This window comes from Dendrobates tinctorius, unplaced genomic scaffold (assembly GCF_039654945.1).
Source record: "Dendrobates tinctorius isolate UK_male_01 unplaced genomic scaffold, ASM3965494v1 ptg000107l, whole genome shotgun sequence".
NCBI classification, from domain to species: Eukaryota; Metazoa; Chordata; class Amphibia; order Anura; family Dendrobatidae; genus Dendrobates; species Dendrobates tinctorius.
The window spans coordinates 22,008,904-22,153,082 of record NW_027361775.1 but is presented as its reverse complement, the minus strand read 5'-3'; the positions used below and the strand labels follow the sequence as shown (position 1 = coordinate 22,153,082).

Here is a 144,179-nt window from a genome sequence, read left to right as displayed (position 1 = left end):
TGAAGAGATAATTCTGCTCTGTCCAAGAACTCTTCACCTTCCTTAATGATCTTCAACGTAGCTAACCTCTCTTCGAGATTTTGCAACTTTTCCTCCAACAGGGTCACAAGCTTGCACTTGTTGGCCCTTTTGCCTTCACTCTGCGGTCCAGCTCACCCCAAACATCTCGATTGGGTTCAGGTCTGGTGACTGTGGAGGCCAGGTCATCTGGCATAGCACCCCATCACTCTCCTTCTTGGTCAAATAGCCCTTACACAGCCTGGAGGTGTGTTTGGGGTCATTGTCCTGTTGAAAAATAAATGATGGTCCAACTAAACGCAAATCGGATGGAATAGCATGCCGCTGCAAGATGCTGTGGTAGCCATGCTGGTTCAGTATGCCTTCAATTTTGAATAAATCCCCAACAGTGTCACCAGCAAAGCACCCCCACACCATCACACCTCCTCCTCCATGCTTCACGGTGGGAACCAGGCATGTAGAGTTCATCCGTTCACCTTTTCTGCATTACACAAAGACACTGTGGTTGGAACCAAAGATCTCAAATTTGGAGTCATCAGACCAAAGCACAGATTTCCACTGGTCTAATGTCCATTCCTTGTGTTCTTTAGCCCAAACAAGTCTCTTCTGCTTGTTGCCTGTCCTTAGCAGTGGTTTCCTAGCAGCTATTTTACCATGAAGGCCTGCTGCACAAAGTCTCCTCTTAACAGTTGTTGTAGAGATGTGTCTGCTGCTAGAACTCTGTGTGGCATTGACCTGGTCTCTAATCTGAGCTGCTGTTAACCTGCGATTTCTGGGGCTGGTGATTCGGATGAACTTATCCTCCGCAGCAGTGGTGACTCTTGGTCTTCCTTTCCTGGGGCGGTCCTTATGTGAGCCAGTTTCTTTGTAGCGCTTGATGGTTTTTGTCACTGCACTTTGGGGACACTTTCAAATTTTCCCAATTTTTCGGACTGACTGACCTTCATTTCTTAAAGTAATGACGGCCACTCATTTTTCTTAGCTGCTTTTTTCTTGCTATAATACAAATTCTAACAGTCTATTCAGTAGGACTATCAGCTGTGTATCCACCAGACTTCTGCACAACACAGCTGATGGTCCCAACCCCATTTATAAGGCAAGAAATCCCACATATTAAACCTGACAGGGCACACCTGTGAAGTGAAAACCATTTCCGGTGGCTACCTCTTGAAGCTCATCAAGAGAATGCCAAGAGTGTGCAAAGCAGTAATCAAAGCAAAAGGTGGCTACTTTGAAGAACCTAGAATATAAGACATATTTTCAGTTGTTTCACACTTTATTGTTAATTATGTAATTCCACATGTGTTAATCCATAGTTTTGATGACTTCAGAGTGAATCTACAATTTTCAGTCATGAAAAGAAAGAAAACTCTTTGAATGAGAAGATGTGTCCAAACTTTTGGTCTGTACTGTATATTCATTATATATATATATATATATATATATATATCTATTTGTCTGCTTGGGTATAAATATTTATGTATGTTTAATAGACTGTAGAGTTGTGTGTGTAATAAATATCCTTTATTGATACACTGTTTTGTCTCAGCTAGTATATAATATGGGGAAAAGATAACGTTAAGACATTGCTAAGTGGATATTAATTATTAATAGTTGAGTTTGGCGTTAATATCGAAACTCAATAGAGGTGCAGTGAGTGTTCCCCTTTAATAACTATAATTTAGTATTTTCAGGCAGAATACTCCTACTTTATCAGTTTGCTAAATCTTTCTGAAGGTCTTTTTGCAGTCTAGTGGGGGTTCTGATTTGCCTGTCTAGCAATCCTACAAACAGTTCTCACTGAAATGTTGCTTGGTCTTCCAGACCTTATTTTGACCACCACTATTCCTGTTACCTGCCATTTCTTAATTACGTTTCGAACGGAGGAAAGGGCAACTTAAAAATGCTTTGCTATTTTCTTATAGCCTTCTCCTGCTTTGTGGGCCTCTACAATTTTAATTTTCAAGGTGTTAGATAGCTGCTTAGAAGAACCATTGGCTGCTGGGTTTTTTTGGTACAAGGTTAGAGGAGGCTGGGTTTTTAGAAAGTTGGGAAAATTGCATCACCTGGCCTTTCCTAACAATGATAGTGAACAAACCATAACCCTAACAGGATAATTAAGATCTGAAATCTTGGTCAAAGTTATATGAGCACACAAATGTCCAAGGATGTCTGAGCTTTTGCATAGGCCCATTTTCCTTTTTGCAATTTTTGAAATGTAAAAATGACACTATAACAAAAAATTCCTTCTCACCCCCAAATGCGGGTGGTCTTTTTTCTTCTTCCTCATTCTCGGGTCCTCTACCACAGGGTTCCCCAATGCCAGTCCTCAAGGCCCACCAACAGATCATGTTTTCAGGATTTCCTTTGTATTGCACAGGTGAAGCAATTATCACCTGAGCAATACTAAGGAAATCCTGAAAACATGATCTGTTGGTGGGCCTTGAGGACTGGAGTTGGGGAACCCTGCTCTACCAGAGGCCTGGGAATTTGAGGGTTATGCGCAGGATCTTAGTTGTTCTGAGCTTTGTGCTTTTCTGGACAGAGAGCTCAGATGTTGCTCCTGGGATCTGTTGTAGCCATTCTTCCAACTTAGGGGTCACTGCTCCAAGTGCTCCTATCACCACTGGAAGCACTGTTGCCTTCTCCTTCCACACTTCCACATTTTCTCCAGCTCTCCTTTGAGGCCCTGGTATTTCTCCAGCTTCTCATATTCCTTCTTTCTGATGTTGCTGTCACTTGGCACTGCCACATCTATTATCATTGCTGTCTTCTCGTCCTTGTTTACTATCACTAGCCAATACCTGCTTATCCGATTGGATCTTGAAGTCCCACAGGATTTTAGCCCTTTCATTCTCCACCACTTTCTCTGGGGTCTTCCACCTGGACTTAGGGGAACTTAGCCCATATGCTGTGCAGATGTTCCTGTATACAATTCCCATTACTTGGTTGTGGTGTTCGGTATACCCTGTTCCTGCTTGCATTTTGCATCCTGCCACTATGTGTTGAACTGTTTCAGAGGTTTCTTTGCATAGTCTACATCTTGGGTCTTGTCGTGTGTGGTATGTTATGATTGGGTCACCGAGGAGGAAAGCAAGACCAAGCTAAGCCACAGAAAACCAGAGAGATTGGTAACTAAGCGGATTGCAGACCCCTGATCCCATCCACACAACTAGCAGTAGCCGTGGAGCGTACCTACGATGATTCTAGACGCCTCGACACAGCCGGAGAACTAAATAAGCCTAAAGCAAGAAAGGGGAAATCTAAACTGCCCCAGAGCAGACCCCAAAGGAATAGATAGCCCCCAAACATATATTGTCGGTGAGACAAGATGAAAACACAAACGCAGGTAGGAAAATAGGCTGAGCAAACGATGGGGCCCAACTAACTAGACAGGACAGGAAAGGAAAGACGCTGTCTGCAAACACGCAAATAACCCTGCAAAAAATGCCCAACACGTCTGATAGAAAAAATACTGAAGTCACTAGACTTCGCCCACTATATCAGCACTCTGGTATATTCTGAGATCAGAGCAAAGAGAGGCCAATCTAATAAGGGACAAAAACAAACTGGCACAAACAGTAACATAAGGATGGAAATTCAGCACAGCCCCAGCCGGGGCTGGCTGACCACACAAAACTGAAATAGACAAAACCAAATCAAATGTGAACAATAGCAAAAGAGCACTTAGCTTGAGCATGCAGGGACTGAGCTGGAAACTAAGACCTCACGAGGCAGGAAAAAATTACCAGCAGGGATAGAGGGAGTCGGCTGTCTTAAATCCAGTCAGAAACTCCCAATGTCCAATCGTCCTCATTATCAGGTGGCAGGTCTCTGTTAATTCGATCAGCTCCATTACCTCCTGTAACCACCAGAGGGAGCCCAGAAAGAGAACTCACGACCCCTCTGTCAATATAACCATCTCCACTACCTTCACCAGTAACCAGAGGTAGGCCAGAAAGTGAATTCACCTCAGTGGTAGACTCCTGCTTCTACGGATCTGGTACTTAGTGCTTACTCATATATATATATAGTAGGGATTTGCTCTGGTAGTAGGCAATGGCAGGGCTGCAGTAACGAGGCAACACACAGGCTTAAAGTCCAACTTCAGCGGTTTAATGTCACTTTGAAAAACAGCAGGTTAACAGAAAGTAACAGAAAACATATGTACTCCAGCTTGCAGAACAACTGGTCTCAGACTCACCCTTGCTGGGACGGGCTTAACTAAGCGGCTGCCAGGTCAGCGGCATCCGCCAGGTGCCATTCCCTGGGTTGTTTGGAGTCTTGCTGCTAAAGCGCTGCAGCACGGGTAATCCAGCAAACAAATTCAGGCCAAGTCCAGCCAAGTTCCTGTATCTTCCACACATACAATGACTCAAGGACCCACTTAATGGTCAGGCACTCTCTCAACAATACTGTACCTGATTTCAGCTGGGGTAAGCTTCCGGCTTAGGAAACTAATGGGATGCTCCTCCTGAGACAGCACGGCACCGAGCCCTATCTCAGAGGCATCAGTCTGCACAATGAACTCTCTTTTGAAATCGGGTGTAATCAAAACTGGTGTACCCCACAGTACCAATTTTAACTTTACAAAGGCCTCCTCTATCTGATCATTCCAACGGACCATCACAGACTTCCTCCCCTTCAAGCAGTCTGTTAAAGGCGCGGACAGGGCTGCAAAGTTGGGAATAAACCGCCTGTAATATCCCACTAAACCTAAAAAGGCTTTTACCTGTTTTGTTGTGAGGGGACGGGGCAAGTTCTGGATTGCCTCCACTTTGCTTACTTGGGATTTGAGGACTCCTCTTCCAATGACGTAACCCAAGTACCGAGCTTCCTCTAACCCTATGGAACACTTCTTTGGGTTGGCAGTTAGCCCAGCTTGTCACTGAGAATCTACCACCGCCTGTACTTTTGGTAAGTGACTTTCCCAGTCTGCACTGTACACCACAATATCGTCCAGATAGGCTGAGGCATAGCGGCGATGGGGACGGAGAACAATATCCATTAACCGTTGGAACTTCGCTGACGCACCATGCAACCCAAAGGGTAATACTTTATACTGGAACAGTCCCTCAGGTATTACAAAAGCTCTTTTTTCCCTCGCTGCCTCTGTTAGGGGTACCTGCCAATATCCTTTTGTGAGGTTAAGGGTTGAAAAATACCTTGCCTGTCCAAACGGCTCTATCAACTCATCGACCCGGGGCATGGGGTAGGCGTCAAATTTTGAAATTTCATTAAGTTTTCTAAAGTCATTACAGAACCTTAGCGTCCCATCAGGCTTGGGTATTAGGACTAATGGGCTGGCCCACTCACTTTGGGACTTTTTAATGACCCCGAGCATAGTTTTCTCCTCATCCGAGATGGCTTGCCGCCGGACCTCAGGCACCCGATATGGCTTTAGCCGGACTTTGGCCTGTGACTGTGACAATGTCATGTTGGATTAGGGAGGTATGTCCAGGGAGCTGCGAAAAAACATCTGTATTTTGGCAAACAAACTCCCGGACCTCCTGAACCTGTCTAGGAGGCAAAATATCTGCAATTTTCACTATGGCGAGGGTTTCTTCTGACTCCCCCAGAAGTAATGGAGCCTTCTCTACCTGAAATGCAGGCAGCGGACTATCCCTACTAAGGTGGTCTCTATCTTTCCATGGTTTAAGCAAATTAATGTGATAAACTTGCTCTGGCTTTCTCCGTCCTGGTTGGTGTACCTTGTAGTATACAGGCCCCACCTTCACTATAATCTCGTAGGGTCCCTGCCACCTTGCAAGAAATTTGCTATCTACTGTAGGCACAAGTACCAACACCCAATCCCCAAGGCTAAAGGTTCTTACCTGAGCATCCCGGTTATAGACCCGACTCTGCGACCGTTGTGCTGCCTCCATATGTTCCCGGTCTAATGGTAGGACTGTCTCCATTCTTTCTTGCATTTTTGCAACATGTTCTATCACACTTTTGTGGGTGGTAGGTTGGTTCTCCCAGGCCTCTTTGGCTATATCGAGTAAGCCCCGTGGATGTCTGCCATACAATAATTCAAAGGGCGAGAACCACGTAGATGCCTGGGGCACCTCCCGCACTGCAAACAACAAATATAGCAGTAAGAGATCCCAATCCTTCCCATCTTAAGAAACTGCTTTTTTTAACATGCTCTTCAGCGTCTTATTAAATTTTTCCACCAGACCATCTGTTTGGGGATGGTAGACCGATGTGCGCAATTGTTTAACATTTAACAAGCGACAGAGTTCCTTCAGAATTATTGACATAAAAGGGGTTCCCTGGTCTGTTAAAATCTCTTGAGGAATTCCCACCCGCAAAAACATACCCATGAGTTCTTTTGCTATGAGCTTAGCTGATGTGTGGCGCAGAGGAATGGCCTCAGGATACTGGGTAGCATAATCTAGAACTACAAGGATGTGTTGGTGTCCCCTTGCTGACTTATTGACAGGCCCCACTAAATCCATTGCCACTCTTTCAAAAGGTACCTCTATAATTGGTAAAGGAACTAAAGGACTCCGAAAGTGCGGCAGGGGACTAGTTACCTGGCACACTGGACAAGAATTACAGTACCGTTTAACTTCTTCATGGACACCTAGCCAGTAAAACCGCTGCAGAATTCGGTCTAGGGTTTTCCTTTGGCCCAAATGCCCACCAAGTACATGCGCATGCTCTAAGTCCATTACCAGCCTAAGATATGCCTGAGGTACCAGTAATTGTTCTACCATTTCCCCACGTATTTTCTCGACTTGATACAACAAATCTTGGTTCAGCTCAAAGCATGGCAATACTGTAGCTGCCCCAGGCTGTTGGGGTTCCCCATTGACAAACAGTACATTTTCCCTGGCTCAAGCCAAAGTAAGGTCACGGAGTTGCGCCATATCAAAATTGGCACCTAGTACATTTAAGTCTGACAATTCAGGTCCCGGCGGCAAGTCTTCCACCTCTCCAGCCAATATTTCTATGGGAGAATTCTTCCCCTCCTCCACCAAAGGGAAGGTTATCCCAACCACCAGCACTTCTTCGTCTGGGCCACCAGGTTCATGCCCTACTTCTGGAGAATGTAACCTGGTTGCCTCTGGTGCCGGCAGTTGCTCAGGGGGTTGGACACCAGTTGGCCAAAGCATAGAAAATAAAGGAAAGTTTCTTCCAATTATCACTTCATAATGCAAATTAATCACAACCCCCACCTCATGGCACTGCCTCCCTGCTGGTGTATTTATCACCACTCGTGCGGTAGGATAGTCTTTTAAGTCCCCATGTATACACAACAACCCAATTTTCCGACTAGTGTACTCGCTGGTTTATACCCGGCTGGCTCGTACCAGGGTTACGAGACTCCCTGAATCCAGTAAGGGGTGCCCTCCACTTCAACCTTACACAAATGTTCCATACTGGGACCCTTCAGGGTACCCATCGCACACATCGGTTCGGCATAATGGGACTGGCGGTACCCAAAGTTTGTGTCCATGGGCTCAGCCAGGTGGGGCAATAAGCTCTCTTATAACCAGGTTCCTGGCACCGCCAGCAAATTATGTGGCTCCTTTCTTTCTCAGATAAGACCTGAACGGCTTTCCTGGGCTCAGGGGTGGAGATTTGGGGAACCTTCCGAGGAGTCCCTCCCTGTAGCTCTTTGGTAGCCCCATATCTTTCTATGAGGCCAATCATCTGAAGGGCATTAGTAGGGGATGCCTGTCCGACCCATGTTTGGAAGGAGTGGGGCAAAGCCCTCCAAAATTTATCAGTCACTACACGGTCCAGCATGGCCGTGAGAGACAATATCTCAGGTTGCAACCACTTTTGTAGCAGGTGCACCAGGTCGTAATACTGGGACCGAGCCGACTTGGAGGGGGTAAATTCCCACTGGTGTACCCGCTGGGCCCGAACTAACACATTTACCCCAAGACGTGCCAGTATCTTACCCTTGACGATCGTGTAGTCCGCCTTTTGCTCAGTGGGTAAGTCCTGATATGCTTTCAACGGTCCTGGAGCCAGAAACAGAGTGATGATTTCTGCCCACTGGTCCCGTGGTAGTTTCTCTCTCAGCCACTGCTTCAAACATCTCCAGGTATGTCTCAACATCGTCAGACTTCTCCATTTTGGGAACCGCTGTACGAACTGCTTTCCGGACATCTTGGATTCCTCGGGAATTTCCTGTTGCCTGTGCTGTCGTTATATGCTGTATCACCAGTCGATTGGTTTTCTGCTGCTGTTGATTAAATATCAGCTGCTGCTGCGAAGCCTCTTGCTGCTGCCGCATGGCCTCCTGCTGCTGCCGCATGGCCTCCTGCTGCTGCCGCCGCATGGCCTCCATAAGCATTCTTACCGTGGTGTCCATTTCTGGAAAATTCCCCACCTGGGTCTGCGCCACTCCTTTCACCCAGGACATGGGCTGGAGTACAGAGCGAAAAATAAGCCAAAAAAAGCCCAACCTCACTGCGATAGCCTGAATTCAAGCCATCAATTATAGGGATTTGCTCTGGTAGGCAATGGCAGGGCTGCAGTAACGAGGCAACACACAGGCTTAAAGTCCAACTTCAGCGGTTTAATGTCACTTTAAAAAACAGCAGGTTAACAGAAAGTACCGGAAAACATATATGTACTCCAGCTTGGAGAACCACTGGTCCCAGACTCACCCTTGCTGGGACGAGCTTAACTAAGCAGCTGCCAGGTCAGCGGCATCCGCCTGGTGCCATTCCCCGGGTTGTTTGGAGTCTTGCTGCTAAAGCTCTGTAGAATTTGTAATCCAGCAAACAAATTCAGGCTAACTCCAGCCAAGTTCCTGTATCTTCCATGCACACTCTTCCTGTGGCAAATACCAACATCCATTACATAGCCCATAACCCCTCCCATGGGTGAGGTAGACATCACATGGGCTGATCACGTGACCATGACATCATCGCAGGTCCTTGTCTTTAGGGAAAATCCCTGCCAAACTTTAACCTTTTGGGAGAAATGTATCTTCCATCCAGCAAAACACCCTTTGCTGTACCACTATATATATATATATATATATATATATATATACAGTGGGGAAAAAAAGTATTTAGTCAGTCAGCAATAGTGCAAGTTCCACCACTTAAAAAGATGAGAGGCGTCTGTAATTTACATCATAGGTAGACCTCAACTATGGGAGACAAACTGAGAAAAAAAAATCCAGAAAATCACATTGTCTGTTTTTTTTTCATTTTATTTGCATATTATGGTGGAAAATAAGTATTTGGTCAGAAACAAGCAATCAAGATTTCTGGCTCTCACAGACCTGTAACTTCTTCTTTAAGAGTCTCCTCTTTCCTCCACTCATTACCTGTAGTAATGGCACCTGTTTAAACTTGTTATCAGTATAAAAAGACACCTGTGCACACCCTCAAACAGTCTGACTCCAAACTCCACTATGGTGAAGACCAAAGAGCTGTCAAAGGACACCAGAAACAAAATTGTAGCCCTGCACCAGGCTGGGAAGACTGAATCTGCAATAGCCAACCAGCTTGGAGTGAAGAAATCAACTGTGGGAGCAATAATTAGAAAATGGAAGACATACAAGACCACTGATAATCTCCCTCGATCTGGTGCTCCACGCAAAATCCCACCCCGTGGGGTCAGAATGATCACAAGAACGGTGAGCAAAAATCCCAGAACCACGCGGGGGGACCTAGTGAATGAACTGCAGAGAGCTGGGACCAATGTAACAAGGCCTACCATAAGTAACACACTACGCCACCATGGACTCAGATCCTGCAGTGCCAGACGTGTCCCACTGCTTAAGCCTGTACATGTCCGGGCCCGTCTGAAGTTTGCTAGAGAGCATTTGGATGATCCAGAGGAGTTTGGGGAGAATGTCCTATGGTCTGATGAAACCAAACTGGAACTGTTTGGTAGAAACACAACTTGTCGTGTTTGGAGGAAAAAGAATACTGAGTTGCATCCATCAAACACCATACCTACTGTAAAGCATGGTGGTGGAAACATCATGCTTTGGGGCTGTTTCTCTGCAAAGGGGCCAGGACGACTGATACGGGTACATGAAAGAATGAAAGGGGCCATGTATCGTGAGATTTTGAGTGCAAACCTCCTTCCATCAGCAAGGGCATTGAAGATGAAACGTGGCTGGGTCTTTCAACATGACAATGATCCAAAGCACACCGCCAGGGCAACGAAGGAGTGGCTTCGTAAGAAGCATTTCAAGGTCCTGGAGTGGCCTAGCCAGTCTCCAGATCTCAACCCTATAGAAAACCTTTGGAGGGAGTTGAAAGTCCGTGTTGCCAAGCGAAAAGCCAAAAACATCACTGCTCTAGAGGAGATCTGCATGGAGGAATGGGCCAACATACCAACAACAGTGTGTGGCAACCTTGTGAAGACTTACAGAAAACGTTTGACCTCTGTCATTGCCAACAAAGGATATATCACAAAGTATTGAGATGAAATTTTGTTTCTGACCAAATACTTATTTTCCACCATAATATGCATATAAAATGAAAAAAAAACAGACAATGTGATTTTCTGGATTTTTTTTTCTCAGTTTGTCTCCCATAGTTGAGGTCTACCTATGATGTAAATTACAGACGCCTCTCATCTTTTTAAGTGGTGGAACTTGCACTATTGCTGACTGACTAAATACTTTTTTTCCCCACTGTATATATATTTTACTAAAATACAAAGAAAATGTGACATCCTCATCTTTAGGCCTTTCAGAGATAATTAGGGCTGAGTTCACACGTGGCTTTTTTTGCATTTCCGCGGTGGTTTTAACTGCGCGATTTTGCCGCGAAAACGCGAAAAATAAGCACCCCATGCATTTCTATGGGATTCCGCAATGCTGTGCTAATGCTGCGGTTTTAACCGCGGCGGAATCGCTTTGCGGTAAAAAACGCAGCATGCTCATTAATTTCGTGGAATCGCGGCGATCCCGCACCCATAGGAATGCATTGTTCTGCTTACTTTACGCATGTGGCTGTGCACACCATGCGAAAAGTAAGCAGAACATTTGCGGATGGTACCCATGGTCCGGAGGAGAGGAGACTGTCCTCCGGGCTTTGGGTACCATATCCCTGTAAAAAATAGAATTTAAAATAAAAAATATTGTTATTCTCACCTTCCGACGTCCCGCGCAGCCTTCCTGCCTCGCTCCACGCTCCCGGTCCCAGTAAGCCTTTGCGAGCGATGACGTCCGTTCTCGCGGTCATTTGCGCAACGTCATTGGAAATGAACGCGAGACGTCGCGATCCCGCGAGAACAGACGCCATCGGGGTAATTGTCGCAAAGGATTACTGGGACCGGGAGCGTGGAGAGAGGCGGGAAGGCTGCGCGGGACGTCGGAAGGTGAGAATAACAATATATTTTTTTTTATTATTATTTTTTACATTCTTTTACTATTGATGCCGCATAGGCGGCCTCAATAGTAAAAAGTTGGTCACACTCGTCAAACACTATGTTTGACGAGTGTAACCAACCTGTCAATCAGTTCTCCAAGTGATGCTCCAGATCGCTTGGAAAACGCTAGCAATTCTGCAAGCTAATTATACTTGCAAAATGCTAGTTTTTCTGTGGGAAAATCGCGGGAATTTAAAATGCGATTTTCCCGCGGAATGGAATTCCGGAATTCTCGCGGTAATTTCCGCGAGAGTTCCGCTACGTGTGAACCCAGCCTTACTCTTCAACTTGCTTAAATGTTCAAAGTATTTTTGACTCAGAAAAAACAAATGCCTTTTGCTTTTATCTTGTAAGTATGTTAAATAATGTCTTCCAGCTTGCAACCAGGTATCTCTATTCCTATTTGTTGGATCATCAATATAGTTCTTTTCTAATTCAGCACAGTTAGATGCAAGGCCAAATTCCTGCTTAGAATACTCTCTTTTAATAAAGGAGATAGAAGATTGACAGCAACCCTAGGTTTTCAATGCATCCCAAAAAGAGGTGTGGTCCTCACTTAACTCATTCTCTAGCATAAAGACATTAATGTGATCTGGAATTCGGTTATGAGGCTAAAATAATGATAACCACAAAGGATTTATTTTGTGTATAAACCTTTGAGTAACAACATAACCTAAAATAAATTGTGCTAGTATGGGGGAATAATCTGGTGGGGCTCTAGGCAAATATTTAATATGTAAAAGTATGCAGAATGCTTTAGGGTATGTTCCCACGGTCAGTAACCGGCAGCTCTTTGAACGTAGCACATGTCCGCTCCGTCCAAAGCACTGCCAGCTTTTGAATGCAGGTGATTCCGCATGTGTTCATTCACCTGGGCGGAATCACCACATCCAAAACATTGCACTGGAAATATTTATCTTGCGGAGACTCAAGTGAGGGAGTCTGACATGAACGTAAATGTACGCCCGATGTCAGAAAGGGGTTAAAGTCATAAGTCAAGAGTTTAAGATACCTAAATATGGCACGGCTGTTATATTTTCTGTATCCTATGAAAAAAAAACTTAGAGCAACAATAACATTATCATGCCCTTGAGGCAAAGAAACTAATTTTCTTGTGGACTGTATACCAGTAACATGGCTTAGACGAGGGATCCTCAAACTACGGCCCGCGGGCCACATGCGGCCCGCCAAGAACTTTTATCCGGACCCCCACCAGGCCAACATTGAACTCATGAACTGCACTGCAGTTCAATGCCGGCGGGCCCTGTAATCGCGGGTGGGACGAGGCGCCGAGGAAAGGCGTTACGCAGCCCTCCGTATGCAGCAGAGCACAGTGCACACAGACGGCGTGATTGTCATCACGCCGCCTGCGTGGCCTGATGACGTCACGCTGCCTGTGTGCCTGTGCAGGAAGAAGACTGAGATGAGCGGGCACCTCTTCAGAGCAGCGGCGGACATAGGTGAGTACCTTTTTTTTTTTTTTACCTGCCAATTGGGGACCTATGCTGCCTAATGGGGACCTGTGGTGCCTAATGGGGACATTTACCTGCCTATTGAGGACCTTTGCTGACTAATGGGGACATTTACCTGCCAATTGGGGACCTGTGCTGCCTAATGGGGACCTGTGCTGCCTAATGGGGACATTTACCTGCCTAATGGGGACCTGTGCTGCCTAATGGGGACTGTGCTGCCTATTGGGGACATTTACCTGCCTATTGGGGACCTGTGCTGCCTAATGGGGACCTGTGCTGCCTATTGGAGACATTTACCTGCCTATTGGGGACCTGTGCTGCCTATTGGGGACATTTACCTGCCTAATGGGGACATCTACCTGCCTATTGGGGACTTGTGCTGCCTAATGGGGACATTTACCTGCCTATTGGGGACCTGTGCTGCCTAATGGGGACCTGTGCTGCCTAATGGGGACATTTACCTGCCTAATGGGGACCTTTGCTGCCTAATGGGGACCTGTGCTGCCTATTGGGGACCTGTGCTGCCCAATGGGGACCTGTGCTGCCTATTGGGGACATTTACCTGCCTATTGGGGACCTGTGCTGCCTAATGGGGACCTGTGCTGCATATTGGGGACATTTACCTGCCTAATGGGGACATTTTCCTGCCTATTGGGGACCTGTGCTGCCTATTGGGGACATTTACCTGCCTATTGGGGACCTGTGCTGCCTAATGGGGACCTGTGCTGCCTAATGGGGACCTGTGCTGCCTAATGGGGACATTTACCTGCCTATTGGGGACCTGTGCTGCCTAATGGGGACCTGTGCTGCCTATTGCGGACATTTACCTGCCTAATCGGGACATTTACCTGCCTAATGGGGACCTGTGCTGCCTATTGGGGACATTTACCTGCCTATTGGGGACCTGTGCTGCCTAATGGGGACATTTACCTGCCTATTGGGGACATTTACCTGCCTATTGGGGACCTGTGCTGCCTATTGGGGACATTTACCTGCCTATTGGGGACCTATGCTGCCTATTGGGGACATTTACCTGTCTATTGGGGACCTGTGCTATCTATTGGGGACATTTACCTGCCTATTGGAGACGTATGCTGCCTATTGGGGACATTTACCTGCCTTTTAGGGACCAATGCTGCCTATTGGGGATTCTTGCACCACACCAGTCTGAGCCTGAGGTAAAAGTGGAGTTCCACCAATATGGGCACTGGTGAGACTGCATTGATGGGCACTGATCAGGCCGCATTGATGGGCACTGATCAGACTGCATTGATGTGCACTGATCAGGCTGCGCTGATGGGCACTGATCAGGCTGCATTGATGGGCACTGATCAGGCTGCATTGATGGGCACCGATCAGGCTGCGCTGATGGGCACTGATCAGGCCGCATTGATGGGCACTGATCAGGCTGCATTGATGGGCACCGATCAGGCTGCGCTGATGGGCACTGATCAGGCTGCATTGATGGGCACTGATCAGGCTGCATTGATGGGCACAGATCAGGCTGCGCTCATGGGCACTGATCAGGCTGCATTGATGGGCACTGATCAGGCTGCATTGATGGGCACCGATCAGGCTGCGCTGATGGGCACTGATCAGGCCGCATTGATGGGCACTGATCAGGCTGCATTGATGGTCAGTGCAGTCTGTATGTCTCTGTGTGGGCAATTTTATTGCTGGTATATTGTTTTTGTAGCGCTGTATATATGTCGGTATTTTACTAATAGCAATTTTGAATCGCTAGGAAACAATGATATCAAGAAAGAGAAAAAATTGACTCGAAGTGTAGGATATTCGAAGAACCCAAAAAATCGGTAAGTTTGATGATTTAACTTCATTTTTAATATTGTATTTGTTCCTATTTTTGTTTTATTACTTCTAAATAAGATATGTGCAGTGTGCACAGGAATTTATTCATAATTTTTTTTAAACTATATTCCGGCCCTCCAATGGTCCGAGGGACCGTGATCTGGCCCCCTGTTTAAAAAGTTTGAGGACCCCTGGCTTAGACCAATAACAGGGTAGTCTGTAATGTCAAGGTCTAATTTACATTCCTGACAATAGCTCACTTAATGAGCAATATATTTAACAAATAAGGTGCAGAACAGCAACCACCTTATATAATAAAATCTAAAAACATATATATGCATACATAGGGGAATTCAAGTGAGACGAAGAAAGGACAGAAAAAGGGGAAAGGTAAAGGACACAACAAGGAGAAGATATTCTGAAGTGAGGCAGTATACCGACACTTAACATCAACGTCACTCATTTTCTTCTCTATAGTGTGGTTACGGACGCAGACAAATTAAATAGGCAGTGAACCGGCATGTAGATGGCACCCGGCATGTAGATGGCACCCAGCATGTAGATGGCATAGAGAGCAAAGGGTTAGAAAGTCAAAACCCCATATTAATATCCAGTAAGGTGTTAACAGTGTAGATGTAAATACAGTCTTTCCTCTTCACCCCAGTAATATAAGCCTAGGATCAAATACAGGAAAAGTTAAATTCACCACTGATCCATTATGCTAGCCTCGTTTTGTGCATTTGATCAAGTTAAGGAAATCAGTGACTTCTGATGGGGACTGAAAGATTAAAGATTTATCCTCATGTATCACCTGTATTTGGGATGGAAATGCCATGGAATAAGGAATTTGCATCTCTCTCAAATATTTTGACATTCATAAATGTAGCTCTTGTATTTTGCAGAGCAGCAGAAAAGTCAGGGAAAATTGCAATGGTTGAGTTGTTGTAGATGAGCTGACCTTTGCGGTGTGCAGCTCCTAAGATAGCATCTCTATCTCTGCTGCTCAATAAGCGTGCTAGCAGGGGTCTGGGTTGGGCTCCTGGTGGGGGAGAACAGGATGAACTCGGTGGGCTGGCTCTATGGCTAATGCTGTGGATAGTTTAGTATCAATCAGGAAATGTGGATTTAATCCAGTTTTCTATAAATATACAAGAATCCCTTCGCTCAGCACGTTCAGGGAAACCCAGGATTCTTGGGTTGTTACGACGGAGCCTATATTGTAAGTCCTCAGGCCCCTGGGACCGCATATTGCCTGCTTTTTTAAGTGATGACATTTTACCCGCCATAGGAGCCGATGTATCCTACAGTTGTGACACCTTGGTCTCGGTTTCTTCACTTGCTCCCATAGATTTTGTAAGTCGTGCCTCAGCAGCCTCACATCTATTTTCACAGCATCTATTTTGCCGGTAAGAGATAGAGCGGAAGCTGGTATGGCGGTTAGAAGTGGAGATCTGTTTCAGCGCGAGTTCAGACTCCTCCTATGGTGTGTCTCCTTCTGTGTCTTACCACACCCCTCCTTCTCTCCTTGTTGTACTTAAGGTCATCCACCATTTTGTGACGAGGGGCTGGCAAACTCCCAGAGCTTCTCCACTGCCACAGATTGCTTTTTCTGTTCATCGTATCACTTGATAGATAGCTCACAATATAAGGTATCTCTGGATACTATTCTCTCCCAAGTTATGGCAGGATTATTCGTAGGTAGTAATGTGAGCTCAGTACACTCGTGCGTCCTCTCATCTCACCAATTGGCCATCTCCCCGCTAATGCACAGTTATCTTCACACAGTGAAGGAAATGGCAGAAACACATTTGGATATTTTCAGATCTTAAACAAGTGTTGGGTTTTAACTTCTGATTATTTAATTGTTGTTATGATAATCATAACAGCTTTGAAGAGGACACTGTTTCTCAGTATGTAACCTACAGAGTCAAATGAAGGAATTCCTAGAATATATATATATATAAAGACAGCAAAAACACTGTTAATCATAAAATCAATACACACAGCACTGACAACAATACAGAAACAAAAAACACAAAGATAATCACAAGGCCAATTGCTCAAATATCAACATACAATTTTATTAGGGAAAAATCCTATTAAAATCCATAGTACCAAAAAAATGGGGAAAAGGGATAAACAGACACACTCACTGGGCACATGCTCACACACAAAAAAGTACGCACAGGTCCAGGCACAAAACATGTATCTTCTCAGAAAACTACCTACAATATATTATTTATATATAATATTATTATAGAGTCTAAAGGCAGATCATTTAATTATTATAGTATTACATACATAGCCACAAATAATTTACAAAAACAGGGATTTAATACCCAACTACCAATCAATTGGGACAATATGTATAGATGACTAGATGACTAGAATAGATGACCACCATCTAACTACCAACTACCCACATTCAACATAGCGTCCACAATGTTAGGGAACAATGCCCAATGTGATCAAGATACAAGGAAATGACTATAAGAACAATCATACAAATATCCATACAACATAGGTGATGATCACACAGAAAAAGGGGATATAATAGAATTAACTGTCAGATATATCAAAAGACATTACAAACAATGTTATTACATACATATCATATTAATTATATAAATAATATTGCATGTAAACAAAACAGAACAATGCAATAATATGCCAATGATAAGCTTCACTGCTTCCTCATATCAAGCAACTCCAGCTGACCATCAGGAGTAAATCCACCTTCCACCATCCATCATCACACAGAAAAAGGGGATAAGCAGAGTCACTAAAAATAAATTAAAACCAATGATTAAAAGTGAAAAACACATACACCATAAGGTACCACCTATAATACAGAACAGCAATTAAAGAAATGGGGCATAACTGAGGTTTTCATTGAGTCCAGATGGATGGACCGTACAATGCCTACATCCAGCATGTCAATGCCCCTAACCCTGAGAAGGCCGCCATCATGGTCATGGTATTTTTTAAAGTAGCGGCAGGGCCGGTTTTAGACAAAGTGGGTCCCTAGGCAAAAGTTTAAAGTGGGGCCCCAAATGCTAACATTGTAAAATCACACATTTAGGTTACATTACATGAGCAGGATGTGGATACAGCTGGCAGAGGGGCCTGTGCTGGCACTGTGGCCCCCATATTCAGGGGCCTTATATCAGCCAACGGGTCTGCCACTATTAGCATTACACAGGAGCGTTGCTAGGGTCAGAAAAGATTGGGGGGCCCAAGCCCCAAGACAAAGTTGTCCCCCCACCCCCTCTTAATTATTTTTTAACACTGCAGATAACACAGCAGGGCTCCCAACTGTCCTGGATCCAGCGGGACAGTCCTGATTTTGACACTCCCACCCGCTATCCCGGCCGGGATTGTAGTTTTCCCGCACTGCGAATCAGCCACTACGCCCACCTGTCATTTCAGAAGGGGCTGTGTACCGATCGCCATACAATTTCCTCTAGGCACAGCACACATGACTGTGACCTTATCCTATGTAACACCAGAGATAGCAGTAATAACTCTAGGAGAACAGATAATGTTATAGATGTCACCTGCAGTCCTATGTAACACCACAGATAGTCTTACTCTGAAACTCTACGGCTATGTTCCCATGCATTTTTTCCAGTAGCCAAAACCTGTTCTATTGGCAGTAAAAATGTTGCGCTCAAAACACCTGTTTTTCAGCTCATTTCTGGTGTTCTTTACACTTTTTTCAGCTTTTTTAAAGTGAGGATGTTTGCTTTGTGTACAGTATGTTTAAGGCCACGTTCACACGTTGAGTATTCGGTCAGTATTTCATAACAGTATGTGCAAGTCAAAACCAGGAGGGTGAGAAATCCAGAAGTGGTGACGTGTTTCTACTATAATTTTCGTCTGATTGTTTCACTGCTGTTTCTGCATTAAATACTGATGTGAAATACTGACCAAATACTAAATATGTAAACGAGACTTAATAGTTTAATTCACCAAAACAACTTAAAAAATTGCAGCGAAAAATGCCGTTGCAATATCTGCAGCTTTCTTTTTTATATTCTTTCATTGCTTTCTACGGGTGAAAACACACTGAAAGAAGTGACACGCTGCAGATTTAAAAAGCGCTACAGTTCTGAAATTCAGTCAGAAAAAAAACAAGTGCATGCAGGAGATTTCGGAAATCTCATATGTTTTGCTGGCACTTTAAAAAGCAGCTTTTGGACATGTTCATAGGCAGAATTTTTGCAGCTTTTTCTTCTGCAAATAAGAAGTTTACAGCATTTTACAGCACAAGCAAAGACTGAGATTTTCAGGAATCTCCTGCACACCTTTTTATTTTCTCCTGACTGAATTTCACAACTGCAGCGTTTTTTAAATCCGCAGCGTGTCACTTCTTTCAGTAACTTTTTTCACCCGTAGAAAGCAATGAAAAAGTTTTAGAAAAGCTGCAAATGTCGCAACGTTGTTTTTCGCTGTGTTTTTGGTGAATAAAACAAACTTTATTAAACATGTACTGTAGACAAAATGAATACTATACAAAAAAAAAAACAGCAAAAGCTCTAAGGGTCTGTGTCCACAATCCGTAAACTCTGGATGCTGCGTACATCCGCAGCATCCAACCCACAGTGGCCAGATGTTACAGCACAGTGGATGGGATTTCTAGAAATTATTATTATTTATTTATATAGCACCATTGATTCCATGGTGCTGTACATGAGAAGGGGTTACATACAAATTACAGATATCACTTACAGTAAATAAACTAACAATGACAGACTGATACAGAGGGGAGAGAGGACCCTGCCCTTTCGGGCTTACATGCTACAGGATGGTGGGGAAGGAGACAGTAGGTTGGGGGGTTGCAGCAGCTCCGATGTTGGTTGAGGTGATATCACCGGTAGTGGTGAGAGAGAAATTCCATGTCCACTATGCGTGCACATACGCCCGCACCTCATCTGCAGAGACGGACATGCAGCACGACTCTCCAGACTGCAGCATGTCAATTTATCTTGCATAGATGCGAGTCTCCGCAAGAGAAATCTCACCCCTACGATGTATTGGACGCGGTGATTCTGCAAAGTTCAGTGACCACACGCGGAATCACCTGCGTTGAACAGATGGCAGCACTTTAGCCGGAGCACATATCCGCTGTGTCCAAAGTGCTGCCATTTCTGGATCGTCTGCAAATACCCTATAAAATGGGTGTTTTGAAAGCAGTGTTTTTACTGCTAAGAGAGAGGCTTTGGCTGCAAAAAAAAAATGCACCAAAAACACTGATTCATATGCACACCTGTACTATATACAGTCATATGTTAACGTTTGGGCACCCCTATTAATGTTAACCTTTTTTCTTTATAACAATTTTGGTTTTTGCAACAGCTATTTCAGTTTCATATATCTAATAACTGATGGACTCAGTTATATTTCTGGATTCAAATGAGGTTTATTGTACTAACAGAAAATATGCAATCTGCATTTAAACAAAATTTGACCGGTGCAAAAGTATGGGCACCTCAACATAAAAGTGACATTAATATTTCATAGATCCTCCTTTTGCAAAAATAACAGCCTCTAGTCGCTTCCTATAGCTATTAATGAGTTCCTGGATCCTGGATGAAGGTATTTGTGACCATTCCTGTTTACAAAACAATTCCAGTTCAGTTAAGATTGATGGTCACCGAGCATGGACAGCCCGCTTCAAATCATCCCACAGATGTTCAATGAAATTCAGGTCTGGGGACTGGGATGGCCATTCCAGAACATTGTAATTGTTCCTCTGCATGAATGCCTGAGTAGATTTGGAGCGGTGTTTTGGATCATTGTCTTGCTGAAATATCCATCCCCTGCGTAACTTCAAGTTCGTCACTAATTCTTGCACATTATTGTCAAAAATCTGCTGATACTGAGTTGAATCCATGCGACCCTCAACTTTAACAAGATTCCCGGTGCCAGCATTGGCCACACAGCCCCAAAGCATGATGGAACCTCCACCAAATTTTACTGTGGGTAGCAAGTGTTTTTTAGCCTCCATGCATAAAGCCGTTTTGTATGACCAAACAACTCAATCTTTGTTTCATCAGTCCACAGGACCTTCTTCCAAAATATAACTGGCTTGTCCAAATGTGCTTTTGCATACCTCAGGCGACTCTGTTTGTGGCGTGCTTGCAGAAACGGCTTCTTTCGCATCACTCTCCCATACAGCTTCTCCTTGTGCAAAGTGCGCTGTATTGTTGACCGATGCACAGTGACACCATCTGCAGCAAGATGATGCTGCAGGTCTTTGGAGGTGGTCTGTGGATTGTCCTTGACTGTTCTCACCATTCTTCTTCTCTGCCTTTCTGATATTTTTCTTGGCCTGCCACTTCTGGGCTTAACAAGAACTGTACCTGTGTTCTTCCATTTTCTTACTATGTTCCTCACAGTGGAAACTGACAGGTTAAATCTCTGAGACAACTTTTTGTATCCTTCCCCTGAAAAGCTATGTTGAATAATCTTTGTTTTCAGATCATTTGAGAGTTGTTTTGAGGAGCCCATGATGCCACTCTTCATAGGAGAATCAAATAGGAGAACTACTTGCAAGTGGCCACCTTAAATACCTTTTCTCATGATTTGATACACCTGGCTATGAAGTTCAAAGCTCAATGAGGTTACAAAACCAATTTAGTGCTTCAGGAAGTCAGTAAAAAGTAGTTAGGAGTGCTCAAATCAAGAAAATGATAAGGGTGCACAAACTTTTGCACCGGTCAAATTTTGTTGAAATGCAGATTGCACATTTTCTGTTAGTACAATAAACCTCATTTGAATCCAGAAATATAACTGAGTCCATCAGTTATTAAATATATGAAACTGAAATAGCTGTTGCAAAAACCAAAATTGTTATAAAGAAAAAAGGTTAACATTAATAGGGGTGCCCAAACTTTAACATATGACTGTATATGTATGGTTTATTATTTTACATGGGAATTCAATTATTTCTATATCATAAATCCCCTGATTCAGCAGACAATATCCCTGTCTTGTGTCACCCAGACAGTAGTGACAGGAGGTCGCCTTGTCACATTACAAGCAGTGATTAGTGACTGTGGTCAGAGCTGATGCTGATCGCTGCTGTATGTGGCTGTGAATCCTGATCCTACAGCAATCAGCACAGAGCTCTGGGACCACAGTTAGGAAATCACTGCTCTCTGACCTGTTATTGCTGCTCTTACCAGGTTCTGTGGCTTCACTTAGGCATATCCATTCTCAGGACAGTGTTAGGAGCAGCCATGATCAGGATTCAGGAGGAGACACACAGAGCTGCAGGCATCTTCCTGGCTGTCACTGTGCTGTATTCAGCCCCTCCCCCTCACTCTCAACTTTTAAACTGAGTGTAGGGAGAAAGACAGGGGGGCTCAAGGGGCATTGCGAGACACAGACACTCCGGACTACAGAGCAATGCACAGCATTATTCACTGCTGTACACCCTCTGGGCACTTCAGAAATGGACTGCAGATGCAGGGGTCCCCCTTTGTAGGTGGGGGCCCCAGGCATCTGCCTGGTCCAAACGCCGGCCCTGAGTAACGGGGAATAGTTTTTAGCAATGATGCATCCTCAATAGCCGCTGCTGCACTGTTACCGAGTACGTGTTCTCTAACACGTATTTTTAGCTGTCTAGTTGTCATACCCACGTATATCTTTTTACCTGGGCAGACAGCATAATATATAACGTTCCTGCTAGCACATGTGATTCGTTTCTTAATTTTGTATTCACAAGAACCATCCTGATTAACAAAGGTATCAGTGCAATCGATGTTAGAACAAGCAACACAACGGCCACACAAGGAAATATACATGGGCATGACAACTAGACAGCTAAAAATACGTGTTAGAGAACACGTACTCAGTATCAGTGCAGCAGCGGCCATTGAGGATGCATCATTGTTAAAAACTATTCCCCGCCACTTTAAAAAATACCATGACTGTGATGGCGGCCTTCTCAGGGTTAGGGGCACTGACAGGCTGGATGTAGGTATTTGTGGTGGTGGGGTCTCTAAGAGGTTGGCCCAACTGGAGTCCAGGTGGATATGGACACTTGGTTCGTTCCTACTGGATCCACACGCTACAAACTCTCGAACCCATGGGCCTTAACAGGGATTATGGTACTGCAAGTTTTCTCTGAAATTATGTGATCAATATACTGTATTTTATGGTTCCCTGCTGTTTTGGGTTGCATAGAACCCTAGTGGTTTTACCCCTGTAGCTTTATGCAAATTCATTGTCATGTTCCTTTTTGCTTCCTTTTCATACAGACTCGATACAGACATAATCTCCATGTTATCACTACAATTCAATCAGAATATACGGTATAGTATTGTACCCCCTATTCCTTTTATACCACCCTTTCTTCCCTATTTGCCTCATCTTCTTTTCCTTCCCCCTTTACTCCCCATTCTTTTCTCCCCTTGTTTCAACCCTCCCTTTCTTTCCCTCCCATTTTCACACATGATACATCAGATATTATCTTCTCGCAATACTAGATATAGTTTATGACCTATTAGGGAAATGTGGCCACGTAGAATTCACACTGCAATTCCTATGCATTTATATCACCTGGTTATGGGACTTCAATGCATCACTCTGTTCCATAAGGATAATGCTGCGACACTATTATATACGCCCGCCCCTGATGTGATGGATTAACTCCCACTGCTGCCATCACCAGCTTAGAGTATACATGCAGGCTATGCTCACCACTGACCTCGTACTTACGTCCAGGGCCGGTTTTAGGCAAAGTGGGGCCCTAGGCAAAGTTTAAAATGGGGCCCCAAATGCTAACATATTGCACATTGCACAGAAGCATTTCGATTGTATTTACATGCGCTGAGTTCAGGCCGCTAAATGAGTGTGATCGACAACATTGAAGTCGTTCAACATTTGTTTCCCGGCCTCTTTCCACTGTCTGAGAAAGAATGATAGGGACAGAACTATAACTAATGGATCAATCTGTCACCATACAATATCATGTTATCAGCAGCACATCTACAGTTTACAACCCATAATCCTCTATATAATATAATGTGCCCCATAGTCCTCCATATCGTATAATACACTCCATATAGTCCTCCATATAGTATTATGCAATCCTCATAGCCTTCCATATATTAAAATACACTGCTCAGTCCTCCATATAGTATAATACACTCCTCATAGTTCTCCATATAGTATAATGCACCGCCATAGTCATCCATGTAGAACAATTCATTTTCCATAGTATAATGCACCCCATAGTTCTTCATATAATGTATTCCCCATAGTCCTCGATACAGTATAATGCAGCCCACATATAGTATAATGCAGCCACCCCATAGAGCATAATGCAGCCACCCCAGAGTATAATGCAGCCCCGCCATACAATATAATGTATCCCCCCACAGAATATAATGCAGCCCTTCTCTTATAGTATAATGCAGCCACCCCTTAGAGAATAATGCAGCCACTCCACAGAATATAATGTAACTCCCCATAGAATATAATGCAGCCCCTCCATAGAATATATGGCAACCCCCTCAGAGTACAATGCAGCCCCTTATATAGTATAATGTAGCCCCTCATAGAATACAATGTAGCCCTCCTCATATAGTATAATGCAGCCCCCATAGAATATAATGTACCCCCTCTGTTATGAATTCACTTTCTGGCCTACCTCTGGTTGCTGGTGAAGGTAGTGGAGATGGTTGTATTGACAGAGGGGTCGCGAGTTCTCTTTCCGAGCTCCCTCTGGTGGCTATAGGAGGTAATGAAGCAGATCTAATTAACAGAGGCCTGCCACCTGATAATGAGGAGGACGATTGGACATTGGGAGTTTCTGACTGGATTTAAGACAGCTGACTCCCTCTACCCCTGCTGGTGATTTTTTCCTGCCTCCAGAGGTCTTAGCTTGAGCATGCAGGGACTGAGCTGGAAACTAAGTGTTCTTTTGCTATTGTTCACATTTGATTTGGTTTTGTCTTTCAGTTTTGTGTGGTCAGCCAGCCCCGGCTGGGGCTGTGCTGAATTTCCATCCATATGTTACTGTTTGTTCAAGTTTGTTTTTGTCCCTTATTAGAATGGCCTCTCTTTGCTCTGTTTTCAGAATATACCAGAGTGCTGATATAGTGGGCGAAGTCTAGTGACTTCAGTATTTTTTCTATCAGACGTGCTGGGCATTTTTTGCAGGTCTTTTTGCGTGATTGCAGACAGTGTCTTTCCTTTCCTGTCCTGTCTAGTTAGTTTGGGCCCCATCGTTTGCTCAGCCTATTTTCCTACCTGCATTTGTGTTTGAATTTTGTCTCACCGACAATATATGTTTGGGGGCTATCTATTCCTTTGGGGTCTGCTCTGGGCAGTTTAGATTTCCCCTTCTTGCTTTAGGCTTATTTAGTTCTCTGGCTGTGTCGAGACGTCTAGAATTATTGTAGGTACGCTCCACGGCTACTGCTAGTTGTGTGGATAGGATCAGGGGTCTGCAATCTGCTTAGTTACCAACCTCTCTGGTTTTCTTTGTCTTAGCTTGGTCTTGCTTTCCTCCTCGGTGACCCAATCATAACACCCCTCATAGTATAATGAAGCCCCCATACAATATAATCTAGCCCCCCATAGAATATAATGCAGCCCCCCATTGAATACAATGTAGCCTCCTCATATAGTATAATGTAGCCCCCTCAGAGTATGATGCAATCACCCCCTATAGAATATAATAAATATAATACAGCCCCCCATAGAATATCATGTAGCCCCAAATAGAATATAATACAACCCACCTCCCCATAGAATATAATGTAGCCCCTCATATTATATAACACAGCCTCCCCCATAGAATATAATGTAAAATGTACCCCCCATGGTATATAACACAGCCGCATAGTATATAGCCGAGCACCACATGATATATAGCACAGCCCCACATGGTATATAGCACAGCCCACCATGGTATATTGCACAGTACCACATGGTATATAGCCCAGCATGGTATACAGTCCACCATGGTATACAACCCAGCATGGTATACAGCCCAGCCCAGTATGATATACAGCCCAGCATGGTATACAGCCCACCATGGTATACAGCCCACCATGGTATACAGCCCAGCATTGTATACAGTCCAGCATGGTATACAGCCCACCATGGTATACAGCCCAGCCTGGCATACAGCCCAGCCTGGTATACAGCCCAGCATGTTATGGTATACAACCCAGCATGGCATACAGTTCACCATGGTATACAGCCCATTATGGTATACAGCCCAGCATGGTATACAGCCCCCCACCCCCCAAGAATGGCCCCACAGTCCAGTACTCACACTGATTAAAAAAAAACCAAAACATACTCCTCACCCTCTCTTCGTGCCCATGCTGCTCCCGGCTCCTGTCTCCTTCACTGCCTGGTACACAATGAGCACGCGATGACATCATCGTGCACCTGCTGTGTGTCAGAGGCAGGGCGGGGAATGATGGGAGAGGGAGCGTCAGCTCAAGCTCTCTCCTCCATCATTGCTGTGAACTGTACCAGCATCTATGACGCCAGTATAGTTCAATGCGGCGGCAGGGGAGTCAGCGCTGGGGGCAGGCAGGCCCCTCTGCCTCACAGGGTCCCATAGCGGCTGCGTGATGTGCCACTAGCTGGGGGCCCCTGGGGGAGCGGGAGCCCTAGGCAGCTGCCTGGTCTGCCTGTCCCTAACGCCGGCCCTGCTTGCATCCTAACTTCTCCCAGGGTTTACGCTGCCACAGCCTAGCATATGTCTCCCATGATGCGGCTTGACTGCGCACACCGCTGACATCACACTTAGCTCCCGGCCGGCACACGCTGCCCTCTCCCTTCTAGTGCGTCACCTTCGGATGCTCCACCTACATAAGATGGCCACTACCAGCACTCCACACCCGCGCCATACAGCAACATCATAGATTGCATACTGACACAGCACTGACATCACAGACTTTAAGTTTTTCTCCAGATGGCGATCAGGTATCTTTATGACTTTTTATTCTGTTACATGTAGGTTTATGTCCCTACTCTCTCTAGATGGCCATGCCATGCTTCCTACATCTCATACACAGGATTATCATTATCAAAATGATATGGGTCTATTTGGCACTATGTAATCACAATATACACTGCTCAAAAAAATAAAGGGAACACTAAAATACCACATCCTAGATATCACTGCATGAAATATTCCAGTGTCAAATCTTTATTCATTACATAGTGGCATGCATTGAGAACAATAAAACATAGAAATGATCAATGTAAATCAAAATTAATATCCCATGGAGGTCTGGATTTGGAAGGATACTGAAAATCAAAGTGGAAAATCAAATTACAGGCTGATCCAATTTCAGTAGAAATGCTTGAAGACAAGGAAATTATGCACAGTAGTGTGTGTGGCCTCCACGTGCCTGTATGACGGCCATACAATGCCTGGGCATGCTCCTGATGAGGCGGCGGATGGTATCCTGAGGGATCTCCTCCCAGTCCTGGAGTAAAGCATCCGCCAACTCCTAGACAGTCTGTGGTGCAACGTGACGTTTGTGGATGGAGCGAGACATCATGTCCCAGATGTGCTCAATTGGATTCAGGTCTGGGAATGGGAGGGCCATTCCATAGCTTCAACGCCTTCATCTTGCAGGAACTGCTGACACACTCCAGCCACATGAGGTCTAGCATTGTCCTGCATTAGGAGGAACCCAGGGCAAACCGCATCAGCATATGGTCTCACAAGGGGTCTGAGGATCTCATCTCGGTTCCTAATGGCAGTCAGGCTACCTCTGATGAGCACATGGAGGGCTGTGCGGCCCTCCAAAGTAAAGCCACCCCACACCATTACTGACCCACTGCCAAACTGGTCATGCTGAAGGATGTTGCAGGCAGCAGATCGCTCCCACGTGGCGTCTCCAGACTCTGTCACATCTGTCACATCTGCTCAGTGTGAGCCTGCTTTCATCTGTAAAGAGCACAGGGCGCCAGTGGCGAATTTGCCAGTCCTGGCGTTCTGCAGCATGGTGTTGGGCTGTGAGCACAACCCCCATCTGTGGACGTCGGGAACTCAGACCATCCTCATGGAGTTGGTTTTTAACCATTTGTGCAGACACATGCACATTTGTGGCCTGCTGGAGGTCATTTTGCAGGGCTCTGGCAGTGCGCCTCCTGTTCCTTCTTGCACAAAGGCTGAGGTAGCGGTCCTACTGCTGGGTTGTTGCCCTCCTATGGCCCCCTCCACGTCTCCTCGTCTCCTGGTGTACTGGCCTGTCTCCTGGTAGCGCCTCCAGTCTCTGGACACTACGATGACAGACACAGCAAACCTTCTTGCCACAGCTCGCATTGATGTGCCATCCTGGATGAGCTGCACTACCAGAGCCACTTGTGTGGGTTGTAGAGTCCGTCTCATGCTACCATAAGTGTGAAAGTACAACCAACATTCAAAAGTGACCAAAACATCAGCCAGAAAGCATTGGTACTAAGATGTGGTCTGTGGTCCCCACAAGCAGAACCACTCCTTTATTAAGTGTGTCTTGATAATTGCCAATAATTTCCATCTTGTCTATTCCATTTGCACAACAGCATGTGAAATTGATTGTCAATCCGTGTTGCTTCCTAAGTGGACAGTTTAATTTCACAGAAGTTTGATTTACTTGGAGTTATATTCTGTTGTTTAAGTGTTCCCTTTATTTTTTTGAGCAGTGTATATTCATACCCAGAGGTGTATCTAGGTTTTCTGGCACCCGGGGAAAGAATTCAGTTTGACGCCCCCCAGCACATATGCAGTTTGCACACTAAAGCTGGAGTCACACATAGCGACTCACCAGTGATCCCAACAACGATATCAATGTGTCAGGATCGCTGGTGAGTCGCTACTAGAGTTGAGCGATACCGTCCGATACTTCAAAGTATCGGATCGGAATGGATCGGCCGATCTTAAAAAAAGTATCGGTATCACCGATTCCGATACCGGAAGTCCCATTCAAGTCTATGGGACTTCCGGTATCGGAATAAGAAAAACCCTATTTTTGCCTTGTACAGCCTCTCTGGGGTCTGTACGGGCCTTTCGGGGGGCTGTGCCGGCCTGCCAGGGGGTCTGTGCAGGCTCCGGTGGTCTGTGCCGGCCTGCCGGGGGGCTGTGCCGGCCTGCCGGTGGTCTGTGCAGGCACCGGTGGTCTGTGCTGGCCTGCCGGTGGTCTGTGCAGGCTTCGGGGGTCTGTGCAGGCATCGTCCGATGGGACTACAAGTCCCATCGGGCGATGCCTGCTACCATGACAGTGATTGACACATTAGCCAATGATGGGACAGTAGTAGTCCCATCATCCGGCTAATGTGTTAAATGTAAAAAAAAAAAAAAAAATACTACATACATACATACTACATGCATGCTACATACATACTACATGCTACATACATAGTACATATATACTACATGCATGCTACATACATACTACATGCTACATACATGCTACATACATGCTACATACATACTACATGCATGCTACATACATGCTACATACATACTACATACATACTACATGCATGCTACATACATACTGCATGCATGCTACATACATACTACATGCTGCATACATACTACATACATACTACATATATACTACATGCATGCTACATACATACTACATACATACTACATGCATGCTACATACATACTACATGCTACATATATACTACATACATACTACATATATACTACATGCATGCTACATACATACTACATGCTACATATATACTACATATATACTACATACATACTACATATATACTACATGCATGCTACATACATACTACATGCTACATACATACTACATGCATGCTACATACATACTACATGCTACATACATACTACATACATACTACATGCATGCTACATACAATACATTCATACAATACATACATAGACATACAGTACATATAACATAGAGTAACATACTTACCAATACTTGTCACATTGTTCCCCGAAGCCATTGTCTTTTACGGAATAAATATTAACATAACAAACCACAAAAATACTCACCCATGATCCGAAGCAGTCTACGAGTGTGTCCCACGACGATCTTGGGTAGAGAACTGCAGCATCAGCTGATGCTGCCGCTCTCTACGGGCTGCAGGAATCCAATGACGGAAGGTAGGTATCCTTCCGCACTGTATTCCTCCGCCACTTAAAAAAAAAAAGTCCCTAGTCTCACTTTATGCCATTGCTGCGTGGGAAATTCCCACGCAGCAATGGCATAAAGTGAGACTAGGGACTTTTTTTTTTTTAAGTGGCGGAGGAATACAGTGCGGAAGGATACCTACCTTCCGTCATTGGATTCCTGCAGCCCGTAGAGAGCGGCAGCATCAGCTGATGCTGCAGTTCTCTACCCAAGATCGTCGTGGGACACACTCGTGGACTGCTTCGGATCATGGGTGAGTATTTTTGTGGTTTGTTATGTTAATATTTATTCCGTTAAAGACAATGGCTTCGGGGAACAATGTGACAAGTATTGGTAAGTATGTTACTCTATGTTATATGTACTGTATGTCTATGTATGTATTGTATGAATGTATTGTATGTAGCATGCATGTAGTATGTATGTAGTATGTATGTAGCATATAGTATGTATGTAGCATGCATGTAGTATTTATGTAGTATGTATGTATGTATGTAGTATATATGTAGCATGTAGTATGTATGTAGCATGCATGTAGTATGTATGTATGTATGTAGCATGCATGTAGTATGTATGTAGTATGTATGTAGCATGTAGTATGTATGTAGCATGCATGTAGTATATATGTAGTATGTATGTAGTATATATGTAGCATGTAGTATGTATGTAGCATGCATGTAGTATGTATGTAGTATGTATGTAGCATGTAGTATGTATGTAGCATGCATGTAGTATATATGTAGTATGTATGTAGTATGTATGTAGTATATATGTAGCATGTAGTATGTATGTAGCATGCATGTAGTATGTATGTAGCATGCATGTAGTATGTATGTAGCATGCATGTAGTATGTATGTAGTATATATGTAGCATGTAGTATGTATGTAGCATGCATGTAGTATGTATGTAGCATGCATGTAGTATGTATGTAGCATGTATGTAGCATGCATGTAGTATGTATGTAGCATGCATGTAGTATGTAGCATGTATGTAGTATGCATGTAGTATGTACTGTATGTAGTATGTATGTAGCATGTATGTAGCATGCATGTAGTATGTATGTAGCATGCATGTAGTATGTATGTAGTATGTATGTAGCATGCATGTAGTATGTATGTAGCATGCATGTAGTATATATGTAGTATGTATGTAGTATATATGTAGCATGTAGTATGTATGTAGCATGCATGTAGTATGTATGTAGCATGTAGTATGTATGTAGCATGCATGTAGTATGTATGTAGCATGCATGTAGTATATATGTAGTATGTATGTAGTATATATGTAGCATGTAGTATGTATGTAGCATGCATGTAGTATGTATGTAGTATGTATGTAGCATGTAGTATGTATGTAGTATTTTTTTTTTTTTTTTTTTTTAAACATTTAACACATTAGCCGGATGATGGGACTACTACTGTCCCATCATTGGCTAATGTGTCAATCACTGTCATGGTAGCAGGCATCGCCAGATGGGACTTGTAGTCCCATCGGACGATGCTTGCACAGACCCCCGGACATCAGCACAGCCCCCCGGCAGGCCAGCACAGCCCCCCGGCAGGCCGGTACAGACCCCGGGCAGTCCACACAGCCCCCCGGCAGGCCGGCAGAGACCCCCGGAAGGCCCGAAATGACGGCGCATCATGATGCGCACACACCGCGCATCATGATGACGTCATTTCGGCTGTCAAATCAATCCACTTTGAACTTCCGATTCCGATGCCGATGCCCGATATTGAAAAAATATCGGATGTCGGTATCGGAATTCCGATACAGCAAGTATCGGCCGATACCCGATACTTGCGGTATCGGAATGCTCAACACTAGTCGCTACATGATCGCTGGTGAGCTGTCAAACAGACAGCTTCACCAGTGATTAGCACAGCGACGCCGAGTGCGCGGCGTCGATGTGTACGTTAGTTACCAGCGCGCTGATGCAGGGAGCTGGTAACTAATGTGCACATCGGGTATCCAAGGGACTTGCGTCCCTTAGATACCCGATGTGTACGTTAGTTACCAGCTCCCTGCATCAGCGCGCTGTTAACTAACGTACACATCAGGTTTCTAAGGGATGCACGTCCCTTGGATACCCGATGTGTACGTTACCAGCTGATCGCTGGCCTCCCGCCTGTCACACGCAGCGATGCATGCTGGCCAGCGGGAGACCAGCGATGGAAGAAATGTCCAGAGGTTTCCAAGAGCGATCAGCGATACCGGCAGGGGGGCCGGTCGCTGATCACTGTCACACACAGCGATCTCGCTGGTGAGATCGCTGTTGTGTCACAAAACTTGTGACTCAGCAGCGATCTCGCTAGCGAGATCGATATGTGTGACGGGGCCTTTAGTCATGTACCGATAAGCTGCTCTCCCTAATGCTTTCAATGTTCAGTGAAAAACTGAGAGAAGCAGGAAGAGAAGATCCTCACAGGACCATAAGTATGAAAATCGCATATGAGTGAAGTATCCAAGTGATGACTACTGGAACCTGCAGATCTAAATCCTGACATTGCAGGCTACCGAATTCTCACAACGAATGCACTGCACACTTTTAGGGTTCTCCCTTGCCGATGGCAAGAGTGCACGGTCACGTCAGCACAAGCATGTGATTTGTATACTTATGGTCACATTCCAACTAGACATGCTCGGCCTCGATCAGTTCATTTATGTTGAGTGAAGCCACACATGTCTAGTCAGCATGTGACCACCTGTATGTAAATCGCTGGCACGAGAGAATCCTAACAGAGTGCAGTGTGCACTGTGAGAATTCAGAAGTCTGCAGTCAAATAGAATGACTGCAGACTCATCACAAATATAGACAACTACTTTAATGCCCCTAACATAAATAAAAATCTGAGAACTAGTCAGTTTCACAAATAATATTTACATCCAGGAACCTTATAGATGACGTCGTCTCTGGAGTCGTTCTCCTTCTTTTCTTCATCTTGTCCAGACCCCATGATGAATTTTCTCATCCACAGCCATCACTGCAGACCTCCATCTTCTCCGGTCTTCTGCAGCAAATCTCCACATGAGGCCCTTAAAGATAGAAGTGTCATTATAATGTTCCTGAATAAAAATATCTGCTGTGCGCTGAGCCCCTGAATAAATAATTGCCCCTCACTATATTGTCTGCACAAAACATGACTCCACGATGTCCCTCTTATGGTACATGCTCCACACTGACCTCTCCTTTTCAGACTGGGACCACTTTTTACATTGTCTTCTCACATGGTATCCTCCCTATAGGCCCCAGTCTCTATACTGCACCCTCTCATCACACTTGGTATACTGTTCCCTCCTGGCTATACCCTTACACTGTCCCCCCATGCTACGCCCCCACTACTCAGTCTCTATTTTGTGCCCAGTCACTTTTCTCCCCCATACGGTCTCCTCCATCCTCACACTGTCTCGTCTCACATGCCCCCTGTTCACCATACTGTCTGTACCCATCCCCCATACTGTTTCCTCATACATGCCCCCCATTCACCCATACTGTTTTCTCGTCCATGCCTCCCCATTCCTTCATAATGTTTCCTCCTACATTCCCCCCGCACTGTTTCCTCATACAGGCCCCACATACTGTTTCCTCATACATGCCTTGCATCTCCACCTTTGCTCCTCATTTTGTGTCCTCAACCCCCCACACGGTAAATCCCCCCAACTCCACTCCAAGTCTCCCCCACACGTTAAATCCCCCAACTCCACTTCAAATCTCCCTCCACTAATTAAATCCCTCCAACCCCACTCCAAATCTTCCCCCACACATTAAATCCCCCATCCCCACTCCAAATCTCCCCACAAACATTAAATCCCCCATCCCCACTCCAAATCTCCCCCATAAACATTAAATCCCCCATCCCCACTCCAAATCTCCCCCACACATTAAATCCCCCATCCCCACTTCAAATCTCACCCTACACATTAAATCCTCCATCCCCACTCCAAATCTCCCTCCACACATTAAATCCTCCATCCCCACTCCAAACCTCCCCACAAACATTAAATCCCCCATCCCCACTCCAAATCTCCCCACAAACATTAAATCCCCCATCCCCACTCCACTGGAGCACTTACCAACAATGTGCGCCTATGCAGTGTGGGCGAGTGACATCAGCAGTGTGAGCAAATGACCTGATCACTCAGCTGGCATCACTCTGACCCGGCGGTCATAACTTTAATTGTACTCGCATATAAAACGCAAATACAATTGTTCCCTGGGAGCTGGTGGACTACAGCTTCTCTGTGCCAGCTGTCAGCTTGACAGCCAGGACAGAGAACGGTCGACTCCCAGTCCAGGGGAGACAGAATGCGGGCGCCGGGGGAGACACTGTGGACCGCCGCAAAAGGCGACCCGACTGCGCCCCCCTGCTGGCTGCACCTGGGGCATATGCCCCGGCAGCCCCTCTAGATACGCCTCTATTCATACCTGTGCAATAGGACACTACAACATTTTGCCCGACCCATCAAGGTGGACGTACAACCTCTTTCTTTCTAGAAGTCTCTTTTCACCATAACTAGAACCTTTTTACGCTTATATCATTACAACCACTGTTGATCCTCTCTCTTTTGGACAGGTTTCCATTTTGAGACGGTCTTTTGGAATCTCGCTTCTGTTCCCTTCCATATCCTCTTTGATCTGTTGATCTTATAAAAAGTATCATTTTTGTTACATAGGTTCAAAAAAGACCTAGGTCCACCAAGTTCAACCTTCCTCCACCAATTGTACATTTCGTCACTAATTTAACTATAACCCACAATGTTATGTGTACTGAGGAAATCATCCAGTCCTTTTTTAAAAGCTGTTATAGTGTCTGCCATTACTACCTCTTGTGGTAGGGCATTCCACAGTCTGACCTCAGTATGTTCTTTAGAAGGAATAAGTCATGCTCCAGTCCTTTGTATTCACCACACATATATTTATACAGGTAAATGAGATCTCCTATGAGGCGTCTTTTTTTCTAAGCTAAACAAGCCCAACTTTTCCAATCTCTCATCATATGAGAGCTCTTCCATCCCTTCTAATAATCTAGTTGCCCGCATTTGAACTCATTATGTTCTGAAAGAGGAGTATGGTTCCTTAGGATACGGACAGATAACCTTTATCACATGGATTTATTATCGTTGTATCCTATATTGTATGGTTAAATGCATTTTCAGATGACTTGTTTTTTTGTTTAATTTTGTTACCATTCACTATTGTTTTTTCACGTGTTTCTGCACAGTTCTAACGATGGCCTGAGAAGACCGAAACGTTATACTATATGGATTGCCAATAAATCTATTTTATGTTTACAAAAATCTGAATACCAAGTTTATTACTATAACATCAAGTGCACTGAATTACAGTGCTGATAATGCAGGCAGAATATATGTTTGTTCAGAGGTTTTCCCTATTGATTATTCTATAAATAAAGACACTATAGTCATTACATTATGATAGGAAATTCTAGCTATTTTATAAAAATCTGTCAACAGTATGTGAGTTCCCTTTCCTATGCAGTAATCAGTTGGATGATGCAGGTCTGGATAAGTTTTGCTCATTGTAAGAAAATGGTATAGGAATGTGATAAGAAAAAATGGCAGTCGTGCCCCCGTCATTTTATTGGACTCTATAGGTAATACCAACTTTTTATTAGAAGAAAACAATTGCTGAAAAGTATTCTGCTTCTTTCAGGCTATGAAGAAATGGACAATGTCTGTAGAAAGAGAAAGCAAGATCAGTCTCTTAAGGCCCTGTCACACTAAGCGATATCGCTAGCAATATCGCTATAACGTCACTATTTTTTGTGACGTTATAGCGATATCGCTAGCGATATCGCTGTGTGTGATACTTACCTCCGACCGCTCCCCCGCTGGTTATCGCTGATCACGCGAGAATGTCCTGGACTGTTTCTCGTCGTCAGCTTCCTGCTGAGCTTCCTTCAGTGACGAGCGACGCGTGGAGCCGGGCGGGAGGACGTCTGGATCGCCTCGTCTGACAGGTAAGTAGCGACCCCTGCGATGTCGCTGGTAAGATCTGTCTGTGAGGCAGCTCACTAGCGACCACTTAGCGATGCACCAGCGATCCTGACTGCGTCATATCGCTGGTCGGGATCGCTGGTACATCGCTAAGTGTGACAGTACCACCTTGCCATAATTTTCATGCTCTTCTTTCAAGTTCCTGTGTGCAATTGGTAGACTTTACTGGGTATTATGATATGATGGCATTTAGGTTAAGGTTACTGGGCTAGCGGTTTCCCTCAGGTAGTTCGAAGCAACCTGATAGCCCAGACCTGACCCCTATCTGTTTACATGTCATTCCAAAGCAATTAATAGTCTAACTTTAACTGCCCGAAATTATAGACACGTTTACTCTGAACTTCCTTAGGCATTATGGAACTAGATTATGCATTGTTCAAGTCAGATTCTGCTTTGTGCCCAGTCGTAGGCATAACACGAAGCAATAAAACTCCCACTGACAGATGGTACTAGCTGCACAAAGCTCCCAACATGGGTTACTAGATTTGAAAATGCGTTCATTATATTTTCATCAACATAGTTTATTATAATAACAAGCTGCTTGTATAAGGTTACTGACTCATCCTGGCATGTTTAGCCTACACTGACATTATTGCATCCATGGAACTTCTAAAAACACCAGAATTAAAGGGGCAAATTCAACAGCTACATAAAAGTCTACTTGTTATTGCAAGTTTAGAAATTTTAAATAGAAAATTGACAGAAATGTTGTATATAAATTTATTTAAGGCTTGCTCCATAAATGCTGCATAGCCTTAGGGCTTAAACCAATGCAATCTAGAAAAAGGTCAGATGGCTGGATGTCAGAGACAGAGAAATCACAAGCTTTTAACCCCTTTTTGACATCAGGTGTAATAATACACCGATGTCAAACCCCCTCCCTTTGATGTGAGCTCCGGTAGTGAACCCACATCTTTTCCGGCACATGTCAACTGTTTTGAATAGCTGACATCTGCCGCCAACAGCCACGGGTGGAATCGCGATCCACCTGTGGCTGTTAATCCATTAAATGCCGCTGTCAAACTCTGACAGCAGCATTTAACGTGCACTTCTGGCTGTCGAAGCTCATAGCAAGTTTGCAATTATGCTACATACAGGCAGTCTGATCATCAGCTGTACAGTTATGCTCAAAAGTTTACATACCCTGGCAGAATTTTTGCTTTCTTGGCCTTTTTTTTTTTTCAGAGAATATGAATGATAACACCAAAACTTTTTCTTCACTCATGGTTAGTGATTGGGTGAAGCCATTTAGTGTCAAACTACTGTGTTTTCTCTTTTTAAATCAAAATGACAGCAAAAAACATCCAAATGACCCTGATCAAAAGTTCACCCCATTTCTTAATACTGTGTATTGCCCCCTCTAACATCAATGACAGCTTGAAGTCTTTTGTGGTAGTTATGGATGAGGTTCTTTGTTTTCTCAGATGATAATGCTGCCCATGCTTCTTGGCAAAAGCCTCCAGTTTCTGTAAATTCCTGAGCTGTCTAGCATGAACTGCACGCTTGAGATCTCCCCAGAGTGGCTCAATGATATTGAGGTCAGGAGACTGAGATGGCGACTCCAGAACCTTCACTTTGTTCTGCTGTAGGCCAATATCTCCAGCTGGGCGGGGGAGTGCCGCTACCAAGCCGACACACAGCCCCCATATCTTAAGGTCTCTAATTTACATGACGGCCATCTACTACTGCCATCTCACATATTTGCAAGTCTCGGGGGATTACAAAGGGGACTTCTTTCCCTAATCGTGCCCTATATTCCCTCTATCTCTGGAACTAAGTAAACCCCATCACTAAGACCTGGGAGGGTCGAAAGATTGGGTCTGTTGAATTATAAATGAAATTTTTTGTTGGGCACCATTTAATAAATTTACTATATTTTGCAAACAATCCAACAGAGTGTGCGGTGAATTACGGTCTTCTGCTGTAGCCAATCACAGGTCGACTTGGCCTTTTGTTTTGAATCATTGTCATGTTAGAATGTCCAAGTACATCCTATGTGTAGCTCCCAGGCTGATGACTGCAAATTTGCCTCCAGTATTTGCTCAAAACTTGCTGCATTCATCTTTCCTTCAATTTGACTAAGTTTCCTGTGCCTTTGTAGCTCACACATCCCCAAAGCATCAGCAATCCACCTCTGTGCTTTACAGTAGGAATGGTGTTCCTTTCATCATAGGCCTTGTTGACCTCTTTCCAAATGTAATTTTTATGGTTGTAGCCAAAAAGTTCAATTTTGGTCTCATCACTCCAAATTACCTTGTTCCAGAAGTTTTGAGGCTTGTCTCTGTGCTGTTTTGCGTATTGTAGGCAAATACTTTGTGGCATTTGCGCAGTAGTGGCTTTCTTCTTGCGTCTCGACTATGCAGCCCATTTTTCTTCAAGTGCCTCCTTATTGTGCATCTTGAAACAGCCACACCACTAGTTTTCAGAGAGTCCAGTATTTCCGCTGTTATTTGTGAGTTTTTCTTTGCATCCCGAACAATTTTCCTGGCAGTTGTGGACAAAATGTTTGTTGGTCTACCTGACCGTGGCTTTGTTTTTACAGAGCCCCTGATTTTCCATTTGTTTATCACAATTTGAACGCTGCTGACTGGCATTATCAATTCCTTGGATATCTTTTTGTATCCCTTTCCTGTTTTATACAGTTCAACTACCTTTTTTCGTAGATCTGTTGACAATTCTTTTGCTTTCCCTCTTGACTCACAATCCAGAAACGTCAGTGGCTGGATGAAAGATGCAAGAGTCTGTCTGGATCCCAGAAACTCAGACAGCTTTTATGTACACACTATTCAATACAAGCAAACAGGTCACAGATGAGGATGTTACCTTTAGTAGCCATTCAAACCCATTTGTGTCAACTTCTGTGCATGTTATCAGGCCAATATCACCAGGGTATGTGAACTTTTGTTCAGGGTCATTTGGATGTTTTGGATTGTCATTATGATTTAAAAGAAGACACAGTAGTTTGACAATAAATGACTTCACTCAACCATTAACCATGAGTTGAGAAAAAGTTTTGGTGTTATCATTCATATTCTCTGAAAAAAGGCCAATAAAGTAAAAATTCTGCCGTGGTATGTAAACTTTTGAGTACATCTGTATGTAGCAGAGCCGATCGGAATTATGGCAGCTTTTAGTCTCCCATGGAGACTATTGAAGCATGCCAAAAGTAAAAAAAAATGTTTTTAAAAAATATTAAAAAAAATAATATATAAAAGTTCAAATCACCACCCTTTCGCCCCATTCAAAATAAAACAATAAAAAAAATCAAACATACACATATTTGGTATCGCTGTGTTCAGAATCGCCCGATCAATATAAAAAAGATTTAACCTGATCTCTAAAAAAGTCAAAACGCCAGAATTAAGTTTTTTCCGTCGCTACAACACTGCATTAAAATGCAATAATGGGTGATCAAAAGATCGTATCTGCACCATGATGGTATCATTAAAATCTTCAGCTTGGCGCACAAAAAATAAGCTCTCACCCACATCACGAAAAAGGGAGACGCTATGGGTGTTGGAAAATGGCACAATTTTTTTTTTTTTTAAACAAACTTTGGATTTTTTTTTTCACCACTTAGATAAAAAAGAACCTAGACATGTTTGGCGTCTGTGAACTCGTAATGATCTGGAGAATCAGAATGGCAGGTCAGTTTTAGCATTTAGTGAACCCAGTAATAAAAGCAAAACAAAAAACAATTGTGGAATTGCACTTTTTTTTGCAATTTCACCATACTTGGAATTTCTCCCCCTTTTTCAGTACATGATATGTTAAAAACAATTGTGTCATTCAAAAGTACAACTTGTCCCACAAAAAACAAGCCCTCACATGCCATCTGACCGAAAAATAAAAAAGTTATGGCTCTGGGAAAAAGGGGAACAAAAAACGAAAATACCTCCGATCATGAAGTGGTTAATACAGTAAATGCTTCCATCTACTCTTTTCAACCTTCTAGGTTAATAGAGGCAATGGCAATGTCACCACAGGGGGCTATTTTCCTCTATTAGTAGGAATCCTATAGATGCTCCCCCTTGCAGTGGGAAATTAAATTATAAAAAGTGAATCCCATGAATGCCAGAGACAATATGCAGCAAAACCTCATAAAATATTAGTCAATCTTCCTTAATTTTAGAATTAATTGCAAATTTAAAGTGGATCTATCAATACAATACAAATTACATGCATTATTGTATTAGACATGGATTTTCAAAGTCAGCACACCAGTTTTAGTCCATAAGATCCATTTAAATTGAATGGTTTATGTAATTTACAGTTGTGCTCAAAAGTTTACATACCCCGGCAGAATTTTTGCTTTCCTGGCCTTTTTTCAGAGAATATGAATAATAACACGAAAATTTTTCTCCACTCATGGTTATTGGTTGGGTGAAGCCATTTATTGTCAAACTACTGTGTTTTCGCTTTTTAAATCATAATGATTGCATGACCAAGTATCAAGTGGATTTACTGAACAGACATTACAGTAGGCCAACATTTCGGATTTTAAAATCATTTTTCAAGCTAGTGTTATAAAGTATTCTAATTTACTGAGATAATGACTTTTGGGTTTTCATTGGCTGTAAGACATAATCATCAACATTAACAGAAATAAACACTTGGAATAGATCACTCTGTGTGTAATGACTATTTAATATACGAGTGTCACTTTTTGCATTGAAGAACTGAAATAAATTAACTTTTTGATGATATTCTAATTTTATGAGAAGCACCTGTACATTAATGACCAACCAATTTTTTTTTTTCCTCTCCACATTTCAGAAGCCATAACTTGTTTATTGACATGGCTGTAGGAATCTTTGTTTTATGTGGGATAAATGATTTTGTTTTTCAGAGCTTTTATAATTACATTACATATTTTTCTCTTATGTTTTATATTTACAAATATATGTGTTCCATAACACTTCCATTATAACTTGAAAAAACACCTCTGGGGAATATTGAATTTTTTCCCTCAGTTTTTTACTGTAAATGTATAATCTATAGGATCTCAATAATACTAACCATCCCTGTGCTGTACCACAAGTCACTTGCACAACTGATCTCAGACTGCTAAGACCCAGTAGCTCTGGTATACCCGGCACTCGTTTGATCGCTGGGACCAAATGCTGCGTTGATATGGGCACTGACCACAAACACAATTGTGGCAGGTCCATCAGTAATTAGAAAAAAAAGCAAACGACAGCAGATGAAGTTAAATAACTTTTCTCAAATATATAGAATTAAAAAATTAGATTATTTCCCTCTCCAGACTTTTCCTCCCACACTTTACCAAAGTAAGCACAACATCTGTTGAGATTCTCTTCTCTGGGAGATACTAACTGTGGATGCAATGCATTCTTTAACCCCCTAGTGACGGAGCTAATTTTCATCTTAATGACCATGCCAAATTTTTCAAATCTGACCAGTATCATTTTATGAGATAATAACTCTGGAAAGCTTCAACGGATCCCACTGATTCTGAGATTTTTTTGTGACATATTGTACGGCATTGATTTTTTTTTTAGAGCCCACATCACATTTGAAGTGACTTTGATGGGTCTATATGACAGAAAATTCCCAAAAGTGACAACATTCTAAAAACTGCACCTCTCAAATTCCTCAAAAACCACATTCAAGAAGGTTATTAACCTTTCAGGTGCTTCAGAGGAATTAATGGAATGTGGAAGGAAAAAATGAACATTCAACTTTTTTCACAAAAAAATTTTGCTTTAGCCCCAATTTTTTTTTACTTTCACAAGGATAACAAGAGAAAATGGACACAAAATTTGTTGGTCAATTTCTCCTGAGTATGCTGATATCCATATGTAGGGGATAACTACTGTTTGGACACATGGCAGGGCTTTGAAGGGAAGTAGCATGGTGTAACTTTTTGAACGCAAAAATTGCCGAAATTGAAAGTAGACACCATGTCGCATTTGGAGAGCCCCTGATGTGCATAAACTGTGGAAACACCTACAAGTGACCCTATTTTGGAAACTGCACCCCTCAAGGATTTTATCCAGAGGTATAGTGAGGATTTTTAATCCAGGTACTATTTGATAACCATTACGCCGTCATATTTGATAACCATTAGGTCGTCATATTGAATATGTTGTAATTAGCTACTCGAGTTTGCATCAGGGTGCTCCCATATGCACAAAGTATTGTGGGTGCTCGAGCGACCAGGATGCAAACTCAAGTAGTGAGCACTTGCGCTCAACACTAGTCGTCATATTGTCATCATTCTTTTTTTTTAACTTTTGAAGAAATCAAACCCTAACCCGTAAGCTAACTCTAACACTAGCCCAAGCCTAATCCAAACCCTATTACAACCATAACACTAGGCCAACCATAACACTAAACCTAATCCTAACACCAACTGTAATCCTAGCCTAACCCCAACCTCAACCATAATCCCAACCCTAATGGCAAAGAATTATAGAAATAAAAAATAAATTAATTATAAAATAAAAAAATGTAATCTAAGGGAATGACACAGGGGGAAATAACATACTAATTATTGGATTTTGATTAGAGTTGAGGAAATATGTTCGGAATCAGTCGTCAAATCTGAATTTGCCATATTGGTGCCCTATTCGTGCAGAATTTATGTTTGACGATTGATTCCGAACATATTCGGTCATTTCTACTCCCATTGACTCCAATGATGTTTGGTTGTGTTCGGCGAATATTGCAAATACAATATTTGCCGCCGATCGTAATCGGGACCAAATTTTGAAAAATTCGCTCAACTATACTTTTGATTAGTGTGATAGACCCTATCACAGTGATCAAATGAATCTATAGGAAAAATCCCTGATGTTGCCGGGTCTCGAATTCCATTTTTTTTTCAAGAAGACGAGGTGGAGGGCGGGGGACAGAGCTGGAGGGAACGGGAGATGGCAGAGGTACCGGTGATGGGGGGGTTGGGGACTTCATGCATCTCCCCTTTGAAATGTATATCATGTTAGAAGAGAGAGAAGTGTTTTTAATACCTGGCAAACTTTTTTAACATGATGGCCATTATTCATTGAATAATGGCGATCACATGATCGGGGACCGGAAAACTGGCCCTGTCTGATAATGTTCTCCAGAGTCCAGGTAGCTGAATACCTGGAGATTTTCTGACTCGGGGGGGGGGGGGGGGGCGCTAGAACCTTAATCCTGATCTCCAGTTTAAAGCATCTGAAAGGTAAAATGGAGTCTTGTGCTCAGATGTGGGAAGACTTGGACTGTTTCAAGGTTTTGTTGACTTACTGGTCCATTGACTTTAAAGAGAGAATTAATCCAACTATGTTTCATAAAAATTCACCAAAACTAAATCAGTCAGGGAAAAATGTACCATGTCTCAAATCAGAAGCCTACATTTTATCGACAACTGTATATTATTTATCAGCCAAGTAATAATATAAACCCTGTGTGAAATGCAATGAAAGAAGGAATCAGCTGCAAATAAGGGGTTAATTCAAGTCTTTCACTACATATATTACGCAAGCAGTCATGCACATTGCACAACCACATCACACTTAAAGCCCCCATACACATTAGACCAAAGTTGAACCTTCATTTGGTTCTTCTGATGGCGAGCAAACGACTTTTGGGCAAGAAACGTTCATAGCTATTGCAAAAGATCAATTGGTCATGTCTGATACTTTCACATGACTATCCTCCATGTGTATGAGCTGATTGTTTGGAAAACAAAATATCTGTTATTTCCTGTAACCATGCCAATGATTATGGTACATAGGAATCCATCTTACATCTCTTCATACCTAACACAGAATGAAGATAATAGCACTTCTCCTATGTATGAAGATAATAGCTCCATTGCATTTACTCACAGTTTCCCCCTCATAATGGCATCTCTTAGCTGACAAGCGGAGAGTCTCACACAGTTATCAAATAGTGACACAGTAAAGAATCTCAACTTCAGCGGAATTCAGCCTCACCTTAGAGTGCCAGAGCTTGTATCATTAAAATTGTTAGGAATATTTTTACTTTTATTATTTAGTACCAGTCAAAGTTTGTACACTTCTGTTCATGCAATGATCTTCCTTGTTCTTATTAGAATGTACACATTGTAGATAAAGACTAAAACAGCAAAAACACAAAGGAATATATATGGAAACAAGGAGCAAAGAAACATGCATAAAACCAATGAAAATTTGTGTTAGGCCGGTTTCACATTAGCGCATTTTCAGCGCGCGCACGGCCGGGGGTAGCTCCGCCCCCGAGCCGGCTCTCTGCCCGGCGTGCCCGCCCCTTCCTTGTAGCGCCGCCTCCTAGCGGACAGCGGCGCCTGCGATCGGCGCACCCTATCTTTAGCATAGGGTGCGCCGATCGTGCGCAGGCCGTGCGCTAGTTGCGCTTTGACCTGCGCTGCGCACTTTTGACGGTGCGCCGTGCGCGCCAAAATCCGAAAAGTTTGATTTTGGCGCGCACGGCGCAGGAAGGGGCGGGCACGCCGGGCAGAGAGCCGGCTCGGGGGCGGAGCTACCCCCGGCCGTGCGCGCGCTGAAAATGCGCTAATGTGAAACCGGCCTTAAACCTTAAATTTCACAAAGTGACTCTGTTTTATTATAATGTAAGCTTTACACATCTATTATTATTATTATTATTATTATAATCTATGGTATTCTCTCAAGCCGCTTAATCAAGTAGTCACCAGGAGCAGTGGCGGATTATAATGAGGTCAATTTGGGCAGTTGCCCCGGGCCCAGTGGGGTTAAGGGGCCCACAGCCCAGGCCAGTAAATTGCCCCATTATAATCCGCCACCGCGCAGGGCCGGATTAAAGGCAGGGCAGGCGGGGCTTCAGCCCCGGGGCCCCCACCACAAGAGCTTCTAAGGGGGCCCCCACCACATTCCTGCTGGCTGCTGCAATGGCACTCCATCTTCTCCCCACCTAAAAGTGAGTGACCGTGGGGGCGGCATTATGTGCTCTGCTACCAGCAGCATCTACAAGTAGCGTGAACGCTGATGCTGCTGGTAGCGTGCAAAGGCTTGTGATGAGATCACAGGAGGTAAGGTGTCAGGGCCCCCGATCATGTGACCCCTGTCTCCTCCCCTCCTGTGACCTCATCACAGGTCCTGTGCGCACAGCACAGAGCACTGAGAGCAGCCATGTATGTGGAGTGCGGCTCTGCGGGTGGAGGTCGGTGCTGGAGGCTCCATTATTCTCTATGTGGAGTGTGGCTCTGTGGGTGGAGGTAGGTGCTGGAGGCTCCATTATTCTCTATGTGGAGTGCGGCTCTGCGGGTGGAGGTCAGTGCTGGAGGCCCCATTATTCTCTATGTGGAGTGTGGCTCTGCGGGTGGAGGTCAGTGCTGGAGGCCCCATTATTCTCTATGTGGAGTGCGGCTCTGCGGGTGGAGGTCGGTGCTGGAGGCTCCATTATTCTCTATGTGGAGTGCGGCTCTGCGGGTGGAGGTCGGTGCTGGAGGCCCCATTATTCTCTATGTGGAGTGCGGCTCTGCGGGTGGAGGTCGGTGCTGGAGGCCCCATTATTCTCTATGTGGAGTGCGGCTCTGCGGGTGGAGGTCGGTGCTGGAGGCCCCATTATTCTCTATGTGGAGTGGGGCTCTGCGGGTGGAGGTCGGATCTGGAGGCTCCATTATTCTCTATGTGGAGTGCGGCTCTGCGGGTGGAGGTCGGTGCTGGAGGCTCCATTATTCTCTATGTGGAGTGCGGCTCTGCGGGTGGAGGTCGGTGCAGGAGGCTCCATTATTCTCTATGTGGAGTGCGGCTCTGTGGGTGGAGGTCGGTGCAGGAGGCTCCATTATTCTCTATGTGGAGTGTGGCTCTGTGGGTGGAGGTAGGTGCTGGAGGCTCCATTATTCTCTATGTGGAGTGCGGCTCTGCGGGTGGAGGTCGGTGCTGGAGGCTCCATTATTCTCTATGTGGAGTGGGGCTCTGCGGGTGGAGGTCGGATCTGGAGGCTCCATTATTCTCTATGTGGAGTGCGGCTCTGCGGGTGGAGGTCGGTGCTGGAGGCTCCATTATTCTCTATGTGGAGTGCGGCTCTGCGGGTGGAGGTCGTGCTGGAGGCTCCATTATTCTCTATGTGGAGTGGGGCTCTGCGGGTGGAGGTCGGTGCTGGAGGCTCCATTATTCTCTATGTGGAGTGGGGCTCTGCGGGTGGAGGTCGGTGCTGGAGGCTCCATTATTCTCTATGTGGAGTGGGGCTCTGCAGGTGGAGGTCGGTGCTGGAGGCTCCATTATTCTCTATGTGGAGTGTGGCTCTGCGGGTGGAGGTCGGTGCTGGAGGCCCCATTATTCTCTATGTAGAGTGTGGCTCTGCGGGTGGAGGTCGGTGCTGGAGGCCCCATTATTCTCTATGTAGAGTGTGGCTCTACGATTCGTGACCCCCGTCACGTGACGAGGGGGGCCCACAGAGTCTGAACTGCCCCGGGCCCTGGCTACCCTTAATCCACCCCTGACCAGGAGTATGGCTGTCCAACAGTCATGAAGGCATTTCCAGAGATGCTGAGCATTCATTGTCTGTTTTGCTTTCTCTCTACAGGTCCAACGCATCCCAAACTATATCAATTAGGTTGAGAGCAGGTAATTGTGTAGGTCATATCTAAAGCACCACTCAATCCCTTTCCTTCTTAGTCACATAGACCTTGTATAGACTTGATTCATTACATTGTTGCAACACAAATGATGGTCCCACTAAAGGAAAACTAAATGGTATAGCATGCTATTGCAAAATTTTATGGTAGCCAAGCTGGATAAGTGAGCTTTGAATCTGAGATAAATCAACAACACTATCACCAGCAAAGGATCCCCACACCATCATTCCTCACCCAAAATGCTTCACAGTGGACACCACAAATGTAGAAACCATCCATTCACCTTTTTTGCAACTCACAAAGACATGGTGATTGGTACCAAAAATATCAAATTTTGATTCATCAGGCCATAACACAGATTTCCACTTCTCAAGTCAAGTCCTTCTGTTACTTTGCGCAAACAAGTCTCATCTTGTTTGCGGTCTTCAGTGGTAACGTTTTTCCAGCAATTCAACTACCAAGGCCTGCTTCTTGCACTCACCTCTGGACAGCTGACTCGTACTTGATGTCTGTGCATTATTTATGAGGGCTGATATCTGAGGTGCTGTTAATTTGCATTCTCTGAGGCTGGTAACTGACGAGTTTATTCTTTGCAGCAGAGGTTTTTGTTAGTATTTCCTAGGCAGTGTGTTAGGGCTAGCAGAACGCACCAAATAATATAAAGATAGCAATAAGGTGCGTTCGCAGCCCGGGGTCCACCATGTAGAGATGTTAACTACTGCTTGGCAATGGCAGACACAAAATGGTAGTATCACACTGGACACACGTGGGTTAAACGCCACCCAGTGCGTAGTTGCGACGAGCTCTGTTACTTCACAGAGTTGCGGAACCGCAGAGAACAGATACCGTACCCTGTTAACAGTCACAGGGCACAGCTGAATCAGCGCTAGTGTTCGGTCTCAAGACTCAGCCCCAAGGACACGGGGTAAGAGCCTCTCCAGACCCACTAAGTGCATGGCGTCGCACTGGCGAATGCCACTAATAGATGCTGGCTACTGTGGAATGTGGACTAAGTGCACAGTGGTGTACAGGCAAAGCCACTACTAGGCACTGATGCTACGCCCTGACTCTGCCTCCTACCTGCCCTTTCTGGCAGGGCAGAGCAACACATGTGTACCAAGGGTAGGGGTTTACCAAGGGTAGGGGTCAGTCACCAGAGAATCATACATACTGTACATATAACACTCACTCCACATGGTCTATACTGGAATACGGCCGTGCGATCCTTTTATAACTGCAGCCTTCCGGGACCTTGCTGATGGTCCAATCCGAGCTGCTTGAGGACCTGAGCATGTGACCTCCGACCACCAATGAGCAGTTGTCTCACGGGCATGCTCAGATGGAGAAAAGCAGGACTTAGTCCCAGGAGCGTCTGCTCGCCGCTGACTAATGCTGGTTGCTATAGCTGAACCTGGGGCAGTAGCAGCAACCAAAATGCATAGCAATAGCTTGAGAAAGACGCTGGGACCGATGTCTCTGCCGAGCAGGATCCTCTGCGGCTGAAGAATGGGAGATCGCAGAGGACATGGCTCGAGATTCCCCCTGTGCAGTGGCGGGATCTCGACGCCTAACACAGTGCTCATGAAAGCCAGATTGACTATTTTCATGAATGCACTTCAGGATACCTTCAAGACTCAAGCAATTTTCCAGTATGACTGACATTCATAACTTAACGTCATGATAGACTGTTGTTTCTCCCTACTTAACTGAGTGGTTCTTGACATATTCTGGTTTACAACAGATATGAAAAGGAATCAGCAATGTATACAACTGTGTACCAAAACAACATCTACAAAACATAGAAAAAAGTATCAGAGCTTACCACGCTTTGTAGGTTGAAAGTCCATGGGAGGAAAACCGGTGGGTGCCATAGTTGCAGCTTATGGGGCTCAGAAACAGTGGGAAAAGTGAAGAGAGCATCACTCCCACAGGTGAAATGAAAGCATTATTTAATTCCTTTAAACTGTAAAACCTGACATACAAAGAAACAAATTGACGTATTTTTGGCGTCCCAGATGCCCTTAGTCACAGCTATGGCATCTGAGAAGCCATAAACACATCAGTTTTTAATCTTTGTATGTCGGGTTTTATAGTTTAAAATAATGTTTTTGTTTCACCTGTGGAAGTGTCGCTCTCTTCACTTTTCTCTACAAAACACACATAATGGTCGCAAACACTTTCTGAATGCCTGCGATTTCACTAGTGAACTTTTGCAAGGCGTACCTGGTCATTTTAAGCCATTCCATTTTGTTTAGGAAGGTAATCATTATGGAACAATGAAATGGCTGCTGCCTCATTATACAACTAAAAACCTCTTCTAGAGGGTTAATAGGACAGGTGCTTTGCGAATGTCCAGTATGCGGTCATTTGATGCATAGGAGCCATTTTGATGTACTACAGTGATTAGCGTCCTCTACAATATGAGTGTGATTTGATACGATTAAAGATATTTAAGTATTCAATCACGTTTTCTTTGTATTTTTGGTATTCTAAGAGAATGCCTTTAACCCCTTCCTGACATCAGACGTACTATCCCGTCCATGGGACCCGAGCCCCTATGCCCATGGACGGGATAGTACGTCTAGCGCGATCAGCGGCGCCCACGTGGTGAGCGCCGCTGATCGCAGCCGGGTGTCAGCTGATTATCACAGCTGACACCCGGCACTATGTGTCAGGGGCGGTCACGGACCGCCCCCGACACGTTAACCCCTTGCACACCGCGATCAAACATGATCGCGGTGTACCGGGAGTTAAAGGGAAGCATCGGCAGGGAGGGGGCTCCCTCCGTGCTTCCCTGAGCCCCCCACGGCAGCGCAATGTGCAGCGCTGCTGCGGGGGACTCCTTTCCTCCAGGCCCCCGGATCCAAGATGGCGACGGGGGCCTTCGGGGGCCTGGAGGAAGCTGGCTTCCTAAAGTGCCTGCAAAGCGCAGGCATGAGGAAGCCTTGTGCAGTGTCTGTGACAGATTGCTGATCTGTCACAGTGATCTGTGATGTGACAGATCAGCGATCTGTCACAGGACAGTGATGTCCCACCTGGGACTATGTAATAAAGTTAAAAAAAAATTAAAAAAAAGTGTAAAAATAATTAAAAAAAAAAATCGCCAAATAAATTAGTAAAAAAAAAAATATTCCCCAATAAGTTCATTTTTTGAAAATAAAGAAAACCCAAAACAATAAAAGTACACATATTAGGTATTGCCACGTCCGTAACGACCCGCCCTATAAAACTGTCCCATTAGTTAACCCCTTTAGCGAACCCCTTAAAAAATAAAAATAAAAAACGAAGCAAAAAATAATGATTTATTATCATACCGCCAAACAAAAAGTGTAATAACGCGCGATCAAAAAGACGCATATAAATATCCATGGTACCGCTGAAAACGTCATCTTGTCCCGCAAAAAACGAGCTGCCACACAGCATCATCAGCGAAAAAATAAAAAAGTTATAGCTCGCAGAATAAAGCGATGCAAAAATAATTATTTTTTATATAAATAGTTTTCATTGCATAAAACCGACAAAACATAAAAAAACGACCTAAATGAGGTATCGCTGTAACCGTACTGACCCGAAGAATAAAACTGCTTTATCAATTTTACCGCACGCGGAACGGTGTAAACGCACTCCCCCAAAAGAAATTCATGAAACGCTGGTTTTTGTTCATTCTGCGTCCCAAAAATCGGAATAAAAAGCGATCAAAAAATGTCACGTGCCCGAAAATGGTAACAATAAAAACGTCAACTCATCCCGCAAAAAATAAGACCTCACATGACTCGGTGGGTCAAAATACGGAAAAATTATAGCTCTCAATATGTGGTGATGCAAAAACTATTTTTACAATAAAAAGCGTCTTTTAGCGTGCGACAGCTGCCAAAAATAAAAACCGCCATAAATAGTAAATCAAACCCCCCGTTACCACCCCCTTAGTTAGGGAAAAATAATAAAATTAAAAAAATGTATTTATTTCCATTAGGGCTAGGGTTAGGGCTAGGGCTAGGGTTAGGGTTAGGGTTAGGGCTGAGATTAGGGTTAGGGGTGTGTTGGGGTTCGGGTTGGAGTAAGAATTGGGGGTTTCCACTGTTTGGGCACATCAGGGGCTCTCCAAATGCAACATTGCGTCTGATCTCAATTCCAGCCAATTCGGAGTTGAAAAAGTCATATGGTGCTCCTTCCCTTCCAAGCTCTGCCATGCGCCAAAACAGTGTTTTACCCCCACATGTAGGGTATCAGCCTACTCAGGACAAATTGCAAAACAATTTTTGGGGTCCAATTTCTCCTGTTACCCTTAGGAAAATAAAAAATTGGGGGCAAAAATATCATTTTTGTGGAAAAAAATGATTTTTTTATTTTCACGTCCGAGCGTTATAAACTTCTGTGAAGCACTTGGGGGTTCAAAGTGCTCACCACACATCTAGATAAGTTCCGTGGGGGGGTCACTTGTTGGGAGTTTCAATAGTTTTGGTACATCAGGGGCTCTCCAAACGCACATGACACCCGCAGACCATTCCATCAAAGTCTGCATTCCAAAATGGCACTGCTTCCCTTCCGAGCCCCGACGTGTGTCCATACAGTAGTTTTCTCCCACATATGGGGTGTCAGCGTACTCAGGACAAATTGGACAACAACTTTTGCGGTCCAATTTCTCCTGTTACCCTTGGGAAAATAAAAAAATTGGGGACTAATTGATCATGTTTGTGGAAAAAATACGATTTTTTTATTTTCATGCCCTGGCATTATAAACTTCTGTGAAGCCCTTGGGGGTTCAAAGTGCTCACCACACATCTAGATAAGTTCCTTAGGGGTTCTCGTTTCCAAAATGGGGTCATTTGTGGGTGTTTCCACTGTTTAGGTACATTAGGGGCTCTCCAAAGGCAACATGACACCCGCAGACCATTCCATCAAAGTCTACATTCCAAAACGTCACTACTTCCCTTCCGATCCCCGATGTGTTCCCATACAGTATTTTTCTCCCACATATGGGGTATCACCATACTCAGGACAAATTGGACAACAACTTTTGGGGTCCAATTTTTCCTGTTACCCTTGGGAAAATAAAAAAAATGGTGACTATAAGATCATGTTTGTGGAAAAAATACGAATTTTTTATTTTCACGCCCGGGCGTTATAAACTTCTGTGAAGCACTGGGGGGTTCAAAGTGCTCACATCACATCTAGATAAGTTCCTTGGGGGGTCTAGTTTCCAAAATGGTGTCATTTGTGGGGGGTTTCCACTGTTTAGGTATATCAGGGGTTTTCCAATCGCGACATGGTGTCCGATCTCAATTCCAGCCAAAAACGTCAAATGGCGCTGCTTCCCTTCCGAGCTCTGCCATGCGCCCAAATAGTGGTTTACCCCCACATGTGGGGTATCAGCGTACTCAGGACAAATTGCACAATAACTTTTAGGGTGCTGTTACCCTTGGAAAAATAAGAATTGAGGGTGAAAAGATCATTTTTGTGGAAAAAATATGATTTTTTAATTGCACGGCTTTATGTTATAAACTTCTGTGAAGCCCTTGGGGGTTCAAAGTTCTCACCACACATCTAGATAAGTTCCTTGGGGGGTCTAGTTTCCAAAATGGGGTCACTTGTAGGGGGTTTCCACTGTTTAGGTACATCAGGGACTCTCCAAACGTGACATGGCGTCCGATCTGAATTCCAGCCAATTTTGCATTGAAAAAGTCAAACGGCGCTCCTTCCATGCTGAGCTCTGCCATGCGCCGAAACAGTCGTTCCCCCCCACAAATCAGGTATCAGCGTACTCAGGACAAATTGCACAATAACTTTTGCAGTCCAATTTCTCCTGTTACCCTTGGTAAAATAAAAAAAATTGAACCTGAAGTATTTTTTTTGTGAAAAAAAGTTAGATGTTCATTTTTTTAAAAAATTCAAAAACATTCCTGTGACGCACCTAAAGGGTTAATAAACTTCTTGAATGTGGTTTTGAGCACCTTAAGGGGTGCAGTTTTTAGAATGGTGTCACTTTTGGGTATTTTCTATCATATAGACCCCTCAAAGTGGTTTCAAATGTGATGTAGTCCTAAAAATAAAATGGTGTTGTAAAAATGAGAAATCGCTGGTCAACTTTTAACCCTTATAACTTCCTAATAAAAAAAAATTTTGGTTCCAAAATTGTGATGATGTAAAGTAAACATGTGGGAAATGTTAGTTATCAAGTTTTTTGTGTGCCGTATCTCTGTGATTTAAGGGCATAAAAATTCAAAGTTGGCAAATTGCGAAATTTTCAAAATTTTTGCCAAATTTCCGTTTTTTTCACAAATAAACGCAAGTTATTTGAATGAAATTTTACCACTAACATGAAGTACAATATGTCACGAGAAAACAATGTCAGAATCACCGGGATCCATAGAAGCGTTCCAGAGTTATGACCTCATAAAGGTACAGTGGTCAGAATTGTAAAAATTGGCCCGGTCATGAACGTGCAAACCACCCTTGGGGGTGAAGGGGTTAAAGTAAATAAATCTAAATAGGTTCAACATACTGTGTGCTTAGAAACTAATCTAACAACGTGTTGTTTTTATTGCAAATGGAAATGAGACATGCTCAGGCATAGCTAGATTTTTTTCTTGTCTCTAGAAAAAGCTTTGTATATCCAAAAGGGGCATTAAGCAAATAGTTAAAGGGGCATTCACATCTCCAAGATCCTATGTAGTAGGTGTAATAATAATATTAGCAAACACCTCCAATTAGACATGTAGTATAGTTCTTCTGATTCGCTATGTTGCTTACATCATGTGCAGGGTATTGCAGTAGATTCAGTATCTATGGTTACAACCACTAACAGCTAACTAACTGTCACTATATTAGTGGTCGTAACCATACCTAAGTTACTGCAATGTCCTGTATATGGAGTAAGCAACATAGTGAATCATAACTATACTACTGTGCATTTCTCATGGAAGGTATTTGTTAATGTTATTATGATGGGAATATCCCTCTACTTTTTTGTTGACGTATTGGAAAGAGGATAAAATGGTCAACTTCAAGGATCAAGGACCTTTAAATTTGTAGCATTTTGTTAAGGAGAGGTATGTTTGATATTTTTTTTACAGTGGTTTGTAATAGTATTGACCCCCTTGGCTATTTTGTTACATTACAACCTGTGTTTTAATATTTTTGTAATCCGATTTGAGTGTGATGCACCAGCACTAAAGTCTACGTTGTTGAAGTGACAAAAATATATAGGAATACATTTAATTTATGGGCCTAAATGACAATGACACCATAATAGCTGGTCACCTTTATAATCTGAGATACAATTTGAACAAAAGAAGGGTAAATAATTACAAAAGGAAGGACAAACGAGTGGATAATCCATCGACATCTAAGTTACAGTTATGAAAGACTTAAATTTATTTGCACGTAAGTTGGTTTTGAAAAAACTTCATGAAAAAATTTTTTGGGAGAAGAATGGATGGAAAAAGAGTTGGAAGCCATTGCCACTCTGAAAGAATTATGTAATGAACAAGAATCTTAAGAAATCCTTGAAGAAGCATTCACAAAAAGAATCATCACCAAACAATTCAGGGATAATCTTCTACCAATGTACCCCCAAGATGGCCTGCATATATTTCATTCCCAAGATCCATAAAAATTTGGTCCACCCACCGGGACATTCCATCGGCTCAGGAAATGGAAGCCTGTGTGAAACAGTGTGCCGACATTCTTCAAGATTTAAGAACAGAGGTTACTCACACCGTAGCATAAAAAGAGGAATGAAAAAAGCAAGTTTGGCCAAAAGGGAAGACTTACTGCAACCTAAGGTGAAACCCTCCATGGATCAAAAGTTCTATATTTATCCCCAATATACTTACCTTAGTGGATGGCCTAGCTTGCGACAGATGCTGGAATGGCGACTTTTGATACTCCATGGCCCCTTCCCTTATGTTTCCGTTCTTAATTATTTCTACTATGGATGGATGACCTGGCTTGGAATGGATGCTGGATCTGGGCCTTCTGGCTCACCGTGGTTCTTTTCCCTGTGTTCCCGATGTGAATTCTATAGAGACATGATACATATGACATTGTCTCTTTGAACAATATCTTTTTGGAGAGATTTTTCAGAAGGAATTTTGGAAAGAAAAAAAAATTTTTTTGTAAAATTTGAAAATAAATTTTTTTTGAAGGGATTTAGAAAAAAAAACAAAAATCAAACACTGGCACTTGCACTTTATATTATTTTTATTGTGGGTTGAAGGCATTATTAATATATATTTACCATAATATAGTTTTTAGATATATTTGTTATATTCATTATTTTTTCTCACTTCACTTTTTTGATGAGCAACTGTTCTTATTTATTTTTATTATTCTCATCTCATTATTTATTTTATTGTATTTTTATTCTTTATTTTGTTTTTCTTTTATCCTTATTTTTTTTACATATTTCTAATTACTCTCTATATTATTCATACACTATATGAGTTCACTATATTTTATTTTATTTTTCACTTACCGTATATTTGCCATCACATGACATATATATCTAAATTCGTATCTGAATGAATAGATTTCACAAAGTCATCTAATTTTATGAACACATTGTGCAGGTTAGGAACGCAGCTCTTAAAGGCACCAGCCACCTTTATATAGTATATCGTATATCCAGCCTCTCATGACTGAGCGTCTGTCTCATAGCGGCGTGCACTTCTTGGTTCTTGCCGGAGTGCGGGTCTACACCGTCGCTAACTCCGGCCCCTCTCTAACACCTCGGTGAGGGGAGTGGAAAAGTGACGCGAGATGCCAGCCTGTGGTGACATAGCTTCCAGTTTAAGACGACGGAAGCGCCGAAACTATGCCGCTGCATCCACTGATTAAAAATGGTATAAAAAAAGAATATCCCATCTGCTAACCTCCACATGAAAAAAAAACCCCTAGGAAGAAGCTATCGCAAAACGCGCATCGGGGCTCCGTACTGCATCCACAGGTCATGTATTTCCCTAAGCCTTTCCTTATTTACACTTCTGCCTAGCTATATAGCGCTGTTTAACCCCTCATATGGGTCTTTATAAGGACTTGGCACTTTAGTTACATACAATAATGTACAATTGACTCAAACATTTTTTTTCCCTGGTTAGGTATTTCACCTCAACACAGTATTCTTTGTAACTTTTTGCTGGGAAATAATAGTTGATTAAAATAGTTTCAGTGCCCTTGTGTGAGTACTATCAATTGTTACATAGAAATTATTTGGCTCTGGTATTACATCCTAAGCCATGTCTTATTCACACTATCTACCTATGTATATAGCGCTATTTAACCCCTCATATGGGTCTTCATAAGCACTTGGCACTTTAGTTACATACAACACTGTATAACTGATACACATTATTTTTTCCTGGCTAGGTATTTCACCTCAACATCAGTATTTTTTGCAATTTTTTTGTTGGGAAACAATGGTTCATTAAAATAGTTTCAGTGTCCTTGTGTGAGTGCCATTATTTTTCACATATAAATTCTCTGGCTCTGGTATTTCACGTTTATTATGCACTAAGCAGTTTTTAGATCAGAAAATTTATTGATGCATCTTGCACTTTAAGTTATTTTTCTTTAGGAATAGATTTTTTTATTTTTTGTAGCAGCTTAATGTTATTATTCTCATATTCACCTATAGGATGGTATAAGGTTTTTTTTTTCCAGGGGTTCAACCATATATTCACATACATGTAAAAAATTTTCACTGCTAGTCACTTAGGATCTGTATATTATATATGTGGCTTTGTCCCTTGGAATGTACCCTTTTTTAAAAAAATGACAAAATTTTCTGATCATTCTTTAATGTACATGTGGTTTATTTATAAAATAATCCTTATATAAAGAAGATTTTTGTGGATATTTATGATCCCCCCCCCTACAGAATGCTATAGATAAGCCCCTGATGTCGGTGGCCGCAACTCATAGTCCAAAAAAAGGGTAACAGATTCCCTTTAAAATACCTTTTTCTGCCTGTGTGTCTTTATTTAACCCTTTACAAACTTCAGGATTAGTAATGGAGAGGTGTCTTATTGAAACCCCTCCATTACTAACCAGGCTTAATGTCATCTTACAATACAAAGGTGACATTAACCCCTTACTACCCCATATGCCACCGCTAAAGGGCAGTGGGAAGAGAGAGGATAAGTGACCGAATTGGCGCATCTTACAGATGCGCCTTTTCTGGGGTGGCTGGGGGCAGATGTTTTTAGTGAGGGGGGGGCAATAACCATGGTCCCTTTCTAGGCTATTAATATCTGCCCTCAGTCACTGGCTTTCCCTCTCTGGCGCAGAAAATTGCGCAGGAGCCCACGCCAGTTTTTCCCATGAATACATTCTTTTATTAAATACCTTCAGGTCCCAAATTTTACACACACATACTACTAACAGTATTAGTCACTGACATTTATAACCTAACTGTTTTGCAATGGTTTACTATATGTAAACCATGTCTCCTATCCTGTCGGCTTCTGTAATGATTTTATATATAAAATATATATGTAATGACATATATAGATCTATAATATAATATATATATATACACACTGTATATACAGTTGTGGCCAAAAGTATTGACACCCCTGCAATTCTGTCAGATAATACTCAGTTTCTTCTTGAAAATGATTGCAAACACAAATTCTTTGGTATTATTATCTTCATTTAATTTGTCTTAAATGAAAAAACACAAAAGAGAATGAAGCAAAAAGGAAAACATTGATCATTTCACACAAAACTCCAAAAATGGGCCAGACAAAAGTATTGGCACCCTCAGCCTAATACTTGGTTGCACAACCTTTATTAGCCAAAATACCTGCGACAAACCGATTCCGGTAACCATCAATGAGTTTCTTACAATGCTCTGCTGGAATTTTAGTCCATTCTTCTTTGGCAAACTGCTCCAGGTCCCTGATATTTGAAGGGTGCCTTCTCCAAACTGCCATTTTTAGATCTCTCCATAGATGTTCTATGGGATTCAGGTCTGGACTCATTGCTGGCCACCTTAGAAGTCTCCAGTGCTTTCTCTCAAACCATTTTCTAGTGCTTTTTGAAGTGTGTTTTGGGTCATTGTCCTGCTGGAAGACCCATTACCTCTGAGGGAGACCCAGCTTTCTCACACTGGGCCCTACATTATGCTGCAAAATTTGTTGTAGTCTTCAGACTTCATAATGCCATGCACACGGTCAAGCAGTCCAGTGCCAGAGGCAGCAAAGCAACCCCAAAACATCAGGGAACCTCTGCCATGTTTGACTGTAGGGACCGTGTTCTTTTCTTTGAATGCCTCTTTTTTTCTCCTGTAAATTCTATGTTGATGCCTTTGCCCAAAAAGCTCTACTTTTGTCTCATCTGACCAGAGAACATTCTTCCAAAACGTTTTAGGCTTTTTCAAGTAAGTTTTGGCAAACTCCAGCCTGACTTTTCTATGTCTCGGGGTAAGAAGTGGGGTCTTCCTGGGTCTCCTACCATACAGTCCCTTTTCATTCAGACGCCGACGGATAGTAAGGGTTGACACTGTTGTACCCTCGGACTGCAGGGCAGCTTGAACTTGTTTGGATGTTAGTCGAGGTTCTTTATCCAACATCCGCACAATCTTACGTTGAAATCTCTTGTCAATTTTTCTTTTCCGTCCACATCTAGGGAGGTTAGCCTCAGTGCCAAGGGCTTTAAACTTCTTGATGACACTACACACGGTAGACACAGGAACATTCTGGTCTTTGGAGATGGACTTGTAGCCTTGAGATTGCTCATGCTTCTTCACAATTTGGTTTCTCAAGTCCTCAGACAGTTTTTTGGTCTTCTTTCTTTTCTCCATGCTCAATGTGGTACACACAAGGACACAGGACAGAGGTTGAGTCAACTTTAATCCATGTCAACTGGCTGCAAGTGTGATTTAGTTATTGCCAACACCTGTTAGGTGCCACAGGTAAGTTACAGGTGCTGTTACTTACACAAATTAGAGAAGCATCACATGATTTTTCGAACAGTGCCAATACTTTTGTCCACCCTCTTTTTTTATGTTTGGTGTGGAATGATATCCAATTTGGCTTTAGGACAATTCTTTTTGTGTTTTTTCATTTAAGACAAATTAAATGAAGATAATAATACCAAAGAATTTGTGTTTGCAATCATTTTCAGGAAGAAATTGAGTATAATCTGACAGAATTGCAGGGGTGTCAATACTTTTGGGCACAACTGTATGTGTGTGTGTATTTTTTGAAGAATATTTAGTTTTAAAGCAATGTGTAAATGACAGTGAAGTGCTCTATGTAAAAGCTCATGTTAAAGTCGCATTGCATACGCATGTCATACGGATATTGCGTGGAAAAATCGCATAGAAATCACATTACACTCGCATGACATTTGTCCATTTTTTCAGTCCGGAAATCAGACCGTTTTTTCTCTCGCAAATGGGTATGAGCCCTCAAGGAGATAACACAGATGCATTATACTGATGAAACAACAATTCTCAGCCTATCAGTCCATCGAGGGGGTGATTGCTTAGTATTAGAATTGCACACAGATGAAGTTTGAAATAGGGCGCAAGTCACACGCATACGTGCATGTGATCAGATCAGCTGTCATGTGCCGGAAAAGGTGCGGGCTCATGGCCGAAGCCCTCACGAAACAGGGGGAGGCATCCAATGACGGACACTGCACGTCATTGGGTGTTAAGGGGTTAATAAATGTAAAGCGTGTATATTATTGCATATATATTCACCAATATCTCTTTAATGGTATTCATTATAAACCTACACATTCTAGAATATACTGTAAATACACTCCAAAACATGAGAACTTAAAAGTGATAACAGAAAAAAAATATCCAGTAGTCAAGCGTAAAGACACTATTTGTCAACTACTCTTGTTCCTACCTCTCCGCAGAGGTTGGACACTCTTAAAACGCAATTGGCGCCGCCGTTCATCGTCGACTAGCCCTGGTCGTCCTCGCGGCCACCTCCTCAGCCTCACCCTGTTGGACGCAGCATGCAGACTCCCCTCAGCAGCTCCCCCCTGCTGGACGCAGACTTCCCTCAGCAGTCTCTCCTCACTCCCGTAAGCAACCTCCCCCTGCCGGATGCAGCCTCCCCTCACTAGCCTCTCCCTGACAGATGCAGAATTCCCTCAGCAGTCTCTCTTCACTCCTGTAAGCAGCCTCCCCCTGCCAGACACAGACTCACCTCAGCAGCCTCCCCTCTCCTCACTCCTCTCAGCAACCTCCTTTCTCTTTTCCTGCAGCGGTGCTCCAGGTGCGCCGAACGTCTGTGGAGAAAATCCAATCTACCCGAAGATTTCATCCATTTTAAGTTTATGCTTAGAACATACAACACTGCCCTTCACCTCTCCAAACAAACCTATTTCAACACCCTCATCACCTCACTGTCCAATAACCCAAAACCTCTCTTTGACACTTTTCATTCTCTACTCAATCCAAGAGTACAGGCCCCAACCACGGAGCTCCGAGCTGACGATCTGGCCAATTACTTCAAAGAAAAAATTGACCAGATCCGACAGGAAATTATCTCCCAATCACCTCATACCATGCACTGTCCTCCCTCCCCCACTGCATCTAACTCACTCTCTGATTTTGAACCAGTCACAGAAGAAGAAGTAAGCAGGCTCCTTGCATCTTCTCGCCCAACTACTTGCACCAGTGACCCATTTCCGTCACAGCTCCTCCAGTCCCTTTCCCCTGCTGTCACCCCTCACCTAACTAAAATATTTAACCTCTCTCTTCTGGTATTTTTCCCTCCTCATTTAAGCATGCCATCATACATCCACTACTTAAAAAACCATCCCTCGACCAAAACTGTGCCGCTAACTATAGACCTGTCTCTAATCTTCCCTTCATCTCTAAACTCCTGGAACGCCTGGTCCACTCCCGTCTTATCCGCTATCTCTCAGAAAACTCTCTTCTCGACCCTCTCCAATCCGGTTTCCGCTCTTTACACTCCACTGAAACTGCCCTCACTAAAGTCTCTAATGATCTGCTAACAGCTAAATCAAATGGTCACTACTCCATGCTAATTCTCTTGGATCTCTCTGCAGCATTCGTCACTGTGGATCATCAGCTCCTCCTCACTATGCTCCGTTCCATTGGCCTCAAGGATACCGTTCTCTCCTGGTTCTCCTCCTATCTCTCCAACCGCTCCTTTACTGTATCTTTTGCCAGTTCCTCCTCCTCTCATCTTCCCCTTACTGTTGGGGTCCCCCAAGGATCGGTTCTAGGCCCCCTCCTCTTCTCCTTGTACACTGCCCCTATTGGTCAAACAATCAGTAGATTTGGTTTCCAGTACCATCTCTATGCTGATGACACCCAATTATACGCTTCTTCTCCTGACATCACGCCAGCCTTTCTAGAAAACACCGGCGATTGTCTAAACGCTGTGTCTAATATCATGTCCTCACTATATCTGAAACTGAACCTGTCAAAGACTGAACTCCTGGTGTTTCCTCCCTCTACTAATGTACCTATACCCGACATTGCCATTTCTGTGTGTGGTTCCACTATTACTCCCCAGCAACAGGCCCGCTGTCTTGGGGTAATACTTGATTCCGAGCTTTCCTTTGCCCCCCACATTCGATCACTGGCTCGCTCTTGTCATCTGCACCTCAAAAACATTTCTAGAATTCGACCTTTTCTTACCTTTGACTCTGCAAAAACTCTTACTGTTTCTCTTATTCATTCTCGTCTCGATTATTGTAACTCTCTTCTAATCGGTCTCCCTCTTACCAAACTCTCCCCTCTCCAATCTGTCTTGAATGCTGCAGCCAGGATTATATTCCTCACCAATCGTTACACCGACGCCTCTACCTTGTGCCAGTCATTACACTGGCTACCCATCCACTCCAGAATTCAGTATAAACTTATTACCCTCACTCACAAAGCCCTCCATGGCTCAGCACCACCCTACATCTCCTCCCTTGTTTCAGTATACCACCCTACCCGCGTCCTCCGTTCTGCTGATGACCTGAGGTTAGCATCCTCAATAGTCAGAACCTCCCACTCCCGTCTCCAAGACTTTACACGTGCCGCGCCAATTCTTTGGAATGCACTTCCCAGGTCAATACGATTAGTCCCCAATCCCCACAATTTTAAGCGTGTCCTGAAAACGCATTTATTCAGACTGGCCTACCGCCTCAACACATTAACCTAATCTATCCCTGTGTGGCAGAGCCAAAAGTTTTACCATAACCAGGTTCCCCGCATCATTCTCCCACATGCTTTATGCATCCATTAGCCCTCTGTGTCCGTACTGTCACACACCTAACATTATGGCTGGTCCATACAATCAGGGCAACTGTTACCACCCACCTTTCGTGTCTACCTCTTTCCTCATAGACTGTAAGCTTGCGAGCAGGGTCCTCTTTCCTCTTGGTATTTGTTATAATCTACTGTATGTGATTATTGTTATGCTGTAATGTCTATTGTCTGTACAAATCCCCTCTGAAATGTAAAGTGCTGCGGAATATGTCGGCGCTATAAAAATAAAATTTATTATTATTATTATTATTATTATTCTCTTCACTTCTCTCATCAGCCTCCCCACTCTTCTCTTCAGCTTCCCTACTCTTCTCAGCAGCCTCCCCTCTCCTCACTCCCATCTTCTCAGCAGCCTCCCCACTCTTGTCAGCAGCCTCCCATCTCCTCATCAGCCTCCCACCTCCTCAGAAAATGTTAAATGAATTTCCCCAGCATACTACCAATTAAATAACCATATTTAATAAGATATTAATCTAAGGGAGGCTGTTCTACGCAAACATATATGAAAATTTACTCAAAAGAGGAAAAAGCGCATAATGAACAATGAACATGCAAAAATACCAAATTTTTTATTCAGGATTGTTAAAAAACATGTAAATATACATACATATATCTCAAAGGTGCCAATAGTGCATGATCATGAGCCCAACAGGACAAACATAAGCGGTACAATCACGGAACAGGCAGAAAATATTTATATCATTGAACTCATAAAATATATAATTATAACCATGTATTACATGAGTAATATTCCCAAAAATTGGAAATCCCACAACGATTATATTGAAAAATAGCCACCATGGTAAGAAATCAACCCATATACCAAATTCTATAACGTCAGCTATTAAACTAGCGAATTTTCGTATCAAATCACATCAATTATACATGATTGTAACCTACCACAGCTCCAGTGATGGTGCCACTGGAAGTGATATATTATATATATATATATATATATATATATATATATAATATTAGGAGGTATTGCGTCCTATTGCAAGCTTCATCTGTGTGTAAGTCTAATACTAGGCAATCATCAACTCCATGGATTGGTAGGCAGCGGTGGTTGTTCCATCTGTATTTTGCGCATGTGTTACCTCCTTTAGTAAGATGGTAAGTAATGGCATTTGCCTTTGTGACCTTAAATTGTTTTGGGAATTTTCAAAGTTCCTTTTATTGCTTTGGCTGTGTGTTTTATTTCTCAAGTCATTCAACATAGCAAGACTGAGCACAGCAACAAAATGCAAGTTAGGCCGGCTTCACATTTGTGTTCCTCAGAGCTGCGGAGGGCTGCGTAGTTCCTCAGTGAAGCTCCGCCCACTGCCGCACCTCCTCCATTAATCTCCGCCTACGTCTGCATGCGGCCTGCGTACCTATTTTTAACATTGGGTACGCAGGCTGTACGGATGTATGCAGATGCGTCTGCATGCATTGTTCTGACACCGCGGCGACCCACGTCGAACGGACCGTGTTGCAATTTGTTTTGTTCGCCGCACCAACAAAATGACGCATGCAGACGCATCCGCATACATCCGTACGGCCTGCGTACCCAATGTTAAAGATAGGTACGCAGGCAGATGTAGGCGGAGCTGAACAGAGGAGGTGCGGCAGTGGGCGGAGCTTCACGGAGGAACTATGCAGCCCTCGACAGCTCTGACATCCACAAATGTGAACCTAGCTTACTGTCATGGTTTATTGAGATTTCAGGGTTGGATGTTTAAGAGTTAACTTGTAAAGCCTCACTGTGGGTCCAGGGAGGGTTTTTATAGCCTCATGGTAGAGCCGTCCTCTGTAGTTTATACTCCTAGCTGAGTGTGCATGACCCTGTTCTGCCTGTGCTTCATGCCAATCGTTTGTCTGTCTGGTGTTTGATTCGGTCCTGTCAAGGTAAACGTCCCGTCTGTTGATCTTGTACCTCGCTGCCCGTCCTGTGTATAACCCTTGGCTACGTTACTGACCCCTCTTGGAATACCTCTCTTGTACTTCGCTGTCTGTCCTGTGTATGACCCTTGGCTATGTTACTGACCCCTCTTGGAATACCCCTCTTGTACCTCGCCGCCCGCCCCGTGTATGACCTGGTTGCTTGTCTGACTATTCCATTCCTCTGAGCCACATGATTTCCAGTATAGCTGCCAGCGTTACTTAGGCTCGCTGGTGGTCCCGCCCACCTTCTCTGACTCGCAGGCCCTGTGAATCTCGGCTGTCTCACCACAGCTCCGCCCTCCTCACAGGTCCTGGAGCTGGTCTCTCATTGCCAGCACTGCGCTCCTGGCCCGCACCACAGTGAGTAGACTCCCTCCTCCCTGGTATCCTCCCCTTGTCTCCTAAGTGGCTGCTCTATCACGCTGCTTGCTGACACTTATACAGCAACAGCAAGGCAAAGATTTCAAACCACACTGTTAAAGTTGTTTTGAAGAAACACCAATAAATGGGAAATGCTGAGTACCGTAGACACAATGGTTAGCTAAAGAAACTATGTGATGCAAATTAAGGACGCATCATAACTTTCCTTTGAAATCAGATGTCCAGCAGTGTCATCAGCTCAGAACTGGCAATAAACAGTACGAACCTGCTACATCCATTTACTGATTGGAGAAGTCTGACTAGAAATAGTTTTCATGAAAGAGTTGCGGTCAACAAGGCATCCTTTCGACATGGAAATGCCTATTGATTCAACCATGCATTAAAACAAAGAAACTGGATGCAGAAAAATAGCAGTAGTTGCTCAGGACTGATAACAGAAGGCAGTTTTTTCTTTGAAAGGCTGCAAAGTGCTGCAATAATGACTGCAGGCAAGAGTAAAGCAAGGAGGAAGTTCCTTGAAAGTTTGGAGAAGAATTTCAGCATATTGAATAGGGTATTTGGTCAGGATTAATGGTGAGAAATAAAGCTGATGGCATTGCTGGTCACCATTTGAGTTTGAAAAGGAGCATAATGTTTCTTACATTTGCTGCACTATGTTTCCTGGTCTGTCCACTACATCTACGGTCCTCAATGCTGCTCATTTCTTGGTGTCCTCAATACTGCGAAATACAGGCAGATACTTATCAATAACGCACGCCATATCATCAAGGAGGATTCTGGCTCCAAATGTATTCTGCAGCAGGACAAAGACCCCAAACATATAACCAATGTCATTAAGAACTCTCTTCAGCGTAAAAAAGGACAAGCAGTCCTGGAAACAATGATATGGCCTCCACAGAGAACTCATCTCAACATCATGAAATCTGTCTGGGATTATATGAAGAGAAAGAACGATTTGTACAAACCTTCCTCCAGAAAAGATTTGTGGTTAATTTTCTAAAATTTTTGGAGCAACCTCTCGGCAAAGTCCCTGCAAACACTGTGTGCAAGCGTACCAATTATTTTGCCAAACCAGCCAATCATCACCCAAAGTGGATTATATATCTGTTCTGTTTCTTTAAAAAAACTTCTGCATTGAATGTATAGACATCTATCTGAATGTTAATTGGTGTTACAGGCAACTCATATTTCCAGCTGAGCAGAAATTATTTTAAGGTATAGCTGCCCTGCAGCGTGCAATAGTCTGCACAGATATCACTTTATGCAAGAAGCTGATCAGAAGAAATCCAAGAAACATGCATCCCTGTTTTACCCCCCCCCAAGAAGTCTTGTCAAACCAGGCACAAAGCCTTACTATTGATAATATAAATAACCTATTAATATATAAAATAGTATATAAATTGCATTCACAAAAAAATCTTTGTGTTTTAAAAGGTCAAAAATTAAATAAACCTAGAGGAAAGTTACACACATGAATGGCACCACATTCAATATATTAAATACGAATATAATATTAACAGATACATTATCCACAGAAAGGACATTATAAAAGCAAATAAAACCATCAAAAGAGTAGAAAATCATAATCCCAGTTTAAAAACACTGCTGAAGTCATACCAGTACAATACCAATAAAAGATTAGATGCACACCTCTATACAAATACAGAAAGAACATACAGTAATAGATCATTATCACACAACCTATATATATTTGCCTTGTAATGTTTTCATTTCCTGTTCTGTCCAGATGTCACCGTATCCTAGAATTCCAAGCGGAGGAAGTTCACTGACCGCCATATTGGGACACCCAAGTGATGGGTGTCTCAATATGGAAACTGCAGCTGGTACCAACCTATTGCGCGGTACTACCAGCGGAACACCGTTGCACCACACACAAACACTCTAAACGCACGACACACACTCAAACTCATGCAGCCTTTTGCGCGTTACCACCAGCGGAACACCGTCGCACTACGCCAATTCCACGCAGGCGCAGTGAATCATTTGGTTGATCCCTGCGGCAGATGCGCGACGTGTCTTCAGGCAGAGGAAGCCGGTCACAGTAAAAGAGTTTTCCCACGAACAAAAGTTCATTTTAAAAATTGTCTGTGTCTGTCTGTGTATGGAGCATACCACATCTCCTGGGCAGGGGAGGAAGCAAAAGACAATGCTGACATTACAGCAGGGGATCACAGAGAATTCATTTTGTGAGGTAAAATATTTCACTGACTGTTTTTAAACAATAGCACAGGGGAGACAGTTCAAACAGGACAGCACATGAGGGGAGAACAGCACAGGAAGGAGAGAGACAGCAGACAAGGGGAATAGCACATGGAGTAGACAGATCAAAGAAGAGCGCACAGACGGGAGAAGTCAGCACATGGGGAAAGAGAGAGAGGATAGGTGGAGGAGCACATGGGGGGGGAGAGATTCTTAATGCTGCAAAGCCTGTCCCCATTGTGACATTACCACCCTCCCGATAGCATCGGGCCTCCATCTAGTCTAGTACATAATGAACAGTAAACAGAAATGACTTTTTACCACTATCTTCAATAGTTATAACAATCAAGGAACACAAATGGTAAAGGTACTGTCACACTAAGCGATCGCACCAGCGGTCACAACGACACGACCTGGCAGAGATCGTTTGTACATCGCTATATGGTCGCTAGTTAGCTTCCAAACATGAAGATCTCATAAACGACACATCAGCAACCAGCGATCTGTATAACGACCTCGGCAGTCGTTGGGACCTGTCACACAGCATGTATTGTAAAAGACCCCAACCTCGATAGGCGTGATTGAGCGCATCTTTTTCCACGCCCCTCTGCACAGATTGGTGGTCAGTGTATGGCATGACTGTTTATGTCACAGCTCTCGCTTGGTGATTGGACGACCGTGTAATAAAAGGACGACGTATTAGCGCTCCCATCCATTTTTTCTAGAGCGCAGAGGTTCATACGAGTTTCCAGCAGTGATCCATATTGCTTCCAGCTAGCCTTCTGCTTTGCAGTTCCTGCGATCCATTCTGTGCTGCTGTTGCGTTTGGCCCGGATTTATCGATTCCTTCAGGATCTCTATACTGTATTGTAAGGTAGGCACTTATTTTTCTTATTTCATAATTTTTTTTTGCATTAATTTTTTTTTATCTTTATTTAATATTTATATCTGTCTTTATATCCAGAAGCCATGGTAGTTTTCCTGCCAACGCCCTCCGCTATAACATCTTTCGGACATTTTTGTTTCTGCCGCGCCCACTATCACTATTTTTTTGCAGCGGTTTTAACAGTTGTCGGCCATCTCTGGATTTTTTGGGGCAGCCATTTTTGTTTCTAGCGCGCCCACCACCGCCATTTTACCATCCCAGCTGTGTTAACCATTGTCGGTCATCTATGAATTTATTTGTGGCGTCCATTTTTGTTCTGCCGCGCCCACCATTGCCATTTTTTTCCAGCTGTGTTAACAGTTGTCGGCCATCTCTGGATTTTTTGGGGGGCAGCTACTTTTGTTTCTGGCGCGCCCAGCACCGCCATTTTATGCAGCTGTGTTAACCGATGTTGGCCATCACTGTTTTTTTGGGGGGGCAGCCATTTTTTATTCTGCCGCATCCAGCTGTGTTAACAGTTGTTGGCCATCACTAATGTTTTTGTGGGGCAGCCATTTTTTGTTTCTGCCGCGCCCACCTCCGCCATTTTATGATCATAGCTGTGTTTTATGTTGTAGGCTATGTATGCATTTTATTTTATCATACCTTTCAATAAAACAAATGTTACTTGTATTGGGCCATTCTCACATAATCACTTTTTTATTGCAGATGGCCGATAAGCAAGATTTCCTGCGTGACTTCATAGAGATGTGCTGCTCGATGCCTTGCTTGTGGAAAATAAAGTCGGCTGATTATAGCAACAGGCTGAAAAAGGAGGCTTACCAAAAACTGGTGGAGCTTTCAAAAAACCATTACCCCAATGAGCCAGTGGATGAGTCTTCGGTCAAAAAAAGAATTCAGGCCCTCCGCACAGTATACCGGAAAGAACTAAACAAAAAGTCGAGAATTCAACCAAGTCTGGAGCCGGGTCAGAAGATGTATATGTCCCCAAACTTTGGTACTTTGAATTTCTTGCTTTCACAATGGACCAAGAAGTACCGAGACAAATGGCATCTATGTTGGCACCAGATCCTGTGATCCTGCAGGACTCCCCTGTCGGTGATGTAAGTATCTATCTTGTAGTACACATAGGAATGTACATGCCCATTTGGAATAGAGATTATAAATAAGGGAAAATTGACACAATAGCACAAGTTATCCCATAACGTACTGATAAGGTCAACAAAAAAAAAATTTTTTTCTGGTGTCCAAAATATTTTAATGAATTTGGGGTATTTTTGGGGTGCTGATTCTGAATATGCTATCAGTTTTGCCAGATTGGCTCAAGTTTTTGAGATTTTTGGTATCTTATTTATAGCACTTGTTGGTAAATGCGACACATCATCTCATTAATTTCTTTGGATTAGTACTTGAACTGAGCAGTTCTCAATATAGTTTTGTGTTAATTAGTGTTCTAAAAGTTTGTTCATAGCTTGATTTTTGCACTAACTTTATGTTGTTGTCTGTTTTCCAGTGAAAAGCATGAACTCATCAAGAAGAAGTTGTCTTAACGATCCAGACTCATTCTGTTACATTTGTGGTGAATATACACTGCCAAAACATAGAAGAAACATAACAGACTTCGTTAAAAAAGTGTATTTTGCCTATTTTGGGGTTATGCTTGGGGACCAAGACAAGTTTTGGGCACCACACATAGTGTGCAAAGCATGTATCGAATTATTACGAAAATGGAGCAAAGGACAAAGAACAAGCTTCAAATTTGGTGTTCCAATGGTGTGGAGAGAGCAAAAAAATCATCATGATGACTGTTATTTCTGTGCAGTGCAAGTACAAGGATTCAATAAGCATAAGAAACGAAAATGGGAGTATCCTAACATGGAATCTGTAAGAAGGCCTGTCCCTCATTGTGAAGATGTGCCTGTACCTGTGTTTACCATGTTACCTGACCTTCCCCCACCTGATGATGATGAAATGCAGGGTATGGAGCTAAGCATTAGTTCTGGAAGTGAACTAGAATATGAAGGAAGTTTTAGAACACCTACGCAATTTACCCAAGGAGAGCTCAACGATCTAATAAGAGACCTCAACCTCTCAAAAAGTGCATCCGAACTTTTAGCTTCAAGGCTAAGTGAAAAAAATTGTCTGACGCCTGGAACTAAAATTACATCTTACAGGACCAGAGAAGAAGCACTTCTTCCATTTTTCTGTGAAGATGACCTACTTGTATATTGTAAGGATATTCCTGGCCTGATGCTGCAAATGGGTTTACAAGTATATCGTCCTGTAGACTGGAGGCTTTTCATAGATAGTTCTAAAAGGAGTTTGAAATGTGTTTTGTTGAACAATGGCAATCAGTGTGCATCTCTTCCAGTAGCTCACTCAACTAAACTTGCAGAACAATACCAAAATGTCAAAATGGTCTTGGAGAAACTGTGCTACCATGAACATTCGTGGCTGATATGTGTTGATTTAAAAATGGTCAACTTTTTACTTGGACAGCAAAGTGGATACACAAAGTATCCTTGCTTCATCTGCATGTGGGATAGTAGAGCAAAACATCAGCACTGGGAGAAACTGAATTGGCCTCCAAGGGACACCTTGACAGTAGGAGCATCAAACATAGTGAACGAACCTTTGGTGGACAGGGAAAAAATCATTCTACCACCACTTCACATAAAGTTAGGATTAATGAAGCAGTTCGTCAAGGCATTAGACAAAGATGGTAATTGCTTCATGTACATCTGCAGATCTTTCCCTGGTCTTAGTAGCGAAAAACTGAAGGCAGGAATCTTTGATGGTCCTCAAATTCGGAAACTCATTAAAGATTCAAATTTTCCTAAGGAAATGAATGACATTGAAGCTGCTGCATGGTGTAGTTTTGTGTTGGTAGTGAAGAACTTCTTGGGAAATCAAAAGGCAGACAATTATGAAGAACTGGTACAAAACATGCTATTGAGATTTAGAAATCTGGGTGTACACATGAGCATTAAATTGCATTATCTTCACAGTCACTTGGACAGATTTCCAGAAAACCTTGGAGATTTTAGCGAAGAACAAGGGGAGAGATTTCATCAGGATATTATGGTGATGGAGGAAAGGTACCAAGGCAGATGGGACAGACATATGATGGCTGATTACTGCTGGAATCTACAGCGTGACTGCCCCAATAGCTCACATAGAAGAAAATCATATAAAAAGCGCTTTTCCAGCGATTAAATGTCTCCTATCTTTCATGTCTTGTTCATTTTTGAAGATTACTTTCTAAAACTAGTTAAAATAAACTAAAATCAACATTTACTTTGTTAAATTTATTGTATTCATGACAATATCAATAAAATTAATGCGCGTGTAGCAAATTACGTCTTTTTTTTTACACATTTTACGAAAAATCTCAAAAACTTGAGCCAATCTGGCAAAACTGATGACATATTCAGAATCAGCACCCCAAAGTTACCCTAAATTCAATGAAATATCTTTGGCACCAAAAATGCTGTTGACCAGTTAATCAAGTTAAACGTTTGAGGCCTATCTATTTAACATACAGTTGAAGGACAGTTAATAACCATTGATACTATTCCCGTTATCAAATTTGTTGCTGTATTTGGCTGTTATAGTGTGAAGCTTAATTTCTTTTGCTTTGTGATGTTACATGTATTTTCTGTTCACACAGGACACAGAAGAGGCAGTCATCTCACCTCCCTTAATCACGCCCGAACAAGACAGCATTGCAACGGTGCAAGAGGAGGAAACAGTTGAGACACCATCCCAATTCTGTGCCGAGGCGACTCACATTTTCAGGTCGAAAAAGGAAGGCCCCCACCTCGGCTACCCCTGAATTTATCCAACTTGCCAAAAAAGTCCTAACACCACCTCAGAACCTTACTGGCTTTGCGTACTATGCTAATGAGAAGCTGCCTACACTCGATCCAATACAGCGTGTTCATGCTGAAAGGCTTATGCTCGAGGTGTTGAGTCAAGCAGCAACCGGGAGACTCACTGACACGCATACTGTTATGGACAGAAATCACAACCCGCAATACTCTTGCACAATCCTGCACCTCTTGAGCCTACAATGAGGAGGGGGTTAGACCCTCAGCAGAACCCAAGCCTTGTTCCCACACCTTTTCATTATACTCCGCCAAGGCAACGTGGAAAATGACACAAATTACCAACAATTGTAGTTCTGCACATATTTCTTACAATTTTTTTTTGTGTATATATATTTTTTACAAGTTGTTTAAGTGTTTTTAATAAAAATGTTATATTTCATATGAAACGAGGTCTGGTTTTCTTCTTTTGTTTGGTATTTGAACATTATTGTACACTACAATATAAAGATGGCCGTATACACGAACACAGATGTCAGCCCAAGTAACCAATCTTTTACCAAAAAAACGACACAGCCGCGTATATGGACTTATAATGTATAAATATATATTTATGACATATTATATAACAAACTTTTTTGTGTAAACATGATACAAACTTTCTGTACCGATAGTAAAACATTAAACATAAATATAACAAAAAAAGAAAAAAAATTAGGGAATGCCACCCTGTTGTAGGCCCGCCAAGAACCTCTCCAGCATCTGTCCGTGCACGTCCATAGCTGCCAGAGTGACAGCCACAGCAGCCCTCATCCGCCGGTGAGATGCCAGCAGGGCCTGTGCAGTGGGGATCTCTGTTGAAGAAATGCTAAATGTAAACCTGTAAATTATTGATACACTACAAACAAAAGGTCCATGGTTCTTGTTTTTATACTTACGGTATTGCGGTGGCTCAGTTCCGTCAAAATGTTAATGTAACTTTTACTTTAAAAAAGTTTTGGTTTAAATTTTGTACAAATTTTTAAAAAAAATCATTTAAAAGCTTCACCCCAAAAAAAAATAAATATTCACACTTCTTGTAAGTTTCACTTTCACTATAACACATTACAATGCCCCTGAATTTTTGCAAACGGCAAATGCCATCATGTTGTGTGTTTACAAGCTGACACTTGTCAAAAGCTGAACGTGCTACGTCAGATATGAGGCGGTAAAGAACACGTCCATAGACAACATACAACTTAAAAAAAAAAAAAAAAAAAAAAAAAAATCACATCCTGTACAAAACACTCACCCTTTCCCCTTTGGTTTTCTGACGGGATAGTCGCTATGCGCTCACTTGAGCGGTAACGCAGATCCGCCAATTTCTTTCTGATCTGCGTCGTGGTCCGCTGTATTCCAAAGTTGCGCATTAGGCCTTTTTTGATTTTTTTTTAAAACGCGCTTCTTGTGCAGCATGGGACGGTCATGTGTTGCACAGAAATAGTCCCGTGCGTCAAGTTCTCTGATCAGAAATCAGGCCTCTGGCTCCCCCCAAGAAACTGAACGCTGGGACGCCATGTTGTTCAGTTATGTGTTGGCTAGGCCACATTAACGCCGCCCACCAGAGCGTCATGACGTCATGGCGCTCGGTGACGCTGATGCATCATAGTTATACCGCGGCCTCTTTGGCGACGTAACAAAACTTGCATATGTCTTGGCATTACATGTTTTCTATAGCTACATGTTCTACTTATAAATTGGATTTATCCACAATACACACCTGTCCCCATCACAACAATGATCTTGCCTTCTCCCCATTACTCCCATCACACCCCTCATTTTCCCTTATCCACATTACTCCCCTCTCCCCATCACACCAATGACTTGGCCTTCTCCCCATTTCTCCCCCTCCCCATCACACCCCCTCATTTTCCCTTATTACTCCCCTCTCCCTATCACACCAATGACTTTGCCTTCACCTCATTACTCCCCTCCCCCATCACACCCCTCATTTTCCCTTATCCACATTTCTCACCTCTCCCCATCACACCAATGACCTTGCCTTCTCCCCATTACTCCCCACTCCCCATCACACCCCTCATTTTCCCTTATCCACATTACTCCCCTTTCCCCATCACACCAATGACTTTGCCTTCACCCCATTACACCCCCCTCCCCATCACACCCCTCATTTTCCCTTATCCCCATTACTCCCACCTCCCCATCACACCCCTCATTTTCCCTTATTACTCCCATCTCCCCATCACACCAATGACTTTGCCTTCTCCCCATTACTCCCCATCACACCCCTCATTTTCCCTTATCCACATTACTCCCCTTTCCCCATCACACCAATGACTTTGCCTTCACCCCATTACACCCCCCTCCCCATCGCACCCCTCATTTTCCCTTATCCCCATTACTCCCACCTCCCCATCACACCCATTTTCCCTTATTACTCCCCTCCCCATCACACCAATGACTTTGCCTTCTCCCCATTACCCCCCCTCCCCATCACACCCCCTCATTTTCCCTTATCCCCATTACTCCCCCCTCCCCATCACAGCCCTCATTTTCCCTTATTACTCCCCTCTCCCCATCACACCTATGACTTTGCCTTCACCCCATTACTCCCCTCCCCCCATCACACCCATTATTAGCCCTCTCACCATGCCCTTCTCCCATATTGCTAAATTTATTGAAATAACACGAAGGCATTTTTAAATGTAAAATTTTTTTATTAACAAAATGTATTAAAAAAAGGATACACAAAAATTTTTTACAATGCAAACTATATCTGATGCTGCCAAGTCACTGCACCAGGCCCGTTGAAGTATTGGCAGTACTTGTCTCGGCTGGCCTTCGCATCGTCCTTGGTCCTGCCATGATTGGCAGGTTGAAGTCCTGCAATAGCGGGATCATTTTCACGCCATTCTCCGAGCACAACGTCACGATTGCTGTCTGAGTCCATGAAGCCTGGCGGACTGTAAGCTAAAGCATCGCGCTGCCGAAGAAAATTGTGCAGCACGCAACAGGCCAACACCACGGAGTCTATAGAATCCAGCTTCATGTTGATTGGTGTGTGGAAAACCCTGAAGCGGTTGGCCGTTATGCCGAAGGCATTCTCGACAACGCGTCGTTCCCTTGACAGTCTGTAATTAAAAATACGTCTTTCCTCTGTCAAAGTCTTTTGTGGGTACGGTTTCAAAAGATGCGCATGAAGGGGGAAGGCTTCATCGCCCACAAAAACAAAGTTAAGGTTGGCGGTGGTGTCCATGTTGGTTGGCAAGTGCAGTTCATTGTTATTCAAGCGTTCCCCAAAAATAGTGTGCTCCAAAACGCCTCCGTCTGAAACCCTGCCGTTCATGCCAACATCAACGTTTATAAATTCATAACTGGCATTAACAAGGGCCATGAGGATCACGCTGAAGTAGCCCTTGTAGTTATAGAAGTAGGATCCGCTGTTGGCTGGTTGCGTGATCCGCACGTTTGCCATCCAAGGCACCACCACAGTTTGGGAACTGCCAAATACGTTCAAAATCTGAGGCAATTTTTTGCCATTCCGCCACGCTTTTTGGAAAAGGCATGTAGCTCCGTAAACTGCGGACGATGGCGTTGCATGTTTCTGGAATTAATACACTGAGGAGTGATCGAGAAACAGCAGCAGAAAATTGCAATTCTTTCATTGAACGTCCGGTTGACAGAAAATGCAGCGTGACTGCCAAATTTACCTCTGCTGAAACAGCTGCACGCATCCGTGTATCCTGCCGTTCAATGAGTGGCCTCACACATTCCAGTAGGAGCTTGAATGATTCCTCCGACATCCGTAGATCATTCTGGAAATCCTGCGGATTCTTCTCCTGCAACTCCCTCACTAGATGCATGTGGGTGAATTTGGACCTCTGCTCCAGCCATTCTCTGGTCCACATCCGACGCTTTCGTTTGGAGCGCCTCAGTTCCACCCGCACCTCTTCTTGTCGATCTCCCTCCATCAGTAAAGCTGCTGCCACAATCACACGCTCCGCGGTGGTCATGTACATTATGTGCAACCTGCCCGGTAAAGAAGAGAAAAGTTATTTAATTAAGTTAATAAAAAAAAAGAAATTTTTTTTTTGTTTACATCGCATTAGTGAACATTGAAAAAACAGCAAGCGTACAAAAGCCTAAAATGGCACCGAAAATGGCGGGGGGTGGGTGCGGCTGTCAAAAGATTGCTAGGTTATCCATTGTTATGGAGGATCAAATATAACCAAAAAATTAACTCAAAAAGCAACAAGATCTTAAAATTACAGTGGTGGTTGTTTTGCAGACAACAACAAAAAAAAAATTCCCCGCAACACGTCTATATATTTATTGGAGGTAAGCAGCCAAAAATACAAGCTGTGTTGCAAAAATAACTTAAAAAGGCATCACAAAACAACAGAAACAATATGTACCTTGCAAGGGAAATCCAAAAATCCAGAAGGTATACAGTCATATGTTAACGTTTGGGCACCCCTATTAATGTTAACCTTTTTTCTTTATAACAATTTTGGTTTTTGCAACAGCTATTTCAGTTTCATATATCTAATAACTGATGGACTCCGTTATATTTCTGGATTCAAATGAGGTTTATTGTACTAACAGAAAATGTGCAATCTGCATTTAAACAAAATTTGACCGGTGCAAAATGGGCACCTCAACATAAAAGTGACATTAATATTTCGTAGATCCTCCTTTTGCAAAAATAACAGCCTCTAGTCGCTTCCTGTAGCTATTAATGAGTTCCTGGATCCTGGATGAAGGTATTTGTGACCATTCCTGTTTACAAAACAATTCCAGTTCAGTTAAGTTTGATGGTCGCCGAGCATGGACAGCCTGCTTCAAATCATCCCACAGATGTTCAATGATATTCAGGTCTGGGGACTGGGATGGCCATTCCAGAACATTGCAATTGTTCCTTTGCATGAATGCCTGAGTAGATTTAGAGCGGTGTTTTGGATCATTGTCTTGCTGAAATATCCATCCCCTGCGTAACTTCAACTTTGTCACTGATTCTTGCACATTATTGTTAAGAATCTGCTGATACTGAGTTGAATCCATGCGACCCTTAACTTTAACAAGATTCCCGGTGCCGGCATTGGCCACACAGCCCCAAAGCATGATGGAGCCTCCACCAAATTTTACTGTGGGTAGCAAGTGTTTTTTCTTGGAATGCTGTGTTTTTTAGCCTCCATGCATAACGCCTTTTTGTATGACCAAACAACTCAATCTTTGTTTCATCAGTCCACAGGACCTTCTTCCAAAATGTAACTGGCTTGTCCAAATGTGCTTTTGCATACCTCAGGCGACTCTGTTTGTGGCGTGCTTGCAGAAACGGCTTCTTTCGTATCACTCTCCCACACAGCTTCTCCTTGTGCAAAGTGCGCTGTATTGTTGACCGATGCACAGTGACACTATCTGCAGCAAGATGATGCTGCAGGTCTTTGGAGGTGGTCTGTGGATTGTCCTTGACTGTTCTCACCATTCTTCTTCTCTGCCTTTCTGATATTTTTCTTGGCCTGCCACTTCTGGGCTTAACAAGAACTGTACCTGTGTTCTTCCATTTCCTTACTATGTTCCTCACAGTGGAAACTGACAGATTAAATCTCTGAGACAACTTTTTGTATCCTTCCGCTGAAAAGCTATGTTGAATAATTTTTGTTTTCAGATCATTTGAGAGTTGTTTTGAGGAGCCCATGATGCCACTCTTCATAGGAGAATCAAATAGGAGAACTACTTGCAAGTGGCCACCTTAAATACCTTTTCTCATGATTTGATACACCTGGCTATGAAGTTCAAAGCTCAATGAGGTTACAAAACCAATTTAGTGCTTCAGGAAGTCAGTAAAAAGTAGTTAGGAGTGTTCAAATCAAGAAAATGATAAGGGTGCCCATACTTTTGCACTGGTCAAATTTTGTTTAAATGCAGATTGCACATTTTCTGTTAGTACAATAAACCTCATTTGAATCCAGAAATATAACTGAGCCCATCAGTTATTAGATATATGAAACTGAAATAGCTGTTGCAAAAACCAAAATTGTTATAAAGAAAAAAGGTTAACATTAATAGGGGTGCCCAAACTTTAACATATGACTGTAAATGCCAAAGATGAAGCGCTGTAGCGACTCTGACAGGATCGCAAAACCCCCACACACGATAGTATCCTCGCAACAACACACAAAGGAATATCCACAAAGCGCTCAGGAACAATGGATGGGGGCGCAGTTTTACGTTCTCATTTATTGCTGAGGTGATGTTGTGGCCGCCAATCGGAGCTGAGGGGCGTTACTAAAGAAAACCTAGTCCCGCCTGTGCCGCTGACATATGAGTTGCCAACGAGGTCGCTCGTCGTTCATAAAGGGTGTCAAACTCAGCGATTCCGGCTCACCAGCGAGAAGCCAACAATCAAAATACGGTCCAGGACGTTCGTGTATGATCAGCGACATCGCAGCAGGGGCCACATCGCCGCTACAGGTCACACACAGCGACATCGTTGACGATGTCGCTGTTGTGTCATAATATCGGTGTCGCTTAAACGACATCGCTAGCGATCTCGCTTAGTGTGACATGGCCTTAAGGAAAGTTTACCCAACGTGTATTTCCATACCAAGGTAGATTCTTGCAAGGTGATGCTAGCACTAATCTACTCTAGTCTACTCCATATACTTTATTATACTGTGCGCCCACCCATGTTTTGTCTCTGCAGATTAAATAAACCTTTCATAGGGATCACTTGCTTTTGGACACCCAAGTTCAAAAACTATATTTCTACTTGAAATTCAAGATAATTCATACATTTTTCAACACAATCCGCAGCTTTCTTCAGCAGTCAGAAGATGATATCAGAGACTTTGAGGATTTCAAAAAGATCAAAATACTGATTCATTGGAAGATCTTTTTGGACATCTGCTTTGGGACCTCAACTTGCATGGTACCTGTATAATGTTCCAATTATTAGAAAAAGGAAGCCAAAAATTTCTTCAGCACATATGACCAAATACTTTGGCAGTCTGTATACTTGAATAATAATATATTTCTCACATATTTTTTAATCTGCATCTGGTGAATGGATATATACAGCTCTGGTAAAAATTAAGAGACCACTTTCAAATGTTAAGTTTGTCTGATGTTTCCTCTTTATAGGTATATTTTTGAGTAAAATGTAAATTGTTCTTTTAGTCTATAAACTTTTGACAACGTCTTCGAATTTCCAAGCAATAAAATCTTTTATTTTTTTCTGACAAAGAAAAATGGTCAAAATTGTTAAAAAAAAAAAAGTGCTTTCAGACCTCAAATAATGCTAAGAAAACAAGTTCATAATCATTTAGAAACTACAATACTAATGGTTTAACTCAGGAAGAGTTCTGAAATCAATATTTTGTGGAATAACCATGATTTTTTATAACAGCTTTCATGTGTCTTGGCATGCTTGCCACCAGTCTTTCACACTGCTTCTGACACAAAAATGTAAGCAGTTCTTTGTTTGATGGCTTGTGACTATCCATCATCCTCTTGATTACATTCCAGAGGTTTTCAATTTGGTTCAGGTCTGGAGAATGGGCTGCCCATGACAGGGTTTTGATGTGGTGGTCTCTTAATTTTTGCCAGAGCTGTATGTATTGTTAAAACTAGATATGAGCAGAGTTTCATTAAGGCCTGCTTCACACTTCAGTTTTCTGGCATCAGTCACAATCAGTCATTAGCAGAAAAAAACGGATCTGACGGATTTGCTTGGCGGATCAGTTCTTTCCCCATAGACTTGTATTAGTGAGGGATTGTGACGGATGGCCTTCCGTTTCGTCCACCGTACAACGGATCCGTCGGAAAATAGCTGTCCGTCGGCCGAAAAAAAGTCCCTAGGAACGTTTTTTGTCTCAGTCAAAAAGGCGGACAGTGACGGATCCGTCGCCGTCTGTCATCAGCTAGAATGGACGCCTATGGGCAGCGGATCCATTGCTGTCCGTCAAAAAACGGATCCGTCATCGGATTTCATTTTTTTGTTTCTGTTCCTTTAATTTAACCCCAAAAGCCTTTCTGGCACCAAAAAAAAAAAATCTTTCTTTCTCTCTCTTTCCAGAATCATGTTCCTTTATATTCCAAAATCTGCAGTTTCGACAGAAGAAACGGATGAAAAAAAACAGATGCAACTGATTAAATGGATCCATTTTTTCGTCGGATCCGCTAGACAGATCAGTCGAAAAAACGGATCAGTTGCATCTGTTTTTCACTAATTTCGATGGATCCGTCATTCTGTCAAAACGGCGGATTTTGACTGACGCCAGAAGTGTGAAACAGGCCTAAGAGGCTCCTCATAATGAATCAGGAGCGTCTGACAAGTGTTGTGTACCACCGTGTACCTAGCTACAATCTTACTCCTGACTGCAGTATGATTTGTGGCAAAAGGCATGCCATCACTCAGCATGAATTTGACAACCAGGGGTTGACACACCCCTGTCATGCACAAGCTCTGCCCACTTTGTCGGAAGTGGGCGAAAATAGGTATAAGACCTACCGGTAATGATGTTTCCAGGAGTCCATCCTGACAGCACCATGGAGGACGTCCTCCTCCTCCTTACAGGGACAGGAAATCACATGAGTGGTTAAAAGATCCCGTCTCACCCCCTTTCTCTCAGTGATTTAACGAGTACCACAGCGTGGATAATGCAAATAACACTTTAATGATACAATCATATTACAGCATATGACATAACATGAACAGGGAGGGAGCTACCCGTGCTGTCAGGATGGACTCCGGGAAACATCATTACCGGTAGGTCTAATACCTATCTTCCAGGACGTCCACCTGACAGCACCATGGAGAGTACCAAAGCACCTCCTCAGGGTGGGATTACCGCCTGGATAACCTTTCTCCCAAATGCGGTCTGTTGACCAGATAGCACATCAAGCTTGTAGTGCTTGCAGAATGTGTCAAATCTGGCCCAGGTTGCTGCTCTACAGATTTGATCAACCGAGGCGCCCGCTCGCTCGCCCCAAGAGGCCGATACTGCCCTTGTTGAGTGGGCCTTTAGAGTTTCTGGTGGGTTGGCGCCTTTAGATTGGTAGGCGTTTGAGATTACTGAAGTAATCCATCTTGCGATGGATGCCTTAGAGGCTTTTTTCCCCTTGTTTTTACCCCCAAAAAGGATGAACAGGTTTGGGTCAATACGCCAACTGTTGGTGGCCTCTAGATAGTCTATAACAGCGCGTCTCACATCCAGTGAGTGGAGACGCTGTTGCTTCTCATTATGGGGGTTGTCACAGAAGGATGGTAACACTATCTCCTGATTTAGGTTTTGGCAAGAGGCTACCATTGGAATAAATGCCGGATCTAATCTCAAGATTATACGATCTTCTCTAATCTGGATATATGGGTTTATTATACCCTGACTGCAGGAAGTTTAGGACACCAGGGAGGTCAGGGGTACCCGCCACGAAGTCCGACCTTCCACCCTCCAGACAGAACCTCTTCCATATCTTCAGGTATATTGCGGATGTAACCGGCTTCCTGCTGGCCTGTAGGGTAGATATGACCTGATCTGATAAGCCTTTTGCCTTCAGGATGTCCCTTTCAGGATCCAAGCCGAAAGGTGAAGTCTTGCTGGATTCGGGTGGCAGATCAGGCCCTGGTGGATGACGTCTTTCTTCAGAGGGAGCTTGACTGGGCTTTCCACTGCCATGGCCCCTAGTAGGGGAGATCAGCTTCTTCTCGGCCAGTACGGGACGATCATAATTACCTTTGCGCGGTCCTCGCGGATCTTCCTGAGTACTGGCGGTATGAGTGCCCATGGTGGGAAGGCGTAAGAGAGGGGTTCCTCCTAGGCCTGGCTCAGGGCATCTACGCCTTCTGGGTGGTTCCGCTGGGTTCAGGGAGTAGAATCTGGAGACCTTTGAGTTTTTTCAGTTTTCTAATAGGTCTATTCTGGGGGTCCCCCAACGCTGACACAGTTGATGGAATATCTCCTTGTTCAGTTCCCACTCTGCCGTGCAGACCTGCTGTCTGCTTAGGTAGTCCGCTACCACGTTCTGGGAACCTTCCAGGTGGATTGCGGTTACTGAGAGGATTGTTCCCTCTGCCCATGTGAATATTCTTTCTGCTAGGGCTTGGAGTGGCCAATGCCTGGGCCCTCCCTGGTGCTTCAGGAATAAAACGGCTGTTACGTTGTCAGACAATATTCGGACATGTTGATTCTTCAGAACAGTTCGGTTTCGCCTCAGGGTTTCCCAGACCGCACAGAGTTCCCTGAAGTTGGAGGATCTGTTCCTGATGTATTCAGACCATCTTCCTTGAAAGATATTCCCTTCTACGTGGGCTCCCCATCCCCATGTGCTGGAGTCTGTGGCGACTACCACGTATGGAGAGGTGGTCCATAGTACTCCCATTTGCAGGTTCCTGGGCTGTGTCCACCACCGTAGTGATTTCTTCACCAGCCTTGGCAACTTTATGGGTTTATCGAGTGAAGATTGACGCCGGTCCCATATTGCGAGGATCTCCTTTTGTAAGGGTCTCGAATGGAACTGGGCCCATCTGACGCACAGAATGCAAGCAGTCATTAGGCCCAGAACCTTCATTGCCTCTCTTATGGAGGAGCGGTACTTCAGGAGGTCTTCGACTGTTTTGAATAGTCTCCTGCTTTTCCCTTGGTAGGAGGGATATTCTGCCTCCTGAGTCTAGGAGAACTCCAAGGAAGACCTTCCTGTTCTCTGGTATCAGGTCTGACTTCTGCCAGTTGATAACCCAGCCAAGGAACTCCATTACTGTGACTATTCCGCTCCTGTCTCGAATGAGCGCTTCTTCGGATCCTGCCACCAGGAGGAAATCGTCTAAGTATGGTATGATCACGATGCCTTGGCTTCTCAGGTAAGCCACTACCTCCGCTACCAGCTTTGTGAAGATTCGGGGGGCCGAAGCCAGCCCGAATGGGAGGCATTGGAACTGGAAGTGGCAGGTCCGAGTCGGTAGTCTGACTGCGAACCTTAGCAATCTCTGGGATGAGGGATGGATCGGGACCTGATAGTAAGCACTCTTCAGGTCGAGAGTGCACATGACAGCATCCCGGTCTATTAGATGTATTGCTGATCTAAATGATTCCATCCGGAACCTCTTGTACCTGACCCAGGCATTCAAAGGTTTTAAGTTTATAATAGTTTGGGCCTCGCCGGAAGGTTTTGCGATGGAGAACAGGGAGGAATAGGGTCCCTTTCCCATCTCTGTCAGAGGAACTGGTACTATAACCACTGAACTGACCATGTCCTGTAGGTCTGTCCACATGGCGGAATCTGCCAAGACTACGGTGGGGGAAATATATCTGTCGAGGGGAGGGGAGCAAACCTCTATGCTGTAACCCTCTGCAATTGTTCTGAGGACCCACTGGTTGTGGGTAACTTGGGCCCAATTTACTGCGAAGTGGCGATGTCTTCCTGTCCATTGGGTCACGGAGGCTTGATGAGTCTTCGAACGGGATGGCGGTCTTCTTGGTGACCTTGGCTACGGGAACATCGATTTTAGGAACCTCTTCCCATGATCGTGTTTCCTCAGGATCAAAAGGCAGTCGATCCTTAAAGTCACGGGATAGTACGAGTCGACGTTCCGCATACTTCCACTCCTCTAGGACTATCGCTTTGCTGTGTTCGCTTATAGGGAAAACTTTGTTTCTGAGATATAAGTCCCCCGAACATCAGGTCCTGTCTAGATTGCGGCTGAGGAACTTCCTCAATCTGCATAGAGTTCCTCACCGCCTGGAGCAACTCGTCAGTGTCCTCTAGCATGAACAGGAATTTCTGCCCCGATCCTGTCTGCCATGATCTCTTCTTCCTCCTCTGGATCCGAGTCCCGGAAGTCGGAACCTTCGACCGAGCTTGGTTCGGAAACTGGCTCTGTCTCCCACCTCGGACGCTTGTGGCTCGGCCTTGGAGTGGGGGACTGCTGCCGTGAGAGGCTGGACCTGGAGGCCTGGCCTTCCTCACGTATCAGGGATCTCATCTCTGACAGGAGGGATGGCTGCTCATCTCTTATGACCCTTGATGTACAGGGTCCACAGAGGGTTTTGCCGTGGGTGTCTGGCAGCTTTACCTGGCATACAGGGCATCTGACCGATTTGGATGTGGCCTTGGCAGGGTCTTTAGCCACTGTCGGGGGGGGGCTGCTGGGGTTCCCTTATCCTATTGGTGTAAGATAGGGGTAGTCAGGTCAGTCATCCTGTGCTGCGGGGATGGCTGTGGGGAGGGTGGTCTGCACCAGGCGCACTAACCCCTCCATTCGCTGGAGCCTCTGCTTCCATTGTCGCCGCGATCTGCGATGCCAGAGAGATGCTTTCCCCCCGGAGCACGCGCTGAGGTTCAAACCCGGCTCGTGACGTCACCTGAAGTGACGTGCGTCCTCTCACGAGAGGCCAGGAATCGCGCCGGCCACTTCCGCATTCCAGCCTGGACGGTAGCTCCGCCTGCGTCCTGGTGGTGCTCTGATCGTGACGCCGGCGCCCACCTGGCCGGCTGCCTGCGGGGACAGTGTCTGATACAGTGGCCCGCTGTCTGGAGCCGAGAGCCTCCCACCGGGAGGAGCGGCTCCCTCCAGGAGTGTCGTCCTGCTCCTGGCCTTTGGGGCAGAGTGACTCTCCCCCCGGGAAGTTTCGGCCCTGGGTTTCTTGACAGGGGGAAGGCTTGGACTGACTGCACAATCCCCCTGGGCCCTCTGGTAAGCTTTCATAGCGATCCTCTCGCGTGTCCTTCCATGCAGGGACAGGAAAAACACTGAGGGGAAAGGGGGTGGGACGGGACCTTTTAACCTCTCGTGTGCTTTCCTGTCCCTGTAAGGAGGAGGAGGACGTCCTCCATGGTGCTGTCAGGTGGACGTCCTGGAAAACGGCGTGAGAATGCCATAAATAGCAAAATTTTATTTCAGCCTCGCATTGCACCAAAATTTAGCAAAAATTCTGGCAAGGAAGCTCGATAAATCAGGCCCACAATCTGACAGTCATTTAATGTTTTATAAACTACTTCAGGCAGGGAAATGTTTTACCTCACAAAAAAAAAAAATCATCTGTGATCCCATGCTGTCCCATCTGTATACTCTATTTTGCATCCTCCCCTTCCCAGGAGCTGTGGTATGATTATACCATGTTCCCACAAGGTCAGACACAGCCATTACATAGTACATAGCTGGAAAAGAAACAGAGGCACTCCCCATGTGTGAGTCCGCTCAGCCTAACATAGTGGAGCCAGCTGATGCACAGGTTCACCTGGACAAGTTGAGCAATCATAGGCACAACTCTGGTAAATGCAGACTGCCGCACTGGTCGTCAATCCCAGCAGGGATAAAACAAACTCCAAAGAACAGTGAGAAAAAAATGACGGTCTGAAGCTGCTGTCTTGCCCGATATAGTATAAAATTCTGTTTTTAAAAATAAAAACAAAGCATTTCTAGAGCGAACAGCTCTCTTCATCAGGTACAAATAAAGATAAAAACATGCATAAAGAGTGAAATGCATTCTTAGAGCACATAGACCAGGTGTGGGAATTTAGATTAATTAACCACACATAACCTCAATTTTGACCCTATTGACCAAGTCTATTTTTACAATTCTGACCAGTGTCACTTTATGAGGTAATAACGCTGGAACGCTTCAACGTATCCCACTTATTCTGAGATGTTTTTTACGTGACATATTGTACTTCATAACAGTGGTAACGTTTCTTTGATATGACTTGCGTTTATTTGTGAAAAATAAATGGAAATTTTGCAAAAATTTTGCAATTTTCAAGCTTTGAATTCTTATGCCCATAAATCACAGAGATATGTCACAAATAGTTAATAAATAACATTTCCCACATGTCTACTTTACATCAACACAGTTCAATTTTTCTTGTTAGGAAGTTAGAAGGGTTAAAAGTTAACCAGCGATTTCTCATTTTTAACAAAACCATGTTTTTTACGGACCACATCAAATTTTAAGTGACTTTGAGGGGTCTATATGACAGAAAATACCCAAAAGTAATGCCATTCTAAAAACTGCACCCCTCTAGGTGCTCAAAACCACATTCAAGATTTTTATTAATCCTTCAGGTGCTTCACAGGAACTGAAGCAATCTGGAAGGAGAAAAACAACATTTAATTTTTTTCACAAAAAAAATTACTATAGACTCAAACTTTTTTTGTTTTCACATGGGTAACAGGAGAAAATGGACAGCAAAATGTGTTGTGCAAATTTTCCTAAGCACTCTGATACCTTATTTGCTGGGGGGAAAACTACTATTTGGGTACACAGGAGAGCACGGAAGGGAATGAGCTCCATTTGACTTTTTGAATGTAAAATTTGCTGGAATAATTAGTGGAAGCCATGTCACATTTGGACAGTGATCAGCAGGAACAAATAGGAAAAATTTCCTATTGTTGCTAGGTACCTGCCAGCAGATCTCAGCAGGCACACTGAGCATGCACCACTATTTTTTTTCCAGGATGAGGACGCCAGGCCGGGTGACAGAGAAGGTTCCTGGGATGGTGGAGTTAACGGTCGGTCTCAGGGGGCATCATTTCTCACTTCTCTGACATGTATATCATGTAAGTAGAGATAGAAATAATTGTAACAGGTTTTTTTGTGTGATTGCCATTATTCACTGAATAACGGCGATCATGTGATCAGGGACCAGAAAATCTGGCCCTGATCATGTTCTCCGGGATCTCGGCTACCCCAGGTACACACAAAGGAAAAAAAAGTGTATAACAAAACATGTGTGATTGAAATAATTTAATGAGAGAAATACTTCATTTTCTGGAACAATTTTTAGGGTGCCAAAACTTTTGGCTACGACTATATACAGTTGTGGCCAAAAGTTTTGAGACTGACACATATTTTGGTTTTCACAAAGTTTGCTGCTTCACTGTTTCCAGATCTTTTTATTCAGAGGTTTCTATGGTTACTAAAGTGCAAATATAAGCATAAGTTTGTTTTTTTCAAGACTTCTGCAAACAGCTGAAGTATTCTGGATATCAATAAAGATATAGCAACACAAAACACTAGCACCCTTAAAGATGTGGGTAACAGATGTGTCTGAAAGTGAGCAATCTGCAGGCAGAAAATGGATCCTGTGTGAAAGTCCGTTAAGGAATTGAACGAAAAAAAAGTGGGAAAAAGAGAAACTTTTGCGCTAGTCACTACAATTGACAAATAAAGAAGGTGATAAACATAAATAGCCTTATTGATACACACAGGCTATTATAAAAATGAGAACAACACATAGGAGAATTGTAACTTATTTGGGTTAAAGTGCCATTACAACGTAATGATTGTGGTGCATACAAAATAAATAGTCCATTTAAAATAGTCCTGATGGTAGCACCATTAAATCTGCATGTGCACTCACACAAAGCAATGCATTGCACATGTCCACATTCCCTGCCATGGAGGTTGGTCAATGACTTTCTTATGTTTCAGAGAGCAGCACCTCTGTGTTCCCTCCGATCTAGTCTTTCCTTTAGCCTTCTTTTCCCTCCACCCACACAGCATACTGCAGAGGCTGCTTCCAATGCAGGAAACTGCATGCAGAGACAGTAACTTGTCTGTAATCTACCTATACTAGCCATGTATGTGGAATATATATTCCAGGGTTCAACTTTAAACATTTTTTAACACTGCTATTTTTCAAAAAAATGTTGGAGTGCAGGTCACGAGCACACATGGTTAACTGCTGTCAATCTAACAATGGAAGGACAAAGGCTATGAGCTGGAGACGGGAACTATAATCCTAGCAAAATATATTGTAGAGGAAGCAAAAAGGAAAAAAGGTATGGGGAAGAAAAAAAATGGAGGGCAGAGCAAACTACTGGAATGAGAACGCGTGGGCGTTTTGAGAAAGGGGAAGATGGAGAGTGAGATGAGAGAAGGTGAGTAAAAAAGGAGGAGGAGGGCTTGGAAATAGAATACAGAGTGGGAATGTATGAAGAGAACAAAGAAGTGAGATGAAGATTTTTGTATCGTTTATCTATTCATTATCACCATTGACATGGCACACAGCACAGAGGACCTCCATTCATCTTCCAAGAAGAGCCTACGGTCTAATGCCCCACAAACATATAAAGGGGAATCCACATTAATAATATGATTTACTAGCATTAGAAGGACCATACATACTGACTTGCAGCAATGAGTGCATATACGTGGAAATACCATCCTCCTTGCTTGCTGGCAATGACATGGTTAACACTTGCAAGAATATATGATGCCAACTGACTAGCCACTTTTGTGCTGAATTGGATGGCACAAGGTACATATACCTGTGTCAGCCCACTATTTTCAGCTTGTGTGCGTAGATTTAGAGGGAAGAAGGAATGGGAAGCATGGTAATATGCTCTATGTAAGGTGTTGGTGTGTGTGTGATAACAGACGGCGGGAGGAGGGTGACAGTGTGACTCTGTGTGTGGGTGGACTGGAGGCGTGTTGCTGGCACCATCGCTGGAGGTGGTAGTGTTAATGTGTAGAGGTGGCACTGGCAGCATATGGCACAAGGGTGGCAGGATGGGGCAGTGAGGTCACAGGACCACAAGTAATGGCAGGACAGAAGTGTGATATGTGGAGTATGAGGGATAGCGGTGTGACACTGTTTGGGGGAAGGGTGTTCAGAATGAATCTCTGCCAGTTTCCATAGCAACTTCTACTTCGTTCTCTCACACATCAGCCCTAGATTACCATGGAAACAGAAAAACTTTCCCAGATTTATATTTGTCTGCATAAAATTATAAAAAGTCGGAAAAAGTGGGGGAGTTAGCAGAGGAGTTAGGTGATCGTATTAAAGCTTCTCTAGATTTCGTCAATAGCACTTAAGACTATTTCTCCAATAACCTGCATCATGACACTGTCACCAGAAGCAATTCACAGGCACGGCAACACCAATATTCCCAAAAGCATCAACACATTTCCTAGATTCGGTTAATAACTATCTGACAATATTGGAAATGGTAGCAGCAAAGGAGGCTACCCCCTCCCCCATGTAGCACCTTATATATGCTTTAGCATTTACCCATTACCATTTATAAAGATAATGCCGAAATATAAAGTCTTGTTCCCATAGCAACCAAATAAATTCTACCTGTCAATCTCGTATAAATATGGCAGCTTGCGCTAGCCAACGCCACTGTTCTTTGGTGCCCTAGATTTCAGCAATGTTAGAAAAATCCTTTGCCAAGCTGTGCAGCCGTATTTATCGTTTTAGGCTTAAAAAAAAGTAGGTCTTGGAGCAGTCCGACACTGTAAAGCGCATCCACTGTGACACTTCCATCAGGACTGTGTGACATCTCACTAGTCTTCATGGGCCTTGGTCACATAGCGGATTTTCATTGAGAACCTTGTTGTTGTTCACTCAATGTTTTATTCCTTAAACCAATGTTCACCCTACACAGACCACGATGTTCCATTAAAGAGCCACCAAAAATACTCAAACAGTGGTGCAGTGTAAAAACGCAGAACACTCACTCTATAGAGATCTGAAAGAGGGCAGACATGTAGCACAGAGGTTACGGGAGAGAATCAGAGTCAGTACCTTCAGACAGTGGCATATTGAGTCTCATGGGTCTCAATGGAACCAAAATCCAGAAGGACCTCAAACCATTACAGCTCTTTAATTATATTGGTCTATTCATATGCTCTTTTGGGACGCCCCTAGAATGAGCGCCCAGGAGTGACTATAACCCCTGCAAGCATTGGGACACTGTAAGATGCAAAGAAAACAAGAATGCAATTATTTAGAAATCTCTTATAGTCATATTTTCGTTAAAAGAGAATACAGAACACAGATCAGGAGGTGAAAGTTAAACATTTTCCATTTCATGGAAAGAAATTAACTAGTATAGAAATTGGTGGCAGCAACACATCTCAAAATAGGTGGGATCAGACCAAGTCTACCATTGTGTAACATCAGCCCTTCTTTTTACAACAGCTTGCATATTTCTGGGACGTTAGGAGACCAATTACTGGAGATTTGGGAGGAAAATATTGTCCCAGTCTTGTCTAATGTGGGATTGCCAGCTTATCTTATAATCCTGTGACTTTACCAGATTTTTCATTTCATATTGCGTCAAATGATTGCTATTACTGAAACATCCGGACTGCAGTCAGCCAGTTCATCACCCCAACTCTTGTTCTGCAAAGCCATGCTGTTAGATGCAGTATGTGGTTTAGCATTGTCTTGCTGCAATATGTAAAGCCTTCCTTAAAATACATGTCTGGATGAGAGCATATGTTGTTCTAAAGTCTCTACAGTTACAGCCAAAAGTGTTGGCACCCCTGAAATTGTTCCAGAAAATGAAGTATTTCTCCCAGAAAATTATATTAGTTACACGTTTTGTTATAGACATTGCTTTCCTTTGTATTAAAACACACAAAAAAAACCCAGAAAATTTCACACAACCCCACAAATGGGCGGACAAAATTGTTGGCACCCTCAACTTAATATTTGGTTGTACACCCTTTGGAATAAATAACTGCAATCAATCACTTACTATAACAAGTTTCTTACACCTCTCAATTGGAATCTTGTACCACTCTTCCTTTACAAGCTGCTCCAGGTCTCACATATTTGAAGGGTGCCTTCTCCCAACAGCAATTTTAACCTCTTCACGACCTTTGACGCCACATAGGCGTCATGAAAAATCGTGCCAAAACGACCCATGACGCCTATGTAGCGTCATGACTTTAAAGCCCCCCTGCGGGTCGGGTGACCGGGGTCACTGAAAGGTCACCCGACCAGCAAATACAGGGGGCTTTGTTCTTCACCACAGGGGGCGTGGCTTCGCCCCACCGTGGCTACGATCACTCTGATTGGCTGTTTCACTTTTAACAGCCAATCGGAGCGATAGTAATATTTCACCAATAATAATTGATGAAATATTACAATCCAGCCATGGCCGATGCTGCAGTAGCATCAGACATGGCTGGAGACCGTGATCCGACCCTGCCCCATGACTCACAGGGCCGACTGGCCCCCCGATACCGACTGACGGCAGCAATGTGCCGCCGCCGTCATCATCTGCTCCCCTCCCCCTTCTCTAGGCTCCCCCCACCTTCCGACCCCCCCACCCCCTCCGATGTCCCTCTCCTGCTCCCGGTGTCCCGCGGTCCTGCTTCATGGGCGCCGCCATCTTGGAAAATGGCGGGCGCATGCACAGTGCGCCCGCTGGCTGCAGATTCATTCATTCTATTTTGATCACTGTGAGAGTTTATCACAGTGATCAAAATGGAATGAAAAGTAAATAAACCCCCCGTTTATCACCCCCATAGGCAGGAACAACTTCTCCTGTTATCCTTGTGAAAACAAAAATTTGCGAGCTAAAAAATCACTTTTTGAGGAAAAAAAATGATTTTTTATTTTCACTGCTTTGGTTTATAAACTTCTGTGAAGCACTTGGGGGTTCAAAGTGCTCACCACACATCTAGAGAAGTTTCTTAGGGGGGTCTAGTTTCCAAAATGGGGTCATTTGTGCGGAGTTTCCACAGGTTAGGTGCATCAGGGGCTCAGCAAATGTAAAATGATGCCTGCAGACCATTCCATCAAAGTCAGCATTTCAAAATGTCACTACTTCTCTTCCGAGCCCCGACGTGTGCCCAAACAGTGGTCCCCCCCCCACATATGGGGTACCAGCGTACTCAGGACAAACTGGACAACAACTTTTGGGGTCCAGTTTCTCCTGGTATCCTTGTGAAAATAAAAAATTGCGCACTAAAAAATAATTTTTTGAGGAAAGAAAAATATTTTTTATTTTCACTGCACTGCGTTATCTTTTGTGAAGCACTTGGGTGTTCAAAGTACTCACTATGCATCTAGATAAGTTCCTTAGGGGGTCTAGTTTCCAAAATGGGGTCATTTGCGGGGGTGCTCCAATGTTTAGGCACACAGGGGCTCTCCAAACACGACATGGTGTCCGCTAACGATTAGAGGTAATTTTCATTTCAAAAGTCAAATGGTGCTCCTTCCCTTCTGAGCCCTGCCATGTGCCCAAACATTGGTTCCCCCCCCCACATATGGGGTGTCGGTGTACTCAGAACAAATTGCACAACAACTTTTGTGGTCCAATTTCTCCTGTTACCCTTGTGAAAATAAAAAATAGCGTGCTAAAAAATAATTTTTGAGGGAAAAAAAAAGATTTTTTTATTTTCACTGCTCTGCGTTATAAACTTCTGTGAAGCACCTGGGGGTTAAAAGTGCTCACCACACATCTAGATAAGTTCCATAAGGGGTCTAGTTTCCAAAATGGTGTTACTTGTGGGGGGATTTCACTGTTTACGCACACAGGGGCTCTCCAAACACGACATGGTGTCCGATAGCTTCAATCGTTAATTTTCCATTCAATAAGTCAAATAGCGCTCCTTCCCTTCCGGACCCTGCCGTGTTCCCAAACAGTGGTTTATGACCACATATGAGGTATCGGTGTATTCAGGAGAAATTGCCCAACAAATTTTAGCATCCATTTTATCCTGTTGCCCATGTGAAAATGATAAAACTGAGGCTAAAAGAAAATTTTTGTGAAAAAGAACTTTTTTTTTTTTTTTACCGATCAATTTGTGAAGCACCTGGGGGGTTCAAAGTGATCATTATGCATGTAGATAAGTTCCTTGGTGGGTCTAGTTTCCAAAATGGGGTCACTTGTGGGGGAGCTCCAATGTTTAGGCACACAGGGCCTCTCCAAACGTGACATGGCAACCGCTAAATATTCCAGCATGCTTTCCATTCAAAAAGTCAAATGGCGCTCCTTCCCTTCTGAGCCCTGCCATGTACCCAAACAGTGGTTTATGACCACATACGAAGTATCGGTGTACTCAGTAGAAATTGCCCAACAAATTTTAGGATCCATATTATCCTGTTGCCCATGTGAAAATGAAAAAAATGCTAAAAGAAAATTTTTGTTGTAAAAATCAAAATGTCCATTTTTTCTTTCCCCGTTGCTTTAGTTCCTGTGAAACACCTGAAGGGTTAATAATCTTCTTGAATGTAGTCTTGAGTAGCTTGAGGGGTGCAGTTTTTAGAATGGTGTCACTTTTGGGCATTTTCTGCCATATAGACCCCTCAAAGTTACTTCAAATGTGAGGTGGTCCTTAAAATAATGGTTTTGTAAATTTTGTTGTAAAAATGAGAAACCGCTGGTCAACTTTTAACTTCCTAACAAAAAAAAATTTGTTTCCAAAATTGTCCTGATGTAAAAGTAGACATGTGGGAAATGTTATTTAGTAACCACTTTGTGTCACATAACTCTCTGGTTTAACAGAATAAAAATTCAAAATTTGAAAATTGCGAAATTTTCTAAATTTTTGCCAAATTTCTGATTTTTTTTTTTACAAATAAACACAAAAATTATCGACCTAAATTTAACACTAACATGAAGCCCAATATGTCACGAAGAAACAATCTCAGAATCGCTAGGATCCGTTGAAGCGTTCCTGAGTCATAAAGGGACACTGGTCAGAATTGCAAAAAAATGGCCAGGTCATTAAGGTCAAAATAGGCTGGGTCAGTCATGAAGGGGTTAAGATATCTCCACCAGTGTTCAATGGAATTTAAACCCAAACTCATTGCTCCCCACTTCAGAATTCCATACTTCTCCCAGAAAAGTATTCCAGTTACATATGTGTATTTCTTTCGTGTGTACTGGAACAAAAAAAAAACAAAAAAAAACAGGGAAAATTGGACAATTTGACACAAAACCCCCAAAATGGGCCGGACAAAATTGTAGGCACCCTCAACTTAATATTTGGTTGCATAGTCGTTGGATTAAACAACTGTAATCTCTCTCTCTCTTTTTTTCCAGACTCATGTTCCTTTAAATTTCCAGCACTACCTGATAAAGCGGATCTGTCAAAAAACGGATCCGTTGGCATCCTATTGTACAACAACAGAAACGGATCCGTTTTTTAAACTGCTCCAGGTCTCATATTTGAAGGGTGTCTTCTTCCAACAGCAATTTTAAGATCTTTCTACAGGTGTTAGCTTTCTGACACTGGTCACTACATTGCAACCCAAAATCCTTTGGTAATCTTCAGATTTCATGATGCCTTGCACACAGTTAAGGCACCTAGTGCAAGAGGCAGCAAAAGAACCCAAAACATCTTTGAAACTCTACCATATTTGCTGGAAGTACTGTGTTCTTTTCTTTGCTGCCAAAAAAAAAGATACAAAGTATCCAAAAAGCACAACTCAAAGAAATATAAAGTATTAAAATGGAAAATAAATTTTATTATAAAGTTTTATTAGAAACTGAGAAAGCGGATCAGCGAAACGCACATTGGGGCACTCGTAGCTCTGTGGGTGGTCGACCAGCTGCACTATGGGTAAGTCTTACTCCATACCTGTCTCCATGTGGATTCACTAGTTTTTGCTGACACTTGCATATTTATATAGTTACTCACCATCTTTTCTGGCATCCATAATATGGAGGATTTTCATATCCTTAAGCTAATAGTGCCCGCAGCCAACTCCACTTCTTCATATTTGATTTATTTCCTCTTTGATTCTTCCAACATGTTTCAGGTTTACGTTTTGATTCATGGCCTTTTTTGATATGTTAGAATTTATAATAACATTTTTCCATTTTAATACTTTATATTTCTTTGAGTGGTGATTTTTTGCATTGTTTAGTTATTCACCCAACTACTAATCTGTTTATGATTGGGATACCTATTGCATATCTCTAACCCCTAGATTCATTTTGATATGTTTTTGGATATTTCTTTGGTTGTGTTCTTTGTAGGCCTCATTCCATTTTCAGTAAACAGTAGAATTATGTGCTTCACCAAAAATATCTATCTTGGTCTCATCTGTCCATAAGACGCTTTCCTAGAAGGATTTTGGATTACTCACGTACATTTTGGAAAACTGCAGTCTGGCTTTTTTTCCCCGTCTCTGTCAGAAGTGGGGTCTTCCTGAGTATCCTGACATAGCGTTTCATTTCATTAAAATGTCAACGGATAGTTTGCGCTTTCGTTGATGCATCCTAAGCCTGCAGGACAGCTGAATTTCATTGGAACTTGATTGGGGCTACTTATCCACTATTCGGACTATCCTGCATTGCAACCATTCATAAGTTTTTCTCTGCCATCCACATAACAGTTTTACAGTACAAGAGTATTCCTTGAGAAAGCCACCTGGAGAAACATACGTTGAAGGGAGGGCTATCCGGGTTAGAATAACAAGTTTATCTTTCAAAGAGACTGGTCGCACAATGTTTGTTTAGTTCCATCAATCCCTATATGTGGGGCAAATGTACCAATAGACATGGTACACCATAACAGGCTCCCACCCACCAAGGTAGGAACCACTATGTGCGCAAAACAACCAATCCCCTACAGAATTTTAAAAGTACGGTCGGGTACAAAAGTTTCGGCAAGAACCACGCAGTAAAGCCCAAAGTGTATAAGGGGGGCTGGTGGGATCATGGATCCCATACAAAGGTCCCGTAGGGGACCCCATTTCTCTCTCCTCTGACATGTTATATCATATCAGTGGAGAAATAATTTTTTAACCCCTTTCCGACATTGTGCGTAATAGTAGGTCGATGTCGGACTCCTCTAGTTTGGTGCGGGCTCCGGCGCTGAGCCCGGACCTTTCCGGGCACATGATAGCTGATCTATACAGCTGACGTGTGCCCGCACCGCAACAGCCGCGGGTAGAAAAGCGATACACGTGCAGCTGTTAACTATTAAAAATGCAGCTGTCAATTTCTGACAGCAGCATTTAACATGCACTCACCGGAAACGAGTTGCTAATCCCGCCCATCGATCACTCCGTCACATGATCGTGGGTCACCGATGGGTCAGCATGACAACCTGAAGTCTGAAGCAGACCTCTATGGTTGTCATTGCTGGATTGACCCCGTGGTTGGCGCTCAAAGCAAAGTGAGAATTTTTTCTACACACAGAGGATCTAATCATGGCCTGTGTGTAGCAGACGCGATCGAAGTACTGCAGCTTCTAGTCTCCCATGGAGACTATTGAAGCATGCAAAAAGTAAAAAAAACGTTTTTAAGAATATAAAAAAAATATAAAAAGTTCAAATCACCTCCCTTTCACCCCATTCAAAATACAACAATAAAAAAAAATCAAATATACACATATTTGGTACTGCCGAGTTCAGAATCGCCCGATCAATATAAAAAAAAATTAACCAAATTGCTAAATGGCGTAACGAGAAAAAAATTCAAAGCGTCAGAATTAATTTTCTTTTGGTCGCAGCTCCATTACTATAAAACGCAATAACGGGCGATCAAAAGATCGTATCTACACCAAAATGGTATCAGTAAAAACGTTAGCTCGGCGCGCAAAAAATAAGCCCTCACCCAACCCCAGATCACAAAAAAATGGAGACGTTACAGGTCTCAGAAAAGGGTGCAATTTTTTTAACCAAATTAAATAAACTTAAATAAACAAGAACAGAGACATGTTTGGTGATGAGCGAGCATGCTCGGTGATCTCTGAGTATTTGGGTGTGCTCGAAGATTTAGTTTCTGTCTCCGTAGCTGCGTGATTTGCGGCTGCTAAACAGCCTGAATACATGTGGGAATTTCTTAACAAACAGGCAATCCCCACATGTATTCAGGCTGGCTAGCAGCCGCAAATCATGCAGCTACAGCGACAGAAAATAAATCAATTCAATTGAATTCCAATGAGCTTTATTGGCAGGACTAAGTACATGTTAGCGTTGCCAAAGCAAATGGTAAAAAAACAGAGGGATGTGGGTGGTAGGGGGGACATATAGAGGTCCAGGATATATCAGGCTCCTTTTAGAGGCATGTCCATTTTGACAGAAAAATAAAAAAAAGCTATGGCTCTGCGAAAAAGGCGAGCAAAAAATGAAAACACAAAAACTGAATTACCTCTGTCCATTACAGGGTTACAGTTTTTTTTTTCCTACATGATCTCTGCTATTCATTGAATCATGGTGATCACCTGATCGTGTTCTCCAGGGTCTCAGCTACCCCCTGTAGCTGAAATCTCAGATTTTCTGACTCTGGGGGGGGTGGGCACTACACCCTTATTTCTGATTGCCATGTTAAAAACAGCGATGAGGGAATAAGGCCCCTTAGCTAACGCCGTTTTAATTCGTATCGGTGGTTAAGGGGTTATTTGAGCTTTGGCCATAGGAAATGGCAGTCTTTCTGGATTGTGATACTGTATGGCTTCTTTACATGACTGAGCTAAAACTTGCATTTTTGGATTGTAAGACGAACTGTGTACTTAGACACTGATTTTGAAAAGTATTCCTGAGCCTATGGAGTGATTAACACTAACAAATCATACTGGTTTTTAATGAAATGATGCCTGATGGCCATCATGGGTGTAATATTAATGCTGGTGCCTCTACATGGCTTTCCTTCATGCAGGGATGCCAACATACTCACCACCCCGGCCGTGTGGTGTGTCCCTTGGCGTGCTCCCTGTTTTCTGTGTCTGAGTTCCCGACAATGCACATAGTGGCAGGGGGTGTCTTAGCAAGTGCGCACTGGCCCTTAAAGAGCAGGGGAGGACACGTGCATCTGCTAAGATGCCCCCAGATGAATCCAAAGGGAGTTTGTAGCTATATTCCGCGCTGCCGCTTTAGACAAATTCCAGGAGAATGCTGTATGATTGCAGTGGTTTTATTCTACGCGTTTCAGGGGTCTCATGCCCCCTTCATCAGGAAATACCACCGTGGTATTTCCTGATGAAGGGGGCATGAGACCCCTGAAACGCGTAGAATAAAACCACTGCAATCATACAGCATTCTCCTGGAATTTGTCTAAAGCGGCAGCGCGGAATATAGCTACAAACTCCCTTTGGATTCATCATTTCTTTGGTCACTGAAGACCTGTGGATCTGCAGCAGCCGCTACCTACACGCTCTTATCTCATCCTAACCAGGTGAGCATATTTCATGATATACTGTCTTTTGTAACGTGGATAAGACCCTATTGCGCTTTTTTGTCTCCCCCTTTTTTTGCAAGATGCCCCCAGGAAATAGCTGAGATGCTCTTAAAAGGCACCCTCCCCAAATGGAAGGTGTCAAAGCAACATCATTAGTGTGTAGTGGAACTAGTGAGTTGTGAGGTAATCTGGTCCTGGTGTATCCAGTGCCCTGAACCTGTCCGTGGGCCTTGTGTGGCCAGTTCTGAACCCGTAGTGCTTTGTCCTTGAACAGCCAGTCTTGAACCGTATAGTCGCTCCTGAATTTATATCTGAGACCCATGTGTATGAACGTGTGTCTATCCGTATAACCGGACTGCTAAAACCAGTCTCCAAATCAGCCCTGTATGAGTCTCCATGCCAGTAACCGTTCTGCCAAACGAACCAGTACCTAGTGGTCTGAACGAACAGGGGGCTGCTTAGGGGTGGTAGCTGGTGGCTACCTGCAGCTCAAGCCTGACTCCACCATCAGGAACTCCAGAGAACACCAAGTAGCGCTTAGCTAAGCTCCCCTTCCTAAGCAAGCCTTGCCCTGTGGCCCAGTGGGTCCACGAAACACGTGCGCCACCTGAGAGTGTAACAATGGGCATTCAATATTGACTGTCAACCCTATGCCTTGTTCAAATAGATTTTTTCCAAATTCTCTGAATCTTTGAATCACAATTTTTAGATGCAGTTGTTAATACCGCTTACGTTTCCAGCTTTTTGGTAAACGGGTCCACTATTCAGAGAATTACAATAGTGGATTACATTACAACACTCCTCATTTACAATATTCCCCCACTATGAAGAATATTGGAGAATTATTTAATATCATTTGTATCCTATTTCACATGGGATTATAAAACCCCCTTCCTTTGTGCAACTGTAACAGGACACCTGGCTCAGCAGGGGGGCAGCTTTCTCAGCTTCAGATAAGAAATCCACACCCCCACCAGCTAGCTAATATCAAACTCCTACGGGAAGCCACGCTCTAACTGCTTTGTTCAGACAGCTAGAATTTCATAAGGGGAATATGGACTTATCGTATGTACTAGGAACACACCAGTTACAGTTTTAAGATCTTTGAACGGGCCGAACGTCTTCCAGGGCCTTGATCCATTCTAGCACCCTTGGGTGGGAAGATACGTAGAATGGCTAGGAAGAGCCAGGTAGCAAAGCTGTGTACGATCTTAATGCATAGCAGGGGCCCAGTGGGTTCCAATACTGCCAAAACAGCCTCCCTAGGACTGTCCATTAAAGTGAACCTGTCAGCAGGATTGTGCTGAGAAAATCACATACACTTTATTTGCAGTTTTCAGTTAATGAGATTCTCCTGCTTCGGGGGCAAAGGGGCTTAGTGTCCGCTTAGATATTCATACTGATGGCTTATGACAGGTTACTGATCCCTCAGTGACCTGCCCCCTATTTTACATACTGAATACAATATGGTTTGTAGAAAAAAAAAAATAAAATCATATTCTGGCTGTAGTTTACTGAGCACAATCCGGCTGACAGGTTCGCTTTAAGGATTTATGACCCATTTTATGATTTATTAATAATTATTTTGTTTCTATAGCGCCAACATATTTCTCAGCCCTTTACATTTTAGAGGGGACTTGTACAGACAATAAAAGACATTACAGCATAGCAATAGTCACATAAATCAACAGACACCAAGATAAATGAGGGCCCTGCTCGCAAGCTTACAATCTAGGAGGAAATAGGGGAGACATGAAAGGTGGATGGTAACAATTGCTTGTATTGTTCTGATCAGCCATAATGTAATAAATTGGGTGTTCATGTAATGCTGCATGAACTGGTTACCAACCAGAATGTGTAAAAGTATAGGCACAGAGGACTATTAAACGCATAATGCGTGTGACATGATACAAGGGTGACTAGTAAGAATTTAGAGTTTTCACCTGCTAGAAGCAAGGGGAAGGGATTTAGGTTCAGCCAAAGGGGCAGGATGTAGAGTTAAGCGAAACGGGTCAGTCAAATTCAAGTCGCCGACTTTCGCTAAAGTCGGGTTTCGCCGAGCGAATCCGACCATAGCGTGAGGTCGGCCATGCAGTCGCCGACCCGAGCGCCAAAGTCTGATTTCCCAGAATGCTTGCACGTGACCTTTTTCAGCCACTGAGCAAGGAGGTACACTGTGGGCAATGAGATGACGTGTAGTGTCCAGAGAGGGAAAGAGAGTTTTCGCGCACTTTAAAAAAGCGGTCCGGCATGTAGGGGTGTTTACTGTTCTCCACTCCCTGTCGACTTTGCTTCCCCATTGACTTGCATTGGGTTTTGTGTTTCAGTCGGGCCTTTGACTTTTCACAATAGTCGGCCGATTTCGTTCAACTCGACTTTTGAGAAAGTCGGGTTTCATGAAACCCGACTCGACCCTAAAAAAGGCAAAGTCGCTCATCTCTAGCAGGAGAGGAATGACCCAAAGGAATTAAATGCTTATGTAAAGCACAGCCTATTGCTTTTTCTGTGGGAAAGTCGTGACAACATATCATGTGGGGAGAATTCAAGGAGCAGAGAAAACCACAAGCCTCCCATGTTGCAGCCCCCTCGTAAGCCAGGCCTCTCATCTGACTGGTAACTGACTCATATTCTGCATACTTTGTCCTACCCCCACTATTGTATTTGCATATCTGACCATTGTATATGTATAACCATTATGTACATAGTGGATTTGTCTAGTGTGCCCTTAAGGCGATTAAATATATCATTTATCCTTGGGCTGCTCTTTTATCTCGATCCACACATCCATTTCTCAGCTCAACTTTCCATGCTACCAGGGCTGCTCTCTGGCCCGATATAATCCTGTTGTTGGACCAGGCTTATATCTAACAAGGAAATAGTGGCAGTCGTACCTGACTGACCATGTGGTTTCACTGGTGCTAGTGAATGGGGCCTCTCAGGGTTGTGGGCAAGTGTGGTGCCATGTCATTGACTGCGTGGCCCACATCCTCTCACACCCCATTCCTCCCTGGGCCTGTGTGGACAGAGGGTGTCTGTGTAAACCTGTACTAAGATGACCTAATGCATCCCCCTAGGGGTGCGGGAACACCATACTACAGTATGTGATCCTTTTGATGTATTAGCGACATCAGACGAGGTGGCGCAGTGAGGGTTCATCACACCCATGTACAGTAAAAACACCTTATATACTCACCTGCAGTGCCAGGACAGTTCCAGAGACTGCAGTGCCGCATCTTCCATGACGTTATATCACATGAGGCCTGCAGCCAACCACTGTTCTAGGAAACCCATGTTTTGTCAACATTTTGGAGATTGTTCTTGTATTCAGTAAGATATTGGATTAAAATTCTATTTTTCAAAAGGGGTGTACTTATTTACGCTGAGCACTCTACCTACACACATTTATCGCCACAAAAAAGTAAATAAAAAGACAACACAATTTTGCCAACATACAGTTTATTTTTTTCTTTAAAAAAAAAAAAAGCAAAAACAAAAAAACCAGACACATTGGACATGAACAAGCTCATAACCAGGATAATTCAAATAGGGTATTTGGTTTAAAACATCAGTCAATTAAAATATATTAATATTGCTTTCAATATTTATGCTGCAAACAATTACATAGTAATTTATATTCACACCAAAACAACACTGCCAAAAAATGCTGTGCTCATATCACATTTTTGATACACATTAGTGGCTCTGTCAAGGGTACCGTCCGAAGTCCTGAAAAATAGGATTCAGGTAGATCCATCAACAGGGCCATCATGAACTTTGATGTAGACTTACTACCTTTGATGTGGGATCGCACCCCGAGCCCTTATCTTCCCCCCCCCCCCCCCCGCACATGACAACTGATTTAATCTGAAGGCCGCTATGTATAGCACAGGAGTTCAACTGATCACAGTTTCAAGTCTCCTAAGGGGAAGATTAGAGAAAAGTTAAAACAAAGTTCAAATCACCCTCACCCCATTAAAAATAAAAAGAATTAACAACAACAAAAAAAAAAAACAACAAACTATCAAGGTTTGGCATCTGCATAATTTTACCGTCCTGGGGAATCATATTTCCAGGTCAGTTGTACCACATTGTGAACATGGTAAATAAATAAAACCCAAAAAATAAATTGTGAAATTGCATTTTTTTTTTTTTTTTGCAATTTCAACGCACTTGTAATTTTTTTTCCTGCTTTTCCAGTGTATTACATGATAAAATGTAAAGTGTCATTCAAAAGATCAACTCGTCCCACAAAAAAAAACAAGCCCTATTACGTCTGTGGAGGCAGAAAAATAAAAAAAAAAATTAGAGTTTTTGGAATAAGGCGAGGAAAAAAAACCTGAAGTGCAAGACGGGAAAATTGTAAGGTAATGAAGGGGTTAAAGAAGCAGAGTCAGTTTGTGCTCGGACCTCTTTTTCGGCAGTGACCACCTTTGTGCGCTGGCCACAAAAACATGGACGACTGCGCTTTTGTGCCCACCTAAAAAAAAAAAAAAAAGACGCAGATTGCCAAAAAGGAGGTCAGAGAGCACAAAGTGACTAAGTTGGTTTCAATAAAGTCAATGGCCCCATCAATGAATTCGCCTTAATCCCAGTTTTCAGGGCTATGGGCAGAGGTCTTGAAGGAGCCACTGACATGTGGCAAAAACGGGAAGTTAACCAGGCCTAAGGCCTATTCAGCCCAAATTATTAACCCCTCATTAAATTCTATTTTTTCTTAATTTTTGTTTTGTTAAATTCCAGGAGCCATAACATTTTAATTTTTTTGTATCCATAGCTGTATGAGGGCTTGTATTTAGCAGGATGAGTTGTAATTGTCAGAGACACCACTTTGTCATACAGGCAGACTAATACATAACTTATTAAGGCTACTTTCACACATCAGTTTTTGTGCATCAGGCGCGATGCGGCGAAAAGTGTGAAAACCGGATCCGGCGCCTGTTGCCACCGGATCCGGTTTTTTCCCCATAGAGTTTTATTATTGCCGCATTGCGCCGGATGCCTATGCGGCGTATCCGGTTTTTGCTGGATCCGGCAAAAACAGCCGGTCCGGCGTCTGGAAAAAACGTTACATGTAACGTTTTTTGTCTGCGGTAAAAAACCGGGAGACACCGGATCCGGCGACATACGTTTTTTTTTAATAATGGTAGTCTATGTTCGCCGGATCCGGCGGCATCCGGTTTTTGCCTGATTCCGGCGCCGGATCCGTTTTTTGCACTGAGCATGCTCCAAAAAGTATCAAATTTGGGGAAAAACACCTGCCAATCTCCACCCACCCTATAGGAAGGGTAGAGAGAGGGCATTAATCACCCTTAATACAGAGGAGAAAGAGCTACTGGAGACACACACAGCCACTAGATTCTGCCACATATACACCAGCCAGACAGACATCCAGCAACCAACTGGATTTTTGACAGCCATCCACTATTGGACCTCCAGCGAGCAGGAGTTTGAGTGTGAGTATAAAAATTTTCTTGCAAGCATAGGTTTTCGTTTTGTCTGTGTGACTGCCGATACCTGCGCACCCATCCCCGTCACAGCCAGCGACTGTCTTGCCGCCTTCCCAGATAAACTTGTCACCACTATGACCCCCACAACCGCCACTTGAACCCTCTGCCGCAGAACCCCCATCACTGCTGTCACTGCTAGCCACCACGCTGGAGTCCCATGCTGTACCTGCTGCTGCCTGCCCAGCATGTATATGTATATATACACACACACACATGTATGTTGTTCATACATTGTACTATTGTTTTTAAAAAGTTTCAGGTGTGGTCATCAGTGTGGGGGGGATTCTAATTATGAAGGACAGTGTGAAGTAGTTTGTGTGGGTGGGTGTGTGAATTTATGTGTAAATACTGTAGGGGGAGGTCCTGTATATACTCGTGTATACGCCAAGATGTTAGGCTCATTTTTGGTGCTAAAAGTCCCCCTCTTGGCTTATACACGGGTCATCTCCCTGTGGGTCAGAGGGGGAGCAGGGGTGTCACAGATCATCCTGCTGTCATATCTGTAGCCTTGCTTGCTTCTCCACTGTCTCCCTTCCTGTCTTCAGTGGTAACGTTACCATTCCTGAATCTGTGCGTTGCAAGCATAGTGATATCCACCTTTCCTGGGTCCATTGCTGCTCACTGCGGTCTCTGCTGCATCCTCAGTGGGTGCGTTGATGTGAGAAGTGCGTGTCCCCCTCTGCTGGATGAACAGTCACTGACACAAGAAGTGGCAGACAGGGGCGATGGACCCACAATAGGTTTTTTTTTTTTTTTTGGCATATGGGGGCATATTCTATGGAACAGCATATGGGGCCATAGTGTATGGGTTACACACTGGGCTTATGTGTTCCCAATTTTTGGGCCGGTGCGGCTTATACACGAGTATATACATAGTAATTTTGCGATGGTTTGTTGTCCAAGCTGCATTTTATAGCATGGTGAGAGTGGAATTCAAAAAATCTTATTTTTTACTATTTTTGTTGTTTTGTTTGATTGTAAAAATAAATGTTGCACACAGCACAAATCTAAACTACATCGTGCTTTTTTTCATGCAGGAACTTGCCCAGGACACTACTGCAAAATCCTAATTTGCAACCCAAATTGTAAGTATACAGGCCTGAAAGCTTTGAATATGGTTAGTGTTGTAGGTAACAATTGTTTTCATTACAGAATTTCAGCCAGACATGTCTTCTTCTGGGAGCCCTCCCTCACATCGCCAGCGAAATGAGGTATTTTTTTTTTTTTTATTATTGCCAGAACATTCTTGGTACACATAACCCTATATATGCATTCTTGTTTAATAGGAAGCTGAACCAGAGGGTCTCTCAGAAGGAGACGGACGTAGCGGAGAAATGCCTGGAGTGGGCTCCCCGCATGTAAGTATCTTTGCATTAATTGCACTAAAACATGTTCTTACACATCACTGGACCTAAAAACAAGATCCACATAACAGCATTTAATTTTCCTTTTCTTCTTTTTTTTTTCATTATAGGCTTCTGAATCTGTGGCTCGTCCGAGAGTTCCTCAAAGTGCCTCCCAGAGTCGTTGGCAACCACGCCGGGGCGGTCGCCATAGAGTAAGGATTTTTTTTTTTAGGACTTTTATAAGGTTTGTACATAATGCTGTGATTGTTATGTTTACCTTTTTTGTCTTTAAACAGGCTTCACAGCGTGCTCACGATTCCGACAGTGAGGATGTGGCTATTGATGTGGACCTCTTGATTGATATGGTGAGAGATCGTGAGCCGCTCTGGAATATGGCGGACCGCTTCCATGCAGATGCTTGTGTTACTAGACGACTCTGGGAGGAAGTGTGCCAGGCTGTGCTATCTAACTGGGAGGAACTCCATTCTCGGGCACAGAAAGAACAGCGTAAGTATTCACATTTCAGTAATGTTTCCGGATGTATTGTGCTTGATCCTAATCATTTTGTGTTTTCAATTTTCAGGGGAAAGAGTTCAGTTGCGGTGGCGGTCAATGCGGGATCGCTTCAAGAAGGAGTTCAACAAAGAGATGCAGGCTCCCAGCGGATCAAGAGGACGCAGGAGCCGCTATAAGTATTCTGAGGCCCTGTCATTCCTGAAATCAACTATGGTGACAAGAAGGTAAACATTCCTACCAGAAGTGACTAAATAAAAAATGGTCAAATGTGTAATCTTTTTTTTGGCAGCCAGGGCTAATGAATATCATGATATTAATGTCTATTTTTTTCTACTTTTTTCAACAGCACCTTCAGCAGCACGCGGGAGCCTGCATTGAACCCTTCTGGAGCGATCCCCCAGGAGGCCGTCACCATGGACCACAACATACCCAACCCCTCTGCACCCTCCCTGCCTTCCCTTGTGTGTGATCCCTCAGCCCCATCCACCTCTGCTGGAGCATCTGTGCAGGCTTCATTACATGAAGCTGCTGTTGACGAGGTAGGCTTTCCTTTACCTCACCCCTCTGACACAGCTGCCCTCTATAGAACACCTTTGAGTTCTGGGCGGCTGCGTCAGCGGGGTCAGGAAAAGCAGTTGGCTGCAGAGTTTATGAATCTACATGCATCCTTTCAAAACACTATGAAAGTCATGACCCAGCAAATGTCTGCTGGGTTCAATCTTGTTACTAGAGAGGTGCTTGATTTAGGCACGCGTGTTGAAAGGATGCATCTAGATGCAAATAAAGCGCCGCATCATTCTTTTTTCAAAGCTGTGATTGAGCGGCTGGACAACCTAACTCCTGAACAGAAGCTACATGTAATGCAAGCCTGCCAGGTGGCCTTAGCACAGGTGACATCAGCAGCCCCTCCAACAGTCCCAGTAGTTGCTCCAGGCCCGGTCCTTCCTACCCCTCCTGTACCATACCATTTTACCCAGTACCAACCTCCTGCCCCTTTCCATTCTGCTTCCCTGTACCAGTTCCCAACTGCATCCGTGCCTACACTCCCTTCCCAACCTACACTCCCTTCCCAACCTACACTCCCTTCCCAATACATCCAGTCTCCTTCCACATCCCAAATTCAAGCGTCCTTCACCCACAGTTTAGTTTTCCCCCCGTCTATTGTTTTCTCCACCCCTTCATCAGCTTTATCCACCCCTTCACCTTCTTTCTCCATTCCTATACCTTGTCCTTTGCTATCTGACCCCTCACAAACTACATCCTCCCACAACACCCCTGTTGAAGTGGTCCAAACTGAGAGCCCCTCCAATACTATTTCAACTACACATTACACCAATCTTTAATGTGTTTTGTTGTTACCAATAAAAAAGTTTTATTACAAAAATATAAAAGAAAAAATTCCAGCTAAAGCTGATAAAAATAAAAAAAATTTTTCAGTCTGTCAAATGTTTTTGTTTGTTTTACTGTTAATATAACATGTCGATGTATAAAACTCAATGAGTGTGAGTGATTGTGTGAGAGTAGGTGTGTGTGAGTATGTGAATGTATGGGAGTGTGTGTACAAGAACATGTATGAGTAACGTACGTGTGTGGCGGTGGGGGGAGGCCTGCTGGTGGGCAGTACTGTGGAAGGTCCTTGGATACCGCTTTATAGCCCCTATATTATTTTCTACACACCACACTACATGATTTAGTAGAAAGTTTTTAACTAAATGATAATTTTTGTTCAATTTTAAAAGAGCTTTGTCAGGAATTTAAAAAATGGGAATATTTTGGTACAAAAAATAGGTAGTAAAACAATATAGAATACTGATACAAAGGTACTAATACTTTACCAAAATTGAAGGGTACAGTAACTTAAACCACAGAAATGGTTTGGTACAACAAGGTTAAAAATTGGTTTTAACATCTCAAACCATGTCATCCTGCCATTCAACTCTACCTTCAGGTGACATAAAGTACTCGGCAAATGTGTCCCTCATTCTGGACACTGCTAGAGTACTTCGCACATTAACACTGCGATAATCATGCAATGTGGTTTCAACATCATTGTCTTCGATGGCAATCTGTTCCTTACTAATAACCAAATTGTGTAGCACAACACATGCTTTTACCACCTCATCCACATTTTCTGTTTTCAAGTTAATTGCGGTCAACAGTACTCTCCATTTAGCGGTAAGAGTTCCAAACGAACACTCCACCATCCGCCGTGCTCGTGTCAGGCGATAGTTGAACACTCTTTTTGTTGGTGTCAAGTCTCTGCTTGCGTACGGCTTCAGCAGGTGTTCTGACAGCTGAAACGCTTCATCACCTACGCAGACAAATGGCAGTGGTGGCCCAGAAGTTTGAGGAAGCGGTCTTGGAGGTGGGAATTGGAATGTGTTTCCGTACAAATTACGTCCCATTGCTGAAATTTTAAAAACTTGTGAGTCATTGGAGCGTCCATAGGCCCCAATATCCACCGCAATGAATTTGTACTTGGCGTCTGCAATCGCCATCAGGACTATTGAGAAATATTTTTTATAATTAAAAAACTCAGATCCCGATCCTGCTGGTTTAGTGATCCTGATGTGCTTGCCATCAACTGCACCCAGGCAATTCGGAAACTGACAGATGCTGTAAAATTGGTCAGATATTTCGAGCCACCTCTCTGTTGTGGGATAAACTCTTCATGTAGACTGTCCCACAATGCGCGGCATGTATACTTGATGATACCTGATAATGTTGAAATCCCAATCCTATACTGGTACTGTAGCGACGAAAGCGATTCGCCTGTTGCAAGGAATCTGTGGGAAAAGTTAAAAAAATAATTAATGCAAAATAACTGCAACAACAGGAGGAGACACATTTCCAGTATACTGAAGTCTGCTTTGAAGGACAAAGAATAACAATTGCTTACCGGAGAGTGACCATCAAACGCTCCGGTGGTGAGATGGAGAAGCGGCAGTAGGTGTCACGTCTCCGGATCAGTTCTCCAACCCTGGCCAGCAAAAAATCAAAAGTTTCCACTTTCATCCTCGTATACTGAAAAAACTTCTCTGGATTTCCTCGCAACGACAGATATAACGTTGCAAACACTCCCAGTGTCAGCCTCTGTGCAGTTATAGGGTGAATCCAGAAACGACGTCGGCGCAGACGCATGATACGCTGCCTTTGTCGCTCCTTCGCCATGACAATTGCTGCCAAAGAATTGGCCTCAAAAGTGAAATCAATGTAAGCTTGAGCGATGTTCCCAATAATGGCTTCCATCTTGCTCCAAAACAACAACCTCTCAACAGGGTGTATACCAAGGTATATATAGGATTTATAGTAGCCAATGGTGGCTTTTGGGCGTTTTTTTAAAAACCGGATCCGGCAAAAAAACGGACAAAACGGATGGAAAAACTGATAAAAACTGATGCACCGGATCCGGCATAATCCGTTGACCGGATCCGGTAAAAAACCGGAACCGGTGCATCAGTTTTTTCACATGTTATGCCGGATCCGGCAATGCGGCACGGCGCCGCATCGCGCCTGATGCACAAAAACTGATGTGTGAAAGTAGCCTAACTCTGCAAGGTTTGAAATAGGAAAAAAATACAAATACTGCTGTCTGATATTTTTGATATTTTCAATTTTATGCAACAAATAAAGTGCTAAACTTTATTCTATGGATAAGCAATTACAGCGATACCAAATTTTTTATAGTTTTAGGTTTTACTACTTTTATAAAATAAACACGCTGGGGAAAAAAAAAGTACGGTAATTTGTTTATGATAGCCATAAATGTAATATTTTTTTCTGGCAAAGGAGTGCTTATATATTTTAAGAATGATTATTTTCATTAGTCAGATAATGAGGTACCGTAATTTAAATTTTTGTGCAAATTAACAATTAAAAAAACATTCAATTCATTTTATTTATTTTGCTGCCTTCGAACACTTGGAAAATAGTGACCAAAACATGATTTTTTTTCATCTTTTTTTTGTTAAGACCAGTTTTTTTTGTTCTGCATAACAGTTGTGTGGAGTTTTTTTTTGCTGGACAAGTTGTACTTTTAACCCACTTTCAACAGGGCGATTGTTTTTTTCCTCCCATTCTTACAAGAGCTATAACTGTTTTTCGCAATATAGCCAAATGAGGGCTTGTTCTTTACAGGACGAGTTGTACTTTTGTATAATATCATCCATTTTATCATGTCATATAATGTATTAGGAAACAGTGCATCAAACTTGTGACACAAAATGCAATTTTTTGGGGGGTTTGTTTATACAGCTATCATTATGTGGTAAAAATAACCTGGTAATATTCTCCAGGTGAGTTTGATGACAAACAACAAACATGCACGCAAAATCCAAAATTAATAAAATAAATAATTTGCTTGTGTGCCATTTTCAGAGTTCCATAACTATTTCATTTCTTGATCAATGGTACTGTGTGAGGGCATTTTGTTTTCTTTTCACAGGCAAGTTAACATTCGTATTGATAGCCTTAGTGTTATGTGCATATGTTGAATAAAATTTCTGCACCATTTCTGCAGCTCTTGGCAGGAAAAATCGCAAAAATGCGCATTTCTGCCTGCTTTTTTTGCCCGATTTGAATGAAGTCAATGGTGAAAAACACAGGGCAAAAAAAAGCAGAGAATTGACATGCTGCAAGTCAAAAATTACTCAATGTGCTCATGACACTTCAAGTTTCTCATTCACTTAGCTGGCATCAGGATTGCTTCAGGTTTTAACAAAACTGCGGCAAAAATGCAACATCTGAACACAGCCTAAAGGTACTGACACACTTAGCGATGCACCAGCGATATGACGCGGTCAGGATCGCTGGTACATCGCTAAGTGGCCGCTAGTGAGCTGCCAAACAGGCAGATCTCACCAGCGACATAGCAGGGGTCGGGGGTCGCTACTTACCTGTCAGACGAGGCGATCCTGACGTCTTCCCGCCCGCGTCCACGCGTCGCTCGTCTCCACAGCAGGAAGCTGACGACGAGAAACAGTCCAGGACGTTCTCGCGCGACCAGCGATGAGCAGCGGGGGAGCCGGTCGGACGTAAGTATCACACAAAGCGATATTGCTAGCAATATCGCTGCTACGTCACAAAACCAGTGACGTTATAGCGATATCGCTTAGTATGACAGGCCCTTTAGGGGTAGATAACATTTTGAAAGCTTATAGCTTTTTTTTTTTGTGGTGTTGCAGTAAATGAAAAAGTAAATTCAGGAATAATATTTTTCCATCTTTGCATTTCCCAATTAATTCATCAAATTTTATATATTGATAGTTCTGACTTTTACGGACGTGAATACCCCATATGTATATTTAAAATGTATTTTTAATAGAAAAGGGCGATTCCAAAATTTTTTTATTTCCACTTTTCATTTGAAAGATCGCTTGTACTAAATACAGTACTGCTGTGTACCGCAAAAATCACGGTGTCCTATGAAAGCCATAAAGATTGACAGGGACAATTAACAAGTTACCAACCGAAGGCAGAGGTCCCAGCCCTCAACAAAGTTAGGGAGCGACATCATAGGTCAGTAAAGGGTTAAAAGTAAGGGGAGACTTCAAGCAACAGAACCACACATCCTGTATTTGAGGACAGACTACATCTAGCTATGGCTGATTGAGATTTAATACAGATCCTCCACAATCCTATTGACTTATAATTAAATCGGTCACAGTTTCATTTCATTTTTATGGATTAAAATAAGACAGCAGAGAACGATCTACAGGGCGACAGAAAAAAAAATCAAAACTAAATTTCTGGTGGGAACAGAGCATTCGCACTGAAACATTAAATCAAACCTTCTAATTTGTGCACATTGGGGCATATTTAACAACACGCTAATTCTTATACCATGCAAACTTAGGGGTACTTCACACAAAGCGAGATAGTTAGCGAGATCGCTGAAACGTCACAGGTTTTGTGACGCAACAGCGAACTCGCTACGTGTGACACATAGCGGCGACCGGTCCCCCGCTCAATATCGCTGATCGTGCGCGAATGTCCTGTCCCATTTTTTGACCGTTGGTGTCCCGCTGGCCAGCGTGCATCGCTGTGTTTGCTGCCATAACAACGAGCAACCTCATTGGCGACTCAGAACTCAGGGACACAGGCGTGATTTTGCTTTGTCTTTTCAACGCCCCCTCCGCTCCGATTGGTGGTCTCAAATTAGGATCTTTGTAGCATTTCCTTTTATAGGACAGCTATCAATTATATGCAATCAAAACATTTAACATGTTCAGTTATAATAATCGTGTGTCCACGTGTCAGGGACTGTGGATCCACGAGTAAATAGCGCACTAGCGACTCATACAAGGACACTGAAGCAAACCGCGTAGTGATAGCGCAGTAGTGGCCACCATTCGGAGCAGAGGGGCGTGGATAAGGCAACCCTGAAGCACGCCTATCGAGGTCTGAGTCGTCAGAATAGCTGCTGTGTGACAAGGTCCCAATGACTGCCGAGATCGTTATACGGATCACAGCATCGTTGCTGCGTCGTTGAAGAGATCTGTCTGTTTGACAGCTTACTAGCGACCATTTAGCGACGCACCAGCGATCAGGTCGTATTGTTGTTGGGATCACTGGAGCGTCGCTATGTGTAACGGGACCCTTAGACTAGAAAATCTTAAAATATGCCAAATTTATCAGCAGTTCATGCTGTTTGATAAATCTGTCTAATTTTAATACTGTGTAGCCAAATTTAAAACCTACTACTTTATGCTAGAAATGTGCGCAACAATTTTTAGCAACATCAGTTGCATATTAAGCCACACCCCTGTTCCAGCAACCTCATACCAACTAGCAGGACAAGTCATAAATAGAATCTAAAGCACATCAATAATATGGTGCAAGTCATTAAAATAGGTTTTTTTGTACAAATTGCACCAGAAACCTGGCACATTTAGCTTGATCAATATGGCCCAATGCGTCTGAGCCCTAAACTTTCTGCAATCAGTGAATATGCAGCATATGCTGCCGTATACAACGCCAATGATCATATAATATAGTCACACCTATTCCATTTTGCGCAGAGAATTTTTTATGCTTTTTATTAAAACAAAAAAAAACACAAAAAAACATTCCCTTAATCATTCCTGAATTATGTTATCCTACTGAATTTCCTTTTCAACAAAAAGGGTCAGAGAAAATGCTTCTATCATCTTCAATGATCTACACCAGTCATTTCTAAAGACCTGGATAACTTTGGGGCCTCTTTTTCAGAAACAATTTAGCTCACCTCAAACTCTGTAGTGGATCTGCCCGGTTTGATTTTAGTACAGAGGTACTACCCTTTGTATTGGAGACCTACAAATCGGGCACAGCTGATTTGGCAGAGCCTGGTAACACAGAAAGCAGCAGCACACATGTCCACAAGTCAAGATTACACAATCCCGTAATCTTGAAATGCAGATTACACATAGCCTTTCAGGTGAGGTCTCATTTTCAGGTAAGTGAGAATCCAATTGCATGTCATCCTTTTTTCTGTTTTTCTCTTGATGTCTTTGGTAGGCCCGATACAATGCAATGCAGAGGAGAAGAGCCCCCAGAGCTCCGCAAAATAAAGCCCCTTCTCTCCAAAGAGATGCTATGGATTCTTGTTCATGTAATATATCCTCATATCCCCCAAGGGATAAGAAATATTCACATCCTTTTTCTGGAGGCTGTAAAGCAATTACCCCTTCTTTGCTTAATACAAGTTTTCCTAGTCCAGTAAGTACGGCTCCCACTGGAAGGATGTCCTCCGTTTCTAACAAGCCAGTGGGCTTTTCTCCACTCAGGTAATGTCCCAGGAGCTCACCAAGGCTCAGTGACGCAGTGTGAAACCGCTCATAAACTGTTTCCAAAGTCAGACCAGATGCATTCAATGGATCACATACAAGTACAGACCCATCACCGTCCTCCAGAGGATGCAAATGGAAGGGAACCGACCTCACAGTTGTGAAAAGTACTCGCGTGCATTCACTCCTGTGGAAACATGGCACAAAACCCAATAAATAACCAATCATATTAAATATACTGTACATATATGGAATTGTGAAAAAAGGACTGCTGCATATTTTTCATACCAAGATATTTCTCACCTTTGGGCTTGATATAGTTGACAGAGTAGAAGAAATGACTTCTCCAATGTAAAACTCTCTTCTAAAGGCCCCGTCACACACAGCGATCTCGGTAGCGAGAGCGCTGATTTTGTGACGCATCAGTGATCTCTCCAGCGAGATCGCTGTGTGTGACGGGGATCAGCGACCGGCCCCCCTGCCGGGTACCGCTTGATCGTGCTCTATCGGCTTGGGCCAATTTTTGATCGCTGGTCTCCCGCTGGCCAGAACGCATCGCTGCGTGTGGCAGCGAGAGACCAGTGATCAGCGATGCTGGACGCTGGTTTCTAATGTAAACAGCGGGTATCCAGGAGCCGCGCGGTTCTTAGATACCCAATGTAAACCTTGGAAACCAGCTTGTACGACAGTTTCCAAGGTAAACAGCGGGTATCCAAGAGTCGCGGCTCCTGGATACCCGATGTTTACATTAGAAACCAGCTTGCTCGCTGGTCCTGATCGCTGGAGGGGCTGTCTATGTGACAGCTCACCAGCGATCAGCCTAACGATGTCCCAGTGATCCCATCCATGTCGGATAGTTGGTGGGATCACTGGGACATCGTTATGTGTAACGGGGTCTTAACACTATGGAAGTTCATCCTAGTCAGAGTCACCATCCACATCAATGTTCACATGGTACCTAACTTTATTAAACAGACAGATAAGTAAATGATTACTTGGTGACCATCTCTGTATCAAGGCCAAATTGCCAAAAACACTGACACTGGAGCCTCTTGTGCTCGTAAATGTGTAATTCATATAAGAATGTTAGCCTCACCTGCCTGTTTTGGTGAGTCCAGATGACAAACTAATGTTTATGGGGGAGAGTGGGTGGGTTTCTCTCACCCAATGCTTAATCCCCTCTCTAAGTTCAGAACATATGCCTGCCCAGAATATCCATGGTTGCATGTCCATGGATGTGGGTGGGTTGTAGGATGTAGGCTAAACTGTCAGCTATCTAATGTGCATGGCCATTATACAGTCTTTTCAAACTATTTCACAGTATACCAATATGAAAGTGTCCCCAATTATTAATTTGCATTCACTATCAAATCCAATTGTAGTAATATATAAAATATAATGTTTAATATTTATTTATATTAAAAACAATGCAGTCTCCTAATCAATTAATTGGTGGCAGAAATTTGTGAATAGAGAATTTTTAAACCGGTAATAATTTAGTTGATGTGACAGATTACTAGCAATTATTGTTGCGGTGTCGAATTATATACTTACCTGGCTGTGTGAAAAACTATTTGCATTATGTTTTTTGTTCTTGTTTTTAATATAAATTGTAAAAGTTATATTTTGTATATTACTCCAATCAGATTAGATAATGAATAATGTATTTTCAAACTACTTTTATTGGCTACGTAGGAAGGATGCATTACGCTAGAGAACCCATATCCAAAACGCATACATTGATTTACCATAGTTTCTACTGACCAAATGTATATCAATAGTGTACCTGCGGCATTTTAACTTAAAAACATGCCTTCAATGTCTAACAAGGAAAAAAACAAAGAAAACAACAGATGCTGTTCAAGACTATGTTAACACTTTTACAGTTTCATATCTTTAAGGTAGAAAGAAGACAAAGGTTATAGGCTGAACTTGACAGACTTAACATGTTGATACAGAGGAATGCAAAAGCCTCATGAGGCAGAAGCTCATTAAAGGTAAAAATTCCTCCCTAGCACAGGGCACTAAACTAGCTTCCCTCGATCAACGTCCCATCTCCACAATATAGTGCCCATAACCTGTAATATTGTATTGCTCACGAAAGGCATCCAGGACCTTCTTGAATTTTTTTAAATTTTTTTTTTTTAACGCATTTCACGGCATGTTACATTGGTTATTTTAACTAAATACCTTAGACATTACACTTTAGTTATTGTGAACAACATCAACAAAATTGATCAGGTAAAAATTTAATAAAAAACAAAAGCTTATTTTAGCGGATCACATACACTCATCTGAAATAAAAAAAATCGGCCCCGTTATAGCTTCCATTTTAGTTGCACTTAAAAAAAATACTTGTCTATGAACTTTTGCTCATTTGCCATTCTCACTGTACAAGGATAAGTTACTGTATAAGCCAAGATAGCCTAAAATGTGTATGCATCATTGTAATCGTAATTTACTGCTATTTGATGCGCATGGCCTCTTTACTGCTGGATGGACCGACTGTCCAAACATTTTTAGGACTCCCAGGACATATGTTCTGAATGACGCTGCTCCCTGTCTAGGGAACATTCAAGTATTTGGTGGGGTCAAAAGGGTGGGTCTTCCATTCATCTGCAAGTGATGGCATAACCTCTCTTTAAATTTACATATTGAAGTAGACGCTGGTTTTGTAAATTCGCAGCATTCTTATAAGTTCCAGCCACTATCTATGCACCATGTTGTTTCGCTCTGATGTCTCTTCATAAAAATTGTAAAGGTCGGTGATGAAATAAGCATCACGCAGTAGTTTTAGACCTCCTTCACACATCAGTTTGATGCAAGGACAGGCCACAGGTCTACTGACCCAAACTCAGCAGCTTCATACAGTTGAGTGAAAAAGTGCTTGCCCCTTCCTGATGTCCTATCCTTCTGCGTGTTTGTCTTGCTTAAATGTTTCAGATCACCAAACAAAATGTAAGGGAACACTTAAAGGGAAGGTGCCGTGATTTTAATGTTTGTATTAATAATTATTGACTATTTTTAATACAAAATTAAATGAACTACTTTCATACTTTATTTATTTATTTATTACCTTTTACTTTTGCCACTGGAGGCTGCCATCTTTGTTAGTGTGGGTTTAAGTGTCTGGGCACGACACTTGCACTCCTCATTTACAGCAGTTATGGGCATAAGAAACTGCAGTCTGAATCTGACCGCATCTATTACATTGAGGACTCTCCTCCTGCGCTGTGACCTGGGTACGCCCCCCTGGGGTGTCCAGGTCACAGCTGTGGGAAAACATAGCCATCTTGTTGTAGCTCACAGCACATGCTGTGGGCTTGATTTTTTCCCTGTCATCACACACAGAGCTAAGTGTGTGTGCACTGACAGGAGCTGCCATTGAGAAGCTGCCGGGTCCGAGGTGAATATCTGCAGTGGGGAGCGATGATTACAGCTTGTAATTAGTAATGCAGTACAGGCTGTAATCATCCCTCACTGCCGACCTGTTCAGAGCACAGCAGGGAGATGTCACACTGCTCTGCCCTCAACACGATGCAGCACTTCCTGGTTAGGCCTCTTTCACACTTCAGTTTTTTGCATCAGTTCAAATCCGCCAAAAAGTCAGACAAGCGGATCCGTTCTCAACTGATGTGAACGGATGGCACAGGATCCGTGTTCAGACGGATCCTGAAAAAGGAACCGCTGGCCGGGAAGGAGAGGGAGAGGGAGAATTTTTTGTCCGGCACCCAGAAAGAATTTCAGGTTAAATGAGTGTCTGGAGGATCCGCCAGAGAAAAAAACGTTACAAGCTCCGTTTTGAAATCTTTGAGGATGGTGACAGACAGCAACTTTTGGCGGATCCTCAAAAAAAATGGATGCAACGGACAGCAATCAGTCACAATCCGCCATTAATGGAAGTCAATGGGGAAAAAAAACGGATCCTCAAAAGAAAATTGAGGATCCGTTTTTTTCAAAACCTGGCGGATTGTGACTGATTGCAAAAAACTGAAGTGTGAAAGAGGCCTTAGAGGAGGGAAGGTAAGTACAGAGTTGTTTTTTCCTATGCATTGTATAGAATCTATACAGTGCATAGAATCAGTGATGGGGAACGTCCGGCCCTTCATACTTAGCAGTCTCCGGTGTTATGATCTTTTCAAGCTTCTGTAGTCAGGAATCACATGTCTGGATACATCCCAGCAGCAGGGTGGCAGCTGCTGAGGTAATTTATGTCCTGGAGATCAGTACTGCTGCTGCCGATCACTTGTGAGTTGCTCAGTGTCCTCCTGTTACTGTGCTTCCATTCTGTGTGCAGCATCCTCAGTATGGCATTTGTGGGTCTTGTAGTTCCACAGCAGGATGTGATGCGTGCTTTGTTTTTCTGCACGTGCAGAGAGTGGGCTTCGAGTCCAAAGCAGGAATCAACTCACTGACAGTCACCCCAAGCTCCCTGACACCCATCCCAAGCTCACTGACAGTCACCCCATGCCACCTAACACCTACCCCAAGCCTGGTGTCTTTCAGGATGAGCTGTGAGGATTGTCCCCAGGGGCGTACACACAAATCATAGGGCAACATAGCAGAAGATCTAATTGCCCCCTCCAAAAAAATAAATCAATAATTGTCAGGGTCACAGAAGGGCATAGCTCACAACTTTCCTGCCTTTACATAGCAATTACATGTAAATCAAGAGCCGTGGAGACACCATCACATGTTTCTCAACGCAAGCAATGACTAGCCAGGTCTTTCACCGGGAAGGAACAACCACGGGAAGGGCAGTCTCCAATGAAGGAAACCACCTATGCCAAAACATGGTATCCATCCACAGACAGCTGTTTCGGGGCTGTTTGTGAAACATGTGATGGTGTCTCCGCGGCTCTTGATTTACATGTTTTTGCATATTTCCCATAAGGGATGGGGGCATTGCTCTAGTATCACTGCGTTGAGAAACATGTGATGGTGTCTCCGTGGCTGATTGATTTACATGTTTTTGCATATTTCCCATAAGGGATGGGGGCATTGCTCTACAATCACTGCGTTGAGAAACATGTGATGGTGTCTCCGCAGTGTTGGATGTTGATCTCCATGAGTTCAATCATCCTCATTTTTCACAGTCTTCCACTAGGCATTGCTCCTACTAGCCAGTTTCCTACTCCACACTGATGAGGGGCAATACCCCGAAACAGCTGTCTGTGGATGGATACCATGTTTTGGCATAGGTGGTTTCCTTCATTGGAGACTGCCCTTCCCGTGGTTGTTCCTTCCCGGTGAAAAACCTAGCTAGTCATTGCTTGCGTTGAGAAACATGTGATGGTGTCTCCGCGGCTCTTGATTTACATGTTTTTGCATATTTCCCATAAGGGATGGGGGCATTGCTCTAGCATCACTGCGTTGAGAAAAAAGTGATGGTGTCTCCGCAGTGTTGGATGTTGATCTCCATGAGTTCATTCATCCTCATTTTTTACATAGCAATTATACCGCCATATATATTTATTACATAATACTGCCATATAGGTCATACATAATGCCACCATATATATTTATTACATAATACTCCAATAAAGACCACACCTTATGCCTTCATATATATTTATTACATATATAATGCAGCCAGATATATAATACTATAATATGGACCACACGTAAGGTTGCCTTATATATTTTTAACATAATGCTGTCTTATAGATCACACATGATACCACCATATATATTTTTTTTACATAGTACTGCCATATAGAACACACTTGATGCCGCTAAGTATTATGTGTGATCTGTATGATAGCATTGTGTGATCTGTATGGTGGTATTATGTTTGATTCATATGGTGGAATATTGTAAGAACTATAACAGTATTATATGAGATCTACATGGCGGTTTTATGTGCGACCTACATGGCGGTTTTATGTGCGACCTACATGGCGGTTTTATGTGCGACCTACATGGCGGTATTGTGTGAGAACTACATGGCGGTATTGTGTGAGAACTACATGGCGGTATTGTGTGAGAACTACATGGCGGTATTGTGTGAGAACTACATGGCGGTATTGTGTGAGATATAAGATAATGTGTGATCTAATTGACGGTATTATGTGTGATCTATATGGCAGTATTATGTGTGAGCTATATGGCGGTATTATGTGAGAACACTATGGCAGTATTATCTGCAGAAAGGGGACCCATTCTAGGGTGGTCTTGGCTGAGCACCTGCACACGGGTCTGGGGTAATAGAGGGGGCAGCATGCCCTCCAGTTAGGTGCAGTCAGGGGAGGGCTGGTGAGGCAGCTGAAGAGAGGGGTCTCATTTTTATTGTTACTATATGGCTAAATTTCCCCCCAGCCTGCTTCCCAACGTCACCCCGGACAGTGCCTGTCACCTCGCTTTCACACATCGCCAGGACAGGATCTGAGGAGGGGAATGGGGTCTTTGCATGCAAAGTCTGAATCAGAACAGGCCATCAATCAGCAGAAATGTTTCCTGGATTTGTCGAGCAGACAAGCAGACGGTCCATCCATGTGTATAAAACACAGCGCTCTATGTACAATCCCTGGCACCGAACAGGGTGCCCCCTATAGACCAGCACACTGCTCTCCTGAAATACTCTGTGCTGCTGTCACCCTGCTCCTCCACCATATATCTCCCAGAATCCTTGCTGCCTGCCATCCTCGGTGACTGTCTACTTGTCAGTATAACTTTGCAGTCATCAAAAAAAAAAATGGCTGCTCACTGTGTTCCTAAATCTCATCCTCTCTTCTCCCTTAGCAAACAACCAGGAGGGGAGGAGAGGAGTCACATCACACACACACATGTGAGGAGACTCCGCCCATAATTACTGCAGGGCAGTAATGTGAGCTAGATGTACACTAGGTTTTTTTTCAAATTTCAGTAGCTGCTTCCCCTAGTGTTTAAAAGTGTAAATACCAAACCTTTTAAAATTATTTTTCATATTTTACTAAATTTATAAAAAAAAAATATTTAAGAAAATTTAAACATTAAGTCTTTACATTTTTTCAATTGCTGGGAAAAAAATTTTTTGGATGGCACCTTCCCTTTAAAAAACAGAATATAACTCCAAGTAAAGCAAACTTCTGTGAAATCAAACTGTCCACTTAGGAAGCAACACTGACTGACAATCAATTTCACATGCTGTTGTACAAAGCCCGCAACCCGCGTCAAGGGTTCCACACTTGTGAGTCCTAACACTAAACAGCAACTAAAAGAGGACTATAATCCTCTTTAGTGTTAGGACTCGCAAGTGTAGGGACCCTTAATGCGGGTTTGCGGGCTTGCATAATTTGGCCAAAATATCGACTAATACCTCACATATTTTTATATGTATTTTTTTTGCACTTTAATATCAGGGTGCAGCTAGGCCCATTTTTTGTCTTGTAAACTGTGGTGCCTGTTCACATGGGATGCATTTTGATAGCGCTGGGCAGCCCACCTGATCTAATAGAAAGGCGTCACTAATAGGCTGTTAACCTGGATGCTGTGTAATACTATTGTGTGAACAGCGCCACATACAAGTCTTCATTGTGCAATCACATACTAAGCAGCCACCCTGTTATGATTGGGTCACCGAGGAGGAAAGCAAGACCAAGCTAAGCCACAGAAAACCAGAGAGGTTGGTAACTAAGCGGATTGCAGACCCCTGATCCTATCCACACAACTAGTAGTAGCCGTGAAGTGTACCTACGATGATCCTAGATGCCTCGACACAGCCGGAGAACTAAATAAGCCTAAAGCAAGAAAGGGGAAATCTAATCTGCCCCAGAGCAGACCCCAAAGGAATAGATAGCCCCCAAACATATAGTCGTGAGACAAGATGAAAACAAACGCAGCTAGGAAAATAGACTGAGCAAACGATGGGGCCCACATTAACTAGACAGGACAGGGCAGGACAGGAAAGACACTGTCTGCAATCACGCCAAAAAACCCTGCAAAAAATGCCCAACACATCTGATAGAAAAATACTGAAGCCACTAGACTTCACCCACTATATCAGCACTCTGGTATATTCTGAAAGCAGAGCAAAAAGAGGCCAATCTAATAAAGGACAAAAGCAAACTGGCACAAGCAGTAACAAGGATGGAAATTCAGCACAGCCCCAGCCAGAGCTGGCTGACCACAAAAAACTGAAATAGACAAAACCAGATCAAATGTGAACAATAGCAAAAGAACACATAGCTGAGCATGCAGGGACTGAGCTGGAAACTAAGACCTCAGGAGGCAGGAAAAAAAATCACCAGCAGGGATAAAGGGAGTCAGCTGTCTTAAATCCAGTCAGAAACTCCAGATCTCTAGTCATCCTCCTCATTATCAGGTGGCAGGCCTCTGTTAATTAGATCAGCTCCATTACCTCCAGTAACCACCAGAGGGAGCCCGGAAAGAGAACTCACGATCCCTCTGTCAATATAACCAGCTCCACTACCTTCATTAGTAACCAGAGGTAGGCCAGAAAGTGAATTCACAACAGTACCCCCTCCCTTGAGGGGGGGTCACCGGACCCTCATCCACGCCACCAGGCCGATCAGGATGGGCCTGGCGAAAAGGACCTACCAATCTATCGGCATGAATGTCAGAAGCAGAGACCCAAGAATTGTCCTCCTGGCCATAACCCTTCCATTTGACCAAGTACTGGAGCCTCCGTCTAGCCAAACGAGAATCCAATATTTCTCTACCTAATGTTCCACATTGCCTTTAACCAATACAGGGTCAGGAGGCGCCGCCATAGGAACTACTGGCTCCACAAACCTCTTCAACAGAGATTTATGAAACACGTTATGGATCTTAAATGTAACTGGAAGAGCCAATCGAAAAGAAACAGGATTAAGAATCTCCAAAATCTTATAAGGTCCAATGAATCTTGGCTTGAACTTTGGAGACGCAACCTTCATAGGAATATTCTTTGACGACAACCAAACCATATCACCCACTTTAAACCGGGGTCCAATGGTCCTATGCCGGTTGGAAAACCGTTGGGCTTTTACCTGAGAGAGGGACAACTTATCCACCACTTGGTTCCAAATCTGCTGCATTCTCTCTACTACAGTGTCCACACTTAGGCAGGTCTAAGATTCCACTTGCCCTGAAGAAAATCGAGGATGAAACCCAAAGTTACAGAAAAAGGGCAACATCAAAGTGGCAGAACTAGCTCTATTGTTTAACGCGAATTCAGCCAAGGGCAAAAATGAGACCCAGTCATCCTGATGAGCAGATATAAAACATCTCAAATAGGACTCAAGTCTGGTTTGTTCTCTCAGTCTGCCCACTGGCCTGAGGATGAACTGCAGAGGAGAAAGATAACTGAATACCCAGTTTGGAACAAAAAGCTCTCCAAAATCTGGAAACAAACTGGACTCCTCTGTCCGACGCAATGTTCTCAGGAATCCCATGCAACCGAACCACCTGTTGTAAAAACAAGGGCACCAACTTTGAAGAAGATGGCATCTTTGGGAGTGGTACAAGATGGATCATCTTAGAACATCTATCACAAATCACCCAGATAACAGTCATTCTCTGAGAGACAGGAAGATCAGAAATAAAATCCATTGAGATATGGGTCCATGGCCTCTTGGGCACTGGCAGGGGCATCAACAACCCACTAGAACGAGAACAGGGTTTAGACCGAGAACAAGTCCCACAGGACTGCACAAAATTTCTGACATCACGAGATAAGGCAGGCCACCAAAAAGACCGACTCACCAAATCTCTGGTACCAAAAATACCTGGATGACCAGCCAAAGCGGAGCAATGAATTTCAGACATTACTCTCTTCCTCCACTGGTCAGGAACATACAATTTTCCCATATGGCAACATTCAGGTTTGTCTTCCTGAAATTCCTCCAGGGCACGTCTCAAATCGGGTGAGATGGCGGAAAGAACTACCCCCTCATTTAGAATGGTAGTAGGCTCGGGCACAATAAGAGAATCCGCAAATAAACTCCTAGAAAGGGCGTCCGCCTTAACATTCTTAGTGCCCGGAAGAAAAGAGACCACAAAATTAAAACGCATGAAAAACAAGGGCCACTTAGCCTGTCTAGGATTTAAATGTTTGGCTGATTCAAGATAAATCAAATTTTTGTGGTCGGTGAGGACCACAACTTGATGTCTAGCTCCCTCCATCCAATGTCTCCACTCTTCAAATGCCCCTTTCATGGCGAACAATTCCCGATTCCCAACGTCATACTTACGTTCAGATGGGGAGAATTTTTGAGAAAAGAAGGCACAGGGATTCATTTTAGAAGTCACGGATCTTTTTGGGACAAAACGGCTCCTGCACCAATCTCAGAAGCAACTACCTCCACCTGAAAAGGGAGTGAGACATCAGGTTGCCATAGAACCGGAGCAGAAGTGAATCTCCGCTTAAGCTCCTGAAATGCCGAGACTTCCTCTGGAGACCAATTCACCACATCAGCGCCCTTTTTGGTCAGATCAGTCAGTGGTTTGACAATACCAGAAAAATTACTTATAAATTTACAACAGAAATTAGCAAAACCCAAAAACTTCTGGAGAGCCTTCAAAGAAGTGGGCTGAACCCAATCATAAATGGCCTGTACCTTGGCCGGGTCCATTACAATAGTCGACGGGGACAAAATAAATCCCAAAAATGAAATCCTCTGTACACAGTCCGGACATGTTCCACATGAGAATCCCAATCACTGGAAAAGATCAAAATATCATCCAGATAAAACGATCAAAAACTTATCCACAAAGTCCCGGAAAATATTGTTCATAAAAGATTGGAAGACAGAAGGGGTATTAGTGAGCCCAAAAGGCTTCACCAGGTACTCAAAATGTCCCTCCGGAGTATTAAACGCCGTCTTCCATTCATCCCCGTGCTTGATGCGAATAAGATTATACACCCCCCTGAGGTCAAGCCTGGTAAACCAGCAGGCACTTTTAACTCTGGAAAATAAATCAGGGGTTACAGGTACTGATATTTAACAGTGATTTTGTTAAGGGAACAATAGTCAATACAAGGCCTTAGGCTGCGTGCACACGCTGCGGAATCCGCTGCGGATTAATCCGCACGGATTTTGCAAAAACCGCAGATAATCCGCAGGTCCAAAGACCTGCGGATTATCTGCGGTTTTGCCTGCGGTTTGGTCCTGCGGATTCACTATCTCCACAATGGTGGAGATAGGAACCCGCAGCGGTTTCCGCAGAAAGAATTGACATGCAATTCTTTCTGCGGATTCAAAACCGCAGCAAATCCGCGTGGTTTTTTCCGCAGCGTCGGCACAGCGTTTTTTTTTTCCCATTCAAATGAATGGTACTGTACACCGCAGCTAAAACTGCTGCGTGTCCGCAGCGGCCAAAACCGCTGCGGAAACGCAGCGGAATCCGCAGCGTGTGCACACAGCCTTAATGAACCATCTTTCTTGGCCACAAAAAAAAACAAAAAACCAGCACCTAAAGGTGAAGAGGATGGTTTAATATGACCCTTCTCCAACGACTCCTTGATATAAGATCGCATAGCATCATGTTCGGGTACCGATAACTTGAAAAGCCGACCCTTGGGAAATTTACACCTGGGCATTAACTCAATTGCACAGTCATAACTCCTATGAGGAGGCAAATACGCAGACTTACTCTCACTAAATACATCAGAAAAATCAGCCAAATAATCAGGAATATCATGAGACTGGGGAGAGGTGGAGAAAACAGGAGTGTCACTAAGAACACACTGACAACCCCAACTCACCAGACACAGATTTCCAATCCAAAACAGGATTATGAGTTTGCAACCAGGGAAAACCCAGAACAATAGTATCATGCAAATTATGCAACAACACAAATTTACAGTTTTCTTGGTGGTCCGGGGCGACCCGCATTATCACCTGGGTCCAAAACTGGGGTTTATTCGCCGCCAAAGGAGTAGCATCAATACCCCTCAAAGGGATAGGAGTCCGCAGGGGTATCATGGAAAACCACAAGGTTTAGCAAAATCTAAATCCATCAGATTCAAAGCTGCTCCTGGATCTACAAAAGCCTTAGCGGAAAATGTAGACAAGGAGCAGATCAGAGTAATTGTCAAAGGGAACTTAGGTTGTACACTGCCCACAGCAAATGTGTGCGCAAAACGTTTTTCTCGTTCAGACAGAAATAGTATGAGAGGCGTCTCCACAGAAAAAACACAGCTTATTACGCCTTCTAAACTCCTGACGTTGCGCCCTAGACAAAACCCTATCACATTGCATGGGTTCAGATGTTCATTCAAAAGGCGGCAACGCCTCTCGTGTAGTTTTACGTTCACGTAAACGCCGATCAACTTGAATGGCTAATGACATAGAATCATCAAGACCAGAGGGAACAGGAAATCCCACCATAACATCTTTTACAGTTTCTGCCAAACCCTTCCGAAAGAGAGCTGCTAAGGCACAGTCATTCCATGTAGTAAGGACCGCCCACTTTTGGAATTTTTGACAATATAACTCTGCAGAATCCTGACCCTGGTTCAATGCCAATAGGGTTTTCTCAGCTTGATCAATAGCATTAGGTTTATCATACAACAAACCCCAAGGCTTGAAAAAATGCGTCCACATTAGTCAGAATAGGATCTACAGGTGTCAGAGAAAAAGTCCAATCTTGGGGATCGCCGTGCAGCAAGGAGATGACAATTTTAACCTGCTGCACAGAGCTCCCCGATGAGTTAGGCTTCAAGGCAAGAAATAGTTTATAATTATTCTTAAAATTCAAAAATTTAGACCGATCCCCAGAAAACACATCAGGAGTAGGGATTTTTGGTTCAACAGCAGATGATTGAGCGAGATAGGCGGAAATTCCCCGCACTTCAGCAGCGAGCTGTTCAACACGATCAGACAATTGCTTAATCTCCAGAAAAAATCCTCCTACGGCCCCAGAGAAAAAGAGGAAAATATATACCGCATTTTTCGCTTTATAAGACGCACCTGACTATAAGATGCACCCCCAAATTTGGTGAAGAAAAAGAGAAAAAAATGTTTTTTTTAGGTTAAATGGAGGGGTGTCTTATAATGCCAGTGTCTGTCTTACAAATCATATATATGCCCCTCATCCTGGTATCTATATAACCCTCATCCTGGCACATGGCCCCCTTGTGCTGGCACATAGGATGGGGGGCTATCCTTGATATGGCCCCCCCGGTCACTATATGCCCCCCTGCTGGCACTCACATGGCCCCCTCTCTCTATATGCCTCCCTGCTGGTACTCACACGGCCCCCCGTCCCTATATTCCCCCTGCTGGCACACATTGTCCCCCCGTCCCTATATTCCCCCCTGCTGGCACACATTGTCCCCCCCCTCCATATATTCCCCCCTGCTGGCACAGATTTCCCCCTCCCATCCATATATTCCCCCCTGCTGGCACTAATGGCCCCTCGTTCATATATTTCCCCATGTTGGCACACATTGTCCCCCCATCCCTATATCCCCCCTGCTGTCACACATGGCCCCCGTCCCTATATTTCCCCCCTGCTGGCAAGCACATGCTAAAATAATAAACAGTTAACTCACCTACTGATGATCGCTCCTGCTCCCAGCTCCCCTGTGGCTTACCCGTGTCTGTGCTGAGTCTACTGTCATCCTCCTCCTGCAGGGCGCATGCAGCTGCTGCTCATTCAGGCAGCCTATTGTAGCTACAGGACCTTCCATGATGTGACCAATAGGAGCTGCTCCGCTGCGGTCATGTGACTCACAGTGCACACTGGGAGTCATGTGACCGCAGGTCCTATGGTGACATCATGCAAAGTCCTGAAGCGATGAGCTGCCTGAATGAGCTGCTGCTGCAGCTCTCCCTGCAGGAGGAGGATGACAGCAGACTGGACACAGGAAACCCATGGGGGAGCTGGGAACAGGAGTGATCATCAGTAAGTGTCTATAGTGAAGGGAGGAGAATGCAGGCACATGTAATATGCACCGCTCCCCTGTCTACCAACTCGGCGCTGTTTCAGCACCAAGGTGATGGACAGCAGGTGCAGTGAATATTACATGAGCCTAATGAGCGTGCGCACAGGACCTCCCGCTGTCTCTGCAGCCCCCATCCAGCCCACCCCAGCCCCCTGACTCCATGCCAGAGCCACCCCCTCCACTCTATAGCACAGCAGCACACAGATTCGCTTTATAAGACGCACCCCCCACTTTCCCCCAAAATTTGGGGGAACAAAAGTGCATCTTATAAAGCGAAAAATACGGTATATATATATATATATATATATATATATATATATATATATATATATATAAAATTCTGACACTTTTTTTTTTTTTTTTTTTTACAATTCTCTCCTGCTTTTGAGTACCCTAGAATCTGCGTTTTAGGCTGGTGATTCTGTTATGATTGGGTCACCGAGGAGGAAAGCAAGACCAAGCTAAGCCACAGAAAACCAGAGAGGTTGGTAACTAAGCGGATTGCAGACCCCTGATCCTATCCACACAACTAGTAGTAGCCGTGGAGCGTACCTACAATGATTCTAGACGCCTCGACACAGCCGGAGAACTAAATAAGCCTAAAACAAGAAAGGGGAAATCTAAACTGCCCCAGAGCAGACCCCAAAGGAAAAGATAGCCCCCAAACATATATTGTCGGTGAGACAAGATGAAAACACGAAACGCAGCTAGGAAAATAGACTGAGCAAACGATGGGGCCCACACTAACTAGACAGGGCAGGAAAGGAAAGACTGTCTGCAATCACGCAAAAAACCCTGCAAAAAATGCCCAACACGTCTCATAGAAAAATACTGAAGCCACTAGCCTTCACCCACTATATCAGCACTCTGGTATATTCTGAAAGCAGAGCAAAAAGAGGCTAATCTAATAAGGGACAAAAACAAACTGGAACAAGCAGTAACATATGGATGAGATTCAGCACAGCCCCAGCCGGAGCTGCCTGACCACACAAAACTGAAATAGACAAAACCAGATCAAATGTGAACAATAGCAAAAGAACACTTAGCTGAGCATGCAGGGACTGAGCTGGAAACTAAGACCTTAGGAGGCAGGAAAAAATCACCAGCAGGGATAGAGGGAGTCGGCTGTCTTAAATCCAATCAGAAACTCCAGATCTCTAGTCATCCTCCTCATTATCAGGTGGCAGGCCTCTGTTAACTAGATCAGCTCCATTACCTCCAATAACTACCAGAGGGAGCCCGGAAGGAGAACTCGCGATCCCTCTGTTAATATAACCGGCTCCACTACCTTTACTAGTAACCAGGGGTAGGCCAGAAAGCGAATTCACAACACCACCCCCTGCATGGATTGGTAGGTAATGAATCATAGAATCGTAGAGTTGGAAGGGACCTCCTGGGCCATCTGGTCCAACCCCCTGCTCAAAGCAGGATTCGCTAAATCATCCCAGTTAGATGTCTGTCCAGCCTCTGTTTGAAGACTTCCATTGAAGGAGAACTCACCACTTCTCGTGGCAGCCTGTTCCACTCATTGATCACTCTAACTGTCAAAAAGTTTTTTCTAATATCTAATCTGTGTCTCCTCCCATTTTGCTTCATCCCATTGCTTCTAGTCTTTCCTTGTGCAAATGAGAATAAAGTTGATCCTTCTACAATGTGACAGCCCTTTAGATATTTGTAGACAGCTATTAAGTCTCCTCTCAGTCTTCTCTTTTGCAAACTAAACATTCCCAAATCCTGCAACCTTTCCTCATAAGACAGGGTTTGCAGACCGGTCACCATTCTGGTCGCTCTTTTCTGAACTTGCTCCAGTTTGTTGATGTCTTTTTTAAAATGTGGTGCCCAAAATTGGACACAATATTCCAGATGAGGTCTGACCAAAGAGGAGTAGAGGGAAATAATTACTTCACGTGATCTAGACTGTATGCTTCTGTTAATACATCCTAGAATTGCATTTGCCTTTTTTGCTGCTGCATCACACTGTTGACTCATATTCAGTCTGTGATCTATTAGTATACCCAAGTCTTTTTCACATGTGCTGTCACTTAGCCCTATTCCTCCCATTCTATATATGCTTTTTTCATTTTTATTGCCCAGATGTAGTACTTTGCATTTCTCCCTGTTAAAAACCATTCTGTTAGTTGCTGCCCACTTCTCCAGTTTATTTAAATCTTTTTGAATCCTCTCTCTCTCTTCTCTAGTATTAGCTATCCCTCCTAGCTTTGTGTCATCAGCAAATTTAATCAGTTTACCCTCAATTCCTTCATCTAAATCGTTGATAAAGATGTTGAACAATACAGGGCCCAGGACAGAGCCCTGTGGTACCCCACTTGAGACATTCTTCCAACTGGATGTGCAGCCATTTACGACCACTCTTTGGGTCCGATCACTAAGCCAGTTATGAATCCACCTAACAGTTGCCTTGTCCATTCCATACTTAGTCATTTTTTCAATAAGGATTGTATGAGAGACTTTGTCAAATGCTTTGCTGAAGTCAAGATATACTATATCTACAGCATTTCCTTGATCCACCCAATCAGTAATACCATCAATGAGCGGCTGTCTCATCAGTATTGTTGCACCTGTGTTACTGTCATCTTAACTGCATGGGCCTGCTGCACCCTGTGAGTGCATTTGTCTGGAGGCCTACTCAGGTAAAAACATTGCTGCCTTTTTTCTGCTGTCTTTTGAATTTTTGGAGGATTTTTAGCCCTCTTTTATTTGATGTTTAGCATTCAGTGATCATAGTAAAAAAGTAAAACAAAAAAACAATTGCCCTTTTTTGCAATTTCACCACACTTGGAATTTTTTCCCCATTTTTCAGTACACGATATGTCAACACTAATAGTGTTTCAAAGTACACTTTGTCCCGCAAAAACTAGCCCTCACATGGCTATTTTGACCGAAAAATAAAGAAAGTTATGGCTCTGGGAAGAAGGCGAGCAAAAAATGAAAACACCTCCGGTCATGTTAAATAAAACCCAGCATTGTAGTTTCATAGAGATAGAGGCCCTTCAGTCAAGGTCTCCTCTTCTATCAGCTAGCGTGAACTAATGCTACAAAGTGGTTTTTTTGCTTTTAAAAATCAAAAGCGGGGTTTCGATTTACAGTTCCAGACCATTTTCATATGCTGGGCAATATGATAATTAGTGCTGTTACTGTTAGAGCCTTAAGAAAGTTGCCTTGTCTATGACCTCTGGAAACCAAACCCCATACAACCTCCTGCCAGTTATGAATTTAGAATCTTCTTACCAGCTTTTAGTGAGGCTGTTCCAAAATAGTCGGTGTTCCACCATCTGGTTCTTCTGAATTACCGCCAGAAGATGTGGATGGTTCTGGCTGCACAGAGGAGTACCTGCAGCTTCCACTCTTCCTGTGATAGAAACACAGTATTTAGATATAAGTACACAATGATAATGTGGATGTACTAGAACAAGATCTAAAAATCAAAAGTTGACAGACTATCAGAGTTGTGAACACCTAAGTAAAATCCAGTTTTAGGCAGCTGTGACACTCCATTGTTACCACTTCAATCTTTCTAATAAAATGCCTATAGTAAAATTTACAATGGGAAGATGGAAGAGGCGGCACATCCAAAAGGTAGATAAGTGTCAATAATTCTTTAATCTTGTAAGAGTTACAATATGAACAATAGTGTGCAAAATTTCATAGACCGGTGTGGAAAAATACTGCATATTAAAAATTATTTAAAAAAAAAAAAAAGTGTATTGTGTTAGTTGAGAAAAATAAAGTGAACAAACAAAATAGAAATCAACATTTGCTGTGCCCGCCCTTTGCCTTCAAAACAGCATCAAATCATCAATTTTTCTAGGTACACTTGCAGTTTTTTTTAATGCTTTTTATTGAAGTTTTAAGTCATAATCAACAAAAGTCAGACAACCTGGCAACCCACAGTTGGATTGTTCAGAGAATTACATAAAACGTTTGTACAATTAACACTAAATGTACAGACCACATACAACTATTGGAAATTACTTTTTTGAAAATATAAAAACTGATATGTAACCAAACCACAAGGAAGAGAATAAAGAAAAGGAAAACCAATGAGGGGGTGGGGGACAAGGAAGGAGGAGAGTCTGTCCATGGCTCCTTGCAAGCTTCAGAAATTCAAAGCGCACTAGTTAGATTATATGGGCAGGTCTTCAAGTAGCTCCCTTTATACGTACCAAGTTGTATTGCAAAAATGTGTATTTTATTCTGGATGTTAAAGAGCAGAACAGCAATGAAACTTCCCCATGTATTTAAAGTGAACATATCAGCAGAATTGTGATGAGTAAACTATAGACACTGTCATTTTGGCGCCATTAGGCCGGTTTCACATTAGCGCTTTTTCAGCGCGCGCACGGCCGGGGGTAGCTCCGCCCCCGATCCGGCTCTCTGCCCGGCGTGCCCGCCCCTTGCTTGTAGCGCCGCCTACTAGCGGACAGCGGCGCCTGCGATCGGCGCACCCTATCTTTAGCATAGGGTGCGCAGATCGTGCGCAGGCCGTGCGCTAGTTGCGCTTTGACCTGTGCTGCGCACTTTTGACGGTGCGCCGTGCGCGCCAAAATCCGAAAAGTTTGATTTTGGCGCGCACGGCGCACCGTCAAAAGTGCGCAGCACAGGTCAAAGCGCAACTAGCGCACGGCCTGCGCACGATCTGCGCACCCTATGCTAAAGATAGGGTGCGCCGATCGCAGGCGCCGCTGTCCGCTAGTAGGCGGCGCTACAAGCAAGGGGCGGGCACGCCGGGCAGAGAGCCGGATCGGGGGCGGAGCTACCCCCGGCCGTGCGCGCGCTGAAAAAGCGCTAATGTGAAACCGGCCTTATACTGATTACAATGATACTTGTTTGGTTGATGAAATCCGTCTTGTGGTTGCTTAATCTTTATTTTCAGTACTGTGTTAATGATTTGCTCATGCTCCGGGGCGGCCTGTGGGGGTCTTCATGTGGTGCTCTGCTCAGGTATTCGTGTGTATGGCTTCTAACAGGTCACTGACCTGCCCCTTATTTTACATACTGCATATACAGTTGTGGCCAAAAGTATTGACACCCCTGCAATTCTATCAGACAATACTCAGTTTCTTCCTAAAAATAATTGCAAACACAAATTCTTTGGTATTATCATCTTCATTTAATTTGTCTCAAATGAAAAAACACAAAAGAAAATGAAGCAAAAACCAAAACATTGATCATTTCACACAAAACTCCAAAAATGGGCCAGACAAAAGTATTGGCACCCTCAGCCTAATACTTGGTTGAACAACCTTTAGCCAAAATAACTGCGACCAACCGCTTCCGGTAACCATCAATGAGTTTCTTACAATGCCCTGCTGGAATTTTAGACCATTCTTCTTTGGCAAACTGCTCCAGGTCCCTGATATTTGAAGGGTGCCTTCTCCAAACAGCCATTTTTAGATCTCTCCACAGGTGTTCTATGGGATTCAGGTCTAGACTCATTGCTGGCCACCTTAGAAGTCTCCAGTGCTTTCTCTCAAACCATTTTCTAGTGCTTTTTGAAGTGTGTTTTGGGTCAATGTCCTGCTGGAAGACCCATGACCTCTGAGGGAAACCCCAGCTTTCTCACACTGGGCCCTACATTATGCTGCAAAATTTGTTGGTAGTCTTCAGACTTCATAATGCCATACACACGGTCAAGCAGTCCAGTGCCAGAGGCAGCAAAGCAACCCCAAAACATCAGGGAACCTCCGCCATGTTTGACTGTAGGGACCGTGTTCTTTTCTTTGAATGCCTCTTTTTTTCTCCTGTAAACTCTATGTTGATGCCTTTGCCCAAAAAGCTCTACTTTTGTCTCATCTGACCAAAGAACAGTCTTCCAAAACGTTTTAGGCTTTTTCAGGTAAGTTTTGGCAAACTCCAGCCTGGCATTTTTATGTCTCGGGGTAAGAAGTGGGGTCTTCCTGGGTCTCCTACCATACAGTCCCTTTTCATTCAGACGCCGACGGATAGTACGGGTTGACACTGTTGTACCCTCGGACTGCAGGGCAGCTTGAACTTGTTTGGATGTTAGTCGAGGTTCTTTATCCAACATCCCAACAATCTTGCGTTGAAATCTCTTGTCAATTTTTCTTTTCCGTCCACAGCTAGGGAGGTTAGCCACAGTGCCATGGGCTTTAAACTTCTTGATGACACTGCGCACGGTAGACACAGGAACATTCAGGTCTTTGGAGATGGACTTGTAGCCTTGAGATTGCTCATGCTTCCTCACAATTTGGTTTCTCAAGTCCTCAGACAGTTCATTGGTCTTCTTTCTTTTCTCCATGCTCAATGTGGTACACACAAGGACACAGGACAGAGGTTGAGTCAACTTTAATCCATGTCAACTGGCTGCAAGTGTGATTTACATATAGTTATTGCCAACACTTGTTAGGTGCCACAGGTAAGTTACAGGTGCTGTTAATTACACAAATTAGAGAAGCATCACATGATTTTTCGAACAGTGCCAATACTTTTGTCCACCCTCTTTTTTATGTTTGGTGTGGAATTATATTCAATTTGGCTTTAGGACAATTCTTTTTGTGTTTTTTCATTTAAGACAAATTAAATGAAGATAATACCAAAGAATTTGTGTTTGCAATCATTTTCAGGAAGAAACTGAGTATTATCTGACAGAATTGCAGGGGTGTCAATACTTTTGGCCACAACTGTAATATGGTTTTAAAAAAAAAAAAAAAATTCACATTCATCAGGCAGGTGTCGGAGGCAGCGCCTGCACTATAGCATGATGAGATGGATAATATACCCGTTTTCCTTTTATTTAGTCATATAGTTTTAAGATTTTTTTCAATCAAAATGGAGCCTGCGGCCATGCAGTAGCATCGATCGTGTTGTGATAGATGCTACTGTGCAGGCGCCGCCATTTTGCTAGAGAAAAAAGAAAAATGTATGCTCCATCAAGATGGCGCTGGCGGCACCTGCATAGTAGCATCGTTTCGATAGCTGCTACTGTGCAGGTGGCCCCATCTTGATGGAACCTAAGTTTTTTTTCTCTAGCAAAATGGCAGTGCCTGTGCAATAGCATCTCTCGGAACGATGCTACTGCGCAGGCTCCATCTTGATGGAGCATAATTTTTTTTCTCTAGAAAAATGGCACCAGTGCCTGCGTAGTAGGATCTATCGCAACGCTATACAAAATAGAATGGTTAATTTTTCTAGAAATAGTTTGTATGGTAGAAATTGAGAAAATAGATATCCGGCACCGTTGTGTGGAAAAATACCCTGGATGTCTGCACACATATTTTTCACATTAATAAAAAAAACCTTAATCCCACTTGGAACGGGTGCTCAATCCCATGTTGAAAAAACAGAACATTTCATTGTGAAGAGAAAGAAAAAATAGGATGGCACTCACCGTTCATGTGAATCAAATCACTTTATTTCACATACACAAGGCATGAAGACGGACAACAGCCGTTTCACGCTCAATACGCTTCAACAGGACCTGTTGAAGCGTATTGAGCGCGAAACGGCTGTTGTCTGTCTTTCAGCACATTGCTCCCATGCCTATGCCTTGTGTATGTGAAATAAAGTGATTTGATTCACATGAACGGTGAGTGCCATCCTATTTTTTCCTTTCTCTTCACAATGAAATGTTTGTATGGTAGAGCCTAGAGGGAAATCAACTTTGGAGGATCGCTTTTTTTTTTTTCCCCAGGCGCAGATGCTACATGTAGAGGTTTTTTTTTTGTTTTGTTTTTTTTAGAGCTTTGGTCACACCTGTATTTATTGGAATCTACCCATAAAAAGCCCCAGAAAATTTTGAAGGACAGAGAATTAGTCAGGTGACAAAGTCCCTGATCCTCAGCCAACATTTCTTTAATACCTTAGGAGACCACAAGCAGTGTTTAATAGCTGCTTGTGGGGTGCTCCATTTGATGCATGTAACATCTGGGTAAATACATTTTATTGCACAGTTTAAAAAAAAAAAAAAAATAGCCAAAACTATTGTTAAAAACATTTTAGAGATCTAACTACAGATCTTCTGTGAATTTAGGCTTGTGCAAATACTTTTTTCCTCTTCATGTAATCCCAGACTGACAACGTTTAGATCAGGGCTCTGTGGGCCATATAATCACTCCCAGGACTCTTTGTTCTTTACACTGAAGATATTTATTAATTACATTGGCTGTACATTTAAGGTCATTGTCATGCTGCAGAATAAAGAGTTCCAGAGTATGGGGGAAGCACGGGAGAAGTCTTGTATGCAGTTGTGGGAAGAAGAGATAAAAGGGACGTAGACAAGGAGATCCTCAGAGGATCGAAGGTTGCGTGTAGGCAAGTACCGGGAGACCATGTCACAGATGTATGGAGGAGAGAGGTTGTGGATGGCTTTGTATGTCATAGTTAGGGCTTTAATCTGTAGCCTCTGGACAATAGGAAGCCAGTGAAGGGCTTGGTATAGAGGAGAGGATGGGGAATAACGAGGAGACTGGTGGATTAATCGGGCAGCAGAGTGTAGGATGGATTGGAGTGGTGCAAGAGTGCTGGAGGGGAGGCCAGAGAGTAGGAGGTTGCAATAGTCGAGGCGGGAGATGATAAGGGCGTACACTAGCATTTTTGCGGTTTCTTGGTCAAGGAATGCACGGATCCGGGAAATATTTTTGAGTTTGAGACGGCAGGAGGAGGAGGCAAGGACTTGGATACATGGCATGAAAGAGAGGGCAGAGTTGAGGATCACCCCGAGGCACCGAGCATGTGGGACTGGGTAAAGTGAGCAGCCATTGACATTGATGGATAGGTCTGGTGGAGGGGTAGAGTGAGGTGGGGGAAAGATGATGAATTCTGTTTTGTCCATGTTCAGTTTTAGAAAGCGAGCAAAAAAGAAAGCTGAAATAGCATACAGACATTGTGGGATTTGTCAGTAGGGAGGGGATGTCAGGTCCAGAGAGATAGATCTGTGTGTCGTCGGCGTAGAGATGATACTGCAAACTGTGGGATTCTATGAGCTGTCTCAGGCCGAAGGTGTAGATGGAGAAGAGTAGTTGTTTTAGAACTGAGCCTTGGGGAACACCGACAGATAGGGGGCGAGGTGAGAAGGTGGTGTGGGAGAGGGAGACACTGAATGTCCGGTCTGTTAGATATGACGAGATCCAGGATAGGGCCAAGTCTGATGCCAAGAGATGAGAGAATCTGTAACAGGAGGGAATGGTCCACAGTGTTGAAGGCAAAACAGGTCCAGAAGGACAGAGTAGAGTCGCTTGGCGAGTTTAGTTAGGGTAGTTTCAGTTGAGTGATGCGGTCAGAAGCCAGATTGTAACCGGTCAAAGAGGGAGCAGGAGGAGAGGTGGGAGGACAGTTCAAGATAGACATGATGTTGCAGTAGTTTTGAGGCGTAAGGGAGAAGTGATATCGGGCAATAGCTAGACACAAAGGATGAGTCGAGGGAAGATTTTTTGAGGATGGGTGTGATTGAGGCATGTTTGAAGGATGAGGAGAAGACACCATTGGTAAGCGAGAGGTTGAAGAGATGTGTTAGGGTTGGAATGAAGACTGTTGTGAGGTTAGGGATGAGGTGGGACAGGAGCGGGTAAAGCGTGCAAGTGGTGAGATGTGATCTTGACAGAAGGTTGGAGAGCTGATCTTCTGTCATGGTGGGGAAGCTGGTTTTGGAAGAACAGGGCTGAGCAGTCAAGAGGAGGGGCATTGGGGACTGCGGGCCAAAGCTTTCTCTGATCTTGTCAATCTTCTGCTTAAAGAAAGTCTTCAGCAGAAATGAGAGGAGAGGGAGGAGTTGCTGGGGGACAGAGTAGAGAATTGAAAGTTTTGAAAAGCTGTTTAGGGTTGTGAGACAGGGAGGATATGAGAGATGAGAAGTTTGTTTTGCGGCAGAGAGCGTGGACTTGAAGCTGGCGAGGGACTGCTTGTATGCAGTAAAGTGCTCGGCAGAACGGGATCTCTTCCATCTCCGCTCAGCAACCCTGGAAGCCTGCCTCAGTTCTTTGGACAGGCTGGTCAGCCTTTGTTGCCTGTTGATTGTACAAGTTTTGCTGTGTGTAAGGGGGGTGGCTGAATCAAGTGCTGCTGTTATTATGGTGTTATATAAAGTGGCAGCAGCATTTGTGTCATGAAGAGAAGCTATGTCTGTAAGAGGGAGAAAGGACTCAGAGTGATTGTAAATTGGGGCGTTTGAGATTTCTGCAAGGGTGAGTGAGTTTGTGGAGTGGGGGTTGCGCACTAGGAGAGGAGAGGGAAGAGAATTTTAGTAGTTTGTGGTCAGACAGAGGGAGAGGTGAGATTAGTAAGGGAACAGAGGCAGGTGAAGATGAGGTCCAGCGTGTGGCCATCTTTGTGAGTGGCTGTGGAGGACCATTGAGTGAGGCCAAAGGAGTCAGTCAGCGATAAAAGTTTAGAGGCAGCTGAGGTGGAAGTGTCAATGGGGAAATTGAAGTCACCCATGATGATGGTGGGGATGTCAGCAGAAAGGAAATGAAGTAGCCAGGTGGTGAAGTGGTTGAGAAAGGTGGAGATGACTAGCTCTGGGGGGCAGTAGATGACAGCCATCTGGAGGTTAGAGGGGGAATAGATGCGGATGGAGTGCACCTCAAACGAGGGAAGAGTAGCGGAGGGTGGTAGTGGAATTGGGGTAAAGGAGCATGCCACTTCTTCCACCACGTTTGTTGCTGGGGCAAGGGGTGTGAGAGAGATTGAATCCGCCATAAGAAAGTGCAGCTGGAGAGGCTGAGTCAGAGGGAGTGAGCCAGGTTTCAGTGATGGCAAGGAAGGAGAGTTTGTTAGTGATAAAAAGGTAATGGATAAACGACAGTTTATTGCATACAGCGTGTGCGTTCCGTAGTATAAGAATACACGCTAACACATAGGTCAGTGCTTGCTCTAGAAGCCAGCTGTCCATCACAAGCTAGGGCTGCCCCAATGACGCAAATTGAGGGGTGGTATTGGTGCACCCAGCTCATGGCCACTCCATGGGGGCAACCAAAACCCACTGATTTGCATATGAAGAAAGTTATTTCCACAAGCACTGTAGCAGTTCCAGTGCTAGCATCATTCTCAGGGTAAGTACACACAGTGTGGAGTCACCTGAGAATTTTTTCGCGCGGACTTGCAGGTAAAACCGCAGGTAAAGTGACCTGCGGTTTGACACCTGAACAATGGAACAGGTGGCAAACCGCTGCGGAATCCGCAGAAAGAATTGACATGCTGCGGATTTAAAAACGCAGCAAACCCGAGCGGAAAAATCCACACCGTGGGCACTGCGGTTTTGAAATCCCATTGGTTAACACGGTACTGTACAATGTCTGCAGAACTGCTGTGGATCCGCAGGGCCGGATCCGCAGCAGACTCTGCAGGGTGTTCACATAGCCTCATAGGATAGTTAGCCAACAAAATGCATTTTGGGGTGACAGACACCCCTTAGGCTATGTGCACACGTAGCGTTTTAAAACGCTTACTAAAAACCGGACTCCTTCCCAGAAATCGCGCGGTTTTTTCACGCACAGCAAGCATTCCTATGGGTGCGGAATCGCGGCAATTCTTTGCGATTCCGCACAAAAGAATGAGCATGCTGCGATTTTTTCCGCGATGCGATTCCGCCGCAGAAAAAAGCGCAGCATTAGCACAGCATGTGCGGAATGCCATAGGAATGCATGGGGTGTCGCGGCAAAAACGCTTAAAAATCGCTACGTGTGCACACAGCCTTAAACTTTGTTTTTTTCTTTATTTTAAATTATAGGTAGAAACCATCTGAAAAATAGATGCTTCACTCCACCACAGAAATCCACTCCGGCTCCAGTGCTGCTGCTCAGACCAGAAGCAATAAAGCCCCCATCACCAGTCTCCTCACCCTGCAGCCAATCAACAGCAAGCAGTCAGGTGACTGGAAGTCGTAAGGTCATCAGGGAGGGGAAAGTTCACACCTGAAGAAAATGCTAAGTTTCCACACAGATTGGAACATCTGCACTAGTGAGCAGACTGAGATTTTACATTTCTCATCTCCAAGCTGCACAATTGTGCAGCCAAGAAATTGCAGATTTTCAGGGGGTTCCATCACTCATACAGGGACCACCAGGAATATAGCAGCTGATCAGCAGCACATGGTGGGAACTCACCCTGCAGCACCACATAGCTCAGCTCCCGGGGAGCCTCCAGCAGGGTCCTCAGCTCTGCGCCCACCTGCAGCCGATCAGCGGCCTGTGGAGCAGAAACATGGGGTCAGGTGACAGGAAGAGCGGGGGACACTGCAGACAACAGGACACCGCTCACCTGTATCCTCCTCACCGCCGCCCGCTGCCGCCGGTACAAGTAGTAGAAGCCCCCGGCCAGGGCGAGGCTGCAGCCGGCACACACGGTGTCCAGCGCACACAGCTCCATGCCGCCCAACTTCCAGACACTGCGCTCTTACTTTTACCTCAGATCTCCAGCGAGTTAACAACATTCGCCGAAGACTACAATACCCGGCAGGCGCCGGACTACATTTCCCGGCAGTCAATGGTCTGCCGACGTCATTCCTCAGCTTCCTGCACTATGTCATAGCTGCCGGGGTCGCTGTCGGCGTGACATTCATCACAGGGTCACGGAGAGTGCAGAGCCTGTGGTGCACTACATGTCCCAGCATGCCCTGCACAGCAGCAAGCAGACTAATCCATGTGACCCTTCATCTGTCACACTGCAGAGCTTATTACATACAGGAGCCAGGGCTCTGGTGCTCCTCTGCAATCAGGCCATGATAATGACAGGGTGGCCCGAGCTAAGACGCAAATGGCAGACAGTTGGACATTGGAATTGCACTTTTATGATAACTCAGGACATCCAGGGTGTGCAAAGCAGATGCTGCAAATGTCCAAAATATGCAGAACCCCTCTCTATCCTTCCAATGTCTGCCATTTCTAGTGGTAAGGAGCAGGGCCGGACTGGGACTAAAATTCAGCCCTGGCATTTGAAGTTACACAGGCCCACTAGTCACATGGTGACTATATAATATCTTTGTACACTTGTAGGTTACAAGAAGTGAGAGGAGATTAACACGACTATATAACATGTAGTCAGAGCTGTGCCCAGTATTTCAGCTCAGTCCTATTTATTGCTTTTAGGTACAGTACTCCTCCCAAATCTCTGTCCCCTTTTGTATGCATGATTACAGAATTCCTGGCAGAACTGCTCTCTATTGGGCAACCAGACCCCCTGGTCATAGCCGCCCCTATCATACCTCCCAACTTTTGAAGAAGGGAAAGATGGACAAAGACTGCAAATTTTTGGCCACGCCCAGCCACACCCATTTCACAACTAGTCACACCCATGTCCACACCTAATCGCACCCATTTAGCAATGCTGATCACACTGACTGGTACTGAGGGCACAGTGGCTGGCATTATGGGCACACTGGCACTAAGGAAGAGAGAAAACAGAGAGAGAAAAAAGAAAACAGCGAGAAAGAAAGGGGAAAGAAAGAAAGAACAGAGAGAGAGAGAAAGAACAGAGAGAAAGAAAGAAGTAAAGAAAAGAAAGAAAGAACAGAGAGAAAGAGAGGAAAGAAAGAACAGAGAGAGAAAAAAGAAAGATTAGAGAGAGAAAGAAAGAACAGAGAAAGAAAGAACAGAGAAAGAAAGAACAGAGAGAAAGAAAGAACAGAGAGAGAAAGAAAATGAGGGAAAGACAGAACAGAGAATGAAAGAACAGAGAAAGAAAGAAAAAGAGAGAAAGAAATAAAGATTCTACAAAGATACTATAGCAGCCTGGCTCCCATTGTAGTGCCCACCTGAGCCTCCCGGTGCAGGACCTATCATGATCCGCTCACATGGCCGGCATCCCCGATTCCAAGGCGATCCTGCTGTCTGCGCTGTCGGAGGAGGACATGGTGATGGATCTGAAGCATTCCTGGTTCCGTCACAATCTCCTCAAGAAATGATCTCATTTCCGGTCAGCTTCCAGCACATCACTTCAGGTGGAACGTCATGTGTGTGTTTTAAAATGCTCCTCGGGGCTCCGCCGTGTACTCCTGTGTCCGTGGGAAAAGCCCGCTTTGTATGCTTCGTACACACTTGGCTCCGCTCCGAACATCCCGTACACATATGGCTCCACTCCATACACACACGGCTCCACTCCGTACACCTCGTACACGCGCGGCTCCTCTCCGTACACCTCGTACACACACGGCTCTGCTCCGTACACCTCGTACACACACGGCTCCGCTCCGTACACCTCGTACACACACGGCTCCGCTCCGTACACCTCGTACACACACGGCTCCGCTCCGTACACCTCGTACACACACGGCTCCGCTCCGTACACCTCGTACACACACGGCTCCGCTCCGTACACCTCGTACACACACGGCTCCGCTCCGTACACCTCGTACACACACAGCTCTGCTACATCATCACTGTAAATCCTGACCCCACACATACTTACCTCAACCAGCACCATCACAACAGCAAAGCAGAGTCTTGCAGACGGTAGAGGCAAGGTTGAGCGCACAGGACCTGTGATGAGGTCACAGGAGGGGCGGAGTCAGGGGTGACATGTCGGGGGTCTGGACAAAGGCTCCTGATCATGTGACCCCCTGACTCCTCCCCTCCTGTGACCTCATCACAGGTCCTGCGAGCAGGCAAGCGAGTGCGACGCTGTGAGTGGCTGCGGGGGGGAGGGGGTCTCATGCTAAGGCGAGGATGGGGTGCGTGGGAGGGGCGTGGCGGCTTATCTCCCTGCAGTGCGGGAGGAACTTGAAACTATCACCGCCATGCCCGCAGAGGGCCGGCGGCAGGAGCAACAGTGGCCGCAGCAGCTGGCAAGCGGACAGATGATCGGGCGCTGCCGCCCGCGGCCCACGTGACAGCGGCCCAGCGGGAAAATGCCCGGTTGGTTATATTGCCAATTCGGGCCTGGTAAGGAGGCAGAGAAGATGCAAAATGCTTACCTCATGACTAAAACCTGAGGCAAAGCTCCTGATAGATGCATTTGTGCACTCCCCCTACAGTAATGTGCACCTAAGGCCACAGTCACACAGTCAGTATTTTACCTCAGTATTTGTAAGCGAAAACCAGGAGAGGAACAATCAGAGGAAAAGTGTAATAGAAACACGTCACCACTTCTGGATTTATCTCCCACTCCTGGTTTTGACTTACAGATACTGAGGTAAAATACTGACCGAACACTGAACGTGGCCTAAGACGTAAGGAGAGGTGACAGATTCTCAATAAATCTGATGGCACAGCTCATGAATGTCTTCTATGATGTTCTCTATCTTCTCTCCATCCTCCTTGACTTCTATGGCCTGTTTCACACTTTCATGTTTGGCGGACAACTGACATCCGTCAAAAACGAAAATTAATGGATCCGTCTCCATTGTGATATACGGATGTCAGCGGACGCCAATATGGTCGGATCCGCCGAAGGTGAAAAATGCATCAAATTTATAGCGACCGCGGGAGAGAGAGAGAGAATTTTTCGCCGCTCCAGGAACGGCATTTCAGGGTTAAAATGCTTTCGGGAGTAAAGCTCCTGGGCATGCGTAATTAAAATTGACGGACCGTCTAGGGAAAAAAACATTGCAGGGTCCGTCTCATCCGCCCGGGAGACGGTAAAATCTTGGCGGATCCGTCAAAAAACGGGTGGGACGGACGACCGTCAGTCAAGATCCGCCTCTAATGTAAGTCTATGGAAAAACGGATACGCCCCTTTTTTGGCTCATCCGTTTTTTTTAAATTAGCGGATTTTGACTGACGTCAAAAAACGGAAGTGTGCAACAGGCCTATGAAGATCTCTGAAGACTAGAATTTGTTACAAAGTTATGTTATTCTGTATAGCAATGCAAGACAGACAGTTGGAGCTTATAACAATAAGTCGGTCATGAAGACTAATGGACTAAGATGAGCCAAATTTAAAGATACTTTGATATAAAAAAAAAACAGACCCTGAAAGATCCTCTGCTATCAATGTTCAATGTTCCTTAACCGCTTAATGACAGCCAATACGTCTTTTTACTGACCTGAGATATAAGAAAATATCATCCTCATACAGGTAATAATCCAGCAGCTGTCATCTGTAAACTATAGCTGACAACTTGCTGTATCACAAACAATCAGTGTTGTCACCGTCCATATCTGTTTAACCCCTTAGTTGCTGCTGTCAAAAGTGATTACATCGGAAAAATGGTTAAAAGATTGTGGGGGCTTCTCCTTTAAAGAGAATCTGTCACCTACCCTTTGGCGGGCGATGAAAACGAGGTCGGTCCGGTCCGATGGGCGGTGTTCCCGATGTGTGCCGCCTCCCCATCCTTGCCCGCCGTCCGCAGGTTATTGCTGAATTGGAGTAGGTGTACGCCATTTTTTGCGAGTGCGCTAAGCATTCATAGCTAGCGAACGCGCAGTATGCTTTGCCCAACTGTAACAAACTTACTGGCATCACTGCATGGCCTCCCATCCCCTGCACACCAACTTACTTTCTGCTTCAAGCCATGCTGTGATTTCTGTCTGTTGCCAGCTCTGTGCCTCTGCTCTCCATGTTTCCAGACTGTGTGTAAAGGGGGGCGGCGCCTGAACTCTCTGGTTCTTATGCAGTCAGGGTGCACCTGTGTATTCTGTCCCTGACCAATCACCTGGAGCCCTTGACTATTTAGTGTCGCCACTCCCACTGAAACATTGCCTGTGCAATGTCTAATCTCAGTTAGTATCTTGCTGCTGAGGAAGCCAGGCCCTGTTCTGTGTATCGCCTTCTCTGGAGGATTACTCTTAGTTTTGCTTTGTACCTTGTCTGCCTGCCAGGAGGCTGTATATCCTGGCCCTTGAGTCTTGTTCCCAGTGCCTTGTCTGTTCTCTGCCCGGAGGCTGAATATCCTGGTCCTTGTGTCTTTGTCCCTGTCTCTCTGTCTGAACTCAGTCTTACCTTTGTCTATCAGTCTCCCTTTCTCCTTGTCCGTGGCTCCCTTCCTTGCTGTGTCTTTCCTTGTGTCCTCCCTGTCTGTGCATCTGCACCCTCGCAGCTTTGTCTGTGCATCTGCACCCTCGCAGCTTTGTCTGTGCATCTGCACCCTCGCAGCTTTATCTGTGCATCTGCACCCTCGCAGCTTTATCTGTGCATCGGCACCCTCGCAGCTTTATCTGTGCATCGGCACCCTCGCAGCTCTGTCTGCACGGCTCCTTAGCCGCTCTGCCTGCTCCGCACTCCTGCGGCTCTGCCTACCTGCATCTCCTGTGTGAACAGGTCCAAACCTGTTCTCTCCTATACCACTCCTTCCTGCCTATATCCATACCTGCACCTCCTGTGTGAACAGGTCCAAACCTGTTCTCTCATATACCACTCCTTCCTGCCTATATCCATACCTGCACCTCCTGTGTGAACAGGTCCAGATCCTGTTCCAGCATACACCACTCCCTCCTGCCTACACCTGCTGTGTGAACAGGTCCCTACCTGCTCCTTCTCATACCACGCCAATCTGCCCTGTGTCTCCAAGCCGTGCCCGCCTGCCCTGTGTCTCCAAGCCGTGCCCGCCTGCCCTGTGTCTCAGCTGTGCCTGTCGTGTCTACCTGCCTGCCTGTCTATAGCCTCTGTCAAAGTGACTTGTCCCCGAGTGGGACCAGCAGCCACAGCCAGACACCACCCTGGAGTGGCACCCGACAGCTATCTGCCGCACAAGCCTGACCTCACCATCAGAGGCTCCAGTGAAGACCGAGGTAGCTGTCGTAGTCACGCCCCTTCCAGGGTAGTCTGGTCTGTGGCACAGTGGGGCCACAAATCCCCGGCTCGCGCCATTCAGCCAAGGCGCGAGCGTGACACCAACTGCGGGCAAAGCTGAAAAGCCGGACTGCGCATGCGCCGGTTAACTAAGCCCCGGAACACAGCAAAAACCAGTGACGTTATAGCGATATTGCTAGCGATATCGCTTAGTGTTACAGGGCCTTAACAGGTGACCTCTGAGCTCAGAGATTTCCTTCTCAGCTCATCCACTCTGTGCTCAGCCGCTTGTCTCAGGGCCTTTTCTTGTTTGACATGCTCTTTTATTGTCCCTTTAAGCATCTCTAAAGAATCACTGTTCTTGTTCCTAAACTCCAAAGCCATGTTTTCCTCAGATTTCTGGTCCTTCAGAAGCTTTAATTCGGCCTATAAATCTGTCACCTTTTGCTTCTCACGAGACAACTCTTTGGCGAGGTCCTGGAACTCCTGCGCTTCCTTCTTGCCAAACTGAGCTTTAACTGCCAAGAGCTCAGACTCCAGGCGATGCACCGGATCCAGCGGCACGCAGTTGGCGACTTCCATGCTCGACACTTTCAACCTCTCTTGAGTACACTTGCCCCTGGCTACAGTTTGTCTGCACCACCCCTTTAACTTCGGCATGCTCCGCCCCCTTTTGGGTAACTACCATTCGCGGGACTCCTACCCTTCTTGGCAGCTGCTCCCTTTTTGGATACCGCACCCTTTTGGGACTCCACCCCTTTTTGGGCAACCATCCC

The 144,179-nt window shown here is 43.9% G+C and overlaps 2 protein-coding genes across 3 annotated transcripts; one reads left to right on the top strand and one right to left on the bottom strand.

Moving 5' to 3' along the window:
• Positions 1-73,532: 73,532 nt before the first annotated feature.
• On the bottom strand, positions 73,533-138,435 carry LOC141100633 (mitochondrial ubiquitin ligase activator of nfkb 1-A-like). 2 transcript variants are annotated; one of them, XM_073589239.1, is made up of 4 exons: positions 137,998-138,435; positions 137,844-137,925; positions 129,013-129,133; positions 73,533-74,914 (listed from the first exon to the last, which is right to left on the bottom strand). In XM_073589239.1, exons 1-4 carry the CDS (start codon positions 138,103-138,105, stop codon positions 74,308-74,310), a joined length of 918 nt encoding a protein of 305 aa, XP_073445340.1. In that variant the 5' UTR covers positions 138,106-138,435; the 3' UTR covers positions 73,533-74,307. The 2 variants fall into 2 exon arrangements, with proteins under 2 accessions (XP_073445340.1, XP_073445339.1); XM_073589238.1 differs by lacking the exon at positions 73,533-74,914 and adding an exon at positions 111,137-112,080 and having other exon boundaries at positions 137,998-138,304.
• Positions 103,749-105,526, top strand: LOC141100632 (uncharacterized). Its single transcript, XM_073589237.1, has 3 exons — positions 103,749-104,118; positions 104,195-104,351; positions 104,474-105,526. The coding sequence occupies exons 1-3, from the start codon at positions 103,881-103,883 to the stop codon at positions 105,468-105,470; spliced, it is 1,392 nt and encodes a 463-aa protein (XP_073445338.1). The 5' UTR covers positions 103,749-103,880; the 3' UTR covers positions 105,471-105,526.
• Positions 138,436-144,179: the final 5,744 nt, after the last annotated feature.

What these genes read in the sequence shown, in the direction of transcription:
- LOC141100632 (XM_073589237.1), top strand. Translation starts at nt 103,881, where the DNA reads ATGTTTACCTTTTTTGTCTTTAAACAGGCTTCACAGCGTGCTCACGAT. An exon ending in TCGGGCACAGAAAGAACAGC is followed by an intron (nt 104,119 to 104,194) that starts GTAAGTATTCAC and finishes TTCAATTTTCAG; the next exon opens with GGGAAAGAGTTCAGTTGCGG. An exon ending in TCAACTATGGTGACAAGAAG is followed by an intron (nt 104,352 to 104,473) that starts GTAAACATTCCT and finishes TTTTTTCAACAG; the next exon opens with CACCTTCAGCAGCACGCGGG.
- LOC141100633 (XM_073589238.1), bottom strand. Translation starts at nt 138,105, where the DNA reads ATGGAGCTGTGTGCGCTGGACACCGTGTGTGCCGGCTGCAGCCTCGCC. An exon ending in CGGCGGTGAGGAGGATACAG is followed by an intron (nt 137,926 to 137,997) that starts GTGAGCGGTGTC and finishes TCTGCTCCACAG; the next exon opens with GCCGCTGATCGGCTGCAGGT. An exon ending in GAGCTATGTGGTGCTGCAGG is followed by an intron (nt 129,134 to 137,843) that starts GTGAGTTCCCAC and finishes TTTCTATCACAG; the next exon opens with GAAGAGTGGAAGCTGCAGGT.